This window comes from Scophthalmus maximus, chromosome 19, assembly GCF_022379125.1.
Source record: "Scophthalmus maximus strain ysfricsl-2021 chromosome 19, ASM2237912v1, whole genome shotgun sequence".
Classification (NCBI taxonomy): Eukaryota; Metazoa; Chordata; class Actinopteri; order Pleuronectiformes; family Scophthalmidae; genus Scophthalmus; species Scophthalmus maximus.
Genome location: NC_061533.1, coordinates 5,727,494 through 5,856,716, shown reverse-complemented (window position 1 = coordinate 5,856,716; position 129,223 = coordinate 5,727,494). Strand labels below are relative to the sequence as shown.

The window sequence follows — 129,223 nt, the reverse complement described above, 5'->3', positions numbered from 1 at the left end:
ATGCACAGCACCAGCCCAGAATAAGCAAAATAAGACACTTGTTATAATGATTAAATTAATTGCTTTTGCAAAAAAGTTTCATTTTGACTACCGTTTTTCGTGGAATTTGTTAGGGCTGCAACTTAACGCTTATTTTCATAATCGATTAATCTGACGATTATTTTCTCGATTAATCGATAAGTTATTTGGTCCTTCAAATTGTCATAAAATTGTGAAAATACGTAGATCGTGTTTCCCAAACCCCAACATGATGTTTTGTTTTTGTCCACACACCAAAGATATTTAGTTTTCTGTTATAGAGGAGCAAAGAAATCAGAGAATATATATATATTTTTTTTTCATAAAAACTACTTGAAATTAATTAATCGATTATCAAAATAGTTGCTGATTCATTTAGTAGTCGATTAATCGATTAACTGTTAATTTTTGTAACATTCTATATAACGTTTCAATTAATTTTTAAAAAATTGCAATTAGGGAATTCTTGACTCAATAGCTACTTTAGTTACTTTAGTTACTTTTCATGACTTTCGTTACTTTTAGTTACTGACACGAGAATTGGACCATCCCAGTTTCAGTATAGAAAGATGAGCCAATGGGCCGCGGCCCCTGCTTAATGAGCTGGTCGTTGGCCAGAAAAAAGTTTTAGGTTGTTTATTAGATTTTTAAAATTGTATTATTAAGTTTGATTGTATCGGCCCCAGAAAGAGCGTGGAAATGCCCGGTGGGCCACATTACCAGGAGAGCACTGGTATAACTCAGCAATCCAGATGATTGGTCAAAGGTTAAGGTCAACAAAAATTTGTCCCCCCCAAAAAAAATTCGAAGATATTTCCACACATAATAGGGAAACAATCTAAAGCTTACACTGATCAGAAAATCATTCCCCATCATATGATATCGTATGATAAATGGCATGAAGAAAAAAGTCAGAAAGTGATGTCATGCATTGTAGAAAAAAACATTTTTTTCAAGGTATCTCTACTTCCTATAGCACTACAGACATGCAGGACTTAATGCTTATGTAAATAGAAAAACAATTGATGATCATATGGTAGGATTGACATCATTGTGACGTCACTATGAACTCAGAAAATGACATCATATGGTGTAGTAATGCAATAATGCATTATCATTTGACATCAAATGATATATATGGCATCATTGACATAATTAATTTTCAGAAAGTTATTATGTATTATTGTTTTTTACATATCCGATATATTAATTCCAAAGCAGTATGTTGTTGTTATTTTTTCACTTTAATCACATGAATCAATTAATCTTCTTATTTAATTTAAACTCACAATAAATCCATCATCACAATTGACAACATTGGGTGTTGTTGCTGATATGAATTGCACTATTGCCGATTGCTCTGCTTTCCGAAAGAGTATCTGCTGTTATGTTTGTTTGGCGCGTTTGTTATTTCCCCTCAGCGCTGGTTAAAGGCTCCAGACTTCAGACAACGTGTGCATTTCAATTATAGTTGAACAGTGGTTTTAAACTCCTGACACTCTCCGAGGGAATAAAACAGAAGCTGCAGCTCACCCTGCTCTCCTGCTGTTCTTGGGTTGTTGTGAGGAAGGGGGAAGTCTTGAATAATTAACCTTCAACTCGCTGAAAAGTGAAGCACTATGTTCTATTTCCTGGCTCTGAATCATGGCTTTGAACACATTTCCTGTTAACACGGATAGTGCGGTGGATTTGGGAGGTTGAAAAATAAGGTTAATAAATGGAACTAACATTGATAATAAAGCACACATTATTTACACAAGATAGGAAATCAATAGTAATAACATTTCTTGCCATTTTTTTTGTTTAATTTCATCCTAAAAGTCGGAAGATAGTAGGTAAAAATTGATTTATTGACTGAATAATTCATTATGAGAACTATAGTAATCTGTAAAATACCACTACTGTCATTCTTATAAATAAAGCAGTGCATAAAAGCAGAAATAAAAGGTGTGAGATAAAGAGTGAAAAGGGGATGCTTATAATTTATGGCGAGAGAGAGTGAAAGAAGAATGTGGCAGAGGCAGAGACCCAATAAAAGAGGATTCATTCACGGGAGACCCTTCTGTTGTACGGATAAGATTTATGTGCCATGTCCGCAGTCGTTCACTAATCATTTGGACATATTTTGAATATTTTATATCACTAGCCATTAGGTGTCAGTAGAGAAACCTTGAAACAGACCAATCTGAGCCCAAATCCAATGCCAGCCAGTCTCAAACACTCCGTTCTCTGTGTGCAGTATACGCACTCCCCCGCAGTTCAGCGGCTGACATTGTCACCTCCCTCACTGAAGTTTTGATATTGCCAGCATTTGTCTACAGGCATCTCTGGAGAGCAGCAGCAGCACAGAGGCTCCCGCCCCTTTCACTCTGCTCCACATTCAAAGGAAATTGCAGAGGCGAACACATGATGGGATTTGTTCCAAATGCAACATAAATATTTTATCCCTCCGTGGTGAATTCTTTCTTTCTCAATTCAGCGTCGATGAGATCATTGTCGTCCGTCACACATGGGGCATTTCTTCTCAGCTTACCAGGGGCAACAACTGGATCACACAATTCAGAAAATGCGACGGCTTATATATAGGGAAGGCCAATTAAAACAAGCGCACAGATTCTCACCGAAATCCAAAAAGCAAAGCCTTGAGTCTCTGACGCAACACAGAAGTAAATTGTGCATTTATGAGCAATGGGGATAGATGGTAAGACTGCAATGTGTTTTTTTTAATCCCACAACCAGTCCCTACACAGTCTGGTCAAAATAAGCCCACCGTCTTCCTGATCCAAGGGCAAGTCCCTGTATGAAAAATCACTGGCCTTCAGCTGCCCTCCGTACTGGAAAAGGATGACACCGTGTCAGAGACAAGGGCAGGGAGCGTCGCCGTTCACCCCGACCAGGCAGACAACCATCTGCTGCTAAATCCTTCATGGGATGGTCCGATCCTCCCCAGGCTCCATCTGAGGGCTGTCACACTACTCCCACCCGCAGTCCTAACCTCCTAACGTCCACAATACACAATACACACACACACACACACACACACAGCATGTCACCACAGAAACAGCACCAAGACGGATGATTGTGTGCATTGTGTTTCTTCTCGGAAGTCAATCGAAATCGAATAATTGCCGTTTTATACAATTTTCCCCCAAACATGTTCAGTATTCGTATCCAGAAGCCAACAGGGAAAACAAAGCTGCCATGCAAAGGAAAGTACTTTTTATTTTATAGCCCAGCAAAACACATCTCCTTTATATTACTGCCAAACATTAAGCAAAGCAAGCAAACCACAGTGTTACAATATCAGTAAATGTACCTTTTCTATTCTGTGTTTTCCACAATTCAACCATGCTTCAGTTTATTTCAGTTGACATCCGGACTTACCAAGTGATCCGTATAAAAAAAGAGCTCATCATTTTGTGGTAATACAGTTCAGAGTGTGTTCTCGTGTCGTGTTCTTAGCTCAGAAATCTGAGTGATAAGCGGTGGCTGCGAAATCTCAACCACAAGGTACATTGTGCTATAAATACACACAATAGGCAAATCGAGGACATCCTGAAAAGCCTTATGTGAATCTGAATAATCCATGTATCAAAACGGATGGTGGTCAGCAGCCGGCGGTTAACACGCTGCTGTTACTCCACAATATTTCACATCACATACTTTCATATGTCAATATTCAAACAATGGTGCATCATTCTCAGCGGAAAACACTGGTTCAAATTGTCATGTCTGTGATTATCCCTCTTTCCTTACAAATAGGCCTTAAGTCAAAGCTCCTCATACAGTATGAATACAAATATAGCCATCTTGGAGATGGCTCTTCAGATCCCCATCCACCATAGTTGCCTTCTTCTCTCCGGGACACCAGCGCACGCAGGTGCGCGCCGGTAGGTAGGTGTGTTTATTGGTCGTTTCCTTCCTCCGCTGAGCTTCCCACAGAGTTTCTGGTTCAGACAGAGGTGCTTCCTCTGTGTCGGAATTCAAATACTCATGCACATGAGACAGAGCTCTGACGGCAGTCAAATGAAGCACAATGAACAGAACTTTAAAAAAACAAAACATGAAAAATATTCTCAAAAACGTTTCACCGACCCGACTTATTTTTTACTCAAGGTGAAACGCTCGCATGAATGGAATGAAGTTATTAAGTATACTGAAATATGTACCCATTCCATTGCATCCAAGTTTAGATACACCAAAAAGAATATGAGGAATCAGGTGTGCCAGTCTGAAGGAGACCAAAAACCTATGAATAAATCATATACCATATATGCTTAAAATTGTGGTCACATTTCTGTGTGCACCGTTTCTTCAAAGCATGAGCTTGGGTCACAGATGGTAGGGGGTCCGGATTATGCTGCTTCCACCGCCAACTTCTGCATTGCCACATAATGTCAAAGAAGGCAAGGGAAGGCTTTAGTGAGGCTGCCTTTTTCGAACCCTCTGTACATGGCAGGGGAGAAGAAGGGGGGGAAAAAGCAAAAGCAGAATGAAAGAAAGAAAAATCAGCAACGCTGAGCTTCCTTTCTCTGCTTGCATCTCAGTAAGAAATGAGAATCAGTCGACGTGGAAGACAATAAAATGTACATCACATCCAGAGGGAAGTTTATTGGCTTCCTGCCACAGCCAGGGGTCATGACAGACAAACTGGTTGTGGTTAGTTTCAAGGAAGGAGACAGAGAAGGGGGGGGGGGGTGGGGGGGGGGGGGTAGGAGGATTAGGTGCGATTCTGGTTCCTTATCATTCCGTTCAGTCTGCTGCCTCAGCAGCAGTAAGCAAATTGAAACTAACAGGATCTGCCGTGGCTTCTACCACTTCACAGTAATACGTGAGCCAAGCCGGGCCTGACTGTCATCAGAGGATTACACTTCATGAATCCTCTGCAACTGCCAAAAGAAATCCTGGTGTACTAAAAGTAACAACCCTGCCTGAAACAGAAATTTCATTACACATCGGTAATGAGGTTGTATGAGGGTCGGTCTCTGCCCCGACGCCAGAAGACAAGAATCACGGTTGTGATATTAGGGACAATGGTTTTGTTTTCAACTTTAGCAATGGTTCATTATAGTGGAACCTGAAAGCGCAATCATTGTGTTTTTTCCTCTCTGGGCGCTGCTCACTCTGACTTTCATTGACTTGCATCATGACTACACAGTCGGATTATTGATCTGTCCATTTATACGACCATTATATGTGTAGATGTTTTGTATGTAGTGCCTGTTAATGTGATGGCTATCAGAATGAGGGGCACTTACTTATACACGTATTCTACGGAATATTTAGTCACCATGGCTGTATAATTTAGACCAAAGCAACAGTTAGGCGACTATAACAGAGTAGTGTGAAAGGAAGTTAAACTAACTTTCAACTCCCAAAGACACTGCACTAAGTTTATTAACCTCAACAGCAGGCTAAGCCTCTTGAGAGGAAACAGCTCATTAGAAGTATAAAAACAAGAAAAGAACCAAAACATCAGTTTGACAATTGCCAAATTGTTGGTGAGAACTATATTAGAAAAGCGTCAGTGGTCCACACAGGTGAACTGTATTAATCTCACAAGTTCTCATTTCATTGTTCATATTGAAATCCTGAAAGCTCAAACATTCTTGAAGGGAACGTGAAACTGATTTGCTTTTCCACCTTACAAGAGCAGCAAACTTTAAATACAGTGGCTATCACTGTGAAATTATCCAGATTTCATGTCTGTCCTGTGAGGACCAGATGTTTATCATGTTTTTGTTATAATAACAATGAAATGACAACATGGTAACAATATAAAAGAGGCTGCTCGTAGTCGACCTACAGAGAATTATCACCCTGATCTGCAGGTCTCCTCTGCTTTGCTGCGCTTTATTGTGTGATTCAGTTCATCGATTAGCTGTCTGACCCCCCCAACATTACTGAGAGTTCACATCGGGTTCACTCTCACCACTCTCATAGCGCCATTTTACAGCCACAGCAGACAACTGATGTCAGCGAAACAGCTCTAAAAACTCACTGTTTACTTTCACCATAAATAGAAGTTAGCAAGTTAGCGACCAGCTGGTGACCATGGTGGAGCATTTAGCGGCTGAAGAGCAAGATATCTATTTCAGGAATTGGTGGAGACCAAAAACAGAGCTAAAATGAACAAAATTAATATTATTGACATTGTAGGTTCACTATACACAGAGTGATCTGTTTAGCTGCGAAGATACTGACAAGGAAAGTAACCTAAACAAACAGCAAACAACTGAATATTGCAAGGCGCTTGCAGTGAAATGGATTAAAAATGGTTTTAAATAGCAAAAAACATATTTTCCACTGTAAAATAGCAGATTAGGCGCAGTAAGTGCGTCACCCTACCTTATTTTAATAATTCATCATTTGGGAAAAAAAGGAATTGCTGTTTTCCCAAAAATCACCCCACACTACTGTAACTCTCCATTTCAGCATCAAGTCACATACTAATCTCTCACATTTCCACTCTGCTCCGAATGCTGCGGCTCGGATCCTAAATGGTAAATCCAACAAAATCACCCCATTCCAATTCAGACATCTCCTCACGGATTAGCCGTTTAGAATTGATTTAAAATTGTACTGATTACTTTTAAAGCTCGGTTAAATCTAGTCCTGCGGCATGTAATAAAATTTTTACCTCTGCAATGTGCTATTCTGTCCCCTGCATTTGTCCTCAGCTCCTTCCCCACATGCTGGTGGTATTAGTCAAAGCTTACGACTAAAGATGACTTTTTTTTCCCATGTGGGAGAGATGAGCAGAGACCAACATTTCTGTGTGTTTATAATAATGTGGAGTCAGTGGTAGAAAGTAACTGCATACATACTAGTACAATTTTGAGAGACTTTACTTGAATATTTCCATTTTCCTGCTACTTTTATTTCTACTCTTCAACAATTCATAGGCAAATCTTTGCTGCACTACATTTATATCAAAACTTAAGTTAGCAGTAGTACAAATTATAATCAACAAAACATTTGACGTATTATTAGAGGTTGAGATAATTTAAGGCATGATTGATCCACAGGGGGGAATTACACAGGTTACCCAGCAGTATATAAAGAATTTCAGCTGCAACACAGAAGTGGATTATTCTGAAACACACAATTTCCAGTTTTACAATTGGTACTTCGGTTCTAATGTTTTTGTAATTGTAATGAAGTAAAAATTTTGATGCAGGACTTTTACTATAATCAGCAGTGTAGAATTTCTACACTGTTGCAGCTACTTTAACTTAAGTAAAATATCTATTTCTTCCACCAGTAATTAGAGTGTGTAAAAGATGAATTTGAAGAAATACACAAAATAAAATTAACTTAAAATAAGGGTTGACACCGTTACAATTATTAACATTTATAAAATCTTCAACAAGATTATGCAAGCCTCAGATACACAGGGAAGTTGATTTTGCAGGTCCCTGCTCGAAAATGCCCAAAATGAAAAGAGTATGTACTCTGCTTGGTATCTATATAAATGTAACACTTGTGAGAATCCAGTATAGATGTTATTGGGTCAGAGTAAATGAAGATGGAACACAGAATAAATGAAACATTTCATATCAGCCTGAAAAAAAAACAACCAACTTCTGAAAATAACCGTGCCAAATTTCATGCTGATAAAGTTGAATCAGGGCAAAGTTACAGGCGTTAGTAGGGACATGGTCAGACGGACTCTGTTCCATGTGAGGTTTCTTACTGCAAAACTCTGTAAGTGTGTAATACATCTAATATAACTCTTTTTAATCAAGACTGGTGAGCATCTGTCTCTCCATAAACGATCTTTGTAGTGCGAAGTCATGTCGTCAGACCTTCGAACAAGTCTCTAGGTAAAGTAAAGTATCTCAGCAGCGCATTGGTCAAGCTGGGTGATTGACACTTCTATAGAACCGTCAGAGCCAGTAGAATCGACGGACGGCATCAAAACCCCTCCCAAGGACACCATTCGCTATCTTGACATGCGACTTCCGCCTTTGTAGTCGAAGAAGGACGGACCAGGCGGATTAACATCTTGAAATGACGAGCGGCTCTTTGTGCTAAGCTAACGGGAATCGGATTTATGGATGAAAACACAACTTTTCCCGGAAATACTTCGACGGTAAGACATCATTCATGTATGTCGATGTGTTGATACAAACATTGCTCAGCGGCTGGTGGGCAGAATGTTTGTCTGAGAGTTATAGAGGAAGGACAGCATTGGAATGTGCAGAGGCTGAGGCGTTAGCATGATATGTAGCTTGTGTTGTTAGCATGTCGGTTGCAGCAGCTATCAAGTCTGACATCGGTCATGTATCATCATGTGAAGTTGTCGTGTTTACGTGATATGCTGACTCAGTTGCTCGGTGTTTTAATTGTGTTTCGTTCAGGTGAAGAGGGTTGACGTTGGCGTGTAGCCGAGCGTCTCCCCGTTCTTTGCTTCATAGCTTCATGTTTGGCATGAAGCAGGTGTGATTCCAAATATAAAACAATAAAATTGTCACTTTTTGATACAACATTTTTTTTTGTTCTTCTTCGGCTGCTTGTTCGTCGACAGTTGGTCGGCTTTCAATCGATATGTAGCTCGTGTTGTTAGCTTGGAATATCACGACTGTCACATGTGGACATGTGGGACATATACAATTTTCGTGTTTATGCGATATGCTGATTTAGTTGCTTGTTGTTTTAATTGTGTCTCATTCGGGTGTAAATGGTTGGTGTTTCTAACCGATCTGTGAATATGCTGTATGGCTATATTGCTTCATGTTGAGAAAAAAAATGATGAGTGATTTGGTCCACGGGTTTTGGAACCAAGGCCCGATGAGGTTCCATTGGAGAAAGTCAAGTATTGATGAATGTTTAATATTTATCACCTTTTATTATTTCAATATTATTAATAATATTAGCAGGAGTAAATTTTGTAAAACTGTACAAACATTTTACGTTCAAGAGTCTTTTTTAGACTATTTTCATTGGAAAATTTTGAATTTGTGAATAGATGACTGGTGAAAATCTTTCCAGGCACAATCATCCACACACACACACACACACACACACACACACACACACACACACACACACACAAAAAAAAGAAGCTTTGAGATATTGTTGAACATATAATGAGACATCCACGATTCACCGGCACCTGCTTGTAGCATTCCGGTAATGGAGAGGGAACACGAAGCAAAAGCCAGTGAACCAGATACCACATGAATAAAGCAGCAGGGAGATGGATGGAGCAGGGGGCGCGGGTCCCCCCACCCTGCGCTCTCATTTCCTTCGGAGCGGGTTCGGGAGGCATCCTTGGCTTTAATCAGGCTTCGCCTGAGCGCTGCCAATGCCACGATGATGGATGGCCCGGAGAAATACCTGTAATGGCGAGCTCTCTCCGCAACGCTTTGCGTTGTGGCGAAGCACGTGCGTGTGCTCTCGAAAAGTATGGTCGTGAACCAGGCAACAGATAAAGACAAAACGGAGGCATGTACTTTTTACACATTTGTCATCATTTTCACCCCTGTTAATTATGGCATTACCCCACTGTGCCTGGGTTGTAGCTGGGAGAGATAAACCCCGGTGTGTTGAAGTATGGACACAGCAGAGATGGGCAGGCTCGATATGTGGTCATCTCTCACATTTTGTGTGATATACCACACAGCGGTGAGTCATTCCCTTTCGCCTCTGGACAGACATCATGTAGGGCTGATAGAAAGACGTCTTTTTCTCTCTGTCCTTTAACGATACGTTTTGTTCTCCGAGAAGTGCCAAAGGCTCAGTCTGATCTATTCACACACACCCTTTCTCACGCCGCCGCCTCCGAGGGCGGAATCCGCCGCTGCACACGGAGCGGGTCTTGTAATTATAATAAATAATGTATGATTAATATGGCTGATTAAACGGTCTGGGAATCCTCCCCCTTTGGGCACCACTACTTCTAGCAGAATAACAAAGATTACCTCAGAGCTTTCCGCTCATGTCACGCCGTTGTCTGATAGGGAGTCAGACAGCCGCTCCAGATCAAAGAGCACCTTCATGCGTCGTGGCTTCACAAGTTCAGTTTTGAGCCTCAAAGTCCCGCGGTTCATGGCCGGGTGGTATTACAAGGTGTGTAGTTTGCCGATTGGTTTCAGGTCAAATATTTGCTGTTAAATTGAAGGTAATGTACATGGTATTCATTTTGTCCGAAGACACAATTTCCCCACACTTACCAGCCCTCTCTCCTACAAATTACATTAATGGGGCTCCCTGCTGGCCTGTGGGCGAACGCGTGGAACATGAAACGGTGTGACGACCGTTGCTGTTTCTTTTTTACCGATTTACTTCTGTCATGTGACCTTTTGGTCTAATTTTCATGCTTTATTGAAAGTTATACAGTATGTGTATTTGTATGTATGTATATGCATGCATACCTGTATATGTTTGTTTATATATCCATATGTTTTTATGGACCATTTCATTATTGACGCCGATTGTAATCTTCTAATTTTGACCTTGGACAGCTCTTTATGCTTATTTGCTTGAAAAGTGCTCTATAAATAAAATGATCCTTATCGTTTTTATCATTCCCCTTATCACACAACTGTCACATCCACTATCCAATAAAGGTGTAAAATGCACCCAAAACAATCAAAGGCAATTACTGCAACAGTAATCCTATTTTGGGTGAAGTGTAAGAGCGAATTATGTCTTGCATCGATTGAAACATATCCAAGAAGTTGCAAAATATCCATACAGAATGCATAAGCAAAACATTCACCAGCAGCACATGTCTTTTTGCTTTCCTTTCTATCTGCTCTTGCAAAAATAATATTTGCTCGTAGCAGGTGGAGCCTAATTTAAATTCATGGTTATGTTCAGGCACTCAAAGCAATTCGCAAAGGTTAGGGAAAGATCATGGTCGTGGTTTTGATACTGAAAAAGTCAAGGTGATTTAATTTTTTATTGTAATTATTGTTTTTGTTTCCTAAGGATTTAGCTACACTCCATGGTCAGTCCAGTTCTTTCTTCTTTTTTTTTAAATCATGACTTTCCATCCCGTAAAACTTCCTATTTCTGCATAGGTACAAAAATGTATTGATTAATTGAAATGCGGACTAGAGAAGCTGGGATCAAACCACAGACCATACAATCCGTCTATTGGAGAACATACAGTACACATCTTAATCTTACCCCTGAGCTATAGTCGTCCCCACAGTGGGGAACATATTGTCCAAATGTTACAATGCATTACCACTGTTTCCTTATCTGTACAATGCATTTCATATAATGAAAAATAGGGACAGGATTTTGGCAAATGCTTATCTTACAATAATTTTGTAACAGAAGTGTAGGGTGCTCAATGCCCCATGCTTTTCATCCACTCTCCCTGTACTCCACTGCCATTTGTGTCGCCATTTGGAACAGTACTAGAAATCCTTTTTACTTAAAATCACCTGTTGGAAAATTGCATTTAGCTACTGCACCCAAGGTGTCACACTCTCCTCTACTTTGGCCTCATCCTGGACCCGGTATAACACATAATCTTTACTTGCCTAGATAAAAAAGAAAAGAGGAAAAAAGAGCCTCCATTTCTCATTTTGAGTTATATTTTTTTCTTTGTAGGGGTTGTGGACTGCCCTGCTCTGAGGACCATTCAATATCAGACACAAGGTATGAAAAATTACATTTCCTATCTGTTCCTCCTGATGGAGAAAACACTAAAACTTTCCAAAAATAAATTCTCTTTAAATGTCGAGTGTCTGCCGACTTTAGACAAGGTCAGAATATTTGTCGGAGAACAGGGTCCCTGACATATGAAGAGAAATTGCATTACAAAGTCAGCTGCTTTTGAAAAGGAAGCTTTGTCCCTACACTTTGGATAATAAACCTAATGGGACTGGTACCACGAGCAGTCAAGCGAGAGTAGGAATAGCGTATTTCTAATTTAACTGCCAACATCTTTGACAGACACTGACCTTTGGTGGGCAGAGGTCCTTATGCACTATTACAGGGTTTAGGTGGAAATAGAAGTCATTTAGCCGGATGCCTGGCACAGACACTCACAGCATCCAATAAAGCAGAAGGTTACGGGCTGTCCATTTAAATCTACAAGAGAGCACTCGAAGAACACTTGCTAAGTGCTGTGTGTTGGGACTCCAGATAACTCAGACTGAGGTGACAGGCCACAATAGGAAAACATCAGTTTGATATACTGTAAGACAGATTTGAAGCCCAAACAAGTTAAGAAACAAGCACTGTTGTACAGTATTGCATGTGCTATATGCAAATGCACTACATATTTCTAATGAGATACAATTATGCTTAATTTAGCACAAGTTTTTGACAAGCTGTGGCCCAGACCACTGTATTGTACTTTAAAGGAGGCCTGATCGTCTAACAGTTCGTTAGCTTACAGACAGATGAAAGTATTTTTCACTCTGGGTACAGTAACAGTTCAGATCATCATTATTATACTTTACACTTTGAAAATAAATAAAACCATACATAAGCTATTTTTTGCAACTACACAGGGTTATAAGGTTGACCATCAAAAGTAAATTGACCATTGTCCTCATAATAGTCCAGAGGATTCTCAGCTGTTGTATTTTCGGAAACTCCTTAGGAGATGACACATCCTCCCTCGTTTACTTGTACCTGCATGAATATATTGCTAACTTGTCAGCCACCCACTGCCTCAACGGCGCATATATCAACTGGCAGCTGTTTGGTTAGCCGGCAGAAACTTCTGTTTGGACTCAGAAACAATAAGGATTTTAAGTCATTTGTGTGAAATTTAATCTTATTTTGAAAGCTTGAGGAAGCTCACCCTGCTTGAGTTGAGTTTCCTAAATCTCTATAACAACGTGATGAATCCAAAGTCACACAGAACTGTGAGACCCATTTTGAGAAAAAAACAACCCTTTAATTTCCTTTACTGCTCTTTCTCAATATCATACAGCCATATCACAGCCATATTTGTATACCGTTGATATGTAATATTGAATATAGTTTGACAGCAAATAGTTGTCTTGTTGCATCTGCAGTTGCGTGCCGCTGACTACCTGAGCAGGAGTTGGCTGAGTCTCGAAACAAAATACACTGAAGTGGAATATAAGCATTTTTTTTACTGATGAAAGAGGACGTAGGAGGTGTTGTGGGATTCATCAGGATCTCAAGACTGAGGGAGGTGAGAGAATAAATAAACGCGAAGATCCTGTAGACATTTTGGCATTTTGCAACAATACAAAGTGACGGGTGAATCAGTCAGGGGAAATGAAGAATGACTGCGATGATATTTAGCTAATACCAGTGACATGACTGTTGAAAACATTTTCCATACAGAAAATTAATCATTGTTTTGTTGGTGTGCAGGTGCTTGAAGTATATTCCAACAGGCGCTGGATATAAGACTATCACATCTGGGCTGAAAGTCACTCGCGCACACATTTGTGATGAGAGTGACCTGAATGTGTTTGGACAACATCCAAAAGATATTCACGCACATGTGTATAGATATGCAAACTAATAACTGAGCCACCATGTCGCCTATTTCCTTATGCAGCTGCTCAAAATTTGGAGACAAAACTGTGATTTATTATAACAACACATCCAGCTGTTAAGAAAGGTTTGGTCAAATTAAAGCAAAAATTTTAATTTTCCCCAAATGAAGGACAGCAACAAAGTTAATGGCCTGGCTTGCTTTATGACTGGAGGATGATTACTTTCCGTGGTACTTTGCTGGTTATAGGAATAGAAAAGCCTATAAATAGTGGCAGCCTTGTGGAGTGACAATATGATTATGGCTTTGGCAAGTCAAGATAAGAAAATCGTGTTGCTCTAAATAAAAGCTTGCTTGGGATTCACTTTCCTTGACCTAGAAAGTTCGGCGTCTCCCACCCATCCACACACCTGATTACTTTCCCTTGAGACGGTTTGAAAAGTCAGTTACTCTCTGGGGCGGCGGGTCCTATACTAAGCAGCCTGACTCTTTACAGCCCTCACAGTGCAAAACGTTCACGGACGTTTTATGTGACTGGGACTTCTCATTCGGACTGTGTGTGCGTTTAATGTGTTTCAGACTGAATTTGTAGTCTAAAAGAGGAGAATCGGCGCACTCATTCATGTCTCCCTCGGGATAAGTCGTTATGACGATGGTGGTTCCCTCATTAGAAGTCTTAACAGCTCCACTCAGTCCCGAGGAACCAAATACTAAGTGCGTTGGGTCGGGCCTTGTTTGAGTGCCACAGGACTTGGGTGACTTTGGGTGTTGGAGTGGATCCGGATGGACCTGAGAGTACGCAGCCTCAGTGCATGCTTACGTGCTAAGATGTCTTCCCATTCTGTTCAAATTACAGCACCACTGTGCTGCTAGCATGGTTGTCGACTCTTAGGACGTATTCACACAAAAAGTATTTCATCGTGTTCATCAGTTGTCCATATACATTTTGCTCCTACAAGTGCATATAGTTGGTAGCAAATGATAAGAACAAATCTCAGTTCATTTCTCAGTTCAGTGAGCAAACATGCAGGGATTGAGTGAACCCAGGCACAGACGAATCACTAATTTAAATCACTCAATAACTTGAACATTTTGTACCGTTTTGTACTTTTGTCGCTCTTACTAGTCGTAGCAATAGATCAAAATAGTAAGGGGTCATTATGGCGGAACAACACGAATGGTAGCAGAAAAATATATATGAACGTCAACAATAACTGAGCATTAGCGTTATTTCAGGCAGGTCATGACATCCAGCTCAGCCACAATCCAGTGAAGATCAGCTGTTGGCAGCAGCTCTCTATGCCAGTCCATGCCATCAGCTGATGACTCAGCTGATTACCTTCTCTGCATTCAATTGGCAGATCTTGTTCAGGGCGCTTTATTTAAGCTGCTGCTTCTTCCGCAAGCGGCTTTGCAACCGATCTCTGCCCCGGCGTCCCCATTTCATGCTGTATCTGACTCAATCAATGTCATGCTGTTGACATTGATGCCTGTTTTGTTCTGTTGCCGGGTGGGCAGGGGCTTTAGCTGTAACCTGGTCTGCCAAATATATTGTACTGCAATAAAACAAAATTCATTATTTTCGACTAAAGTGGTCCCGTCTGAATTATGAATAGCATTAAAAGATGTGAAGGAAAGCAGTAAATATGAATGAAATCTAAATATACATATAGAATATTTGGATCGCATTGCTAAACCAATAGGAAGAGCATGAACATCTGAATAATAATGAAAAGAATGAGCTACCATGGAACTTGTAACCACAAAATGACTTTCAAAGTGTCAGAATAAAACATTAGACGTAGATTAAAAACGACACAAACTAAAATGTAGGAATAAAATAGGCCATTAGCTAATAAGACAATATTGACAGAATCAGCCCCAGAAAGTTCTTAAGTAATACCAGACTTCAGATCAGTTTCAAGAAAAGAGAAGTTTGTCTACAATATTAAGCAAATACACTTGAAGATAATTATGAACAGAGTTTGTCAAACAGCAGCATTTCCGGTTCTGGAAGCTGGAGATTAACAGAAATATGCACTGTTCAGCCATGTTTCAGTCAGTGAGTGGGACTGTACAGTGTCACTGTCTCACATACATATAAATATATGCAGCTAATATTTTATCAAAGACACTAATGGACCTGGCAAATATCAAACATAAAAAGCAGTTTTTTTATTCGTATGCACCAAATGGACAGTGGACTCACATTGTTCTGCCATGATGAAAACCTGCACGTTCATTTCCAGTCTGCCTTTCAACTTAAAGCTTGAAGGTGTTTGCATGTGGAAAAATACTGGTCCCGTCGGTGAGCAATTTAAAGGAGTGGTGTCTGTGAAGAAGATGATTGTCTTTTGCCTATTTATTTATGACAGGCTGAGGAGCCGTTACAGCCTGATTTTTTTAATACAGTCCCTAGTGCAGCTTTCATAACAACAATATATGCCTTTGCCCTTAAAGTGAAAATCATAAGGAAGAAATCTAGGTATGATGTGCTTATCTAACAAAAAATATAAATGCTGCCGAGGCTTTGACATTATCGATCATGTTCTCTGTTTGTAGATATCTTAGTGCTGGGAACTGGTTCTCATTCTGTTGGAGTCCGCCCTGAGCTCGACGTGCGTGCTGCTGACAACGTGGAGTATTGCATGAAAGAGGTTGACCGTGGCTGAGGTTTTACAATCAACCCGGTACCTAAGGCGAGAAACACATTAAAAATCTGCCCAAACAGCAAAGCGAATCCCGTTCACTCAGCAAAAGTGATCCCTAATGAGCTGAACGATGACTTCCGCATGTTTTTTTGTTTTTTTTATGTGGATGATGTAGTTAAATGTTTTTCTTCTTTCTCATTATATTGTCGTTTTACAAAGTAGGTCTGCACGTTAATTAGTATCATTAAATTTACATTACTTGTGATAGTAATGTACAGTAACGTATCACATCACTGACATCTTGCAGCCCGCTTATTAATGTCTGAGACCATATCACATCATAGTACGTGTCCTGCACGTGTCCGGATTTTAACAAGTGGCTGTTGTACCGAGACCAACAATTTGCGTGAAGTTCCTAGGATAAAAACTTCCACAGCCAATCAACGTTTGTGATGTCATCACAGAGAGCATGACCCTATGCACAATTTTCATATTTCTTATTGATTTCGATTAATCATTAATCATGTCAATTATTTCTCGTCTTTTGATCAGGTCTATAAAATGTTGACCTATAAATGACACAAGCCGTGAGAGGCCAGCACGACGATGTCTTTAAATGTCTCTTTTAGTTTTGGTTCTCTTTCATCGCTATAGCGAGACGGCAGCAGGAGACAGGACACACCAAAAGGATTAACTGGATTAAAAGCACTTGATGAAGCAAATACAGGAACTACTTGAACTGTCAATGAAGTTCAGTAACCTGTTACGGTGGGAAGTGGTGCAACAAATTTCAAAAACAGCATGAGAGAGTAAAGGCTGTTTTTTACACTTTACATTTCTGTCCGAGTGACACTTCCAGTGATAGCTTGTACTTGATGAGAGTGGGGGTGATTAGTCTGTATCGCCCCGTTGTTGGTTTTGTGTGTGTGTGTGTGTGTGTGTGTGTGTGTGTGTGTGTTTGTGTGTGTCTATCATGGCACCTAAACTACACCCACAGGTGTCTACTGTGTTCCAGAGCCGTTTAATGTTCAGTTTTTTATGACCTTGTCCGCAAACCTCCAGTCTCATCAGAGCAGTTTTCTTATGAGACTTTATGTGGACATCTAGACTGTTACACCAGCTGCAGTTGTTGCCAAACCTGTGTGACAGTAAAGCTATTTGGCTATTTAAATGTCTAATAAAGTGAAAATATAATCTGTCTGTTTGCCTTCAAGTCAGGCACAATTTCCTTTAAAACCAACTTTTAATTTAACTCCGCCACTCCGCGAGTCACCCAAACTCCTCTCTGGGAGAAAGACTCATCGTTATTCTGAATTCCCTCTATCAGTTTTTGCCGCTTGCAAATTTAATGACGCGGTCCCTATCATATTTTGCAATGCAGTCATGAGTGAAATGTGAATATAGAAGTGAGCTAAGGACGCACCTCTTGGGTGGACCTGTGTTCATTACCAGCGCAGATGAAGTGAAATTATACATCCTGACTGCTTGTTCTCTCCCAGCAATAAAAGACTGAAATCCAGGCCAACAAAATGTCTGCGTGCTGCGATAAACTAGTTGGTTTTTAAAATCGACAGTGGACAGTGAAATATGCTCTACCTGTTAATCCAGATCTCGAATACGCGGATAAATAACTTCTTGTTAATTGGGGATCAAATGATAAGTAAGATCAAGAATTACATCTGATAATGTTGTGGGGGGGGGGGGAATACACAATAGATGTTGGAATTTTGGGATCTCCACACCTCTGAAATGATTTAGTCTAAGAAGAGATGATTACCTCACACACATACCCATATCCCCGTGTTTCTTTTAGAAACTGCTTTGTTGAAGGGGTCACAAGCCAAAAAGGTTTGGAACCCAAAAACCCAAAAGAAAAGGAGTTTGCCAAAACAATGTGTGCAGTCTGGGGAACCAAACCTGTGAAAAGTCCCACAAAGCTTCTCTGCGTTGTCGAGCGAGTGGTTGTATCGTCACATGCTGCTCGACGAGCTGTTTATGAACATGTGTTGAATTCTTTTTTTAACTTTGCCACCCACTTAACGCCCCCCCCCCCCCCCCCCCCGTCCGCTTCTTCTTTTGCTTCTAATTGCTTTGCGACTTCATTTCCACCTGCTCGTCCAAACCAGATGTCGCACCCTCAGCAAAAAGTCTTTGCCACAAAACACCCTGAAGTTTCCCTGAGAGCCGAGGAGACCGAGGACTGCTTGGGCTGATTGTGTGTGGAACAGACTCAATCTTTTTGAATATTGCTCTTTTTAATGCCAAAAAGACGCTCCAGACTGCAGCTTAAGCGAATGTTGCAACCGGCTCAGCTTTGGCATATTTCCACTTCTCAAAAAATGCTGATATTTTTTGTGTATCATAGACTGTATATAAAAATGAACTTAGTCACCAGATCTGGAAAGTGGAGCCAATGCCTGAAGTGCCTGAAGCTTGTGTTCTCTGTGATGAGAATTTCTACATTATAATTTCAGTTTCTATAGAAGTCTACGAGAATATAGAGACTCTCACTTGATTTATAATGTCAGTAAACATTTTCATGAGGGGTTTATGGTCTCAATCTCTAGTTTCAAGTCTTTTTCAATACAGCACTTTGTAAATTGTGATGTCATTGAGAGTAAAATAGATGATAAAGCGAGTACTGTCCAATCGGTGCGTGGTTGCAGGTGTAGGTGGGCGCGCAGTGGACAAGCTCTCAGTTAGACCCCACAACCCTTGCTCATACATCGGGTTCCAAAAAACCAAGATGGAACTGACTAAAAATGCTAAACTCGAGGCTTCAAAATGGCAAGTTCACCAGCCAATGGGTGACGACGTCATGGTGGGTTGCCACTTGGTATCAGACTCCTGATTTTTTGGGGGATTGCAGCCTTTTTTCTGAACTGTCCAAAAAAATAAAAAGAGATTTGCTATTGCAAAACACTGTGTGTTTCCGGCGTGTACCAGCACCACCATCTCCACCGAGAAGCCCACGGAAATAGCAACAAGCTGCTCAGCTCTGAATCAGACTCGAGCCGGTGATTGACCCGACTTGCCGCGCACCCCCATCCCTCACCTCCCAAAGCAATATTCTGAGCCCCTAATTGGGAAAACTGTGGGCTCATAGCAGGGAATGAGCCAATCAGGATGTTGTGCTCTCCACAGGAGTGGAACTGCATGCTGGCTGTGGAGCTTGTTAAGGCATAGTTACTTGTAGTGTCATGGGAGCTGCAGTGCACAAACAAACACACACACACGCGCATCAGACTAACAGTACAGTTACTCAAATCACCACCTGTCTAGAGAGTAGAAATTTTATGTGGCACATTTGAGGAAAGTACACAACATCATAGTCCAACATTTTGTCGTAAATCATATTACCTTCCAGACCTCTCAAATGAATGGCAATTGGCCCAGTTGAGCAGACATATGAGGCTGACTGAAGGACAATGGGACATAATGGAGAAAAGAGAGTAAAAGAGACGGCATCTGATCGGATGCTGTCGTTGTTTCATCACCACTATCAGTTTACTGGTAATGGATGTTTGTTTAATGTACACCACAAAGTATGTATACAAACAAACTGAAGTCTGTGGCAATGGGATTGTCATTGTTGTTTTTTGCAGAAGACAAATTAAAATGAATCACCAAAATGATTATGATTCGTCCGGAGGAGGATATGAGTGTCTGTACCAAATTCATCACAGTAGTTGCAGATTTACATTTGAAAATAAATGCAAACCTCATAATAACTCTACAGGAAAATCAAGGGATCGCCAAATTCATCTAGAGACACCTCTGGGGATGTCGGTAGAAAATTTGAGACTGGAGGGAAAAGTCAGATTGGCAAAAAATTGCAGTAATTAATTCTCTGGGAATGCATGTGTGACCAAAATTTGAATAATTGTTGGATAATAGCCTGACGTGGCTAAAACGTTCAAACTATAATCACATGAAAAGACCCTCATCTAACCTCATCCAGAGGAGAAAGAAATGAATAAAAAAAAATGGTTTGAGCAGTTTGAAGGCCCGTGGCATGAGTGTAGCCTCAGTGGCCGCGAGGTATGAGCCTGACATGAGTGACAGACACCCTGCGAAAAAGATCACAACACAGGTCGCATCAAACTTCGCCGTCCACGAGAAGGCAGTGAGTGATGAGTACCAGAAAAAAAACTGTCTGCCATGTTGACTTCAAGCTTCAGGGGAGCTTTATTTTATGATGCCTGTAACAAGCACTGAATCCAAAAGGAAAAAATTATAATAACTCTGATGGCTACACAAATAATTTCACAGGATTTGAATGTAGTTTTTTCTAATAAAGGAAATGACAAAACAACAGAAGTTTCAAAAGAAAAAAATTGGATACTATTAAAGATATATAATATTATTACAGGTTACACACTTTGACATGCAGGGGTTAATTACATCTTCAAACTTTGCAAACTGTATAAGATACACAGTGATCACCCATGAATATTTACCTCAGCAGGTAAAAAAGTTTGTCAAAAGTAATTTAGTCTATTTAATCGTGTAACTTAAAGTGATGTTCTTAATTTCATAACACTCAGCAGCTGGCACCAGCCTACATATGTTTGTGAGCTGATAGGTTTAGGTATTTAGCATAATGCATGGCCCCTGAAGGCAACAGACAGATGCGTCTCATGATGTGAAATAGCAACCACAGACGAAGGGGAAATGCTTTAGGATCCAATGCAATTATTAACAGTGTTTTTGCACTAGCATGTTGCTGGACCACTTTATATTAAAAGATAAAAAATGTGGTGAAATTATTTTATATTGTAGACCAGTATTTTGCAAAGGAGTTGACAGTTCTTTCTTGGAGACGTGTAAAAAAAGCAATCAAAGCTCAAAGGTCCATTAAATAGTTTTGCAGCTTTTAGTTGCATCTCATGATCCTTGTACATGTCAACAAACCAAAACTGCTTCATCACTGTCAGTGACTATATCAATATATATCTGTATCTATATCTTCAATTTTTTTTTCATGAGATATCACGAGATTTCAAATAAATCTGCAAATATTAAGGCCATTAAAACTGCTGCCCCCAGGCCCTAAGCTGAACCTGAAATCCTTCCCAAAATAGGAGATTTGCTCATATGGGAAGATTTAGCAAAGATTGGGAATTTTTAAAACTTATTTGTCACCACATCAAGAACAGCAGCCGGTGGCCAGCAAAAGTTAAAATAACGAGACTGTGATTTTTAGATGCACATCTTTAATAATAATAATAATAATACATTTCATCTTTATTATTTTATGCTCTCCACTTTACATTTCCGAGGCGACTATTGAATGATACTGTACACTTATCTGACAGGTAGTTACATTTTCTGATTTAAAAAAAAGACACTTCTCAGTATATGTTATGATTAAATGTTATAAATGTGATGAGCCAACAGTACATGAATGAGTTTAATTAGTTCCGCCTTGACGAGCTGTTTACATATGCATCAGTGATTAACAATCAACGAATATATAGCAGCATGTAAAGAAAAACCCTGACAGGGCACATGCACTGACAGCTAGTATGGCATGTTAGCGCGGAGGCTATAGCTATGTTGTTGGATACAGTGATTGGTTGTTGTTGTTGCAGCGTTACGCACACCGATCGCCGAGAATTTAAGTCCTGGTTGTCACCCTAAAAAGGTAATTATGATCTATGATCCAACCCTGCAAAGTTGGATCAGTTTTATAAGAAATTGATATTCAAAACGAACAAACAAAATAGGCATGCGCACATTCACAATTTAGAGTTGCCAATTAACCATATCTTTTATGTCTTGAGACCGTGGGGAGAACATGCAAACTCGTCGCTGAAGGGCTGCAGCCGGACGCCTTGTTCGAACCCAGAAGCTTCTTGCCGTGAGGCGAGAGAGTTCCATCCACTGCATCATCGTGCCGCCGCTTATTGCAAGTTCATTTTTTCAAAAAAGAATTCTGTGAAGTACTGATTTTTATGAAGGCCCCTTGCTGCATTCTTTGTTGTTAACTTGCTCGCAACTTCAAAACACAAGGAAAGATTTGGCGTCTCAACACTCACAATAGAGCGTTGACTCTAAAGGGTGATAATTAAAAGCCCGAGTCATTCGGTCCAGCAGCTGTCAAATTCGAGACTGAACTACAAAGACGAGGGGTCCTTCATTTTCAAGCTGCAACATGATTGTATCTTAAGAAACTGCGAGCATCATTAGCACTCGACAAAACCCGAGGCTTATATCTCGCTTTCAAAAAGCCAGTCGTCATTTGATCCTGCGTGACAGATGTCTGTGTGTACGACTACGCGCTGTATATACCCCGCGACAGAGTTTATTAAATCTCCCAGCGCCGACGCTCTGCCGATCCCTCTCTCTACACAGCATCTGAAATGTAGCATGACCTTTCGGGTCCCATCAGACGGCGAGGCTGTCTGCTTGATGTGTTTGGGTCCACTATGTGTTGACAGCAATCCGTAGGAGGAGCAGAAACACAGCCAAATCAGAGATGTGAAGCTATTTATTTAGATCGGCCTTGTTTTGACAGTTCTCTCGCCTTTCTTCTATACGCTCCTCCACTCAGGCTTGACTTTAAAACACTCATCCTCAATTTCGTGTGACACTGAAATGATCAGAATGTAAAATATTAAGCCTAGTCAAAACAATATTCTGCTCTTTAAAAGACCGCATGATGAATTTGATGATCTACGAGTGGCCCCGCAATCATTTTTAAAATAACATTTTTCCTTCTTAATTAAGGATAACAGAACCAATGTTCTCAAATGGAACACAGAAGTTGGATAATCTGCATTCAACATGCGCACGTGGCATAAAAAAACTTCTACTTGAGGTTTTGTGTGTGAATGTAATGGAAGAAAACAAAGACTCTGATGCAATATCCATTTGTCTAATTTCTGTTTTTTGTACTTCATGTCCAAATCAATGTGTAACCTAATCATGGATTATGTAGAAAAAGAAAAAATCCCAGGAAATAAAGGTCTTAAAAGGCATTAATGCTGCGGCGTTTTGTGCAAAAACAGTCAAAGCATCTGAATAATTAATATCAGCTGAATTATAATGCAATTATAGGAAGAAATAAATGTTCCCTCTTTTTTATCAGCTTTGTTGGCCCTTTATCTCTCCTTCTTTGGATGGTCGAGATTAAAAATGAGATTTATGTTTATGTCTATATAAACTGTTGTTTAATTAGTTGCTCTCACCACTACTTATAGACGCAGGGGTGATTTGACCTGAATGCTAATGTGGAAATGCTAACACGCCGCTTTGCGGCTATTTTGTTTGCCATGTTCGACATCTTTATTTAGCGTGTGTTAGCGTGTCATACTGATGGGGAATCTTATAAGTTTCACACATATTATTGAATTATGAATGTGAATTCAAACCCGATGATGACATCAGATGAAAAGTCAGAGGATCATCAAAAGTGGATGCATTTCATCCCGAGTGGGGACGTGAATGTCTGTACCAAATTTGTAATCCTTTACAAAACATTTCACCCACAACCACGAATGTCAATCCCGCGTAGGTCAGCATAGGATTCATCCTCAGGGCACCATGTGCGTCTACGTAACAATATTACCATAATTAATGCTGCGGTTGTTTGATATATATTTCAGTCTGATCCAAAGACGTGGACTGGCAGACCAGCAAGGCCCTACATCCTTGGGGCCGTGCCGCTGGTCTGGCTAAAAAACTAAGCACACCATGAAAAGGCAATGAGCAAGCATTTACAGGTTAAAATAGGTCACTGAGGTGAGTAAATAAAATTTAATAAAGCCGCAACCGGGATCCCGGAGAGATGACGAACAACAGGATTTGGCCTGGGGACCTGTATAAGTGATATGGATTTGGCTGCACATTGTATAAGCAACGATGTGATTAGACCCGCAGGAAGTGGCTGCACATTGTGAACTGACTCCCATTAGGGATAACAAGACAGGACAGTGTTCACTCGAGATATGAGTCTGCGCATTGACTTTACATTGACTTTACATGCCCCCCATGCACTCCAGCCCCCGCAAAATCCAAAATGGGTGCTTTAATGTGCATCGGCCCACTCGGTGGAGGTTTGAAACTCTTCGGCAGACTTCCTTCCTCCTGCCATTACCTGGTATCTTCACTGCCGGGCTTCTTTCCCCCAGAACAGTATTTAAACTGCAACCTCGAGTTCAGCAGCCGAGAGGAAACTCAAGAACCTTCGCTTTTTCCCTTCAGTCTCTGTGCTATTCGCTGCTGCAGAGGCTCCTCTGCTCTCCCTCCTCCGACAGAGCCGCATGCGGCCGAATCCACTTCATTACTGGTTTTCGCTCCCTTCGCCTAACTTTTTAATCTCCCTCGTGGACATTCGCTAATCTCTCATTTATATTTAAGTCGCGGCTTCATGCAGAATGTCTGGCTCATGAGGCAAATGAGGCTTGTTACTGTTTCAGGCTCAATTAAAGTGAGTGATAACATGAAGGCGCAGGAACAGCCCATCATTTGCGCCCGGTTGGAAACACAGTTAGGAGGAAACGCTTTCACGTCTCCGCGAAAAAAAGTCAATTGAGAAATCATGAATAGAGAAAGAGAGAAAAAAAATTTGAAATAAAAACAGCAGTCTTTTATTGAGTTCCTGTAACAACGTGCGTCCTTCCAAGTTGAAACAGATTCTTTATTAACTAAATTAACCCAGCATCATGATGGGACGGTGTTTTGCACCCTGGGGTGCATCTGGTGTTTTAGAGTAACCTAATATTTCCTGGTTGCTATGCAATCATGCAGAACAAACACTGGACTCGCACCAGATGGTCGCCGGAATTATTACAGATCGACAAACATGTATAATGGCAAGCAACGGATATTACAGGTTTATGCATCCTTTGGCTTTCTTCAAATCTAAACCCCTCTGGATTTAAAGAGGCAGGACTCATTATTAGTTGTCCATCAATAAGCGTTTCTGCCCCTTCGATCACAACAGGCGTCTTTTGTGTTCTGGCCTTTTGCTGCCCAAATTGCATTTCTCTGCCATAATTCCCAGCTTTGGGAGGCTTATGATGTGCCGTATTTATTGTTTATGAGGTGGTCAATTCAATTCAAAAGTGAGTAAATTTGAAAGCTGAGCTGTAGTTTTTTCTCCCCGAAGCCTGTGTTTGGTATAACTTGCCATGTTTTTCAAGAGCCTCCGATGCCTCCTCAGCATTCAGTGGTTCCCAGATTCTTTTTTCTGACAGACGTACAACTATACAATTTGGGGAGCATCTATTGTTCCTCTTTGAGAGAGTCTGTTCGCCGTCTTTGGTCGATTTGTAAACCCGCGTTCTCTGAACTATTGTAATGCAACATGTACCGCTAATTAGCATTCAATCAATAGAACTGCATGGCTGCTGTGTTATTGTGCTTTGGTTCATTCAAATTCAGTTCCAATTTTCCTGCTTTTTGAATCTTAGAACATCACTAGTATTGAATATAGTGACGCTTCTCTCCTTATTCGAATGTTTTTTAAATCGCTCTGAATTATTATTAAAAAGCTAGCGTTCAAATATTGTATTTTAGCACATGCAGTGCGGCCCATATATTTTTTTTCCAGCTCTGTACAGTAGCCGCAGGATTTATCCAAGGACAAAAATCCGCCCTGGAAACAAGCAGAGCTGAAATTGCTCCAGTGCTGTAGGTTACGGTTTGGCAGAGTAATAATCCTGTTAGATATGTTAGCCAAGAATCCATGAATACAAAGAAGGCACTTGCTTTGATTTCATGTGTGGTGGAATTACAGGGATATAAACCGTTTGAAATTTCAATATCTGAGACCTTGTCATATTTGGTCTAATTTGTCTCATTAAGCACAGTCACAGGCCTTTATATATGTGTGTGTGTATATATATATATATATATATATAAATATATATATATATATATATATTCCCACCGAGAGGTGCACTCCACACCTGAAATGTTGGGTTTATTATTATAAGAGTTTCCATTACTTGGCTTTCCACTGAAGTGGCATGAGACTGACCTAAAATATTACTGTAGAGCCTCACAAAGGTTTGTGTTGATCTAGCAACACACCCTTTTGCATTTCAATGGCTCTTTATTATTCCGTTCAATATCAGCAGGATCCTTTTTTCGAAAAATTATCCTTTTTTTGAAAAAAACAAACACTAATTAGATTTTCTTTTCTCTATCCAAATGATTTGCTAGCAAATTATTTTTGTATCACTAGACATGGGAATCTTTGCTCCTGTTTTGATTCAACCCCCCTAAAATTCCCACGAATATCTCCGCTAACATCTATTTTTATATTTATTTGAATATTCATAAACCTAATGTTTTGCCCGATTGGTGACAGCAGAACCAATATGAACACAATACTGACATTGTACTGCCATGTCTTAAAAACGGATATAAGATATGATAATCCTTTATTGATCCCCATTGGGAGAAATTTCGGGTGTTACTGCAGCCAAAAGACGGAGCGAGCCAAGTTTGGAATAAGAATAAGATTCAACAAAATACAATCTAAAATGGAATAAAATAAAAAAAATTATAACAAGATGAACATCCAGCAGCTACAGAGGAAAATGACTGCATTTTGAGACGTCTTGTGGCATCTTCTTTTAATAATGTGAGGACTAAGAATTGGACTGAGTAGGGTGTTGACTGGCTATTGGATGTTAGCTCGCTGGTTCGGAACAGCCCACCTAGTTGTTGCGTGTCTGTTGACAATGGCAGCTCCTGAGGTGGTTTGGCCGATCGGATCCCAATCTGTACTCAGTGCGTCTCGGCTCCTACACCTGTACGATCACGTGATCAAGCACTATACCATATCAAGCTGATCATTTTAATGACGGGCGTATATTGGGGTATATATGTAAGCGCCGTTCAATTGAACGCACAGCCGCTGACATTGACTTAACTGAGCTTCAGACGTTCTCTCTCTCTCTCAACTTCAATCATGGCACAGTTGTTGTCTCTGAAAACTCGAGTGTGCGTTGATCTTGTCAGACTGAAATCAGGATTCTAGCAGTGCAGAGAGCAGCAGCAGCTCGGAAATGGCATAGACGTTTCTGCTGGGTGACATGTAGTATTCATGGGCCAAGTTTCAGTCACTATTTCAGACTCGTTTGTTCGTCTCTCGTCAGGAACAGAAAAACGTGCATGGGAACAGCTTCACAGGGAATTCAGCTGTATTAAAAGACTGTACAGGCCTCCAATCTTCCGAGGCGTTTGTATGTGCATTTACCAAAAAAAAATGAATTCCTTCTGAATAACCTGATATAAAAGACCTGATGTGTACAGGCAGAGTGATACATATCGAGGAGCTGCTGATGCATCGCATCTAATAAAGAACAGAGCAAAGACTCATAAAACTCTCAGAGCTCTGCGTTTCCTTACGTAAGAACACCGAGAGGCTGGATATCTGTATGCTCCGACGCCCGCCTCCGTGCTGCTGCTGCTCTGTAGGAGAATTATTTATCTCTCGCTCTATTCCTGGGAGGACGCCGCTGACGGCTGAGTACCACCATACTTCCATTAAAAGGGGCCAGGAATGGTGGCACGGTGTCTTTGCGGGAGGTTCTCACCAGTTGCACTTTGTTTAAAAGCTTCGAAAGCAGGAGCGATAACCGAGGCAAAGAAAGAAAGAAAAAAACATTTATTGTTTATGAATGTGGTGTCACAGGTCCTGTCAGAAAAAGGAACAGGGAGGTGAGGTCTTGGTTTGAGGTCTGTGAAGTAAATCCTGCCTCCCGCTCCTCGCCTCTTCTCAACAGGCAGTTGGACTTTGGAATAGTTCCCATTAAAAGAACAATCAGCACGTTTGTGTAAAAGCGATAACATTGCAAAAAGGACAGTCTAACATTCCACACGACGACTAGGTTTTTACATTTGTGATGCCCGCTGTAGTCCGTATTGTTATAAAATTTTACAGAACAACATTTTTGTGTGTCTCAGTGCAAAAGATATATTCCAAAAGAATTTCAGAAAAAGCCGTGCCCTTGATAAATGTGCCCCCCCGACCTGTGTCCCGACAGTAAAATAACTGGCCTGTTCGAGAGACCACCAATAAATAACCAACAGAAGCAGTTGTACAGTCACCGTCAGATAGCAGCAGTGTTCCAGCTTTGACTTTAAATATTCACAAACATTGTGTCACTGTACACCCACAATTCCTCAGAACAACTTTAACTATAGAGTATAATAATTACAGTTGTGTCGATAGCAATTACAATGACAACAATAACAACAGAAACAATAAAAAGAACTCCAATGTGTCACGTTAAAGTATTTACATCACTTTTTCAAGTTCTGTGGCTTAATTTCCCGTGTATGAATTTTCCCAAGTAAAAGAAGGCAATGGAGTGTCTCTAAGGTAAAAAGGCTGGGAGTTTATCAGCTGGTGCAGATGCTGTTGATGGAGATGATGGCCGGGTCCACCAGGCCCAGCTCCTCGTGCTCGTTCACGCACAGCTGATAGCCGCAGCCCCGCCGGCGCTTCAGCGGGGTCACCTTGGCGTCGGTCTTGGCGCGGGGCGGCAGCAGGAAGCCCACGCTGCCCGCGATCAGCATGTGCCAGATGCTGTGGATGTAGAAGTAGTTCTCCTCCGTCTCCACGAAGGCGTAGAGGGCCACGGCGGACGTGGCGATCATGGTGCCCGGGAAGAGGAAGAACACCCAGCGCTTCCAGGTGGGCGGGTAGCAGCGCCGCCGGCGGATGGTGCGCACCGTCTGACGGGGCCAACAAACACATGTTGTTTCAAAACCTCAACACCGCACGAGTTTTAAAACAGCAACGTTCAAAATGTCGTCTTAGTGTGAAATGATTCTTCTAGAGGTTTCTTAAGAAACCGTGTCAAGATAACAACTTCAGTGGGTAAACCTGATGAAGACTAATCGAAATGATGGTTAGTTTATAGGACCTGTTAATAAACTAAGAACTGTACTATGCCAGTTACTTGAAATACTGAGATCCATCCAAGTACATCAAAACAAACAAATACGTCAACAAATACATAACTGATTTATTGTCTTATTTGTTGGCTTACTAGTAAATTTACAGAACCTGAAAACAAAACATTTGTTTTATTTTCTTAATTTTGCCTCGTGATCAATAACATTTCTGTCTGTCTGTCTGTCTGTAAAGTAAAGGTTCTGGGCGTGTTTGTGTGTTTCGTTCATATACTTTTGATGTATGAACTGGGGGTTTAATGTACTAGGAAGTATAGTGTCACATTTAGCAAACTGCAGTGTGAAAGAAAACCCAGCAGCAAACACGAATTCGTTTCAGCGCGTCAACACCGGGAACTGCTACGTCTGTGAAAGAATTCGGATCCGTCGGCGAAAAGAAAAGGGGACGAGACAATGACATAACGGGCTACAACAATAGAAAATGTTGAAAGAGGAACTCAGTTTCCCGTGGCAGAAACGGTGCTGAAATTATGCAGCAACACTCAAAAAAAAATCAGAGAAAACCTTCTGACAGGATTGTTGACCTTCGCGAAGCGCCGGGTCAGCGCCGCGCGCCGCCGAGATGTGGGAGGGCGTTCCCGTCAGCTCCTGCACGAGCCTCCGCCTGTTTGTCTGCTGCGCGAGCTTCAATCCATCTGAATAACGCCGTCCTTGTCCAAAATCGAACGTGCCAATTTTCGTACGATTTCAAATTTCCCTGTAATTAGTCGCAAATGAAATTGTCGTTTCCAAGAAACCTCAATTTCTAGAGAATTATAAGGAAAAGTACAGGACCCTTAGAAAAAGCCCGTAATGGTTGATTTTTTATGAAGATATTAGAGCGGGAGCTCACACGGGGAGCAGCCATTCAGAAACGGAGGCCGATGGGATTTCCGCGAGGGAGCAGTTCTCTTTGACTGGAAGATCCGAGCGACGGGGCTCTTCATAAATCTCGTAAGTCGGAAATGTGCAATAATGCCAACCCGCCGCAGCGTAAAGCCCATCACAATGATCATAATCGGGCTGATAGATGTTTCCAAATTGCTCATCAGTGACTGGCCGCCCGCCGCTTTATAGTTATCCTGTTATTGATGCCCGCGCTCTTGTCTGGCACCGAGCGGTCGTCAACGTCTTAATTTGTTCAACCCCCAATCATTCGCTCGTTCCTTCTGTCAGGGGCCACGGCCGTCGGTGGCGTGGTCTTTCTATTCGGTCTTTATTGTCATTATGCTTTATAAAAAAACTGATCACGGATTTCTTTATTAGATTTTTCTTTTTTACCTCCGCTGGAATCGTGAAGGGAAAAGGTTTTCATGTTTACACACATTTTAGGTTAAAAACTAGAAATTTATGTAAGGAGAAGTGACAAAAACACGACATGTGCTTTGCTGTTCCGATCCCTTTTGAAATGGCATATTTCTTTGAGCTAAGACAAAGCAGTTTTCAGACCTGGATGGTCTGTTCATGCGTAAGTCAGGGACTTCATTTCGTGTGGAGAATTAAGGGATATTTGGAACAGGCAAAAATTTGAGCGTCTCCACTTCTTCGTCTTCTCACCGCTCATGACACCCCTGCGAAAGCAGCAGACGCTCTGTGCCCTCCGCTTGACTGATCTAATTCGGTTTGCGTCTGGGAACATTCAGAACGCCAGGCTTTGCAGAAACATGACAAGTTGAAATGAAAGAGCTCTCGTCGAGAATGTGCCGCACTCATACTCGGGGAGGGGGCAGAATGCTGAAATGCAGATGTATGTGTACGCTGTTGAACAGCCGATAAATTATGAAGTAATCAAAGCACGGGGGCCCAGGTTTATCTCAGAAAAACGCAACATTAGCATGAGATCCGAGTGATCTCGTGTTAACAGAAGCTTTTGTGGGGCTTTTTATGGAAAAGCTGCGATGCAGGATTTAGTAATGCATCCTGGGAGACTGTGGTTCATCGTCAGAGATTGTCTGTTTCAGTGTATCCTTCCATTCTGTATACACCAGACCATGGATTTAATATTAATAAAATAACATATGTCAACAAGCCATCCATAATTGAATTACAAATGTGCCAAAGCTTAAAGAGGACCAGCCAAAAGAGCGGAAGCCAGTGGCTTTATGTAAATCTCTGAATACCCTTATTTGAATGACACAGTGGCGCCGCACACGAATTCTGAAAAGCTGTTTTTCTTTTCTTGTTAAATCTAAGAATAAATGAAAAGAATCTCATCTCTGGTTAAAATACGCTCCCCCCACCTTTGGTGCGAAAGGCAGAAGGGGCTTACATGGTGGGATTCAACCGGGCTTTTTTTAGTGCAGTTGTTTTCTATAGGATCCTCACAGCTCGCAGGAAGACAACTCCCACACTACACTCAGCGCAAAGCTTTCTCCGAGGGAAGCCGCGAACCTTGTTTTTCAAAACTCATGTCAAAAGGTTCGGCGTTAAAGGATTCTATTTTTTTTTTTTTGTTTTGTTTTTTTCAAAAACCTTGCCCCCGAAAGACTATTATTTTTTATCTTCTCAGTTCAGGGAGCACATTATGACTCGACGAAGAGTCACTGAAAGTACAAGCTGACTTATAATGGAACTACAAGCCATGACTAATACCCACAGGCTGCAAAACTTTTAAAGCCCCTGCGATGCTAATGTAAAGTAGCTTCATTGGCCGGAACTCCTCCGTGTTTTGTTTTTTTGGAGCAATGCACATGTTCCAGTACCGTGTTAGCGTGAATGATGGATTAAGGTTTTTCCTTTCTGTTTTTTTCACGTACACACTCGCCTGCACGAGGAACAATAGAGGGACAGTGCTGACATGATTGATCCCCATGTTTGAACAAGCTTGTTCATGAATGTCAAACACACGCCACGTCTTGGAATAATTATGTTTCATCCAGGGTAAAAAAAAATATATATATACCTTGTAGAGCAGCTGTAGATTTTTATAGTGTCTGTGTTGACATGTAGAAATACTTGGGCTTCAAGGAACGATTATTTTCATTATTGATTAATCTGTTGATTATTTTTCTCGATTAACTTCTCGATCGTACTTCTCCAAAACCTCAAAATTATGTTTTGTTTTGTCCAAACACCAACGAGGAACAAAGAGACCAGAAAATATACATATTTAAGAAGCTGTAATCAGAGAATTATGACTTGGCACTAATAATTGCATCATTTTTTATACCATTTAAAGTACATTCATATTCATGTTATTTATAGCGTTATAATGTCATGCCTCTAATTTCCCTGATTCATTATTTTATTTGCATTGATTTAACTCCAACAGTCCCTTATCTGATCCCCTCAGCTCTTGTGCCACAATACAACATGTGAATTTCCTCCCCAAGATCAATAAAACTCTTATCTACTCTTTAATAAATAAACAAGATTGTTCTAGATTAACAGAGTGGAGTAATATTCCACAATAGGCGGCAGAGATGTGAACGTCTCTTACCCACGCCACGGCCATGATGCCCAGAGCGAACAGGCTTGGTCCCAGCAGGTTCCACAGGCCGTGACGGTCCAGCTGCAACGCCATGGACAGGGACATCGCCCCCAGCAAATACAGCACCTGGACAAAAAAACAAACCACACGGATCGATGAGTGACAAACACCGGCCTCTTCCCAGATAAATAAGCATGTGATAAATCGTCACCCCCCGACCCTCCGTTTTACACCTGTGTTCTGTCTTGTCAGCGGTGGGAGTGTTGTACTTTTTGGAACACAGCTGAATGCACCACAAGGAAACAGGAAAAAGAAAGATACGCCGTGCGGAAAAAAAAAGTGTTGTGCTGTGGTCGCAAGTCAGTTCTGTATGGTTAACAAAACTCTTGTCTGGATTTATTAGGTACTAGTCAGTATGGTAATGCACTGTAAAAAAAAAAAAAAGCATTAACAGTATATTCTTGGCTTTGCTATGCCATCTGGCAGACCAAGCTAATTTGGAAAACCATAAATATTAAAGGTCATATAAGGCTGGAGATGATCTTTATTTTTCTGTCAACAAGCGACAGGAAAAGACATAAAACCAACTGTGAATGGATGAATGAGTCAACAGGCCAGATGGGCAAGGATCCCACTGGCCTAAGGGGTCAGAGGAGCACAAATCAACCAAACAGAAAACTAAGGAACACAAAATACATAATAAATACAATACATTATAATATAATATAACAAAAACACAATGTCCCGAACAAACAGGAAACAACTACAGAGAGACACAATATTTGCACACAAAGCCTGTAAAGCGCCTATGATAGGACTTATTTCTCTGCATCATAGAACTCCATTGTTGCCCTCCATTGTCTTTTTTTGGTTGGATACTACTGTATGATTTCAAATATTAGATAATTGTTTAATTTTTTTTTTTAATGCGTCCTTTTGTATAGTTTCAATAAAATAAAAAAATTATGAAATAAATCTTGTAATGTCAACATCCACTATGAGAGTTGTTTTCCAGAAATACAGTATCATGAAAATCTGTGTGTTTTGTAGAAATGTAAAAGCCTTCCATCATTTAATCCAGCGCATCAGTCTAATACACCACAATATAAATGGTCCTGGTCAGAAAATATAACTGTCTAAAAAAAGAAATTGATATTCCAAAGTGCTTTCAGAGTAATACACTGAGCGACCGAGCTTCCTGCGTGTGAGTGAGAGCCTCGGTAATAAAATAAATGGAAGCGAAAATGCTAACAATAGAGACGTACTGTATGCTACAAAAAATAGCAGTTTAACATTGTCTTCTTCTTCTTTTTTCTTTGACACACAGCCATGGGAGATAAAGCCAGAGGAAGGGATGACCTCGCCCGCAGAGGAACAGGAGTAATTGGCGCACACACCGAGAGGGAGAGGAGCGGCGCGGCTGCAGCCACAGGACTCGGTGCGGCAACAGTCATCAGTCATACACTGCACCACTGAATCACAAGAGCGGCAGCCGAGCATGCAACGTGCAGCGTGTGTGTGTCTACACACGCGAATGCATGGACGCTCACAGAGCAGGGGGCTTTTTTTCTCTTCGCCGTAATTAATCATTATCTGTCGTTGTGACAGATTTTTCTTTTTTCCTGGTGGGAGGGTCTATTTTTATCTGCCACATCCTTTCATGCTTATATGCCAATATACAGTAGAACAGACTTTCTACTGTATGTGAGCAGCTTACAACGTGCCATCTCTGAAACGTTTCAGCGAGTTGAACATAGTCGCTCGTTCTTGACCTTTGGGGAAAAAGGGAAGAGCATCCAAGCGCAACTATCTACTAACGAGCTTTCAAACAAATCTCGCGGCAACTCACTGAATGTACAACCTTGGCATTTCATTCTCTTCGACATGTAGAATAAAGCTAATTTGCTGATGCTGAAACGTCATATGCGTTCCTGCATTGTCACCCGTGCTTTGACAGAGTATAAAGGGTAGATCTGTACACTGAGCTGATTGGCTGCCCTCAAGGTGGCTGTTGAAATGCTCTCTTTGTACGAGAGATGTAAATTATATATATTTATATTTCATGCGCGTATAAGGGATAATTATGGCTTTTCATTGCAACTTCGGCTGCCGTCATCGCTCCTGTCCGCGAAGCTGTTTTCAGACATGACGAACGCGGCAGGAGATTTGTCCGAGACGGACGCGTACGCAGCAACAGGAAACTGTCCGGGACATTCGGGTCATGGGGGCTGGGTAGCGCGTGCAGGAGGCAGGACCAGACTATAATTTCTGACTCACTCTTTTAGGATTTTACGGAAATGTTACCAGGGGGCTGGCAGGAAAGGTTCCCTGGAAAATGTCCAGGGCAACATTTGTGGACGTTTGCGTTCCCACATACGGCCCCTCCGAAGCACTAACATGGTTAGACAGGAGAGTCAGACTCATTCAAACTCAAAGCTTCTGTTTTATACAGTCGACTGACTTCCTGGTTCAACTTTGACGTGACGTACTTGTCATGCTTACGAGCGTTCTCTGTGCAACAGACATTTTTGCTGCAAATAAATCGGTTTCCGTTCAATTGACACATTCTTCTGATTACCTGAATCCTAATGTTTCATTCATCTTGTACCCGGATCTCAACGGCGGTGAGGACAATGTTATCACGCATGGTCAAAAATGACATGATTCCGCCGCCATCGGCAAGTCGAGATCAACAAATCTCCGAAGCTCATTCGTCAGGTGAAGCAGCAGATACAGATATTCTGCTGAAGTATTTGTGAGTGACTTTAAGACCCTCAGACGTCAAAGCTCTGGTCATGGACTTAAGAATTGAGTATACATATGCAAGGAAAAAAAACACACAGGGTCTCTATTTAATACACGCGCACACGCACACGCACACATGCAGTTCCACTAGCCAGTCCTGACGTTCGATTTGATTAGTGACTGCGTACTGCAGCGCTCAGCAAAAATGAAAACTCTAGAGGACAGCAGATGTTCGTACTCTCCTCCCCCCTCATTCCCTCCCTCCCTCCCTATCTCCCTCCTCCTCCCATTTATGGACATGTACACGCACGCGCGCGCACACACACACTCCCTGAGACTGCTCCATGTTGGTGTGCGGCCATGGGAGTGACCCACGGAGACGGTGCACCTGTCAGTGTTTTCTGTTCTCCGCCGCAATATGTGAACAACCAGATCATTTAGTGCCACGCGCCTTTGATTCCGACGCGTCGATCTCCTCGTTTTTACGGCGAAAGAAAAAAAAGAAATGGGGGCACACGCGGGACTAATGTGCAGCTCTCGTTACATACAGCTCTGCAGCTCTCGGCCCTCTAATCCCCCTTTGACTCGGGGGCTCGTGTCAAGTTGTCGCCCGCTAACAAGGAGGCCTCGGCTGCAGCGCTGCCACACTGCGACACATGACAGCGGACACGCGCGGCGGTCAGATGACGTCTGGTTCCAATCACTGCCCACATCTAACATTTTGTGGAGAAACTCTTGTGAACGCCGGCCTCAAAACTCGGCAAATCACAGACCTCGGAGTGTTGAGACGGGGGCCTATTACGTACTGTAGGTGCAAGTTTGGGGGGGGAGAAACTTCTTAAATGGAGGGAGTTTGACACATGAGGTGGCAGGGTTGAGGCTGAATCACTCTCAGCTAATAATAAAACATCCGGAGGGAGTGAAGAGGCTTTGGTGAGCTCTCATCTTTTCACAGTTTTTGAGTGTTGCCGGTGCCGGACCTTTCCCTTTTTATGTGTTTACTAGTCTGTATTGTTAATGATGCTGTTGGTATTATTCTTTACGCGTCGCACAGTGTGATCGATTCATGTCAGTGACGTGTGTGACGAGTGCTGTGGAGAGAATCAATGGGGAGAACAAACCGCAAAGTGAGTCAGATTTTCAGTAATAGATAATTGAGTTAGTTATGAAGCTGTGTCATGTTGGATCATGTATATCAACCCACCAACACATTCTCAACTTTGTGCGGTTCACGACGCCAACACTTTGTCATGACAGCTAGGTGGCATCACGGGAGGCTCTCACCTGTTTTATGATGGACTTCAGTCGGGCCATAGCGATGACAGTGACCCACACTGACATGAGCGACCCGAGGAAATCGCAGAACTGCAGGACGTCGTACTCCATGATGCAAAACACCACGATACCCGGCTGGTCGCACGCGTGGTAGAACTGTCGGGAGGAGGGGAAACGTTCAGGCCAGCAAACAGATGGCACAGGGGAAGAAAACAACAACAACAACAACAACAACAACAACAACAACCCATTCTGAATAGCTGCCGTTTAAAATAGTATGTTGATTTTAAAATTAAAAAATATTTGTTTCCACATTATAAAAATGTACTATTTGCTCTCAGATTAGTGATAGTGATTTTTTTACCCAACAACAGCTTCATGGTTTGGTCTCAATTTACTCCATCGTGGATAATCTATTTTAATCCAAGTCGTGCGAGTCCGGCCCCAATTTTCCGGTTAACTGTCTAAAAACATTTCATTTTTGTGTTTGTTCGTGCTTAGATAATCTCTAAAAAGTTACTGAAAATTGTTCCTTTTCCAAAATTGGCTTTTCACTCACACGTTACTCACTAGGCCCTTTCCCAAAGATCATCAAAAAATTCCTACGTAAACAAACCTTTTTTTTTCTTCTTTTTTTAACCTCTCCAAAGGTGGTGTGGAGTGAATTGTTTAAGGTGCCGGTGAGACAGGAAGTACAAGTCCACAGTTGGAGCAACAGATTAATGCGTTTAAAGGCTTATCGGACACCAAGACGCTGCACGGCGGCTCATAGCACTCGCAACCATTTTGTCCTTCGTCGCGGAGAACGTCAAGGTCACGAGTGTTAAACATTCTGTTCTCACAGTAATCGACCACTGCTACGGTCGGCCGACGCAGCGACTCGGTGGCTCGCGTTGTGTAAGCAGCAGGAGTTGAGCCAGGTTCGAAAGCAGTAATGCAGCTTTACAGTTTTTACCTCCGCCAGGTTTGTTTGATTGATAGTTTGCAGTATTACTCAAACAATTATGGACGGATTTGCATTGAAAGATAGATCACGGCAATGGTAACAGGTGATTCAATTTTGGGAGGGATCAGGATCTGGATCCAGGAATTCTTCCCTATTGCAAGATTTGACATTTTGAGTCACATCTTCACAGATACATAACATATAAATACATAAATATGTAGGTCAGCTAGAGATGCGAGTTTTGCGCAAAGCACCATATATAGGTGGGGGTTTTCTCAGCCTCGGCGGAGTTTCCGCGCTCTCTCAGTGCTTCCTGTTTGTGCTGTTTTCCTCTACCCAAAAACATTTTATAGGTCAACTCAAGTTCTGCGGTGGGGAAAAATATGCGCACGTGCTCGCGCCGAGCGGCAGCCACTCACAGTGGAGAAGAACATGGTGAAGATGTAGACGGACGCCTCCAGCAGGTAGTGGCTTCGGACGGCGATGGCCACGGGCGGGACGAACATCAGGTTACTGAGACAGAGCAGCAGGGTGGAGAGGAGCTGGAAGCTGTAGGAGTAAGCCTCCGAGTTGTCGGTGCACCCCCAGCCATCCCAGCCTGGCAAGCACGTGCACACACGCAACACGCACACACACACACGCACACAGTCAGTACTGTATGTTGATCTAAGAAAGCAAAGATTTTTAGAGAGAAAGCTCGTGTTTGCAGGCTTCATGGGTTGGAGAGAAAAGTCGTCAAAGCAGCTCTTGACATTCTAAAGCTCTATGTAAACTTTATTAACTTGAGGAAAGCCTTCATTAATCTTTTTTCACTGAAGGGATGAGAAGTAAACTCTTCTGAGGAAAAAGCAGTTTTTTGTTTAAAGAGCTCATCCCTTTAGAATTCACAGAATCTGGTGAGATAATGTTTATCTCTCAACAAGTTCAATGTTTGATCAGCCCTTTGTAATACACAGACATGTTTTATTGTGCAAGATCATCGAAAACAGATATGAGCCTAGTTGTTTATCCTGCACGCGGCCTCCTCTGCCACACGAACTGGGTCCTCGTCAAGCGGTGGATTGGATGAGACAGTTGCAAATTAAATATTCGTGAGCGCTGTTGAGCGGAGGCTTTGCAGTTTGCGACGGACCAAGGGCGAGTGCTGAATGCAAACGCGCGCCAGGAAGCAGTCACACATATGAAGTATGACAATGATTTAGCTGCGGAGAGAAAGCGGCGGGCGCCGATAAAAGAAGATCAAAGGCAGGTTTTTTTATTTTTTATTTTTACTTAAAGCCTCCGAGGACAGGCTTTGTTTTGTTTCGTAAGCTCATCTTTTATTAAAAAGATGTTCATAATTAAGCGTGTGTTTTATTGTCTTATCAAAAGGGCTTTTATTGGGAGATTAATACCCGGCCGCTCTATGACTCATTAGACAGCGGCATCCACAATTTTAATAGCTGTGTTTTGTCAGTTCAATTCCGGCGGATGACCTCTGCCACCGCACCTTGCTCGCCCTGCCCCGTTTCCTTGTCACCCGACACGATATCTTTTCCCAACAAATTAAACAGTCTCTGCGGCAGCGCTGACCCAATTTCCTCAAAAAAACTTTCTCTAATCTTGCATGAGGGGGAAAAAAGCTCTTGACTGCTGAAAATCACTTCCTATTATTTATTCATGGTCACGCTTTTTTTCGCTAATTATTAATTACTGATTTAATAATTTAAGCCACTGCATGTTTATACAGCATACTTATACAATTATTGTTCAACTTAAATCAAACAACTTGCTTTGTTTTGTTAGTGGCTGGCTTCCGCAGCTTTGTGGAATCGAATGCAAAGTGCACATTGAAACGGAGTCACAAGAAGACATTTTGTTTCACTCCCGCATTGTGCAAGTGGACGCCGAAGAATGGAACCGACAACGCGATGCTTTAAAATGTAGATCTTCAAAGTTGGATTATTACCTGCTTTGCATTCACACGCGGCGTAAAGGTAGTTGTTGGTGCGCAGGAGTTTGCACTGTCCATATGTCCCACAGTCATTGATGCAGGGAGTCAGGTATGCACGCATGTACACCTCGGCTGTGACATTGGTGCACGGCTCAAATCTGCAGGAAAAAAAAAGAAATCAGAGGCAGAACACTTAGATGGGCAATGTACAGACGGTACGACTGGTGAATTAAGCTACTTGTTTACTGCTGTCAAGGGAGAAACTGCAGAATCTGTTTCACCTTCAAAATGGATTTCAACTGACATGTTCTGCACTCGAGCTATAGTGCTTTTTATTTGTGGGTAGCTGCTTTTAGCGTTGACACTAGACGTGATAGCATCAGTCTGTTGTTCTGTTCATCACTGTGGTCAATACTGACCCATCTCAACAACTCCTGAATGTGGTTGCCGTGGAATTTTTGAACAGATATTCATGTTCCCCAGAGGATGAATCCTACCAACTTTCTCCTTCCCCGCCATTATGTGGACATTTGTGAATCTTCGTGAAATGTCTCAACAACTATTGGATGGATTACGTTGAAATACTGTACAGACACTCTTGTTCCCCAGATGATGAACCCTACCAACTCCAGACTTCTCCTCTCCCGCCATTATGATGTTGACATTTGTGGCTCTTCGTGAATTTGTCTCAACGACTATATTGGACGGATTGCCATGATTCTTTTACTGATATTCATCAGTAGCAGGCTACTAACATTCTGGTAATCCGCTTCACTTTTCATTTAGCGACATCATCAAGTCCAAAATGTTTATCTGTCCAATATTTAGCTTTTTTGCCCAAATACCAGCAAAATCTAAGGAGATTCCCATCCGCCTTAGCATGTCAACAGCATCATTGGGAGCCTCACCTAGCATTCATCTCAAAGCACTGCTGTTTCTACGTGCAGCCTCACTGTGCTGCTATGGCTGTCGCATAACTTATCTTTTACTCTGCAACTGGAGCCGTACACAGAATCATTTGCTCATCCTGACACTTTGTGGGATACAAAAAGAAAACAACCATGTATGTTTGTACTTCAATCGTACATTTCCTAATTGCGAACGTCCACAATCAATCACAGATAATAAAACTCCAGGAGGGAACAAATGTGTTTATTTTCCCTTTTCCCAGAAGCTTTTTTTTTTTTTTTTCATTTGACACAGCTGCTTGCTTCTCCGTTTTTTTGAACTCATATCAATCGACGTAACTGTAGCCTTGAAGAGCACCCGTCACTCACACTCCTTATCTAACAGAGACCGCAGACTTCAGCATTTGTCAATGCGTGGAGATCTAACGCGTACTGCAGAAAGCTGTGTTAATGTTTACCACGTTCTCATTCCCCAGCCCGCCTCTCATGTAAGGATGAGCCCATGTCGCACACCATCTGTTATTATCTGTTATTCAAATTCAATTGGAGCTCCCAAGTGGCCCGGGAAAAGAAAATCGGCTTAATTTCATTCTGTTCACAGTTCCGTGTGCCCATAAGTGTTCGGCAAAACGGCTCAATCTGCCGAATAGTGAAATACTTATGAACTGGTGAAAAACCGCCGCGTTGGGCAGGTTAATGGAAGCATCTCTCCCGCCTTCTCTGTCCTACGTTTTCACACAGATTTTACACAACCGCCGAGTTCTTATCGCCTTCATCTGTAGATTAAGGTGTACATGAAGAACAATGGAGACTACAAGACATTTTCTTGTTCAGTGGAGATAAGAGCTGTGCTCTTTATACAGAACAAAAAAAATGTTTTTGTCTGTACGATGCCTTATGGTCTACTTTTCTACTGGAAAATCTACTGTGGTGTCTCTGCCTTTTTTACAAGACAAATTCTAAATGGCGAACATGATGATGAAGAAGATAACAAACAAAAGATGAAGACTCTTTGAGTCTAAAAGACCAGCATCAAAATCAGACTTTCGCTATTCATATTTTTTCCGCAGTCTGATCCATTCACCGAATGAAATAGGAATTTAAGATTGTCCGCTTTGCAAATTGACTGTTTTAATTTTCAATTTGCAGGTGTGTGTGTGAGCGTGTGTGTGTGTGTGTGCGTCCAGAAAACTCCTGAGACATACATATTTGAAACGTTTTGTTGAGCATGCAAAAATTGGGTTTTGAATCTCAAAATCCAATCCTCCTCCTTGTCATATGCTAGGTGTGCAACAGAAGCACATTCACGAAGCCAGTCCCAAATTAATTTGCTGGTTGACAGATGGGAAAGGATGTGGCTGAATGAGTGAGGCTGCAACGTGTAAACGCTGAGGACGGTGTCTTCATCGGAGTTCTTGAATTAGTAGTTTTAGTTAATAACAAGGCCGATTCTTGCCCTTGCACATGAGCCAGACTGGGCTGTACCCCTCTTTCCAGTCTTTATGCTAAGCTAAGTTATCCAGATGTTTGTCGCAGCTTCATAGTTAGCATATAGCCTCGACATTGGTATTGGTCATCTAAAAGATCAAATTGGTGTATTTCCCAAATTGTCAAATTTTGCTTTAAAGACTGAAAAATGTTTTTCTTTTTGCCAGGAGTTCCTTTTCATGAATAATTCTAAATGTAGTCGTTTTTTTCTCTTGATTAATCAATTAGTTGTCTGGTCCATAAAATGCCATAAAATTGTAAAAAGAAAATGTTGATTTTGTTTCCCAAACCCCCAAATGATTTTTTTTTTGTTTGTCCATACACCAAAGATATTTAGTTTACTGTTATAGAGGAGCAAATAAACAAGAGAATATTCATATTTAAGAAGCTGAAAATCAAAGAAATTGACCCTTTTTTGGTCATAAAAACAGCTTGAACCGATTAATCGGTTATCAATATAGTTGGCGGGTTAATTATGTAATCGATTACTAGTCGATTAACTGTTGCAGCTCTAATACAGTGGGACGAACAAATGTCAAAATGCAGACGCAGCATTGCCTGACTCACCCATGCTCAGTGCCACATAGAGAGCGCAGGCTGAGGTACCAGGTGCCCGTCTGTGGGTAGGGAATCCTCAGCTTGGTGATATTAGCAGAGCCGTTCACGGAAAGGAAAAACCCGGCCTCCGATTCTGCAGCAGACGAAGACGACAAACGCATGTAAAACTGCAAGAGCTTCAGGGTTACAGAGGAAAAAAAACCCTAACACCACTGACATGTCGTACTTAAAAGCATTTGAACTCGTTGAACTACTGGCGTAGTCGAAGCTGCAGTCGTCATATATTAACTGAGAGAAGTTGAAGTTTAAGTGTAGGCACTGAAGTGAGCTGAAGTATCAGTTGAAAGGACGCAAAGATTCAGTTTTCAGTTGAAGTGGACGTCCTGAAAGAAATCAGCGCCAGATCCAGTGATTGAACTGAAAGACGATTATTGAAGAAGTTTAAGGAAAACACTTGTAACTTGTGTGTGAACAGAGATGGTTTTTCGGAGTTGGAAGAGGTGGGGTGTGTTTTGTAGCCGTGTACAGAAAATGACTCGCAATGTCAAATTGGACTTACCTGATTCACATTTCGGCGACGAGTGGTCCCGTAAGAAGAGAGGCATCCCGTGATTCAGGCAGCCAAACACGGTGACATTGGCTCCCTTCAGCGCAGACTGCGGGAGGACACAAAAGCAAAAACGCCAATCGTTCGTTCGTTCGTCCAACCAACCATCAACCATCTGCCGCCATCACGCCTGCGAGCGAACAGCGTTCACGATGACCTCAGGTCTCATTTCAGCTGCGAGACGGTGAACTTTAAAGCTAACAAATCATGTGAAAGTGACCCCCCCCCCCACGTCTGCCCGCGGCACCTAAATGAAGATGTTGGCAGTTTATCTCCTTTGAGCATCAATTATACATTAACACGCTCATGCATTAGAAGTACTCAAGCGTTGGGGAGACGTGAACGCTTAAACAAACAGTCGCGAGGTGAACAGAGGTCACTGTGCGGCCCAATTTGGTTCTTTTGGTGAAGGAACAACAGGAGTGCAAATAGCAGCCATAAGTACTGGACGCGTTCATCCAGTATTTATCGGGGGGGGTGAGCTGGCGCCGATTCCATCTGACATTGGGCGATAGGCGGGGGGCGGCGGAGGGGGTTGAACCCAAGACAGTCTATCAGACCTGACAGCTGACATATAGAGACAAACAACCGCCCGTGCTCACATTCGCACCCATGGGCAATTAAAAAAATCTCCAATCAAACTGAACCTGCATGTCTGCGGACGGTGGGAGGACGCCGGAGGAAAAACCCACGCGGACACATCCGTAACCTTCTCGCTGCGAGGCAAGCGGTGCTCACCGCTGCGCCGCCGCGCCGCCACCCCAGACTTTTACGTAACAGCATTCGGAACGTGCATTTTGCTTTCGCCTCCAAAGGGAAACAGAACTGGTTCGGACGACCTAAGGCAATTATATCTGGAATGAATAAGATTGCTATCGCCCCCGCAGTGCATGCGGGGAGGTAGGCAAAGTTGTTGATGCAATAACTTAACGTACACTTGGCCAGGCGCTGAGATTTCAAGCTTCTTATAAACCCACCATCTGTCCCGGACTCTCTTGGTAGTAGGATAATGCCCACTTGGCATTTTCAAGATAGTCCCTCCCACCTTTTGTCCCAACTCTGCCCCACAGTTTGAGGATGAAGGACTAGGCGGCGACACACTCCTGGACGGAGACCTGAATGAGCCCGCGGGGCACAGGCGAAGGGGACACAAAGGGGTCAGGAGGCCCCCAGAGCCACGCGCGTTAAAATGAAGAGATGTCTGCTGGTCCACCCTTTTTGGTCCAAAGTGAAATATCTCCACAGCTATTGGATCGGTTGATGTGACGCTTACAGCAAATATTAAAGATCCATTGAGGATGAATTCTGATCCCTCAGTGATCCCTCCGTGTCCAGTGTGCCCACTGACTTCCTGGTTCACCAGGGAAACGCATGAAATGAAGAAAGAATGAGGACGTTCATTGATTCAGCGCTTGCGCATGGTCACATTTCCTGATAATCCAAAGATGGCGGGCAACGACTTAACATCTCCTTTAATTTTACACTTTTAAAGCATCTAAATGTTGTCGGATATGTTTGATCTTTCTCAGATCTGACATCCGAGCCATTCGTGGGGCGAAGAGACCAGGAAACTCCTTTGTCTCGACTCACCCCTGACCCAAAGTTACGATTTTGCAGACAAATATTTCTAGCCTCAATCTTTCTTCCAGCTGCATCATCCCGTCGAGCTGGGAGCCGACCATCCGTCAGCAGCCAACATATTTGCTGTCCACTTACCAAGTGCTTTCCAAAAGGGATTTCAATCACTTCTAAAAGTACCGCTCTGTTGTCAAGGCTCTGTTGTTCGTTCATGTTCGGTTCTTGACGTGCTCGTCTGTTTTTTTGTTGTTGTTGTGTGCGCCATTCAAATATTAACGTCTGGAAATTGTAATGTTAATTTTGTTTGGGCGTTATATTTATTGCCCGCTACTTGTAAAACACTTTGTAACGCCGTTGTAAACAGCGCGGCATTAATCACGGTAAATATTGTGATTTATATGCCCGATCCATTACGCAGCTGTTGGTTATTATGAGTGTGAGTGGCGGAGGCCTAATTCAATCAGGTGCACTGTCTAGCAAACAATGCAGAGCTCAAGGTGACTGGAGAAAAGTACTGCAGGGAAAACTTCTGAGCAAACATCCCCTCAAAAGGATTACCTTACACACACACACGCACACACGCACCACACAACTGTGTCACGAAAATGCTGCGGACGGAAACAACTTCTCACGGATGCCAGTTCATCTCTGTTGTTTTACCCGTGTGGCTTTTGATTTGCTGAATTTCCCAGGAGTTGTGTCGGCGACATTTGCCAGGCAGGACGCACAATGCCAGCAGCTGAGGCGGGAACGTGGATGAAGCTGGAAAAAAGGGAACTAGATGTTGTTGCACATCGCAGCGCCCAAACTAATTACAATAAACTCCTTGATGAGTTTTAATTTCAATAAATAAATAATGCACCGTTGCGCTGTTGCATTGTTTTTGACTGGTATTGGTACATTATGATAAAATTTAAATAAAAAAAAAGGTTTTGCGAGCATCTCACCCTATGCACATCACTGGACGTACGCCACTGTTGCTTAGCAACAGCAAACATGAACATTTCTTACTTCTTTCTCTTGGCATCAGATCGGTATTTTCTAATCAACTCCTTTTTTTCCCCCTCATCCCTTTTACAAACGAGTTGGGGCCCAAAAGTGACACTGGAGACAAACAAACAAACAAATGAATAAATTAGAATTTTTCAAAAACAAGAATAGATTCATTTATTGACGGGCCGTGAATTGATAGAATATATTCTTCTTCTTGCATTTATTTATTCCCATTTTTTTTTTTTCCAAATGTATCTCCACATTTCCACAGGTGAATTATAATAACAGATGGCCGCTGCCAAATGTGGACGTGTATAAATGTTACAGGCACATGGATCTCAAGCACTAACGCTCATTTAGGCGCTCACAGTTTCTTTCTCTGCATTAGCTCTATACCCAAAGAAAATTGCCAGAGGAAACAAAAGCCAAGACGCTCTTCAATTCACGGAGAGCGAGTCCCCATAAGCCCCTGCAAAATCTTCCTCGTGGTCCCCCACTGGCGGCGGCTGACTGGATTCTGCGCTCCGTGACAAGCAAGTGACAGATCATCACCGAGGGGGTAGAAGTCTGTCCGTAGAATAATGTAGCATGACAGTCTCTCCGTAGAATAGAAACGTGGGGCTCATGCGAAAACAGAATCACAGCAGCCTGGTTTCCACCACAGCACCAGCGCAACCCGTGGGGCCGCTATTGCACCAAAATGTTTTCGTGAGGTGAACCCACCGTGTCGCCATCGGCCGATAGAAAAACATCAGATTAATTGCCCAGTCAATAATTGTCACTTCCTTCAAAGTCAACGATTTGTGTTTTTTCCCCTGACAGGCTGGAAAATAGGGGCCGGTTGCTTTCCCACCGGGGGGTTGGACGAGATCATCGATTATCAATTTCGTCGTTCGGCGCCCGATGTGGAGGCAGAGATGATCCACCGTGGAGACTTCAAACATGTCGTATCCGTACGAAAGGACTACGGTGAACAATTGTTCTCATTGTCAATTAATCGGAGCTAATTTTCCTAATCGCGTCGTCGTTTTTTCGCGTGTGAAAATCTCCGTCTGCTGATTGAAAGCTCAGGATTGTTTGTCCTCCTTGTTTGTCGAAAGGCCATCTGTCACATCCGGCCCCCATCTCTCGTCGCAAAGCACTACAGGTGCTGCGGGCAAAAGATTACCGATATCTCTTTCTGGATGCATGAAAGATTAAACAGATACCAATCTCGCTTCCTGCCAAGACGGCGGAAAAAATGTCAGGACATTCCTCTGAACTGAATAATCAGAGCTATCTGTCAGGGTTTTTCATGCTTCATCCTCCAGTTATTTCAACGCTGGCCGGCTCGGCCCGCTTTCCATTAGGAGCAAAACTGTTTAAAAAGTCCATCTGCCCGCCTGCAGCTCTCCCGTTCCCCGGCTCCCCGTCGGGCCTCCTGAGCCACTGCAGGTGCACCCCCCGCGCCGTTAAAGGACGGATTAATAAAGACATGATCAAATCCTTTTTTTGGCATTTCCTTCCTTCGCAATTAGAAAAACATATGTCGCACGCCCCACAACATTGGCGTCCGCTTCACTGTGAACTTCTCCAGCGCCCGTGGTAAATTCTGCAACCAGACGAGGATCCATATTTAGCAGGCTGCAGCTCAGCCACACAAATCTGCGAGCACAAATATTCTTCTCTAGCTGGAGGTCTTCACTTCACCAAACGGTGCTTATCTACGTTCTTTGATGACGATCTGATCCTCTGCACTATTACTGCATACATACAACCAAAAACGTTTCCTTCTAGAATCCTTTGGCTGTCGCTTTCACATTTTCTTGAATGAATAGTCATTTTGTCCTGCGGCAGTGGCCTTGAAAATTTTAAAACATTCAATCAAAGCTTTATTTGCGGCGGCCCTGAGAGCTCAGGGCCGCCGCAACTTAAGAGAAACACATGCAAATAGAGAAAACACGAGCACATTAAGAAAACATCTTCAACAATTAAAAAAAAAAAAGAGGCAATTTTCGAAAACGCTCTGCAAACGCCGCAACATAACACATTAGGAAAAAGCGCTGCAAGTGGACCGCGACGAAACGGAAGTGATTCCAGAGGACACTTCAAAAGTGATGCACACGTCCGCACATGCTCGTTGTTGCCGCGGATTTCGACCCACGGCGCTATTTAGGTTCTCTTTCCGTCAGTGGTGGTGGAAAATTAATGAAAATATATTTTATCATCGTGGATCGCACGATTCAGACGTGTGCATCACTGCAAAAGCATATTTGTGTATGGAAGGATTCCCCCCCCCCCCCCTTGTGCTGTATAGGAACAAACTATGCAGAATACTTTGGAGTCGTAAGCAAAACGTGAGGCACTCACCATGTTGAGCTTGAGCTCCATGTTGAGGACTCCTCCGCTGTCCAACACGGGCATCAGGTTGATGGCGAACACCGCCGCCCTGTCCGGCGGAATGGATATGTTGGGGCCGAAGAAGACGTAGAAGTGCACGGAGAAGGTGTCCAGCTCGTTGCGCAGAGTCGGACGGATGGGCCAGCACCTGTTGGCGTCGGCGGTGGGGGCGAGGTAAACGACGCTGTCGTCCGAGGAGGAGTGCAGGTGACTGACGTTGGGCACGAGGCTGGGCAGCGTCGCCACGGAGAGCGTCTCGGACAGCGAGAAGCCCATCGCCACTCCGAAAGACTGAGGCATGTTCATGGAGGAGCCGGGCGGTGCGCGGTCCTTGGACAAATTGGACTTGGAGCAATCTGTTGAGAAAAAAGGAAAGTCAAAAATATCAAATCCCCCAAAATTCTGGTGTACGTTGAACACCAGTTGAACATCCTGTGTAATAATCCCTCTCATTAAATCAAACAGCCAATCCCCAGCAAATCTCAAACTAACAGGCAACAAAACAAGTCAGTTATTTCACTTGCGCCATTAGGCATGCTGAGCAAACTGAGTCCTTTGCAAGTGTCTGAAATGATCCCCTTCGGCGGGCTCCCACAATGTAAACGGCGAGGCTTCGGCGCCGCATCGCGCTTGTTAATGAGATAAAGGTTCACAGTAATTGCGTACAGTATGCTTTCACTCGACACAAAGCAACTCGCCGCAGAGCGGTCACTGGTGGCAACTGGCAACGCACCATCAAATATCGCCACGTCCCCACAGGGGGGCAACGGATTTCAAAGTCTTTTCTGGCTCTGCATCGTTTGCACAACAGCGTTGTCGTCCCTGAAAGGGTTTCAAGTATTTTGACGTCCGACACTAACCCCTACGGCACGCTGGAAGGCAAATGTAATTTTGGTAGAAACAAGGAACAAGATCTGCGTTAAATCAAGACAGAATTTTGTAGCGCATGTTTATGTATGTACTGTACACGTGTGGGTGGATGTGAGAGGAGGGGGTTGTGTATTCATAGTTTTATACCATTCATTATCCAAAGAATTGGATTCTTTATGCTTTTCACACTGTATCTGCAGGATTACACAATTAAACGCTCCCCACGGCCAAATCGCGCGGTGAGGGCCGAGACACAGCGGTGAAAAATATACCGGATAAACAATACTAATGAATAATAAAGTGCAACCTAGTTTCGCCACGTTTCGCTGGCTAGACAGAGAAACCTGTGAATTGGAGCAAATTTGAACTCTGCGACTGCTCACGGCAACGATGAGCGGCGACGGCGACGCAGCACGAGAAGGTTGAGCACGCCAGATGGTCTCTAGCCTGAACCTGAGGTGTTCTTCAATTTAAATCCACGAAAAGGTCAAGTAAGATCTGCCTGGCAGGCTGGAGGTGGTGGTGGTGGGGGGGCGGGGGGCAGTGTGAATAATTAGTGTCTGTGTTGCCATGGCAACAAAGTGCACTGTACAGCGTCAAAGGGAGGGGAGGGGAATCGCTACACGGGGGAGTGGACTTCCCACAGATTTGTGAGCCATCCCTGTGGAGTGAGCATAAAAGAAATATCTCTTCGCTCTTCACAACCCCCCCCCCCCCCCCAAAAAAAACCCCAAAAAACCCCCAAACAGGATCCAGCACTTTCAGTCTTTTAGCGCGCCCGTATGAATCGCCTCCATGCGGGCCACGTTCGGGGGGTTCTTCGCTCCAGCTGTGTCCCGGGCTCCCTTTTCCCATCCAAAAAACACGCGTCCAAAAATTCAGTTTCTGCCCCACACACTTGTACACGCACGAGCGCCTTCACAACACAGTTTGAAACCCGTCAGAAGGTTGTTGGTTTGTTTTTTGCCGTGATACAAAGACGAAAACCACACCTAACAATCCGTCGTCCTCTCCCAAGAGTGCCACAATGGAGTGCCGCTCTCCCTTTATACCACTGACTGTATATTTGTGGATATTGGATATGATGTGCTGCAAGAAATTAACTTTGAGCTTTTGTTTGGCCTAATTTATGAGTTTCGGGGCTGGTGGAGCTCACTCCAGCTGAGCACAGTCTTAAATTACACTTTCAGAAGCAGCAGGGAAGACGAAACAAACAACACCGAAAGACAATGGAGTGGAAAGTGGTGAGAGAAAAAAAGAGAAAATCCAACACAAGTTATTTTTAGATTAAGGCAACAAGCCAAAATACCTGTGTGCTGAAAAATCATGCTTCCCTTTAAAAAAAACAGCAGTAATGAATTCAAACTATGACATATGAGAGAAGACACCGGCCTTTTGAATTTCTGACAATTTAACTACATGTAGAATAATATTATTCATGCCTGCGGTCTGGTACTACAGAGAGAGGGCTTTTAATGTTATTGCTATCTATGTGTCAATGGGCAGATTATATCACAAATGATATAAAATATATAGGAACATATTGGGAGGAAAAGGCCAAGATATACAGTGGTTAAGTGTCAGTAGAGTAATAATTTCTCTGATTTTAAAAAAGACTTTGTGGGAAAACATAAACAGGTAAAGAGCGGCGATTGTTTCAGCGGGTTTGTTTGATCAATAATCGTAAAATACATTTTATCTATTTGTTTCACTGCTTTTTTCCGCCCTCTTTAACTTTAAGGATTACAATAACCCCTGGCACTACTACAATACAATACGGATATACCGACACCTGATTATTAGTCTTTTCATGTTTTTAACACCCTGGCGGTTTAAAAAGATTATGCGACTGAAAAGGAAAACGCTCATTGTGGTGAGAATTAAATGATCATAAAAATAATTCTTAATTTAACTGTGGCTTATGTCAGTTGATGTAATGTTTTGACATTTTCTAGCCATTTTTTGTCTGAAAAAACAAAACACTGAAAGAATGAGGAACTACACAATAATGTCTAATATTATATAATATATATCTATGTAGTGATAATGTTTTTTTATGTGTTTGTTTGTGTTTCCCCCAATACAAATAAAAACAAATATTGCTGCTTTATTTCAGGGAGTCTCACCCGTGACCTGCACCCCGATGCGGAAGTAGACGTCGGAGTTGCTGAGGTACCTCTCCACCAGGACGTAGTACCATTGCTCCCAGGCGGGGACAGGCGTGACCAGCTCACAAGGGTTCCACTCCCTGCAGTCGAGGGCACTCGAGTTGTGGACCGGCGGCGCCCGGGCTCTTATCTTCAGCACCACGGGGCAACTGTCGCTGCTCTTGTTCCTGGTGCTGCAGTTCACCAGCTGAACCTTCACCTTCGACACGTAATTGGGGATGAACACTCTGTGTGTGCGCGCAGACAGACAGACACAATGAGGGGCCGTTAGGGACATAATCCAGAATTACCTCACACACACACACACACACACACACACACACACACACACACACACACACACACACACACACACACACACACACACACACACACACACACACACACACACACACACACACACACACACACACACACACACACACACACACACACACACACACACACACACACACAGCATTTTAGGAAGGATTAATAAAACTAAATTTGACTACGTAACCAAAATTGACTTCACATTATTTATCTTCTTCATGAAGCAATCACCTTAAATAGAAGATAATTGAATATAAACTTGGGGGGGGGGGGGTCCTATTACTCCGCTCACAATACTGAGGAGACTTTTTATGGAGGGGGGAGTTAATAAACGTGTTCAGCCTATTTCCACCTGGAAATTGCATCTTTTCAAAATTGAGATGCAAGATAAGCTAATAGAGAAAAACTCTAGGAAAAAAACAACAACTTGAGAGGCAGACGAGGAGGTGGACCTGGGGGGCAAATTTAAAAAAATCTAAAGTTCCTCTCAGAGAGAATATGATTAGGTGCAGGATTTATTTGGGAGGGGGAGGCTGAATTAGAAGACTTACTTATTTATTCATTTATTTTTATTCTTTCAACCTGTCCTGCCCCGCAGCCTGGTATACAGTATGACGAGCTGAGTAGAAGACTTACTTATAAAGTGCAGATCTGTTATGGATGGGGATCATCTGGTCGATGAAGTATCCAGGGTACAGCACTGAAATCCCAATCAGCCTCTGGACGATGAGCTGCGGTTGGAACAGATACTGGCATTCTTCAGACAGACCCTGCAGAGATCACAGACGGTATTAGAGTGGTTCTCTCTCGCCCCCATTTCTTAAAATGCCGGTGAAGGAGACTGGATACCAGTCAGACTGGCTGAAGATTCCTAATGGACTGTGTGCGCAAGGCCTGTCATCCTCCCTGGATTAATATCACTCTGTCCTCCCTCCGCCTGCCACACAGTGTAACATGCACCCGCTATTTTTCGCTCGTGTTGTTCTGAGCCGCTGGTGCTTGATGCGCATGACTTGATGGGGTGACTTCGAGCCGGCAGACTGCGAAACACTTTTCCACACGTGATCTGCTGTGTTTTGAGCAAGGAGCTGGGGGGCATTTCGCACCTGATTAGGAAGGAAAGAAAGGACGAGCGCGAATGGCAAATGAGGTTCTTCATTCCCGTCGAGTGCTCGCCAACCCCGTCCTGCTCGAGCCCCCCCCCCATTACGGGGCGGCGTTGTCATTAGTCCGGGGAGCCGCTGAGGTGACCCTTTGATTTATTACAACCTATCAGTCCGACCTGCACGCGTGTGTCTTGTGCAGAGCCAGCTCCGTTTTTTTTAATCAAGGCTCAACAGCCCGTGTGACATTTTGAAGGCCAATGTTTTTACACTGTAAGTGCAGAACGCTTTGACGGCGTTCGATATCTTTAAGTATATGATCATTTTTTGGCCAAAAAAAGATATGAGCATCTAAGAAAACGTTCAGTCTCGACAGGATGCTGAAGGCTCACAGAGGGAAATTAGTGCAGGAATGTTAGATGATATTAGTGTGTTTGGTCTTTGGATGAAGAATTATGACTTAAGACATAAATACAAAGTATTATTAATGTGTGAAAATAAGTCATAGTGTCTTTTACAGACTTTTAAAAAATATATTTGCAGTCTCAGCTCCATGGCACTGACAGTAGACAATGCTGACTGGCCAATATCCAGAATTTATTAAAAGGCTAATATATACTGGCAAGCCATTATGTCAACCCTGTCTGATTTAATTATCATAAAACAGTAACATCTTTTTTTTTTAATTTAATGATAGATAAGTGGGGAAAAAAGCGTGCGTTGAAATGTGAATTAAACCACTTTGAACCCTGCAGAATTGAGAGAAATGTAGTCGTGTGCGGTATCACCGTCACTCAGCTATACGAGACAATTCGATGAAGGCGTAGCAACCGACGGACGGATTGCACAGGTAAACATTTCATATCCTTTATTACTCTTATCGTTATACCGTCAGCTTCCTCATTTACAACGAGCTGCGTGTGATGTGCGAAAATCAGGACGTGATGCGCCTGCTCCTGGTCCGGCAAGCGATTAGAAAGGCTGTCTGGGCAGTTTGTTGCTTTTTGTCTTCATAGAACAGTTAGCATTTGCATTTCAAAGTGCACAAGGATCTGCACAGGAAGAGACAGAACTTGGTAAAATGCCGATCACACTTGTTAGCCGCAGCCGCCTCCATTCCCACCTCCACCCCCCCAAAGCAAACCGGTTCTTTGGTACATTTGAAATGTCGACGGCAACTTTTGATGGTATGCTCTGATTGTTGTGTGTTCCGGGTTCCACTTTGAAACCACAAAGGAAGGGCACGACTGAAAGCCGTGCCAGTGACAGATAAATTGCCTGAAATGGAAATCAGCAGGTGTTTATGCAGCCAAAATGGGAGAACATGATAAGATGAATGAAAAAAACCTCTCTGACACTGTTCTGCTTCTTTTACGCTCTGCAGCACAAACTGGAATACTAATCTCAACCAATACTTACATCATTTTTATTTGATTCACTATCTTGATGGGGAGTTAAGTAACCATGAGGAGAATATTTTAGATGTAGATCGCACCGAAAGTCGCATTACATAACACATGAGCATAAATACGCTCCTGTATTACCGGTCTCCATTAGCGAGTGATGCGTAACACAGCGGCGGTTCGAGCTTTTCATTTTTTGCTCTCAGCGGCGGATGCCGACAGATGTGTTGTTACACAGCCGCAAGGATGGAACCGACTGTTGTGGTGTCGCTCGGTCGGTCGGTCCAACCACTACGTGAAGGATGGTGGTGAATTTTTGTTTTACATGCATTCATGTTCTTCAGGTGGATGAAGAGTTTTTTTTCTCATTTGCTTATTACACAGCGATCATAGTGTCATGTGCAGATACGTAATGCAACATATGGTATGTACACAATGACATTTTGGATTTCGCATTCATATAATAACTTTGGTGATCTGTTAATTGAAACACCGGGTCAAAAATATTTAAGATAGAAGATAGAAGATATCCACCACAGCCGTGACTTTGGCATTTTGGTTGTTGTTTTTGCAACTTGACATAGCATTGGAGCCGGGTCTGTCTGAGAGCTCGTCCACTGCGCGTCCACCTACACCCGCAAACATTCACTGATCGGACGGACCAGCTGTCAATCACGCTGCTTCCACGCTCCGATGTATACGGGGCTTTATCGTCTATTTAACTCTAAATGAGACCACTGTTTACAAAATGAACATCATTCTGTATTGAAGAAGACTTGAAACTAGCGAGTGAGACTTGTTTTTGCAACCAGTGGAGTCGCCCTCTGCTGGTGATTCCAGAGAATACGTGTTTCAGGCACTTTCGCATTGGCTTCCTTTTTCCGGACCCGGTGACTACGTCCATTTTTCTATACAGTCTATGATTCGGAGCTGATTGGCAAATGCCATAATGCTAACAACCTAAACTAACGATGATTGACCTGCTAAAAGTATTTATGTTAACATTTTTGCTAAACGCACCACACTTCCTGTGTCTACAGCCAAGCAGAGCCACTAGCGTGGCTGTAGACTGATTCATTTCCAAAGGAAGAATCTGGTGGTTATCCTAAGCAACTATGGCTGAACACACAAAAGAGAAGCACCTACAGAAAGAGACCCTTTTCCAGCCCCAGTGTTTGTGAGTCAACCTCTGCAAAGAAGCTTTTTTTCAACACAGGCATTTTCATCATAGCAGGAAAAGCGCGGGTGTAATTGATCATATTAAGAAATGACTGCATCCCTTGGATATAGTTCCAGGGTCCTGGCCCTTGTGTACGCCGGCTCAACTGAGCCATTGTTATTAGAAAAATTTGCTTCACCTCTGCTTCTCCTGCAGCGCCAGGTCAAAATGTCTGAGGTGCAGTGCTGTGCGACGCAGTAATCAAGGTGAGCATCAAACACGCCGGCGAAATAACAACGTGCAATATGAAGCCGCGATGTGTGTTTGTGATGAACGCCGTCACTCTCACCTTGACGGAGATCTTGCCTTCATCCTTGGGTAAGTGCGCCGCGAGGAACCAGTCCCCGGGGAGCGGGCTGGTCACGTTGAACGCGCCCGTCGTGCGGTTCGGAAGAGACCAGGTCAGAGTCACCGCAAAGGATCCCGGGACGACCGTGTCCCGGGGGAAGCTCGTGTACAGGGGGTTGATTACTGGCGGAGCCCCGGACCTGAAGTACCTATTAATCACAAAGGGGGGGGGGGGAATTCAATCTCTTTTGAGGGCCTCATATTTTTCATACACAGCACCACTAGATGTGTAGAGGAGGAGCTGACAGCGTGAAAATCTGAAAAATTCAAATACAAAACATTAATAATCATAACCAACCCTGTATATTTGAATGCGATAAGCACATCAGTCACGGCATCGCAGGGACACGGAAGAGAAAGAACCAACAGAAAAGATACACATGCAGCCGATGTTTTTCCTCGATATGTCGAGTTGGCAAGTAACAGCTCACAGTGCTGGAGGCTAACCAGCTGCTATAACCTCCCCCCAGAAGGTAAAGTATATAAGATACTTGTTATTATCTATACCCTCCAGAAAGAGCAGACTTCGGCTTTTTAAGTGTGCCTCTGGCAAAAGGAATAAACAGAACAAAAGGGCTTTTTCAGCTTAAAACACCAAGCGACTTCAGAAGGAGGGAAAAAGTTGTTTGCGACAAAAACGCAATTTGTCTTACACGGTCACGTTGCGGTTCGGGCAGCTGTCTCCGAACGTGCCCCCCTGCTCCTTGAAGGTGATGAGGTTCCATACGGCCATCATGGTGTCGTCAGGCACATTGAAGTGGAACAGTTCCACACTGGCGAACGAGTTGAACGCGTTCAGCTTTCGAGGCGTGCGGGTGAAGTATTCGGTCACAAAAAGGCAATCTGCGGGGGAGAGGGAACCGGATAATATCTGTGAGGGTGAATGTGAGGAAACCGTCTTTGGAAAATGAAGTATCAGTTAAATGTTCATATATTGTTTACCTCGGTTTCCCGCTTTCTTTCAATGTGTTAGTAATTTAGCACGATACACAGAGTACAGCCGAGGTTTTATGGGAATGTCATGGAAATAACAGCGTCATAAAAGTGAAGCCAAAACATCTGGAATCGCCCCCTGGTGGCTGCCCTGGGTCTTGATCACAAACCCCGCCTCCTCCATGTTAGCAAACAGGACATGCGGACCAAACTAGAAAGAAATCAGTGTACAAGTCACACGCCATTTTATGTTGTTCTCATAACGCTGATGCGTGTTAAAGTGTTAAACGTTCTGGTAAGTTTGGTTTTAATTAGTTATTTGATGCGATAAAATAAAAAAAGATTGACGAGCGCTTTGATCGGTGGGACCTTGATACCATGGCCATACCAAGTGGAGATGCGTCGTCCATATTCATTCACAGTCTATGGTATTTAGTCATAAACCAAAGCACTGGACAAATTAAAAAAAAGAATTTGACCTGATGATGGATCTGGATTAAAAGAAAAAAGGGATCATGAAAGTGATAAGGATTCATCCTCTGGGAAACCATAAGTGTCTGTGCCAGATTTTTTTTCTGCTAATCCCTCAAGTAGATGTCAAGATATTTCACAAAACATGTAGAAACGTTGACACCAATCGGTGGAGCAAGATAAAAACGTCACGGAGTCTTTGGAATGTATCCTCTGGGGACCATGATGGACCGGAGATTTCAACGAACCCAAAGTGCACGTACCAGACGACCGGCGAACCGCCTTCCCGAGCTTTGCCACTGGACCCAATCCCGAGTACGAGCACTATGATCCTCGTCAACAGAACAGAGGCGTAGCGGCAGTGTCTCCGTCTGAAGCCCGCGATGACGAGCTTCCTCCCTTCCTCCCCCTTGAGCCCGGAAAACTGCCGCGAGCCACATCACTGAAACGTGTAATCACAAGACTTCAACTCTCTTTCCAAACCGGCCGAGAGGGAGATGTGCGCGTGTCCAGCGCGCACAATCACGCCACGCGTCCGCGAAGTCCAATCCTCGGATTACATCCATCGAAAGGCTCGGCACATGAACGCAGCGGAAACAAGTGACAGGTGTTAGCTGCCATATTACCTTGCACGAGCTGCGCGGGCAGACCAGCCAACCCAGCGGGGGGTTGGGCGGGGTGTGAGTCAGTTGATTGCCACACTAGAACACATTGCATCGCTTAGATGAGTGTTATAAATACAAACACAAGTACATGACAAAGACGGCGGCTGTGTTTCATGGGCATAATTTGACAGCACCTTGATGTCTCACCGGAGGAGAACGCTTTCGTACCAATTCGTGGCGCGCTCCCTTTGTGTCGCCGGAGAATCCACCGTTTCCACAATCTGTATTTGGAATATAACATCGCTCGCTGTCTTCTTTCATCTTTTTTTTTTTTCTTGGGGGGGGGGGGGGGCAATGCAGTGTTTTGCAGCCCTGATGTTTTTGCGATTGCATCTGCATCTGTTCACCATGATGAGGAAAGAAGAGCCAAGTGACCCTCTCCTGGTGACAGGGCCTTGAGGCGCGGGTGCGAGAAGGGAAAGGCTTTCTTGAATGTGCAGTGTTTTAGTGAAGAGAGAGAGAGAGAGAGAGAGAGAAGGGAGGAGAAAAACCAGCCGCTGCTCAGAGCTCGCGCTGGTTCTCACCTATGGAGGCGAATCTTGATTTTTAAACTCAGAAGAGTGAAGCGGCCTCACTGACGGGAGCCGAAGCCTAAACTCTTACAAAGCTCCCAGTCTGCCTCTGGTCTACTGTGTATTTATTTCATTGTTTAAAAAAGTTACAGGGATACCAACGACCAAGGCTGAGAAGAAACTGCATGGTCACAGGTCGAGGGGCTCAGTAGATTGGCAGCAAAAGATCACAGCCAAGACGTGACCTCGTTCTTGAACGACTGTGAATAGTGGATTATTCTCGATCGGAGTCAATAACTCTGCATCGACTGGTTAAAGGGATAGCGCGGCGATTTTGAAGTGGGGGTTGTTTGAGTCACCAATGCATAGTTTATATGTCACCTCATGGCGATCGGCGATGGCGTTCAGCGAAAAGCGGCTTTTTTCGGGAACATTTTTAAATGCTCTCCGATCAACTGAACGCTAAAGGATGTATTTTTTTTCGCCTGCAAAAATACATCCTCTAGCGTTCAATTGAACCGATTTGCGCTACATCCACTTCTCCTCCCAACTCCATTACATGACATCGCTGATCACCGTCGCCATAAGGAAACATATTAATCTATGCATAAGTAGCTCATACAACCCCACTTCAAACTCACTGAACTATCCCTTTAAGAGTGGTGATAAAATTCATCCGGGAACTGTTAAAAGAACAATCCGGGGGTTCGGATGCCGACGAGTCCTCCAACTCCAGGGATGTGAGACGATTATTGGAGCTTGGACTTATAGAGAATCTATTACCCGCTACATCAAATTATATTTACTTGTCAGACTTTCTCTCCAATCTTTGGGGGGGTTTGTTTTTGTTGTACTTTTACCTCTTCAGCATCCCCAAAAGCATATTCAAATATTATTCAAATTATTCCGCTCACGACCTAAAGAGCTGCTGCACCCAGTGGAATTTGCAAGTAGACGTTGCTTCGTGTTAATGGGTCGCAAACAGAATAAAGTGGAGAGCCAATGGTTTCTGTGGCTGTTTTGTTTTAAAAAAACGCCCGACAAAGGTCACACATCAAAAAGTGTTGACAGTGTGCTGTACATTATGTCTTGATCATTGTTAGTGATGTCTTTCTCCAGTCTGTATTCAGGTGTGCCAAAATACTTTTCTTATACTTTGTTTTTGATTTGATTTTTTTTAAAAATTTATTTGATGACAAATAGTTTGCGAATATATTCTGAAACAAGGTGTTTGTAACTGTGACAGTCTTATTTGCCAGATTTCAGGACACAATCACCTTATAGGACATGTCCGAAACCTGCATGTCGAGTTACGAGTTGAACATAAGGACAATAAACTTGCACATCTCTTATTTTCAAACCTCCTGGACGTGAAAATAAGATTCTGCCAAAGACGTTTGTGTTCCCGAAACAAAAACAAAAAAACAGCCAAACGCTAAAACTACACTAACTCTAAAAGTGAAGCTGTAAACGTGCAAAAATAATATCTAAACACGCTTGTTTGTGTGTGTCGGAATAATAAAGACGTTTCGTTTGGAAGATGAAAGTAGCCGGATGCTTAGAGGCTTTTCTTACAGCACAGTTGTGACCTTGGTAATCTCTTCGACGAGCGCCTCCCAACCACTGTTTTACTCCGTTAGAGGCTTAATAAAGACATAATCCCGCTTTCTGTCATCGCAACCAGCGAATCGTCCTCGAAATGCTGAGCTGGATCGTCTCGAAAACTTTATTAAACCTCATATGGGTAAAAAATAAATGCTGCTCTTTGAGACTTCACATTGGAAGTCTGTGGTTGAAGAGAGGGAACCACCAGAGAAGTTGACATTAACTTTCCAGTCCTGGTCGGTCTCTCACTCACTCACTCACTCACTCACTCACTCACTCACTCACTCACACACTCACACACTCACACACTCTCACACTCTCACACTCTCACACTCTCTCACACTCTCTCACACACACACACACACACACACACACACACACACACACACACACACACACACACACACACACACACACACACACACACACACACACACACACACACACACACACACACACACACACACACACTCCTCTGCCTCATTCCGCTCGCAACCACCAACAACGCCGCTGTTAAGATCACTGGACCTTCCAACCTCACAGACGTCCACACACCATGCGCACAGTTCACAGTTCACAGAGCATTCAGACCCTGGTATCCAGAGTGGACACACTGACGCCTCCAGCTGAAGATCGAGGCAGCGACCAGTCAATTAAACACCTAACGCATCCCACCAAAGCAGGGGGAAGACCAGGGGAGAACCTTCTCCTCGACCCGGTCGAGAGAGATTCACCACAACTGACGGAGCAAAGCAGCAGCAACAAGTCTGTCGGAGGAGGAGGAGGAGGAGGACCGCATCCTCCTCCTCCTCCTCCTCCTGACCACAGGCAGCACGGTGTGTGTGTGTGTGTGTGTGTGTGCGCGCGCTGTAGGTATGGATTCATTGTTGTCACAACTGATCAATGAGGTGTTTTTTTCTTTCTTCCTTCCTTTCACGGCTCTCGTCTCGAAGCAGCACAGATATGAAAAACACGAGGAGCAACATCCCTTCCTGCCTGTCGAGAGGAAACAAATATCCACAAAGAATAATAGAGTTGTACTCGCCGGTCACATTGTACGATAACATGAGGTCGAATTAAAGAGATTTAACTTCAACGTTGCCACTCCGTGCAATTAAATCTGTTCACTTTCAATTAAAAACACACTGAACACAGAAAACGACAAGGTTTGACTCGTGGGATGATTCTGATCATATTTCGGCCCCATAAAGCAGCGTGTCTTTACTTGTCTGTACTAACAACGAGAAAGAAATACAGAACCAACAACCAACTATGAAATCATCCAGCCTGCCTGGTGTGTGTGTGTGTGTTTTCTTTTTCCTTGTTGCCACTCAGGCTCTCAGGATCAGTAGCCTTCACAACCTATGGAGCAGAATCTGTCACTGGCAATAATTAGCAGCAACCTCCCCCCCCCCCCCCCCCCGTGCGTCACGTAACTGGTGCCAGCAGCCTGTGATCCTGGAGAGAAAAAAGAAAAAAGAAGCCCGAGACTAATTTAAAAACTGTCGGATGTTTAGAGGCAGAATTTCGAAAAACCCGGACCCGGAGCGGGATGCGGGATGCGGGATGCTGCAGGAGCCGCCGCTGATGCTGATGATGCTGATGATGCTGATGATGCTGATGATGCTGTGGCCGCTGATTTCAGCACCGCGACACAAGGGACAGCTCCGCGGGAGCCGGACCACTCACCTCCGAGGGCGCAGAGCGACGTGCACACGAGCGCGAGGAGGCTCGCGGCGCTGCGTCCCGAGCCCGGTCGCTCCAGCGGCCACATCGTTAGAAGCTTCTTCTTTTTTTTTTAAAAAGCCAGAACAGTCCGTGAGCGAGGAGGGCTCCTGCCCGGCTGCGAGATCTCAGGCGCTCGGAGCTCGTCTACATCTTCTCTCTCTCTCTCTTTCTCTCTCTCTCTCTCTCTCTCTCTCTCTCCTCCACATTTTTTTTTTCTTTTTCGCCAACGACCAGCTGTTTGTGCATGACGTCATTCAGACGACGGCGGGACGGCGCCTCCTCTCATCTCTGATTTGACAACCTCAACATGTCGACTGCTCTCATTGGACCTGCGGCCCCGTCAGTCAGGCCGGACGGCGCACGACGTCGAGTGCACCGCAGAGCTCGACACCTCGGCGTCCGGACCACCACACACACACACACACACACACACACACACACACACACACACACTCCCCCCCACACACACACACTCCCCCCCACACACTACACACACACACACCGAACACACACACACACACACTCCCCCCCCACACACATACAGAACACACACATACACTCCCCCCCCCCACACACACACACACTATACACACACTACACACACCGAACACTACACACACACACTCCCCCCCACCCACACCCACGCACACACACACACACGAAATTTGAGGGAGGGGTTAGTGATACAGTATCTGAGCGGACCTGGCCAGTGTGCTTCAGATGCAACAGATATTAATAATTTTGAATTATTAATCATGTTCTCTTTAACAGCTCAAAAAAACATGCTTGATGTTATTTTATGCCTCTCATTCCATTATTGCATGTTTTATTTTGTAAATACATATTTTATTACATTGCTGCAAATTTATCTTATTACAATTGTTCTGTCTTTATTATTTAACTACTAATATTTTGACTAGAGCTTCTTGAATCGTGGATCGCTTTTAAAGGTGATTTTGGCCTCATTGCATGTTTCAGGAATTATGGTACAGGAAATAATGCACGACTCCCGTATGATTTCTCTTTGACCCCCCAGCTGGAAAAAAACACAACATTGTGAAATACAAGGGATTTCTATATGCGTTCTATATCTGTGATCGGCGGCGACTTTGAAATTCAAAGTTCTACTCCTCAAAATCACAAATACAGATTAGGTGAATTTAGATTTCTGTTAATTTTACAAAGCAAAAATAAACATAGAAAAAGTCACACTACACAAAACAAGAAAATTATACATTTGATCATGAAAATCCCTTATGTGCCTACTGATCGTTCACTTCCACATGTCACTTTGCTTGAATGTCCAAATCGCAGCGAAGGGTTGGATTTGGTTTTCAGAATAAAATAAAAGAAAAGATTGCACTGAAAGCAAGATGACAGAGCGTCCCAAAACAATCGCATATTTGTTCCTCAAAATCTATCTACAACTCATGTTTTAGCAGGGGGACGGCAGACTTGTTGGTGGGAATTAAAATGTTTCACAAATTGCCTGCGACAGAAAAATAATCCACTTCCACTGCAGGAACTGGCCGCTGTGACTCGTCGCTCACTCAGGATTATTTTTAGGCCGCTGGGCGACTTCGGCATGAGTCATAACTGTCCGAGCAGATCTGTCACGAGCGTGAATGAGCTCCCGAATCAGGTCGGTGTGTGTGATTTACAGTATTTGCCAAAACAAATTATTAAACATGAATTGTTTTTGTGCCTAACTAAAGAACAAATGACTGGGAGGTTTAATTTGATAAGCAGGCTATAGATTTCACATTGTAAACACATTCGATGCATAGAAATAAAACACGCTTTGTGTTTTGGGGTAGAGTAGTTCACAATTCAATCACAACAAATCTGTATTTCAATACAAAAGCCACATACATAAGTGTTTTGCTCTGACTAGGATATTTTGACACTTTTTTTATCTAAAAAGGGGGAAATCTTCCTCACTTACCTTCCTCTACTGTAAGGTCAGAGGTCAGAGTCAGTCACAGAACATGGGGTGACAATATCAACTCAAAAACAAAAGATTCCTCGACCAAGAGCTTTTATTCTGCCAAAAGCTCAACAACAATATTGCATGAAGTACATTTGGGTGACCGAGTGAGGTGGACTATATGAGAAAAGGTACTGTAGGCGTTGAATCAGGAGCAACTTAGTTTGTGTCGTTCACGTCACATTGATGAGGACATACACAAAATGCAGCGAGGAACTGCTCGTCTGTGTTGAGACCATATCCGCCACGCGCCGATAACTGGCAGAGTACTGCTGGGAGCAGTAGGGAGTTTACGACAAAAGTTTTCTTCCAAGTTGTAAAGATCGCCCGGTCCCCTGGAAACCACACAACCCACGCACACAGCAACCCCGTTGTGTCCGGCTGCGCTCATCATTAAATATACAGCCTGTGGTATCCTTCTACGGCTGTAGACACAATTTATCACTTGAAAGGTGCACATCACGGATACGACTTTAACAGGGAAGGTCTTGTGGCCTCCTATAGGTTTAAACACTTGACCCTTTTTGTCTTTTTTTATAGTGGTTGGTGTTCTGTGTTTGGACACACACGCCTGCACACGGGTGTTAATGAGAGCATCTGTCTGCGTGTCAGACCTCCTGCCCCCCCCCGCCCCCGACCGCCTCTTAACACGCCGTGTGCTGGGACCTGGAGGTTGTGAAGTGTCCTGTCGGGGACAACGGGGACAAGCTCACCCAGACCCGGAGGCCACCGACAGTAATCATCCCCGCAATCAACAGCAGTCGCGAAGGGACAAAGAGTATGAGCATGAATCATCGTGGTTAACCCCCCCAGACTGATTAACATGCTACACTTCACTGGTCCGTCCCCCCCACCCCCCACCCCCCTCAGTATCTCCGGCGAGTTTCGCTCATTTGAATAAACTCTTAAACTTGTAAAAGCGGTTCACGCTGCTCGCCGATGCCTCCCACAGAGATATTTGGTGGAAAGAGGATGAAGGCATCACCAACAAACAGGTTGAAAAAATAAAAAAGTTGGTGGTAGGAGGAGGAGGTGGAGTGTGTTTGTGGGTGGGTGGCACACACACACACATCATGGCTGGAGTTATTTCTGCTCTCCCTGAGGTGAGGCTCTCCACAGCCTCAGAGCAACACAGTCATACACAGAGAAGCATGAGGCGCTTCCAGTTAAGCATTTTAAACCAGCCGGCTTCACGGGAAGACATCCAACACATTCCACATCCACGGCTGAATTTAATCCTTGGCCTCAGAAAAAGTGGAGTGGAAAAGATGAAGAAGGAGAAGAAAAAAAGTTACTTTTTGCCCGAGTGAACTCAAAATGCCCTATACCCAATATGCGAGCGCACACACCAACTGAGCGGCGCATGTTTTTCCGTCAAAGAGATAAATTGACAAACGGCAAGAGGAGGGGGAGAGGCGAGGAGAGGGAGGAGAGGCGAGGAGAGGGAGGGGAGGAGAGGAGAGGCGAGGCGAGGGAGGGGAGGTCGACCAGCTGGTCAAGTTAAGCTCTCGCCCTCTGTAGCTTAGCTTCGGTACATGGCACATTCTGCCTCCAGCATGCTATCTGCTGAGACCACATCCCGCTCCTGCTTGCTATAACACGACATTTGCACAATGACAGAAACACGAGTTATCCGCATTAAAGATAAGTGCACAGAGCTCTGCGCTGATTTTCCCCCTCAAAACTGCTCATCTGTAAATATCAGAACTTGCAGCATGTGTTATCACAAAATGCCCTCAGCCTGAAAAATGTCAAGTGTGTCTCCACGTGTGCCTCTACACCCCTCTGTACGTCGAGAGCAAGTGGGGATATTTACGGCTGAACAGTGCCCCCCTGATGATCTTTTTACTTCGCTCCTGTTCTTCTAATCAGGTTCTGTTAAGAGGCAGTTTACGGTTTCCGAATGAAAAGACAACACGATTAAGTTCACATTTTCACCGTTTGTTTTTTTTTAATTCCCCATTTACAGTATTTGATCAAATCCACCAACGGAAACAGTTAAAAAAACAACGGGTTGCATTCACACTGGTATAGTAACAGTTAAGGCACAACCTAACAGTGGAAATGGCCCAGAACAACCACTCATCATCCAATCACTCCCCCAACTATCAACGGTTGTGTGATTCCACTGCTGCAATCATTTTTGAATAGTGTTTTCTCCATTCATTCAGGAATAAAACTACAAGAGACTCGTAAAAATAACGCGCAACTCCGGTAAGTCCTATAGTTCTGCACCTGCTAAGTGATCATTACATCCTGAACACTCCGAAACGCGTCTTCTTCGTCGGTGCGTTCAGTGCCGCACTGAGACTCAGTCCCAGAACCAGACGGGTGTCGGCAGGATCGATGATCCCGTCGTCCCACAGTCTGTAAGAAGCAATAGACACAATTCAGTGGTGCGATTTTGTCTTGGTCTCCCTGAATAATTATGAAAGTATGTTCATCTATGCAAGTTTTTTTTTTTTTTTTAACCTCCGTGAAAGGTGTGATTGGTTCGGTTGGTCTGTTTGGTAACAGGTTCACTCGTAAAGCTACGGGTAGATTTGCGTGAACATTTAATCAAGGATAAGTCTTAACCATGGTAACGGGTGATTACATTTTGGGAGGGATCTGGATCCAGGAATTGTTTTTAAAAAGAGTCACTATTGTGAGATTAAAGGGCAAAACTTGACATTTGGAGTCATTTATTAAAAAATATGTAGGTCAGATGGAGTAAGGAAAGTTTTGAGTGAAACAGAATATAGATTGGAGATTTCTCAGCCTCAGCGCTCTTGTTCCACCCTTTTCAGACCTTGCTTTTTGTTTTTCCGAGCCCGACACAATTTTCCACCGTAAATTATGCTCAAAGCAATGTTTTCAATCATCGGTTACCGTGTTACCGTACTAATGGCTATAATGCTGGTTTTACACTCAATTATTTACAGCAGCACTATTTTCTAAAATGCACCATAGAAATTAGTATATTACAAACCAACGAAACCTCCTTTTCTTATTGACATATTCTTACAATCTCTTTACATAATAGAGCGCGCCGCATCGAGGACCAGTAGGAGTTTAACAAATCATCAAGTAATCTGGATATTTTCTCGGTTAACAGAATAATAACTTAAATGTCAAAAACGGTTAAATTAGATTCTTGTAAGAGCCTAAAGTGAAATCTTCAAATCAATGCTCAAAAACCCCAAATCTATTTTAAATCTTAACAATTTCATATGCTTTTTGAATCTTGATTATTCTCTCTGAAATGTATCTAATCCATTACAAGTCAGTTTTACGTTTCATGCTGTTGGACAGTACACACTTGCGTTCTGCTCATATACAGTATGACTTCATGAAAAACAAAGATGGCTCATATTAGCATACAACAAAATGTCTAATGGAGAAGGAAATACACTCGAAAGTCATTTCAGCATCACTCCTCACGCATGAGGAGCCTTTATTGGGGTTTCTCCGCTCTTAGAGAAGCAGGATCAAATGACTTATATTAAAATAAATTAGAAAAAAATGCTGGTGGCTTGTTTTTGCACTCATCACAGCAGGTCAGAACATTTTCTCTCGTGCCATTGTGTAAAAACTGACAAGGAGCCTTTCAGTGCCTTGCTTTAACCACAGGACTGAGACGTGAAGTGCGACGCCTCGTGACTCACCTGGCGCTCGAGAAGTACGGGCTGCCTTCCGCCTCGAACCGCCGCACTATCGGCTCCTTCATGGCAGCCTCTTGTTCCGCTGTGAACTGTGAAGGAACCCGTGAGACAGCAGAACTGATTAGTTTGAATGGAAAGGAAAAAAGAAGAAGTTCCATGTGATCACACCCATTTGAACGCAGCTTGTTTGAATAGGTGCCAATGGTGATTTTTTTTTTGAAGGTTGTTGTGAAGTGTACAAGGCAAATTCATTAGTCATGGAGGCTGAAAGTAATGAGTCAATCCTTGTGGAAACACTGCGTTTAATGAAAATTCTCAGTCAATGCTGTTTTTTTTTTGTTCTTCTCGTCTACCCTTATTGATATAAATGGGAGTGAACAAAATATTAGGAACACCTCTTTATAGGAACAAAATCAAACATTCAGATCTACCGCACCACTGTAAAGCAGTTCCAACAAACACTGATTTAGGTTTTGCATCGAAATCTAATTTTCATTGTCGATTGATTGGCTAGTTATCCTATCAATTAATCAATTCATAATTTGGTCTAAAAATGGCAGAAAAGAGAAAACCATTAAAACTTCCAATATTTGAAGGTAGTCCCTTTTTGATAGATTTGAATGATTTATTCGTTTATTTCTTGAGGAAATCAAGATTTCCACCACAGTTTTATTCAGGCCTTTTTACTTGGTAAATGAGTTTAATTATTAAGTGATTACCAAAGCCGATTATTTTTTTCTGTGGATTAGCTAATCGACCAATCAGACAATCTTTGCAGCTTCAAGCTGATGATTAGTGTGATTTATTGCAAGCCTGCCGTATCAGACTGGTCCCTATGGACACAATTTAATGAGTGTGTACTGTATGTTGATTAAAGACAAGTTCTTATCCTGTCTTTTAGAATTATTCTTGTAATATTGTAAATATGTATCAAAAAGATCATTTTTAAGCATTAGCTTGTGGTGCTAACATGGGTCATAGTTTTGTGTTTACATTTTTAAAAGGATATACGTTTAGGCACAGTTTTATCAATGTCTCCTGATCTAACAACGTGGGTGAAGGAGGTGTGGGTGGAGGCCAAGAGTCCTCAACACCAACGCTTCTATTGAAAGATCCGATCAAATGGGAAGGATTCGATTTTTAAATCCCCTCGTGACTGAGCCCTGTTTCACTCCCAAATACGCACCATTACAAATGATAAAGATGCTCTACCTGCTGAGTTTTTGTTTTAGTTATTTTTCTGGCAGAAGTAAACGGGTGATGTTTGTCCTGTGTTCTTCATGAGCTGTGTTTTGAATGGTGCGGCTGCCTACATCTACAAAAAGATCTAAACTTTTTCTGACTGCGAAGACCAAAAAATTTGCGTTTGCTACCCTTTCAGTCATTTTAATGCTTTATAATGTTGAACCATCCTAACCACCGGGTTATTATGCGAGGTGTCACTCTGACGCTATTAATGCGGTTTTAATACACCCATAACAGCATACCTGCCACAGTTTAATTACATCCATTCGATCAGTGCACTTTTCAGGGCAAGTCATCACTGTTAACACTTCCCACTGATATAATTTTATCCTTGTATTAATTGCCATGTCAAACCATTACTGAAAGAAAAAAGCGTCTTTCATAAACTTTATGCTTTTGGCAGCAAATCTACCGAAGCTAATTGAAGCCTTTCCCAGTGAAGGACAGATGGGGGGGTGATTTATGCGAGTCGTTACCTCCTTTCCCTCGCGCGCCCTCTGATCCTTAGTTATGGTGGCCAGGACGGTGGCCGCCTGCTCGCCGCCCATGACGGAGATGCGAGAGTTCGGCCACATGTACAGGAACCGAGGGCTGCGGGAGGAGAAACAGAACAATGTCAATTTGCTTTTGCTTTAAAAAAGCAGATTAGAAAGCTACACTACAGGTGAACTAAAGTAAATTTGTACCAAATGATGACAAAACATGATTCATGAGGGATTAGGTTGTTTGAAGTAAATCCCTAAAGAATCCCCCCCAAAAAAACCAACCAAAGGTAACTGCAGCATAAAAATGTTCCAAACTGTAAACTAATCTATGTTGATTTAAAAAATTTCACCGGAGAACATTTGCCACTAGTGTCTAATTTTTTTACGACCATTTATTTTTTAAGATGAAAGGTCTGAGGAGTCAAATATTTAAAGGGATCACCGCGGATTATACACATCAAAGTCTGTTTACGGGATCAAGGGGAGTATTACTGCATTTATGGAAAAAAAATAAAGTAGCAGTACGCTGCCCTGCGTCGATACAGAGGGAATCTGTTGGGCCTGAAGATTACAAGTTTTGAAAACCAAACTTAATATAATCATCCCTGCAAAAATTTTGATCCTTCTTTTCAAACTGTCCATCGTCAGCCCGACAATATTATGGGAAACGTATGGTAAATGGATAGGAATACTCAAGCATCCCCTCATTCTCTGTCTCTTATTGTTCCTGTAGAAGCAATATTGTTGGGGGAGATTATCTAAATCCAAGGAGTGGTTGTCGGCGTTGGAAAATTCAGACTGAATTGAATTAAGGCTTCTTCAGTTCTTTGATTTCAGAACAGAAGAAGCCTCTTGGATGAGAGTTGAAACGTCTTCGAGCATCTTTAACCGAGTCCAGATGCCCTCGACTCAACTCTTCTTAGATAACCACGACCTCGATGACTGGGAACCCTTGACAGAATTAAAATTGATGCTTTTATCGTAAAACACATTTGTTTCTTCTGCACTGAAAGCCTCTTCACCTGCTGTTACAAAAAGGTCACTTGCACCCAGATGTGAAAATACAGGGGGCGTCTGCTGCGTATGAGTATTTTCACACCTTAATTATTCACAAACAATTCTGACACAGATAACGGGTTGAGGTACCGGGTTGCTGTTTTGTTCTTTTGTGACTCACTCACTCGTTGAGCCTTTTCGTACCTGTAGGCTCTGCCGCACATGCCGTAGTTCCCTGCGCCATAGGAGCCTCCGATGATCACGGTAATCTTGGGTACATTGGCACACGCGACTGCGGTCACCATCTTGGCTCCGTCCTTGGCTATTCCTCCCGCTTCATACTCTCTACCCACCATGAAACCTGAGAGGGAGCAGGCAGATTGCAAATAAAAAAACTGTGTTGACTTGGTGTGTGTGTTTGTGTGTATGTATGTGTGTCAAGGGAGGAACGTCTGAGTGGGTTAGAAATAAATATTTAATGAGCAACAAGTAAAACTGAGAGAATGTTGATAAAGATTTGTACATGAGGCCGTACGAGTATTGTTTTACATGCAGAGTTCATTAGGTGCCTCAGAATCCATTAAAAGCCACAATACTTCTCAAATGGTACTTTTACCAATGTCCAGGCACAACACTGATAATAATTACTATCCTATCATATTATGTCAGTGATCCTCGAAGCTCATTAACAATTCTCACTGACCTGTTATGTTCTGTAGAAAAAGAAGGGGGATGTTCCGTTGGCAGCACAACTCGATGAAATGCGTCCCCTGAAAAGAAATTCAATATTCAATGAATTCTTCACCCAGAGGAACAAAAAAACACAAACGACTTCAGAAAGAAATGACAGGGTAGTAACAATTTCTTCTTTTTATTATTATAATTGAGAAATAAGCAAGAATGTGAGCTTTAAATGAACTTGCTGAAGAAACTGCAGTGTAGAAATGTCAAAAAAAGAAACTTCCTCATGTGTCCTGTGATCTGTATGCCTCACCTTAATCAGTCAGGACAGAAACTTTTTATCGGGACGAGAGGGACATCATCTGGCTTCACACACTGGCTTTGTATTTCCTACACGTATACTTTGAAATGAAGGCGCCGAACGCCTTTCAGCCTCGCCAAGAAATTTCCCAGTCGTGTCAACATGGCGCTGCCAGCAGCTATTGCACGAGGCGAACGGGGCACAAAAGACCGCGCGAAGCGTGGAGACACCTGATTTACATATACTTTGTGTTGCTGAATTACTCAGCTGTTTTTCTTTACTTTGGCATTTACCTCTACTGGCTTTCTTTTCGGCGGAGCGGCCCGCCCCGCCCCGCGCAATTGCAAAGCGTAAACAGAGCGGCTGTCCATTAGAAAACTGTCACTTGGTGAAAAATGATCCGTCCAGGTTTGCTTCCCGCTGTGTGCACAGCAACAGAAATCGAATCTTTTTTTCCCGTTACCTCTCCCGTTCACAAGCACAAATACCAAGGGAAAAGCTTTTAACATATTTACAGTTAGCGTGATGGACGCCCCGGCACGTCTTAAGTAATGACGGCGCGTCTTCAAAATGCAGGTGCTGGATTGATTTTTCTTGGATATGCTCTCTGGGCTCGTCTGTTCCACGTCTGTGTCCGTCTGAAGCGGCGCGTCTCGCCTCTTTCAACAGTAATTGCGCTGATGAGATGTTCATACTGTCATATTGAGACCTAACGGAAAATAAATCAAAGAAGCCTTTTCTCCCCCCCCCCCGCCCCAAGCTTGTCATCTAATTCAAAACGTGTGTGAAAAACTTATTAGATCTATAATCACAAATTCAGCTCCTCGTCTTTCCTACAAGGCTGTGGAAAGTTCAGGTATGTTCACGGCTTGTGAATTAAGTGAATTATCTTGAATGAAAATGATGATCTTCCACCGTCCACGGTCTCTAAATGCTATGCTATTGCGATGCCATTTCATCAGCGCACTCGTGAGATGTTCCAGACAAGTGCAATTTGAGAGCTTATTGTACGAGATAAACGCGGCGCCACGACTGTGAAGGGTCATCGCGGCAAAGCCAGCCACAAAGCTCCCACAAGAGACAAGGATTGGTATTTAGTTTTGTAAGCAGCGAATCCCTGTGAAGAATTTCCCTGGAAACTGGTTCAGTGTTAACAATTTCAGAGGCTCATAACCGGTACAGTGCTTATTCTTTTGAAAACTCAACAATGATCATGAGACTTCTTTTTTGACATTTTACAGGTGTTTCCTGTGTAGAGCTCATGAAAACACATGCTATCCGCTGTACAATCTGAACTTTGTGTTAATTGTGAGATGTAAATTTAGATACGGAACACACCATCCATACAGAGACCATTCACTTTTTACAGTTTAAGTCAAGGACATTTACCTTTTTTGCAGATTCTGAAAACAAGACTCCGTTGTTGCCAATGATTCCGACAGGGTAACCAAATATTCTTGAAAATCCTGGAGAGGCACAGATTGGAAGTCATAAAGGTGAGGTTGGTAGATTAAGTATGACAACCCCCCCACACACACACACATTTCAGTGTCGAAGAAATTGGAAAAAAACAACAACTATTATTTCACATCACCTGTAACAAGTGTGTCTCCATAAAAAGCCTTGAACTCGTCAAATCTGCTGCCGTCCACAATTCTAGCGATAACCTGCAAATTAAGTATGCTAGAGTTAGACAAGCCATTTTCCTGAACTTCTCCGGAGGGGCTGAATGCAAGAACACAACATGTCCGCAAATGTTGCTCTGGAAAGTGGTCCGGAACTTTCCCGAGAATATCAGCGAGTCAGCTCATGTGAGAATACAGAAGAAAAAATCTCCGGAGAATTCACAGCGAGCAAGTGGGCGAGTTGATGATGGGTTCCAAAAACCTCTGCTTTTCGGTGGATGAATTATCATCATGTCCATGCTCTGCACAGACGCCGCAGAATGTTCCGGAAAGGTTGCTGCTGTTGTGAACGCATTCCGATTCGGACAATCTCCTTTTGCGCTCATCACTAGTCCAGAAAATGTCCGGACTCATGCTTTTGTTTTATATGCATGTTCTGAAATCTGTATGTGTTGAGATGTGTGGCAAGCCACGTTCAATACATCTGTTATTCTCAACAAAGCCAAAGTGCAGGTGTTCCTTTTTTTTGTTGTTGTCAAAAATACATACTTTCTTTGGGTTGTTTTTTTAAAGAGTAAATTTCTAAAACTGCTGGACACCATGGTTTTTTGCAAACGGTATTCAAACAGACGTCAGTAGTTATAGCAGCAGGATGATGTATATTCAGTATGTTTTATATAAGCTCTCACACAACAGTGGAGGTCTGCGGCTTGGAGGAATAAAGTATGGCGGCATCAGGCTTTAGCTACACAGACAAGACTTGTGAGGAGGATGAATTGATTATTGGTTTTGTTTTTTTCCACAGGCACTGTTAAAAATAAGAAAAACATAACATCACCTAACTGTTTCTTTAAACAACTTGATTTAATGTCAGTGATTTATGGCCATCCCTTGTTGAATAGCTATTACAGTAAAAGAGCAGTTGAAGCGGTCAGTTGATCTTGCGTCTCCTAAATGGACTATCGATACTGTTCTACACCACGCACACTTTGACCTCACTGGGGTGAGCAGTAATTCCTGCTCGTGGATCTACATCAAGAATCAAAGGGCGCAGGCTCTGAACCAAATGAGATTGTCTGGCAAGCACTGCGAGAGCGAAAAAAAAAAGTGATTGATGCCAGTCGTCCATTATCGACTTGGCTCCCGACAGAGGGACCTGACAGCTAAACAGTGTTTAAAGTGCATTCTGTACCTGTATAAGACTGATTTTCCTATCTGATTTATAAATGATAAACTGTGACAAATCAAATTTATTAATGGCAAATCACACATCAAACAAAGGGCCTCATGACAAAATAATATACAAGTGTCTGAGTGGAGCTGAGGAATGATTTTTTTTAAAGGACTATCATGTCGTGTTTTCCCACTTTAAACAATTTTAGTTTCGCCAGAGTGTCGCCATGTTCATATCACTACGGGAAAGTACTTTTCTTCACATCCCCTCCACGTACAAACTCTCTTCTTATGAAAAAATGTACAGGTAAACTGGACACATACCTCTCTGACGTCAAAGTTACGTTTCAAGTTATCTCCGACTATGCCATAGAGTTCGTCTGCGGGGTAGAGAGGAGCTTCAGTAGGTTCTGTGGTGACCTAAAAATAAATAAATATATATATATATATATATATATATATATATATATATATATATATATATATATATATATATATATAAAACAGGCTCGGTCCTCAACATGGCATGATATCTTGATGAATGATACAATGTTAATGACTATAATAATTGCACTGACCTCGATGTTTTTCCTGTAGTTGAGGCTTCGCACCGTCTTTCTCGCCAAATGAAGCGCGTGGTTATCGTCCAAAGCGTAGTGGTCCGTCACACCCGATTTCCTGTAAAGTGAGCGGCGAATCAATCACTGGGAAATTATCGCGGCACACACATCACTGCTTAAAATAATAACGCTGATAGGAGCACGGTTTAATCGATGCAAAAGGAGGAGAATAATGATGCATAGATTGCAATGCCTGAAGCTTTTAATGGAGAAATATTTTTCAAGAAATAGGTTTTCCAAAAGAATAAGGTAAATTAGAATCATTGACATCTTATTGTGCTATATAATAATGAATAAATACTGCTGTTTATTTCATACTTGCAGTGAAGGTCAGCACCGCCAAGCTCCTCCGCAGAAACTTCTTCTCCAGTTGCAGCTTTGACCTGTCAAGACCGAAGCACAGAGAATGTCAATGACACTAGAACAACAAAATAAACCCGCAGTATTTTTTTTTGATATCACATGTAAGTGGTATGTCATTAAAACACCAACAATATTATAATCTTGTGATTAAATTGATGATGTTGGCAAAAACTTTCTCTGGTTTATAATGAACTAGGGTTGTATCGATAGCCAATGATCTCAGCGATCAACGATGGTCAGAGTGATTTCAGATTAAACCCAATGAAATGTTATCTTGTTTTGCCATTAATGTATTAAATTATTATTTGTAATAGCAGTAGTAGTAGCATTAAATTAATAACACGTTTAATTTAAAGTGATAGACAGACAGAACATGTTGGTTTTGGCAATTTCACAGGGAGACAATAAGAAGACCGGACATGATTGATCCCAAGATGGGAAATTCCGGAAAAAGATTGTTCAACTCTCATATGAACCGCCACCAGTCTGTCAACTTGACCCCCCGTCTACACCAAAATAGAAAAATGAGCAAACCAGTGGAGGTCCTCCGAGGAAAATAGTCCCTTGCTTCTGCACAATGATGCTTTCGTCTGCCATTGCCGGTACGTACGCTCCTCCGGCAGTGCAGGAGCCCATCACCACAGCGATCTGGAAAAAGAAAAGAAAAAACGGAATGAAACCTAGTAACGAAACAACGCAAAGAGTGGACAGACACGAATAGCTCTGACCAAAAGTGAGACGATACCGGTGCAGTAACAATTATGAAAACAATTTACTCCATTGCACACAACCACTGGAGTCAGCAGCTTCGTCACTTTTGATTTTACGCTGCATCATAACCCTTTGCTATTAAGTTTTCAATTGTCAGTGCAATTACCAACAATATTATGGGCATAACCCTAATAATAATTTTTATAACTTGACTTATATAGCAGCTTTCAGAGCAGCAGTTACAAAGTGCTTCACAAAGAGAACAAATCAAAACAAGAAAACAAAACATATCAGAAAACAAGCAAAAAAAAGACGCAAAATCATTTAAAGTCTAAACAAGCAAACTAGCAACAGGGATTTTAAATTCCAATCCAGCAGTCAAGTGGTAAATCTGACAGTAATACTAAATATGGCTCAGGGGAGAAATTTGTTTTTATAATATGTTAAGAAGAGAAGGACAATCCTTGAACTGCATGCAAGTCTACACGGAGAAAACAGTATTAGCATGAACTAATTAAACGGCATTCCAATTGTGGACGTTTAATGAATATATTCTGCAGTGTTCTTCACTCCTGGGTGCACTGGAGAGAGACTTCTCACCAGCGGCCCAACGCATTCGTCAGCTCTCTCTCTCACCGACAGCCTTGGTTTTTGTTTTTGTTTCTAGACAGAAGGACGTCTCTTCTCCAAAAGTCCAGAACGAGGTGGATTTTAGTTTCCCACCGAGTCAGATGAATGAACTACAACAGTGCACTTCATTTAAATGTATCTTGTCTGCCCCTCTGATAGAATTTTTCAGACAGCCATGTCATCTTTAAAGAGCTCAAAGAAACTATGAATCAAGGTATTTTTGGCAAGAATTATTTTACAAATATACTTAAGATAACAACAGGCTATATTAAAAGACAGTGACGGGGTTATGTTGAGCGTCACCTGTGCAATTCCATCTGACGACAGTCTGGCCTGGTTGAAGAAGATGCGTCCGAAATGATCTCTGTCTGGAAAGACGTCGGCCTGTCTGGGCAAATTGGCTCCTCCAGAATCCACTGAGGGAGACGAGAGCGTCAGGATATTTTGAGAACTCACAGATTATTATAAATCAACATTTGGCCCTGGGCTTTGTTTACTCCATTTTGCTTTATCTTCCGTCATATATATATAAACCTGCCGCCCGCAGCTCACAACCAGGGCCGTGTGGGATATCCCAAATCTACACACTGATTATAAACTACCAGACTTGAGAACAACTGCAAAGGACACAAATAATTTAATAATACTTCTAGTCTAGTCTGCTCATTATATAGAGGCACTGACGTACAATATTATGTAAGGGGGGGAACGAATACAGAAATGTAACTCACCTAAGTAGATGCATGGTAAGTGATTCTGCTGGGCGATTTCTTGAGCACGAAGGTGTTTCTTCACTGTGATTGGGTAGTAGGTTCCCCCTTTGACTGTGGCATCATTTGCAACAATAACACATTCCACCCTATGTAGAATTAAAAAAAAAAATCACTGAAACGTGTCCTGTGTACGGGGAAATCTAAAGTTTTAATCTATTAAAATGATACAAAAAAAGCTATTTACAAGTTACAAAGGATAAAATAACACCCTGTGTGATTATCATAAGCTTGAATAATTTCTAGCCAGTTCATTTTTCTGCATTTAGAAGCAAAAAAAAATCCAATTACATTTTTTGTGTATTTTGGCAAAATTATTTGCTCTAATCCAAATGTAGGTTTTAAAGTATGTAAGATCTGACTGTGATCAATTAACAGGTATTAATGGAGAGTGTTTCAGACCCAGCTGGTTCTTCACCAGGTCAAAAACTAATAAACGTTGTCTTTTTTATATACTATGTTGTGGCTTGTGTTTTGCAGGAGTCATTTTTTTATTGATGCTGCTTTTTTAATATCTTTGCACTTACTCGTAAATGTGTGACTATTACACCGCTACAACTGAGCAGATAAATATAAAGGGGAAAGGGGAGGTTCATTTCGCTCACCCTGACACTCGCCCAATCCCTGTAATTATACCGCCGGCTGGCACTTCCTCTTTCCCATACAACTCGTGTGCTGCAAACTGAGAGAATTCCAAGAAAGGGGTTCTGCAAGAAAATGGAATGAAAAAAAAAACTTAAAATGTACAGGCTTGTAATTCAAAAGGACACCAAGGTGGCTGACACCAACAGACTGATTCAGAAGGCCGGCTCAGTCCTGGAGGTGGAGCTGGACCAAGTACATCCCGGAGAGGAGCATGTTTTCAAAACTCCTCTCCTTCGTGGACAATGTCTCACACTAGCCAGAGACTCAGAAAGACTTGGTGCTACAATGAAAACCACAGGCGGTTCTTCCTGTGGCCATCCAATCTACTGCCACTACTGCTAACTTGATAACATTTGGTTTATTTTTGCAAATTCGGTTAATTTGCAGTTTCCACAAATGTTATGATTCTGGGTGCTCAGTATGACTGACACATGAAAGATGGAAGTTGATGTCTTACCCAGGATCCAGCAGTCTGTCTATACGCTCTCTGGGCAGGAGCTTCCCACGAGAGGTGTGAAGTCTTCTGGCTTTTTCTCCCCCACCTGAATCAAAAATGAATAATAAACATGCATGTTGACAAACAATCTAGCAACACTTTGACTGGTCCAGTGTTCATTTTCAAATTATTAGTATGATTCCAAGATTAGATCCAAACCCAAACATCAAGATAATCTTTTATTGATCCCCATGATGGGGGACATTTACACTCTATTGTGTCAACCCTCTTTAAATATACTATAATGCATTATTCACATTTGAAGACAGACACTCAAACACACAATATCTACTAATGGACCATGAGCAGGTTTACTAGTACGGAGCGAGGACCAGTATAAAAACATACACTCCTCATACCTACCCAATTTAATCTTCTCTGTCCGGCTTTTCAGTTCATCAACAATAACTTGCATCCGTTCGTAATTCTCCTGAAAAACAAGAGCATTAAGATAATTGTGCCGTTTGTTTCGTGCAAACTGATTTCTACTGATTACAGTTTGTGGCAAGACATATCACGACATTAAGAAACTGTTGCCAGAGAGTTGGCGAGTCCTTGAAGGCTTCGGTCAACAAAACAGTGAGTGTAACATACAGTAAAGCACAGGGGGGATCTCCCTCTCTGCCTTTTAATGAAAACACCTCTGTTATGTTGTAATAACACCCAGTAGTCATCTTCTGACATTTTTTCCCCATTAGAAAATAGGAAATGTGATGATTATGGAACTAATTAAATTGTTAAGGTCGGGCAATTGGTTCAATTCAAAATACAGTTTACTTCCCCTAACGCAGTCATCAAACTGCATTTTGTCAAGAGGAAATGAGAAAAGGTCAAGAACATAGCTGCAATAACCTTGATTTAATGTGGGACACAATCACTTAATAGACTTGTTTGTGCATTTTCAAACAAGTCTCAAGAGGCGCAAACGTACAGACAATGTGTCTGCAGTGCCACCTAGTGACACGTTTTGGTATTGCGTCAGTGAATTAGTTGGACACAATGACTGTACCAATATTTACATGACTTCATAACTTCACTCACTAACACTGTTGCGCATTGAAACCTCATACATTAGTAAACAGTGACTCTAATTTGCATTTTGCCCCCCCCCTGCCTTGGCCTTAGCCTTTTCTTTAATTTCCCCATGTTTGGTAATGTATTTATCTATTTCACAGTTGAATAACATTTTGTTTTTGCTTGATTTCGCCATTCATATATTTACTCAATATCCATATATTTTATCATTTGCTTTTTAATCCCCTCAGGCAGCAGTTGTCAGCTGTGTTTACGGAGAACCAGGGGCCTGCCTGCTGGGTGTCGGCCTGGTGACACAAGTGATATATACCTACACCAAGAATGTCCTTTGTGCACAGTTATACGCAAACACTACATCGTTTTATCTGCTGGGCACTTTACATACTTTAATGGTTATTTGTGAAAAAAAACAAAACTTAATGCACTAATACTTTTTACTCTTTCACAATCATAAAAGCCCCCAAAAAGTCAAACAGTAATTGTGGCATGTGCAAAGGTTTGGGCCAACTAAAAACAATATGTATTTTTTCCCAGGGGTGCACAAACTTTTTTTTTGTACAACTGTACACACCGTAAACAGTATATAAAGATGGCACACACACACAAATTTTCAATTTATTCTATTTATTTAGTTTCCTGTATATTACACATACTGTACAGTACTTCTTTTCTATTGCATATTTTCCATTTCTTTAGCCTTTCTATCCCGTGTGATTTTTGGGTTACTCTTGCATTTTCACTATTTAGAATTATTTATTGTACTGTATATATTACTTATCTTATTTTTTTGTTTTGTACTATTGCACCGTGGGTCCGAGATAAACGCTTTTTCAATTCCTCTGTATGTCTGGATCAATTTTGCAGGAATTGACAATAAAGTTAACTTGACTTGACTTGACACACACACACACACACAGACAGAAGTCTTCTCTTGTTTTATGCATGTTGAATTTATCTTTTCTTAAAAAAAAAATACATTTATGAATAAAGCCCTCTATGTAAATACATTAACAAAAACATTGACACAAAAAAGTAATTTGATGATGAAGATTATTGGAGTGGCACAAATGGGCTGTACAAGAAAACTTTGTTATCATCCAAAATATGCTTTGGACCTGACAAATGAACACATCTGGCTGTTGAAATAAGAAAAAGCACATGTTTTTGAGTGGGACGGATGAAATATAAGTAGCAGAGATCCCCTGCTGTGACACGTGGGGTGAACAGTAGAAAACACAGCTGTCTGCACAGACCGATCGATCGATCGGAGCTCGAGGCTTTGACCTCTCATCGAATCCGCTCAGACTCAAACGCACGTTCGTCTCGATGCTTGTCAGCATCAGATGACCTCGACGCGGTCACACGTTCACCCGTCGGGAGCCACGTCGCCTGGTCCGAACACCAACGTCGACATTAGCAAGCGAGGGGCGTTTGTAACATTTGACCATTTGTCGGCTACGTTAGCATCGGGCTAACGAACCTACCTGGTACACAGAGGAGTGCTTGTCCGGCTCGGAGCCGAGTCGGGCGACTGTGTCCGCATAGTAAGGTCTTGCACCCGCCACGGGCAAACTGCGACAGCGAAGCAGCCACGGTCGGACGGTCCGCAGAAGCATAGTTAAGTGTCCACTGCTGAGGAGACGTCAAGTTTTCAAAATGCTAGCTTGCTAGCTGACCTAGCGATGATCTTCTTCTTCTTCTTCGTCTTCTTTTTCTTCTTCTTCTTCTTCTTCTTCGTCTATGGTTAGCATGGGTAAGGAAGGAGGGAAAGCTCCACATCGCCCCCTGCTGTTCATATGAACTCTCCGCATGCACAACACATCTCATCGGATTGTTCGACATTTTTTTTTGGGAAACTGCATCAACGACCTGCCCGTTGTGAGGGTTATAGGCTTTGTTTGACTCAATACTTGAGAAAGATCCAACATTATTGTTTGGAAGAAACAGCCGTTTGTCTTATCTGTGCAATATTTATATTTATTCTCCATGTGTGTAACTATTGCTACTGTTCTGTATATGGTATTTTATATATCTTATTTATATTTTCTGTTATATTTTGTACATACCTATTGCTTTTTAAAATGTCTTTCTGTATTCTTTTGTCCACTTTGCTGCTGTAATGTCCAAATTTTCCCATTGTGGGACGAATAAAGGTATATCTTATCTTATCCTATCTGAATGTTAATAGTGATTATAATAAAAAATCTGCATAGAGGCAAAGAGACTAAAAGTAACGCGAGGATGCATATTTACCTATTATGTATCATCATACAAAGTGCAGCAAACAGAAAACAAACAAAAAAAAAGATAATTTGTCTTTATTCCATGTACATTCGCACACAGTTTTTCAAGGTAGGTTGCCCCTTTCTTATTTTTTTGCAACCAGTGGAGTCGCCTTCTGCTGGTCATTCAAGAGATCACGGGCCTCAGGCACTTCCACATTCCCTACACTTTCTGGACCAGGTGACTGTCCATTTTTATATGCAGTCTATGATGCAACCATGTGGCATTTGAAAGCATTACATCCTTGAAATCAGCGTGCGTGCGCATGTGTGTCAGAGGTTTTGAGCTATCCATATTAAATGTAATAATACCGTACCGATAAAAAAAAATTGTTTCATGACTAGCTGGAAGGGAGATTCTTCTCAGTTGCATTTTTATTTGACTCATAATAGTACATTTTGGTCATGGGCTTTTCCTGTCGATTAAAAAGCACAGAAAGAGAAACACGCTACAGACCCGCTGAAACCGCTGTACAGCATAGGCCTCTTCACGCTTAGAAATGGGAACTAAAGTTGGTTTTAAGTGGGAATCAGAGTTAGCCTAAAAGCTTAAAAAAAAGAATAAATAAAAAAAACCTTCCGACCCCAGTGCTTTATTCAAGCTAGAGTACATTTGGCAGAGCATTGGCTGAAGAGCATTCAAACCAAGAGCTTTTAGTTCATATAGTTTTAAGAGGCCATTCTCCTCCAACGCTTCCAACCTATTCTATCGCCATGAATAGAAATGTCCATGACCTCCACTCAGATGGCTGCTCCTGTTTTCTTAGGAAATATACAATCCTCCACTCTGTGTGTGAACTCAAACCCCCTCACTCCTCTAGTTCCCTGCACTTCGCCGTGACCCTTGAACCCTTCTCACTGCCGCTGTGGGTGAAGTGACAGAATAGATGTAGAGGCATGAAAAGCCTCTTAAAAGTTAAAGGGAAAAAAAAAGAATTAATGAATAAAATATTTTGATAGGTGGCAGTTGAGTGCAGGGAAGTGGTTGAAAAGCACACGGGGGTTTGATGGGAAAAGAAAGAACAGGGTACATGGGATGAGGCAGAGTCTTTGAGAATGTCACTTCGCAGTATATACTAATGGAAAATACTACCGACTTGCGTTATGGTGAAATTTCCTTCTCTTGCTTTTCTGACCCACGGCGTATGATGGAAAATCTCAGCGTTTGCTGCATCAGTTTTCAGATGTCTCTCGCCAGTCTATCAAGCTCATGGGAGTGCAATATGAAATAAACGTAGCGCTAAAAGTACCCTTTTAAACCAAGTTAAAGTCACACACACACACACACACACACACACACACACACATACACACACACACACACACACACACACACACACAGACAGACAGACAGACAGACACACACACACACACACACACACACACACACACACACACACCCCTCTCATGTCTTTTATTCAAGCTGAGCTGAAATCTATCTTCCTTCCCTTTTTGGAGAGAGATTCACAGCTCAAAGAAGTCATTAATGTGTGACAGCCTTGAATGTAAGATATCAAAGTGCTGCACAGTGATGATGCCCCCCCCCATCTCACCCCCCAGTAACGGGCACAACCTCGTTAAGATGGTGGAGACATGAATAAATCATCAGACCTTCCTGTAACAGGGCAGGAAATTGTTAGCACCAATGGTTGTTGCAACAAAAAAAGAAGAAGTCCCTTTTGAATCTTTCAAATGTATAAAGCTCCTTACAAAGCTTTCATCTCTTCACAGGATCACCGTGAAATTCTCTTCACCAGACGAGCTGATTGACATGCTCCCAATGTACCCTCATCCAGGCTCTTTTCACAGACGCCGTGGGACTGGTGAGGTGAAGAATGGGGGAGTAGGTGAAAATTAGAAAGTCAGATATTCAATTTCAATGCAGTTTTATTTGTATAGCGCCAAAATCACAAAATACGTTATCTGAAGGCACTTTACACGTAAGGTCGAGACCTTGGCTACAGTGGAGAGGGGAGAAAAACTACTCTTATATGATTGAGTTCAACTGCAGTCATACAAATGCTTTAATGCTGTGACATAATCCCATCAAAAAAAACCTACATTTTTGTTACATCCTCAATACATAACATAACAATCCCTCCAAGTACCAACAGAGCACATTTCTTCATATGAATTTCTTTTCACCCTGCTGATGTATTGAGACACATTTTTGCTGCACTGGGAGAATGATTTTTATTTTTATTTTTATTTTATTATACATTTTTGTGTTTATGGTAGAGTTACTGACCCAGTATAGTAAGAAGGAGGGCAGGAATGCTAGTCTGATGATACCACGTACCACACCTACAGTATTTATAATCATATTCAATAGTTGTTTGTTTGTTTTGTTGTAAGACTGGGAAAAAAAGTTTGTTCTTAATATTAGGCTTAAGCAAGTATTACTTCATTACCATCTGAGAGAAGAATTTCTCTGATGCTGTCTAATAAAGTAAAGAGTTATGCCTGGGAGGAATTATATAATTGCTTTTTCACAGTTAATATTTTTTTAAAAAACCTGTTGTGCAGAATGTGTCACCTTAGAGAATAAAAGACCAGGGACACACAGGCGTGTATCCATCACTGTCTCTTCAAATGGAGAAACTGGATTTGGCAGAGCATTCATTGGTGAATATAATATGTTTAGTGTTGAATGGTTGAATGGTTCGTGATACCGGAGTTATTATTAAGTCAGCTGGTTACTGCATTTCGTGTTAGGATGACAATTAATCTTTGGTTTCACCGGCATTGTTCTGTGGTGTTTTTGTCAGATTTGTATACTTTTTGCTGGGATTTGTAAATGGGAAAACGTTGTTTTCTTTTGTATTCAGCTACGCTTGCTGGGGCTCTGTGTCTGTCGAGCATCCGCGGTCGATCCACCGCACTGGTCCAGAATGAAAAATCCCGACAAATGATGGATTTGCCATAAATCATTTCTACAAATATTCAGGATTCCCAGAGGAGGAAAAATACTTTACGATCCCGTGACTTTTCCTCTAGTGCCACGTACCACAGGCTTTCATTTTGTGGTTTTGAACTCAGTGTTAAGTCAACTATTCCCATAATTATCCAAATCAGATTAATTTTTATTATTTCTTTACCAATACGCTGGTGACTGACAACACAGCCAAAACTCCCCGTCAGCCTCATGGAGTTTAGAGCCATCTGTAATTTTTTGGCGCGCTAACTCGCTAAATTAAGGCGGTGATCACGGTGTTGCCGTCACTCCTCTAGCAACAGTGAATCAACCAAGCGCCAGTCTGGCAGTACTCTGAATTTCGCCGAGTATAGCCCTGGTGCCGCAGAGTGGCACTTTGGCCGACATTGTGCCAACATATGCCAACAGGCGGCTGTGGCTCAGAGCCGTAGAGCCGTTTGTCCACCAACCTGAAGGTTGGCAGTTCGATCCCACCTCTCGCCAGTACACATGCCGTTGTGTCCTTGGGCAAGACACTTAACCCTAACTTGCCTCTGACGGCTCTTCCGACAGTGCATGAATGAGTATGAATGCGTGGTAAATAGCAGCGCTGTATGAATGTGTGTGAATGGGTGAATGTGACTTTCCTGTAAAGCGCTTTGAGTGGTCTATATGACTAGAAAAGCGCTATATAAATACAGTCCATTTACATAGACTCGGAGGAAGCCAACATGTGGCCATTAAGGTTTTTTGGCGGGACGATAAATGTGACAGCGTCGGTCACGGACATTCGACGGCGCCGTCTCCTTGCGAAGACAACGGACGTTATCAGATCAAAACCAGCCAAATCGGCAACGTGATTCAACGCGTGCGGCCTGACGCCCGGCCTGTTTGTTTAATCTAACTTCTGCGCCTGCCCCCGGAAAGTGGGCAATTTGGCGAGCTCCAAGTGCTCTCAACATACAACGCTGAAGTAGGGTGGCTCATTCCCACATTGCATCCCCACCTTTCCTCCTCCTCTCCCACTTTTGGCCGCGTGAAGTGCCGGCTGGAGAGCCGCGGCGGGAGGAGTGGCTATCGCTCACTGCGATGGCGGCGCGTCCTCCTCCGCAGCCCTCACTTGGATCACTTAATCCACTTCAGTAGTGCGGCGCTGTGCTCCGCATGAGCACAGCACGCTCACAAGGGGCGCTGAGACAGAGACTGGCCTGTCAGCTTGCACTCAAACACTCACACCCTGTTGCGCACAGCTCATTTCATACGGAGGTGGAGTATGGAGTCCAAACAGATCCAAAGCTCTTTTTGGGGCATGAAAGTTTGTCACGCCGCACTCATGCAATTCATTGCAAATGTAAGTGTCATATTCGGGTTGTGCACATCCTCCACTCCACTGGTTCTACTCACCGTTATCGCTGCTTTAATTCTACAAAGGTTTCCTAGTGGATGTTGACAAAGGTGATGAAAAATGCCAACCCAGTTTGGCCTTAGCCTTATAATAGACTGTGTAGATACTTAATGAGGAGAGAAAGGCACAGCGGATTCATTCTTAATGCGGAATCTACGTCTGCTTGTGGCTGACTTTGTCCAAGGTACTGGTGTACTCCCAAATGTCCCCGTTGTGGGACGAATAAAGGAATATCTCATATTATATCTTAAATAGAACACAGGATTCAACCACTGTGCAATATGTATATTCGTTCCCCATGTGCAGCTTTTACCACTGCTCTGTACACATTTATATTTTCATATTTTGTTATACTTTGTACATACATACTGCTTTTAAAAAAAAAATTCCTGTAAATTTCTTTCTATTCTGCAATTTCTTCCATATTCTGCCCACTGTGCTGCTGTAACGACCAAATGTCCCCGTTGTGGGACGAACAAAGGAATATCTAATCTAATATATGTTCAATCGTATTGGAAACCGCTGGAATATTAACGACCTGCCCATTGAGAGGTTTTTTCAAAACTGTGGAATGAGCCGTGGGGAGAGGTCAAGGCGGTCTGGCGAAGTGTTTCCGTCATCAACATTTAATATATTTCATATTTTTGCCAGGAAAAAAATTAAGCTGCTGTCCCAGCGCAGCCAACAACAGCCACACGTCACTCTTCATTTCTGCGGCTCACGATCAAATGTCATGGAGTACTTCTATTTTTTTTTTTTGCACACCGCAGAAGAGAAACAAGGACCCATTTTCCTTCAGCTGTGCAAGGAGAGAGCAATTGAAAGGTATTTAAAAAAAAAAAAAAAAATTCCTTTTCAGTAACGCAGACAGAAGTATCCCCAACGTCTGGGCACAGACTCGTCGATGCCGGAACTGACACTTTTCCTAGAAAAAACATATGCAGCCATTTACAGTTTGGTTCATGTGAGTGTCTTCGTTGAAATGAATTGCAGTGGCTTTTTGTTGAGAACACACACACACACACACACACACACATCACATACTAAATGATGAAAACGCGGCAAAAAGGTTTTTACAGGTTATGTGTTTGAACGGTGAATGAGGCTCGGACAAAACACTCCACACAATAATTTAATAAATCAACCACAGGCTAGAAAAAAGAGAGCAAAGGCATTTTGTATTGAAGAGAAGGGGGGGGGGAGGGTCAACTAGCGACAGGAAGTTTCACCGTAAGCTCGAGTTAGTACACGTCAACAGGTCATTTATGATGCCTCCACGAGTCCCACATCCTCACTGTCCATAACAGGGCGTGTTAGCCAGCTAACATGTAGCCGTCAGATAAGACGGGGAACTTTCAGGTTCCACCGAAATCCATTTTTACTTTTTTTTTTCTCTTTTCTTCCATTATTAACAGGGACAAAAGGGTCTCGGAGCATTAGACACAGAACACGAAGGCGCCACCGGATTCTATGAGTCGCTCACAGCCGAGAGGTCCTTGACAGCAACGTGAGTGAATCGTCATTTTACTTTGAAAGCAGAGCATGACTGCAGAAAGGAAAAACTAAACAAAAACCCACAGAACTGTTTCAGATTTTTTTTTTTTTTTTTAAAAAGAAAAAAAAGCACAGCATAAGGCAAACACTGTCAAAAAAAACAACAACCATCAAGACCAGTCTTTTGAATGTACAGTGTCTCTGTGTGTGGTTGAAAGAAAGACAAAATCACATCTCCTGTAGCAAACCCATTAGAATGTTTTTCTCTTTAAGGTGTGCCACACTGCAAAAATGTCCCATTGCATTAACACCAGTGCACTAAATGTCAGTAGTCTCTTCAACTGCGGCACGTTGTACTGTACATATTTGTACATGTGTGTCGTGTCCCATAAAACTGAGTAAATGTATGAAAGACATCTCTGCCCTGTAATCTGAATCCTAAGTACAGATCTGTCTGTGTCACATCTGCAACAAACAAATACTGTCCAGACATTTGGAGAAAGGGTCGATGAGGATTCAAAAACAACAACAACAGCAGCAACAACAACAGCGTTTCTTTCCAGTGCAATACAGTGTCAGGCCTTTTAAAATCTGCTCGGATGTACATTGGTTTTCTGCAAGGGGCTGTCAGATGTGATGTTAATATCTGTATCTACAGGCAGGTTGGTCTCGGGCAGATTAGCAGTGGACCCGAGGAGTGCTCTTTTCATCCGCTTGGAAAGAACAACAGCCAGCTAAACCATTAAACGTGAGTTGTCCCGTTAGTCTTTTACCATCAGATGGTGCATGTGAAAAGAGAGAGAAACTGAGTCGATGTCAATAACATGAAATCATTTTGTTTTACAAATGAGCTATAAAATATTCAATCTTATTCATATTCAACACTTGCTCCTATGGAAACATCCCCATGTTCAGTTGTAGTTTCGTCCATTTCCTTATTTGCCATCTTCTTTCTTTGCACTCACAATGGGCCAAGGATTTGAAGTTGAATCTAAAAATGTGCAAATACATGATCGCAGTCTGCTTGCACACGTACTGTGAGAAATTGCTCCGCTAGTCTCAAAAACAAACAAAGAAACAAAAAAAGTGGTGTTAAATTATGGATCATACGATGGTTATGATGAGAACCTAAACCAGGAGGTGGGATTCAGGCACATCTTTGAAATTTCATCATGTTAAAGACTGAGCCTCCAGACAGTTGGGTGCACTAAGAAAATTTCAATATGGCTGAATAAGTTAAGATTGAGGTTAGTGGACATTAGGTTTGTGTGGTTCTGGACAGGGTTAGGAATCTAGGCGGGACTTAAATCTCTGCAAATTACTGCGTATATACTTTGCTTTTGGATATGCAGTGCCCACTTGTAGATGAGTCACATGGGTGTAGTGGTGTAGCTACGCAACAGAGCTTGCAGCAGGAAGAAGAACAGAGGATAATAATGAATAACATAACTCCAAAAACTTCAGGGTAACAGCATCATGCTTCAAACAATCAGAGCCAAACAGCAGTGGTCACGAATAGTGTATTTCATGTGCATGTTTTCAGCACAGCAGGCGAGACAAAGGCCCAAGGACACACATTTGGTCCTGGATATTTCAAAGAGGACAACAGACAACTGATGCAAACTGTATGGTCTGAGCTGTAACATTCATGTTTCTTCACTGACGAAGTTTGAATTAACCGATCCTAAAATTTTGCAAGATGTACACTCAAAAAACGACGCCGCTAAGAGCCGCCGAGTCCATCACACTTCAGCTCCTCGTGGAGTCGAACGCCCAGCGGCCAGAAGCGTAGCAATGTAAAGGCACTGTGTTCAAATTCTACAAGCCAACAGAAGCGAATCCGAGGGAAATCACAACCATATCGCTGACCACTGGCTTTTCAGTACAAATGGACCAAAAGTCCTCGCACAAAACTGGGCCGGGAAGCGGCTCGTCGGCCTCCCAGCACCCAAAAACTGTTTTACTGGAATCAGTCGGACAGAATCCAGAGAGCATCCGGAGGAGGGAGGCGGAACTTTAGCGGCAGAACCAAGTGCAAAGGTCAGTTTGAAGTGAGGGCACTGAGGGCAAACTTCTCAGTTTACTTGTTCAACGGCCAAAGAAGGGTCAAAACGCACGCAAGCACGCACACGCACACAGACACAGAGTTTTAAGAACACCGGCAGAAAATAAAAAAAGGCAACAGACACAAACTGCATTTAAGAGTAGGCTATATCGTTCAACAATTTGGTAAATACATCTTTTAGCATTACTGTCAGGATTTCGACGACAGGATCAGTACCACTCTCGTGTTTGTCATCAGATATGAAGCTGCAGGCAGCAGGTGGGAGCTAGCCGGACGTTGTAAATATAGGTAAATCAAAAAAGAGTAAAATGAATTTAGTGCACAGACATGAGAGTGGTTTGGGTTTCCTCGCTGTAAGCCGGTGCCCCTGTTCTTATTATGTGGGCTCTGTACGTCCTTGTAGGAGCTAAATGTTGTTAGTCCACCATATATATATATATATATATATATATTACACAAATATCCACAATATGCCTCTCATGCATTTCCTTGCAACAACACATTCTCCAACACTCCCGTGTGTCTATCAGGTGACTGTCTTTAATATGAGAGCGCGCGCGCGCACACACACACACACACACACACACACACACACACACACTATGAACGAGCGTGGGGACGGGACTTAAGAGCTGTTTCCGCGCTCTCCGTCCTTGACCCTGCGCTCGGTCAGTGTACCGTGTCCTCCGGAGCACTGTGCAATCCTCACAAATTGACGCACAATGCATCCGCGGGCGGCAAATGAGCTCACTCGAGAAATCGGGATGTGAATTCAGATCGGCAGCAGACTCCGGGTGAATAGACGGCACCAACAAGGACGTAGAGTCTCGTTAACACCGTCGCAATCCCTTCATTTCATGGTTAAAAACAGAAGTTCTCTAAGAAGATATTCTGGAATGGTCCGGCCCTGATCTGCCGCCTGCTTTATGAACATTTTAAGCCTCCCCATATATAGAAAGAACAAAACTGTACGTGAAGAATGATGTCACAGCTGCTCGTGTACATGTTGGAGAGATAAAAAAACCAAATATGTCAGATGTTACATGAAGGAATGTAAGGATTTAGTGCGCATGGACGATCAATATAAACAACATCTCTGTGCTTGGTTCTGCTTGTTCGTTTTGATCCGCGACCCAGCCAGGTGGTCAAAAAGGGCGTGGCCCAACGAAAAGACTTCTTTCCATCCAAATCCATTTCATACACATCGACAAAAGTACTTCAGGGTTGGAGATGTCGCAGGCGGTCTGGATGAAAGGACGGCCTTGCCGTTTGATGGCCACAGCCCTCCTAGTAGATGACCTCGTAGACCGTCGCTTTCTTATCCCCGGAGCCCGTCACGATGTACTTATCGTCTATGGAGATGTCGCAGCTCAGCACTGAGGACGACTCTTTTGACTGTAAAGGCCATAAAAGATGTGTGAAAAAGCCACGAAGGAATAAGGATGACTGAATGTGCTAAACACAAGATTTTTGCATGATTTTAATTCTACGCCACATTTAGCTTCAGCTACCACTTTGTCTTTTTTTTTTTAATAATAACGATTACAAAAACGAAATTACCAGAAAAAAATTAACACTTGAACATACATCAGTGTGATAAGAACATAAAATGACAGAAAACATCTGTTGGGAAAATGTATTTAATGGGTACTTAGATTTTTCTAAGGCCAGTGGGTCGGGTTTATGACCTTTACTGCAGCCAACCACCAGGGGGCGATCCAAATAATTTGGCTTCTCTTTTGGGAGCCGTCTTGTCGTCCATGTTCATATATATAGTCTATCCTACACACACTCACTACCTAAAGGTGACACTAAAGGTGTCTGATGTGTTTGCTTCAATATTTCTTTCTGTAAAATCTGTAACCTCAAGCTATTAGACTGTATTACTGTATGTTGCCTCTCTGTTTGCGTTCTTGTTGAATGTTCCTTCACACATACCTGGAATATGCTGGCTCCATATGGGGTTCTCCATGCGTTGAGCAGATTATCTTTTCCTGTGCTCACAAACCACTTCCCTGCAGAGGGATGTAAGACAACTACATTAGGACACATTAAGAAAAAAAAAGTATTCTTTAAGATCATCACACAATGTGACAGAATACTCGAACAGTGCTACAACTGGACGCCAGCTTTTTTAAATTTAACCACTGGTACAAGAACAACACGATCATACACTCACGGTATCGACAGAATTGCATTATTTTATAACATTTTCTTATGACTAAAAACCTCCGACGGCTTCCAAATAAACTAGTGATGATCAAACAATTTACTCACTAAGTCAGGACACTGAAAACATTGAAATCATCCAGCTGTTCTTGTAGATTATCCATGCAAATCACTTAAGTTAAAACCAAAGTTGGCTGAAGTCTTAATATTCACCTCTTACAAAGTCATTGTTGACTTTTGAATGCTTTGCACTTTTGAATGTGACCTTCATTTACACTGCGAGTTTTATAAACATATGTGTGTTTATTTTACCCACACAAACCTGCCACGTTTAGTCACATCGCCCCATTGCCCCTTGCTCACCATGTGGCGCCATAAACCTGCAACAAATTATCATCGTCTCCAGCGCGTCGGCAAGGTTAAATTAACATTAACGCGAGTCATCGGCAGCTCTCGTCAACTCACACAATACTTTCCCCGAGACTTACCACAGTGAGCAAATCTGAGGGAGAGGACACAGCTCTCATGCAGGTGGAGCTGGTACTTGTCCGGTTTGGTGACATGCAGGACCTCCACATTACTGTTCTCCATCCCTACTGCCAGCCACTCGCCCGTCGGACAGTATCCCAGTGAGAAGATCTGCGATCCAAACACGTCGGTTATGGCAGGTGTCATTTGTAGCTTTAAATAAATATAAGACTGACATACCGATCTGCCACAACAGATGGCTTTTTTAATTTTCTCAAATCATACGGAGTGTAAAGCAATCCCTCGTGCAGCAGGACTCTCGGACAGATGCAGGCAATTCCAGTTTATTAAACAAATCTCTACAAAGATTTATTTCACATGATTAAAACCAAAACACATACAGTCTATTGCCCCCCCCCCCAAAAAAACAGTGTGAAGCTGCTTTTGGAGGTTTGAAAAAATATATATTACTGTAAAGCATAAGCGTTCTATCATCTATGTGTCTCTTTGTCTCCCTGCCCTCGCTGAGCTCCCTCTAATGCACACTCACCTCCTCCTCTGCACACCGAGATGGTGAAATTGGTCTTTTCAGGAAAATTACAGTAATGGTCTATTATTGCTGCTCTTCCAACTCCCCCCCCCCCCCACCTGAAAAAGACTAAATTCTTGCTGCCAGCACTATTAATGTCAAAGGTATTTGAGGACAGGCGAGAAAGTACCGCACTGAATCGACGCCCCCGAGAGCGTAATTACAAAGACTGCAAATAGCTGTCATTTGTACTGTGTGGCACGGTTTTCAATAATCTTTGTATGTTAGTTTAGTGACAAAATAACGATAATAACAATGATAAAAATTTAACAGAACTTCTAGAGGGCCTGAACAAATCCAACACTGGTGCTACTCAAACTGTGATGCACACAGATATAAAGCACACACACATGATAACAACAGCAGGCCAGAGAGAAGCTAGAGTCCTAAATATATACTGTAAGTATAATAATCAAAAGGAATATGAATAAATATAATAGCATAGCTATTTAAAATATGATTTGAATATAAAAATCGTAGAAAAAGTAGAAAAAAATTAAATAAAGATACATTTAATATAAATACATATTATAATCATAAAAAACAGCTATTTTACATATATTTACATATAAATTTGAATATTAAAATGACATGTTTGTGCCGTGTGTGTACCTGGGAGGTGAAGTCATGCTGTTGCAGCTGCCGTCCCTCTCTCAGGTCCCAGGACCGGACAGTGTTATCCAGGCCTCCAGTCCACAGCTTGGTCCCATCGTTAGAGATGTCAATGCAACTGGCCCCATCGGTGTGGCCCTGGAACTGCCTGCAGAAGAAGAAAAAAGAAAGAAAAAACATCGAGTCAGACAAGCCCACACCCAACAAGAGGAGAGTGACCATCAACTCAAAGAACACATGAATGTCTCCATCTTGACTCGGAGAGAAGAGCTGCTAAAGGAGAGAAAAGTGTATTTACAGTAGGCCTCAAGGTTGTGAGACATACTGGAGGAATTTAGGAGGCACAAGAATAAAGACAGAAATACACCCCGTGTACAAACCGCAGACTTGATGTGCAGCGATTGAAGGATTACCAAACCTTCTGCCGGTCACTGACAAGACAACTTGATCCTGTGGGACGATAAGGTCCCTGGCAGAATTTAAAACCTTCACACCGATGCGGCGGTACATTAATGAAAATATCATAAACTGTGATTAATTGTAAAAGATGGTCACACTGGAAAAAGATTTGAATGACCTCAGGTCAAGATCAAGGTCATTGTCGTCGTCTTCGATGGCGAAAACACAGTTGCAACTCCAAACAGGTACCAAGTCAGCTGAGAGATAACTTCCAATGCAGGACATTTAAAGTCTGATAAGCAACCCCCATTTCCATTTCCATTAATTTTTAATTTTATGCATGAACAACAACTCGACCAGCTTGACGCAGTTTTCCTGCTGTCCCACACAATGAGGACAAAGATGAATAGAATAGCAAGAAGATAAGACAGACAGCACAAACATGTTTTTAACACAAAGTATTTGTCAAATATTAAAGCTAAACAACAAACCAATTTGATTTGAGTTTTGATTTCAGGCAGGTAAACCACTTTTTCCAGTTTACAGCGAAGCGTCACGACTCTTAGTCACTCATACACATCGCGATGTTTCATCAGTTTTGTAAAAGCGATCTTATTTGACTGATTAGATTTCTGCTTTCTGCTGTTTCAAAATCAACTGTATTGCGATACATCACTGACACGCCACACTCCCACAGCTCCGTACCTGACCAGAGTCTGGTTGTGAAGATCCCAGACGGCTATGTTTCCGTCGGAGCAGCAGGAGAAGCAGACCTTCGAGTCGGGGCTGATGGCCAGGGCGTAGCACGCCGGCGCCGACGACGTCAGTTCCGCCTTTATCCGAGGAGTGGGCGTGGCCAAGTCCCAGATGGACAGAGTGCTCGCCTCGCCCCCGACAATGAGCGTCCGCCCGTCAGGAAGCAGTCGACAGGATCGGATGTAGTTATCCCTGTTCTGATGAGACGGACACACACAAAAAATTACAAATACAGCATTGACTACATGTAAAAAAAAATGTAAACATGCTGTATTTGATTTATATATATATAAATGATGCAGTGTCCTGTTTGTCAGGCGTCATTGTCGTTCACTCACAAGGCAGTCCAGCTGGGATACAGGGGTCTTGTTGCCCGGGTGACTGATGTCCCACACCTTGACGCAGCCCTTGCCCCCGGTGTAGACATGTCGCGTCGGGTTACTGATGGTGACGGCGCACACCACCTCCCCGTGGCTGAGAGTATTGATCTGTCGCGCGTGGCGCGGGATGCCAGGGCCGATCAGCGCGTCCGGGGGAAAAGGCACAGGCTGCATTTGTCCATCGGCGCTCACGTGGAAGGAATAGGCCCTGATAAAAAAAAGGGATAAAGGACAACGAGTAAAGGGAGGGTGAGACGTAGGGAGAGGTAAAAGCAGACAAAAAGAAAATAAAGGCTCATTCTGTGAACTTTCGTAGCGTAATTGGGACATTTGAGAACGAGGAGGTGGAGGAAACGTACGGTTTTCCACCGGGAATTCCCGACAGGTTGGGAGGGAGGCCAGGGACACGTATGTGGTGGTGAGGATCAAATCCCACCTGCAGAACATGGAAGTTTAGAAGCAGTTCACAGAAACACAACTGTTAAAACAACTAGAATTGAAATTATGTCATAACCGGAGTAATTTGCAGTGTGTAAACGAGATATGACGTAACGCTAATATGTGCTTATACTTTATACTACAAGCTTACAAGTTCTGTTAACACTGATCTTGTCATTTTAAAAAAGGATTTTTGAAATGATGACTGACTATGATTGGTTGAAAATGCTTTAGGTACTTTTTTTTTTCCCATAGGGAAACTTTTTTCCGTGAATTCCTTTTCATTTGGCATGACGATACAGAAAGCGACCACAGACGGGACACGTTGTTTATCATTGCTGTTATTTACCCCTTCTCAAACTTAATATTGGACACTGACTTGAGTATACAGGGATTGATATTTCAAACATGTACAAAACGTGTGTGCTCGTGTGTGTTCGTGTGTACGTGCGTACCACTTGTGTGCGTCCGTAAGCTGCCACCGCAGCGGCCGCCACCGCGCTCATCTGCGGGGAGATGTTGTGCAGGCCGGTGTAGGCCGCTGCCGCTCCGCTCAGCTCTCCGTTCATACCCGGGTGAGGAACCATGCCAAACGGCCCGGGGTACGAGCAGGGCACTGCCAGGGGCGTACGGAGACCGGGAACTATACGAGAAAATAAGAACGCGACGATACAAGCTGTGGCATTTGGCATCTGAGGTTAGAGTAAAGTGGATTCATTCAAGGTTTTACTGTAACTCTCACTGTTCATCTCTTTGCCTTAATGTCGCAGGCCCATGTCTGATTCATCTCAATTCAAACTACAGTTTACACTAGACTTCTATAGAAAACAGACTTCAATTTGCTGCCATTTAAGTCGCCCTCTGCTGGTCATTAGAGAGAATACGGGTTTCTACCTGCAGAAATGTTTTCCCTTTATAGAAAACCCCCCACAACGCAGTGAATATGATGGAGCGCTCACCCAGCGTCTCGACGCCTGTCAGTTTAGCGGGTGCAGGCCTCAGGCCCGGGGTGGAGGTGTTGCTGGGTGTTGGGGCGTCGGAGCGGGACGTGGGCGTGCTGGACTTGGACACGGGCGTTGTGGACTTCTCATTCTGGAAAACACAATTTCTGTTTAAAGTTATCTTAATCATAAAAGTCTTAAACACTGGTCTAAGCTGCTGCAGATATCTGCAGCAGAAGGGTTTGAGAGATAAAAAAAAAATAATAATCCAGGATTAATCACCTCGATTTTGCCCTTTACTTACTTACAAATTTGTTATCATCTTCTGACCAACAAGGCTTTTCCATCTTACACACTGAACATTCATTCCGTTCTATACCTTACCACGATTACTTATAACCTTAAACATACGCCTCAACGCCTAAATATAGACACCAACCCTAGGAATTGATGAAGAAGAAGATCAGTAGACCATAATTACCCCCGATGACTCACCAAATTAATCTCTTTGGACTTTGAGGAAGGTGTGCTGCTGGAGGAGGCAACGGAGGACGGGCTCAGGGGGGCGTCCTTCTTCAACAGGCGGCCCTTGTCCAACCCGTTCTCCCGAGGAGAGTGGGCGGGGCTTCCTCGCGGAGACGCGGGATCCTGTGGCGGGGCGAGCGCACGAGAAGAAGATGAGAGAGAGTGAGATTGACCTTGAGATCGAGTAACACAAAAGAAGATGCCACACCGCTAAGATGTTTTTCTATACCTCGTTGGAGACGTCCACTACCAAGTTGTCGTCGCTCTTCTCTCCGTCACTTTCCTGGCATGGGCACACAGAAAAAGCATTTTTTACTTTCTACTCCATCTGTGGAGAAAACCTTTGCTGGATACTCTTAATTACAAAATGTTCAGGCATAACGTTTTATTGTAATGTTAGCTGCTGATTTACAAGAAGAAAAAAAATCCTCACCCTCCATTAATCTATCTATGAAAGCACATATAATCAGTATGTTACTCAATACAACGCCTCATTCATTTGATATTGAGTGAAATTACGCCCAATAATGATAATGAAATAGAGTTATCATAAAATCAAGGATTTTAATTAAGGTAATAAAAGAGGAGCATAAACTACTTTTTAATCTTGTCTTTTTTTAATCTTTTCTAACATTTTCTTACAATTATCCTACTAAGATATCATCTTTCTGTCTGCCCGTCCATCTGTCTGTCTCTCCCTCTGTCTGTCTCTCACAAGTTTGCTCATTTTTCCAATTTGGTAAACGGTTGTAGAGACGGGGGGAAATTTAGTGAGTCAAGGTGACAGACTGGTGGCGGTTCACATGAGTGTAGAACAATCTTTTTGCAGGATTCCCCAGCTTGGGGTCCATAAAGTATTTCCATCCGTCTGTCTGTCTGTCTCTGTCTGTCTGTCTGTCTGTCTGTCTGTCTGTCTGTCTGTCTGTCCAGCTGTCTGTCTATCCATCTGTCTGTCTGTCCATCTGTCTGTCTGTGTCTGTCTCTGTCTGTCTCTGTCTGTCTGTCTGTCTGTCTATCTGTCTGTCTATCCATCTGTCTGTCTGTCCATCTGTCTGTCTGTGTCTGTCTCTGTCTGTCTCTGTCTGTCTGTCTGTCCATCTGTCTGTCTGTCTCTGTCTGTCTGTCTGTCTGTTCGTCCTTGGATTTCTTCTCGACAACCGCCCATCCGATCGACTCCAGACTTGGGGGGTGAACTTCTGAGGACACCGGAAAGCGCTTTCGGACGAGCAATCGTCGAGACCCCCACCTTGACCCCGAGATTAAAGTTGAAATAAAAACACCTCAACGACTCAGAAGAAGGGCCGACTCGTAACATCTCCACTCACATAGCGCGTGGAGGCCAACTCCTTCTCATCCGTCTTCTGTTTTTTGCTGTCAGACGAGTAATCGCTCGAACTCCGGTGCTTCTCTCCCGCCCGGAAACTGGCCGAGGGAGACACAGATGAGCTCTGGGAGAAACAAGAATTGGTACACTTATCGGGAGATGAAGGAAAAAGAACATTCTTATTTGTTCTACAGTCACATCAGCGATGCACTGGCCAAAACTCAACGCAGTATAGCAGGTAAAAAAAACATGGCCGGAAACCTCAAATTGTCCTGGAGGTGAAGGAGGAAGAAGAAGAATCCGTTTCTTCATTAAAAAAAAATGACCATAAATTGTACTGTATGTGACATGTGCATCCTAATGTGGTATGTTTTTCTACCTCTGCTGCATAAAACAATTTTTCATTGTTGCAGCAGGTCAGTGTTTACCCGCGTCCTGTTTTGAAAGCAAAATAAGCTGCTGGAGACTTTGATAGATTGAAGGAAATGACTTATCCTGTACCATGAACTGGGGCGAAAGGCAAAATGTAAGCCGCAACTTACACTGCGCAAAGCTTTTGAACGTGTCAGGACTTCGCCAGCGCAGCTAGATAGGGACAGATCTGGCTCCGCGTGTGCAGCCAGTCGGCGGGCGCAAACAGAAAAAGACAAAAGATGAACGAGGCCGACACGTAACGGCTGTGTGATCCACTCCGCGGCTGGATTTCCACATCGCCTAACAAAAACAGCCCTCCTCTGCCTGTCAAAACCATTTCGTTTGTACTGTATCACACGGTCGCGAAGCAGCGCCGCGCGCTTGACAGTTTGACTTCTGACGCCGTGGCTTGAACTCAGCGGCGTTTATTGTGATGAACTGGGAGGAGGAGGAGGAGGAGGAGACGGCGCATTGATGTCTCTCTTTGCTTAATCAAATCCGGCATCCTTTGAATACCCTTACTGGAGGATTAATCCTCTTTGAGAAGCAAAGATCAAAATAAGGTCAGCTAAACATTGCCCCCCCTCTTGCTTCGCCTGTCCCCGTTGATCTCTCTCTCTCTCTCTCTCTCTCTCTCTCTCTCATTGGGAGGACGCTCCTTATCCGGCACACGATGGACAGAGGGAAGGAAAATAAAGCAGGACCTTTAACTCGACCTTTCCACTAACTCACGCTTGTAACCTTTCCACTGCCCTTTGCCGTGCTGCAAGTGTTGATGGCAAAGATTCTGTAGGGGAGGGGTGAGGTCTACGTTCGTGTGTGGTCGTTCGTGTGTGGTCGGACAGTACTTGTACCTGTTTACATTTTAGTACTATGCACTATGTGCAAACAATGTTGAGATGTCATTGTGTGTACAGGTGTGAGCCTCTTCTTGAGTGACACAGAGCAAGTATAGCGCGTGCACACACTCACTCACACACACTCACACACACACACACACACACACACACACACACACACACACACACTTTCCTGACTGATTAGATTAATTAGCCCGCAAATTAGCTCTTTCAAAAACATCAAGGCAAATTAATTTTGCAGCGGAGACAAATGAAAGCTCCTCCGGCGGCGGCGGCGGCGGCGGCAGCATTGTGTGAGTGTGAAGCACCGTGCAGCGTAGCCGGGTGAAAGTATTAATTTCCAAGCACATCGTCATTATATCTGCCTCCCAGTTTCAAATTGATTCCGCGAGACAATGTACCTGTGACCTCTGCCGTGCACTTTTTATATATTCAGTTTTACAGGCAGTCTGACTCGCACGCGTCGTCCTCATAATGGGAGGTATGGAGGCAGAGGACGACCAGGTTTAAGAGGAGAACGCCGCTGAGCGGACCCCCCCCCCCCCACACCTATGTACTGTTCCACTGCGTTCCCATCTCCACGTGACCCACGTATTTTTTTTTAATATTATGTATATATGAAGATATGTCAAATTCTGGATCCCAAAATGTATCCACCTGTTACTGCATCATGGCCGAGACCTAACTCGCAGTAAGTTTTCATGCAAATATGACCATAACTTTTTTGAGTAACCCTACAGCAATCACAGCTATTTTCAACATTATACAGCATCAACACCATTATCTATATTTACTTCTTTAATATATATATTGCTACGGCATATAGAATAGTTTTCCATTAAATAAATCAATGGTAAAGACTACACTCTTTTCTTACTTGTTCAATGACATAAATGCCTGTAATAATGTATCAAAAATACTTAAAGACGCATTATAAAATGTGGTGCGTGGTATAATATCATGTACTGTGACGGAAAGCTTCGGTGCTATTGAATGGACCTTGAGGTGAGATTGTTTTCTCTGCTGCCGTATCCAAGGACAGTAACTGCCCTCAGCTTCCCGACGAGAGCTGCTTAGAGAAAAAAAAAGGTTGGAAATGTGAGCAGCTACAGTACATTTTAGGACATCTTGGCATGACAAAATAATGTTTTTAAAAGATATCTTTTGGGCATTTCTGATTGCAGTTAACGACAGGTGATCTACCGGGCAAAAGACCAGAAAATATGATTAAAAAAAAGAACTTTGTATTGATATTTTCTTCCTTATAAACAAGATAATTTGTGTGGAAAACAAATTCATCCATTTATCCAAAAGTTTACATTCAGTGGTACAGTATAACTGTGCACATTTTTAGAATTTTTTGACATAGTCCTCTCCTCACTGATGATGTTTGAACTGATATTTTCCCTTCAATTAAAAAAAAAAAAGTCAAATACCAGAGAAGAACATTCTGATCATGTTCAGGTGATATTATTCTTAACAATCAATAATATTAATAATATAACAATATTAATGTGGTGCAGTAGTGCTAAATTTAGTTGCAAACTTGTAATTAGACCCATAGCAGTGATAACCAAATGGAGAGCAACGGGTATAGAAGTAGAGGAAAATGTTTGTTTCGAAAATTATCACATTTGTGTGGACAGGGTGTCAATCTTCACCCTGTTTCTCTTCTTTCTTCTCTTCCATCTTTTCCCTTAAAACAAGACATCACCAGTTTGCTCCCAGCCTATGTGTCTACTACTATTCGGAAATCCTGTATTTTATTCCCCTTGTTTCTCGGCCTCTTTCATGCACCATACCTCAAAAAAAGAGAAAAAAATGATGGCTCTGTTCACACCAAAAAGCCTGGGACCAAGTCAGAACCTAATCCATCACCTCTGATCTCACTGTTCGACCCAATTTGTGTCTTATGCTGCAGCCGACACAGCGTGGCCAGACCGTATTCTGTTTTTTTAAAAGAACATCCATCCATTAACACTTTCGAAAACAGACGGCAACTGGAAGTTTTCAAGACAGGGCAGAAAAGAATCTGTGGGCAGCTGCGTGTTTACCGCAACAGGTGATTCATTGCAAAGGTCAGTCCAAACTTGAAAGCTGCCTCATTAGGAATTTATTTCTCTTGCTTTTTTACAACCGTCACACAAGCGGAGATTGAGACTTAGAGGGCGATTTCGCTTGAGTGACTATATATTTAAGGTCATTTTAAAAAAGCGGGCACGCGAGTCGATGCGTCCAGCCTTTCAGCTGAGGGGAATTCATCACGTGGTGGAACTGAAAAGGGAACAACACAGATACACAGCAAATAGAAACGGAAGCAAAAATCGATGGCATCGATACAGTTACCGAACCGACAATTAGCTTCATTTGATAAGTGCACTCAATCCCGCTGACAACGACAACAGGCCTGAGGAGATATGGTCCTTGAACACACCGTGACTGCTTAAGTGACTGCTTGTACTGGAAACAATAAGCATGCAAACACACACTCATACACAGACACACACACGCGCGCACACACACGTCAACACTTGCATACCTTTGTCAGTGTGCGGTGCTAACGCCAAGGACATTAAGGCACAGATGTTCACGGATGTTCATGCAATTCACGCACACACACACACACCCAGCGTGTACCCCCGTGGACTGTTGCCAAGGCAACTGTAGACCACAGACAAGGGGCTTATTGGTATCATGAAGTGACTGTTGGCCGCCATGTCAAAGAGGAGTGTGTGTGTGTGTGTGTGTGTGTCTCTGTGTGTGCATGTGTGTGTGTGTGTGTGGGGGGGGTTCTCACAGGGTGCTAATGAAGGGCATTCATCATTCTGCTCTCTATCTTTAACCACTGATTTCTGACAACCTCGCACACAAACACAGGTAACACTAACACACACACACGTATGGCACACACACACACACACACACACACACAGGCGCAGCTAATCACTTGCATCATGGTGCCTCCAGCTCTGAGTGTAAGTGTGGAGGAGGTTACACGACATGGGGGGCAGGAGATAACATATTAAAACATTCCTCCTGTCTGAACCTATTCCAAAACACCAGAGAACACACACACACACACAACCCTGCAAAACTCATTCATGTGTGTGTGTGTGTGTGCGCGCGCGCGTGTGTTTGTGCGTGCGTGTGTGTGTGTAAGCTTGGGCTGCTTGAATAAAGAAATGCTAATCTGCTCATTGAGTATTCAACAAACCAAATGTTTGCCTTGGGAAAAAAAAAGCTCCGCTTAAGGGACTAATTACTGCAAGCGCTGGTTGTTACATTGATCTGTTTCGCTGCCTCTCTCTGCTCCCTCCCTCCTCCCTCCTCCCTCCACCAACCAGACGTGTGCTGTCTGTTTTTTTTTTTTTCTGTGCTCATCTCTGGGTTTCTCTTTCATCCAAGTTTTATCCTTCCTATTTGGCACCATTTTCACATATCAAGATATATTTTAAAGACATGATTATTCTGCAAGGCACAGGGGGAGAACACATAAATGACCAGTGGATCAGAAGATGCTAAAGCTCATACAGGGATTTATACGTGATGTCTCATCATTACTTAATAATACTCGAGTGAGGACCTGCAGTCAACGTTTTCTTTCTCAGAATGGATCATTAATGTGAACATATAAACATGTGGAATTCTTTTTTTAGCATCAAATGTTCAATGTAGAAATGTAATTTAAAATTTCAGAAGTGGCATCAAAAGCCCTTTAAATAATAATAACTGTTTACCATGTGATAACCTCCTCGTACTATGTACAGTAACACCATAACACAAAACGCCTCTGCTTAACACAAGCCTGACAAACTGCATCAAAGGTTATGAGAAGAAATCACTGCCATACCACAAGATTATAACATGTTTGTCCTCTAAGCGTACAGTTTATGTCAAACATAATCATATTGTTTCATGAGTTAGATTTTTCCTTCATAGTTGTCAGAGCTTTAGGAAGGTATGTGTCATACTGTGCATCTTGCTTAATTCACTTCATGTTTTTTTAGTCTGTTATGCCTTTAAATTAGATTTCAGCAACTAGAAGGTGAATAAAGAAGAAATATGGCGTTGAATATTAATTTCAGGAGAAACAATGTCTGTCTGGTATGTGCAAAAAATAGGAAATCAATTTACTTTGTCTGTGTTTTGATTCATATCAAAACACAGTGACACATGACACATGACTGTGTGTCAAAAGTAAAAAGAAAGATCTTAACAGGAACAGGAAAGACGATATAAAGGGACTTACCTTGACTGAGTCTCTGTCTGAGAAGGCGATGGGCAAGAGACGAGAAAGAAAACACGGATTAGAGCATTTGATGTCTGAATGCACACACACACACACACACACACACACACACACACACACACACACACACACACACACACACACACACACACACACACACACACACACACACACACACACACACACACACACACACACACACACACACACACACACACACACACACACACACACACACACAAGATGTAGGGCAAAATGCAAAAAATACAATTTTTTTTGGGCCACCACATGAACAAAAAACTAAAAGACAAAAGAGTTGTTCATTTGGGTTGAGCCAAATTGGTTGAGGAATTTAGCTTAAGGCTGCAAAAAAAAAACTTGCCAAAAGTTAAAAATGACGTTTATAACTGAGGAAAGTGAAAACGATATTGTATCGTATTAAAAAATATAAATAAATACAAAAGAATATGTTTTTTTAATGAGTGGCTTATGTGCAATTTCCAAAAAAGCACCTGTTACTTCCCTTCTGTCTGCGACGTAAAATTATCATTGTGTCGGTTGATACATTACAACAAATGGTTGGACAGAAGTTCAAAGTATAAATTACACTAAGGAAATGCATTTAATAAAGTCTGAATAGACAAATAACAAAACCTTGTCTTTCCCACACTCGTCATCATGAACTACAGTAGAGATGGAGCTGCACTGTTATTGATTGTGAACCTGACTGGGTTGAGTACAGTATCACCTGAGTTAGCAGCAGCTGTTAGCTTCACACCAGTTGCAGGGCAAGGTTAACTACTCTGCTGCTCTGTAAAATCCCTCAGAGCCACACTGCAACACTGTAATCAAGAGCTGCCCCAGACTGTTTCCATCGCTCGCTCGCACACACACAGACGCACACACAGACGCACACACACACACACACACACACACACACACACAGACGCAAACACACACACACACACACACACACAGACACACACACGCGCGCACATGCACTGGCACACGGCCTCTTTGTGGAGTAATTAAATGCTTGAGCTCAAAGTCAGCGCGGAGAAGAATAAGAGAAAGCAGCATTGTGGTGGTTGCGCATCGCTCCCGGTTAGACCAATTAAAATGAAATAATGACAAATCAGTTCTTAACGGCTCTAACTGCTGTTCATTCAGAGCACTTGCAATTAAACATCAGCCGGTACAAGTGGAGATAATAATTTATAACTTTAACTGAATATTCTCGACGTGTTAAATCAGTTTGGGATCGTTAACTGAAGAAATGATGAAAGCTTCAGAATCTATTTCTATTAAACGTGTTTAGCATTTTGCCTGTGATGTGGGTTGGCTATGTGTTGTATAGGGTTATACTGTATTTTTAAATATCTCAGAAAAAAACAAGGTATATTTTTGCCTTTACTTAGTAAAATAACCCGTGTGAAAAAGAAATTTAGTTCAGATGTAATTTAATTTGATTCCAGAATATGACATAATTCTTAACAATAAAAAAACATAAGATAAAAACATTCTGTAAGAATGTATACAGAAGGTCCAGAGCTCTGACTTTTTGACCCCACTGTACATTACTCTCTTGTGTTTGCATCAATCCTAGATGTGACTGTAAAGTACAATTTAAATGTATATTTTCTATTCAATAATAATGCAGGAGGAGGTTACCGAACAAAAACAATCACAGCAGTCAGTGAAGCTTACTAAGACTTATTCTAGACACGAAGACGCCAAAAACGCTGGCACAGACACAGACCAACCTGCTGTCACACACACACACCGCACACACAGAGCAGGGGCCTCACCTCTCGGGTGTTCGCTGTTGCTGTCGTGGTGTTTCCTCTCGTCTTTGAGCGGCAGCTGGTGACTCAGGGCGGAGGAGAGCGCCAGCAGGCTGGCGGTGCTGGCCCCGGGGGGCAGCGGGGGCTGGAGGCCGGCCGGGTGCGGCGTGAGCGGGACGGGGATGGCGTGGCCGTGGGTGAGGTGCTGAGCCTGGAGCTGCTGCTGCTGAAGCACACGCACAGAACCACTGATTAATGCTACGTCTCCACGTGGGAGACAAACAAGGGATGAGGAGCCGAAGGGAGAAAGCAATGAAAGGAAAAGAAAAAACTAACATCGGTTTTATAACGAAATACGTTATTCATTGATGATCATGCATTTGTGATAACCTACATCATATCTGCCAATGTCAATAAAAAGCATGGAAGCAATGAACAGGTGCTTTTTGAAAATGGCACACAGGCCAAAGAAAAATATTGTATTGTATTGATAATGAGCACTGTAAATGATGATGACACGTAAAAAAAAGCAAATTATTGTAATATATACACTGTGTGTGTGTGTGTGTGTGGGGGGGGGGGGGGGGGGGGGGGTGTGTATGTGTGTGTGTGTGTGTGTGTGTGTGTGTGTGTGTGCGCGCGCTATACACCCACTCCTATGACGGCGTTGAGTTCAGCCATGGTGACCTGCTTGGCCCTTTCCACCGCCTGCACCACCTGCTGCTGGTGCTGAGAGAGAGAGAGGGGGGGGGGGAGAGAGAGAGAGAGAGAGACAGAGAGAGAGGGGAGAGAGAGAGAGAGATGAATGATTAGAGGCAGTGAGAAACTGTTGCAGCAACTGCGATGGAGAAAAGACCCATTTGCCGAATTCAGACATCTGGATCCGAAGGAGTTGTCGCGAACATCAAGTCGTGTTTGGACAGACAGAAGGAGCCTTCCTCTTATAAAAATTAAAACGTCTGCACACCTGCGAATCGCCTACCGGCTCACATCTGTCTGTGATTCAGAGCCACCGGTCTGCCCATTGTTTCGCATCAAACGTGAATCACGGCTAACTGCCAGTTCCCACCGGGGGCCTCCACACAGAAACGCTCCGCAGCCTGACATAACACTCATCTATCTGCAAGGCATCGCGGAGCCTGCCAGACTGCTGTTCGTCTCATTACACCAGGCCTTAATGTGCAGGGGGGCGGAGTGAGCTCCTGTATCTCACTGCACTGTACTTGTTTGAACCACATATTTTCTCACCCACCAGTTTCCGCACGGAGGCATCCGTCCCTGTTGAAATCCGAGGCTCTGACGACCACATCCAGGTTAAATACCATCAGGCGAGAACCACACACACACACACACACACACACACACACACACTTCTGACTCATCACTGCAGTTTTCTCTTTATCGAAAAGAAATCCGGGTTTTCGGCGCAGCCCCAGGCTCCTCGAATCGAAAACCCCCAAAAAACGGTGCTGACCGCACCACACAACACTACGAGGGCAGTTTGTAAAACATCACTCGTCGACACCTTAGGAGACGCGCTTGCGGTTGGCGCTGCAACTCCGCGTTTCTTGGCCTTGTCGTGGTTGGTCGCGGGTTCGCGGCCCGGCCGGAGCAGCAAAATCACAACAACGACGACAAAAGAGAGAAACAATCTCTCTCCGGGATCGCATACTGCCCCTTTAGCGCCTATGATATCTTGTGGAGAAGCCCAGTGTGCAAGAGATCCATGCAAGCCTATAGAGTAAAGCACTGTTTGCATATATTAAGGCTACAGTGCGTACTCTGTACTGGAGATGATGATGTTTCACTTTTCCATCCATTTTTTTCCCCACTTCAACATAATTATGGCACAATAAATAAACAACCGTGAATTCTATGTCAACCCGTTTAAAAGCGATGTAGCTCCGAGATAATAATAATAATATTAATAATAAAGAGGCAAGAAATGTTTGTAGAGAGGAAGAGTCAGACACCCAGAGAGACAGACAGACAGCGAAGATGGCAAAGTCATCCAGAGGGTACAGAGAGAGAGAAAGACGGAGGCAGGCGGCGAGCGAGAGCAGCATCAAAGTGGGCCACAGATGAAAGAGCTTATCAGGTGTGGAAATGAACCTGACCATCGAGTTCAGCTACACCCCTGCACATCTGAACGTCTCTCTGACACACACACACACACACACACACACACTCACAGAGATGCTTCAGTCCGACGAATATTGGGAAATTGTTGTCATTTTACAGATTAGTGTAAACTACATTTACATGACACTGTTTCAAGGGAGAACAAGACTTCCAAATTTAAGATTATGATTCAATTTGATGACTTTCTTGGTACAAAGATTTGAGTATAATGTTAAATGAAAACTACACCTAAAGAAAACTCAGTATAAATATAGTAAAATCGTGATTGAAAGTCAAAGAATGAGCTACGACCCAGGATTCAATGCCAACGTCAGCTGCTTAAATTTTCTGAATAGGTGTAAGATCCACCCTCGTCTATATATGCACAGTTGTGCGTATTATGCATGATTCTACCCTTATATGGTTTAAATATTTATGAGCAATTTATTTCTGGATACGTCAGGTTGACTGACGCATCATCCTATCGGCGACAACAATGCAACTGTCAAAAGAAATTTGCAAACTCCGGGAGAGGAACAACGTGGGAAAATGACAGAGATAAAAATAAAACAAAGAGCTCTGACACACACGTGCAAACGCGGTCGACGTGATTTGCCGCGCGTTAATAACATGATTGTTTCATATTTCCCGTGCACACACACACACACACACACACACACACACACACACACACACACACACACACACACACTAAACGAGGTCGTGCGCAGAAACAAAGCGGTTAATGCTGCCTCCCCTCTCCGCGGGCCTCAGGGCTGTGTAGCAGCACCACAGTCTAATGCCATTATTCCTAATCCAGCCTAAACCCTCCTAATCCATGGCTAATCTGGAGGAGAGCTTTGGCGCTCACACTCACTCCTTCCTGCTGTTCCCACCCTCACACACACACAGACTGTACAGCAGACACACACACACACACACACACACACACACAAACACACACATACACACTATGTGATTTCATAAACACAAACTATATGAAACACACTTTTTACACCCACTACTGTATGAACATGCTAACAGTGAATTTTAACACATCCTAATGTGCATTCAGATAAACAAAAACAAACACATACACATGCACACGCACACATGCACACGCACACACACACACACACACACACACACACACACACACACACACACACACACACAGCCACTAGCTCCTGCATATGTTAGTGGGAGACATTTAATAAATTCAGAGCATATCTGCCTATCCTGAGCGGAGGGGATTAGCCCAGGATAATCTCTCTCTGTGTGTGTGTGTGTGTGTGTGTTTGTGTGTGTGTGTGTGTCTGTTTTGCCTCACAATCCACCACACACTTCTTTTCCTCCTTCTATGGTTCATATCATCCTCTCTCTCTCTCTCTCTCTCTCGTTCTCTCTCTCTCTCTCTCTCTCTCTCTCTCTCTCTCTCTCTCTCTCTCTCGCTCTGTCTCTCTCTCTCGTTCTCTCTCTCTCTCGCTCTCTCTCTCTCTCGCTCTGTCTCTCTCTCTCGTTCTCTCTCTCTCTCGCTCTGTCTCTCTCTCTCGCTCTCTCTCTCACCCACCTCTCAGTCTTAACTCACTCTGACAGACATGTTTGAGTCTTACCTCTTGAGAGAGGAAGGGGATGACTTGGGCGCAGATTGCGTTCAGCCGCTTGACGATCTCCGCCTGCGAGACAGAGAGGTGGGTGCAGAAGAAAAAAAACTGTTGAAATTCGTCAGCGGGACTAGAGGACGGTCGTCGTCCTCCGCCCACAACCTACTACTGCTCACATCAACAACACTTCAATGTCGGTTAAACTAAGGTAATACGTTTTTCCACATAAATATCTGCAGGGCCAGTTCATACGAAACAATGACAGTGATCTCATGCAAAAATGTAATTTCAAATTTCAGAAAGTTTGGTTAAGTATTGTAATTAACAAACGAATAACTTGAACGAGTGCAGGAGCAGCAATAGCTGTTAAAATTGGAAAAACAGAGACTCAAAATTCACCGGTAAATGCAGGAAATAGAAAAAATAAATGTAATTACAACCCACACTGTTTGATCTCGAGATGATCTCAGTGCGGAGACATCGAGGTAATGAGCACAAATGTCACCGATACCCGCACACCGCTTTATCACCGGGCGATTATTGTACAGTATCAGCCCAGAAAGTCGGACTGAAGAACGAGATGAAGACGTGATGTAAAGGTTTCACACACGACAAAATGCTTAATCTTTTGGCACATCAGCGCCACTTCACCATATGGTATCAGGACGTCGAAAATATTCTGAAAGGAAACTGTGTCTATTCTGAAATTGTCTCTTTTGTGACGGGAGGAAATGGCTGTAAAGAAAATTTCTCGAAATACTTTTTTTTCTCATTAAATAACAACTTGTTATTATGTTATTACATTTCAATTAATCTCTGTCTTAATATACTGAGTGAGCCAGAGCCATTGCATTGACACACTGATTTTTTAAAATTATTTGAGAGACAATTTTGTGCAAAAGATTTAACGCGACAGTTAAACATCCGTACGCCTAAGTCCAGAGATCCTGCTAAATGTCACGCTTTCGTCACAAGTCATAAGAAGAAAAAAAAGGGGGATGTAAGGGATTCTGATGGTTTACTTTGTCTTATGTGCATTAGTTAAACAACTAAATTCATCAACGTCACTATTAGCCTCAGAAAAAAACCCCAGTATCAATCAGACTATATATCACTAATCCCTCAGTATCTCTGGAAGGTCACTCTGCCGCTGCATTTCCTGAACATCAATCAGCACAAGCCTAATGGACGATTTGTGCATCTAAACCCGGGCTTTGGCCCACTTGAGAACCGGGAGGAGCTCAGGGAGAGGAGTCTACTTAAATGGACGGTTCAACCCAAAATGCAGACGCCACGTGACTATAACCTTGTCAGGCCCGTGTGTGTGTGTGTGTCTCGTTGATATCACCTTGACAGAGGTGAACTTTTGCTCCGGTATCGGTGGTACCAGGAGGCCCCAGAGGCCATGAGACCAAACCCACTGATACGAACCCTGTGGCACGCGCACACACACACACACACACACACACACACACACACACACACACACACACACACACACACACACACACACACACACACACACACACACACACACACACACACACACACACACACACACACACACACACACACACACACACACACACACACACACCTCCTCTGTATTCATCAGATGCTTTTACTGAACCCAAGGGTTGGCTTTTAAAGATTATACAGCACTCTCTCTCCCAAACATCAGACAGGATTTTTTGGATTATTTTTTTTTTTTTGCTAAACAGGAAATTGCCTGATCCGGTGTCCCAGAGGGAGTGCCAGCAGTGCAACTCAAACCCAAGCACAAACACAGACAAAAGACTCTCGCGGGGCACAAAGGGGGATGAACATCGCCGTCTTTATTTGAAAGACTGACAACTGTGTAACTGGGGGTGTCTCTTCGTTCGTGGTCGACTGGGATGAACGTGACGGTATGTCGAGTTTAACGTCCTGGTTGTGTTATCTACCGACCTAGTAGAAATAAAACTGCACGTGGTATTTGAAGCTTCTCAAGTCCCCGAGCTCATAAATACCCATCAGACATTCACTCGGGTGAGTATTTACAGTATCCCCTTTTCGATCACTATCTTTCTTCGGCTGCTTTTGTTCCTCTGGAAAAAAGGGATTCTTTTTTCTCTTGCGACGTTGAGTTGTTGTTCCTTTGCGCCGTATTTTTTTCCCGTGAAAACTGCACATGGTGAAAGCAAGGCTTATGGTGGCCGGTATACGTTTTGTTTTTCTATTGCCCTTACTATCCAATCCGTTTTAATATAATAATGAGAAGTTGAAGGCAAAAAGTTGTCCATTTCCACTTTAAAATAAACAATCCATCAATCAGTAAACACATGATCGCTGCCTGTTCTTTAAAACTGACCGTAGCAGGTGTCTCTTGAGCTGAAACGACTAGTCATGCAATCGGGTAGTTGATTTACAGGAGATTAATGAGCAACTTTTTTTAATAATCGATCATTTGACGACTTCAGAGGCCACGAACGTTGAGATATATTTTTGTAAGACGCGGGGGGTCTGAGTACCATCTGTCGAGTGGCCAGGGAGCCGTTTAGTGTCGAGCCGACGGGGGAGCTCGAGGGAGGCGGCGGCTCAGCTCACCTGTGACTGAGTCTGCACACACAACCTTAAAACACTGACATTTTCATTTTATATTTAATGTTTATCCATGGAAGACTTCTCTGTGCACACATGCCCTTTTTCAGCTGGCTTCTGCCTCTCATTGGTGTACACCGGGTAGCTGCACGGTACATATTGGTTGGGGTTTTTACGTGTCTTGCTCAAACTCGTGTTGGCTGTTGGGGGGGGGGGGGCGACAAAGTCAGCATTTTTAAAGCTGGGGAATCAGTTTGGCGATCCTCCATGAGGCTAACGCAGACCCTGCAGCTGAAGATGTGAATGAGTGCAATGAGAGCTATACTTCCTCTGGTCTGGTCATAAATAGATGCTCAAGAGAGAAAAGGATCTAGCAGATACAGATACAGCATAGTGAGGATCGTGTTTCCGCATCTGCTTGAATATCAAAGAGGGGCCACCGGGTAACGCCACAGTCAGAACATCATCACCTCTCAAGCTTGAAGAGTAGAAATCAATCCAGACTGTCGTGTCCCGAAACAACACATAGTTACATTCAAGTCCCTACTGATTATGACAGGAGCAAAGGAGGAGGTCAGGTGACTTTGTTTGAGAGCAACAAGAGAGGAGGTTGATGTAGATGGATTGATCAGCAAACCATCAGTCTTTCTGCGATTCCAACTGACAGTCAGTCAGTGTTGTTTTGACCGTGACGACAGAGCCTCCTGAAACTTAAAAAGTAGTAATTTAATCCAAAACCGCGATCTTTCCATAAACCTCAAGGAAGATGTTCATGTGCCTAACCAAAAGGTGTCAGATATTATCCTTCAATGGATGTTGTCCTGCTGACAAGGGATAATGTAGAATGTCTCTATTGGAAAAAAAAGAAATAATAAGTACAGGCCACAAAGGTCTTTTGGTCTTTTGGACTTAACTGTGGCCATTCAAAGTATATAGTCAGAGCTTTGAGGCAATAGGCCGGCAGGACAGGACAGTCCAGTTCCAAATATTCAGGCGTGTGAATGTCCTCACCCCTGACGTTATCATAGACTGCATCTGAAAGTCCGTCTGTAATCTGCCAACAGGCTACAATTGCTATATAATGGAATTAGAAAAAGTGAAATGGTTCAATTTCGAAACACACAACATCCCTGTGGAGAAAGCAAAAAAAAAAGGAGGATTCTTAAGCTACTTAGATCAGTCGTTAAGCTTTTCACTAAAGATCTGCACATCCTACTCTTCAACATGATCCTCCTCTCAAGGCACCGTGAGGAGATGACCCTGAGATGCTGGCGTAGAAAATGGAAACAAAAGCGCCGGAGCAGAAACGGGAAAAGGAGATTCTTTTCCGCGAGGCAACACATCCAATTTTCAGGTGACGTTTGACATCATTGGCAAACAATCGCAGGGATCTCAGTCCAAATGCGAAAAGGCAGAGCACTTACGAGGCTCTGTTCTCAACAAGCGTCCTGTGGCTTATGCAAAACCCGGAGAGTTTGGATCTGCGGGGAACGGGCCTCAACTTTGACCTGTCACCATTTTGACCCCAAATAAATGGCGAAGAAAACAATCCATCAGGGAGTCTTCTAAGGTTTGGACTCCAACCAGGTTGATGTACTGAGTTTATTGCCGGATTAGAGGACGACCCCGCGGACGCATAACGCCCAGCGACCTCTGAGGTAAGATCGTGTGCACGGAATTTATCTTTGACCTTGTATGTGGGTCACTGGAGAAAAATGCTCCTCCGGTTAGAAATAGAGGAAAAAATCAGTGAGCAAGCAGCAGCTTAAGAGAGAAGATGTGGGTTTACCCTCGTGATCGACACGGCTGAAGTTGAATTTACCACTGACTATGCTTTCATCATTTACCTGCTTGCAATCTTTTAGCTTGTTTGCCTTACAGTGATCTCTTTAAGATGACATCATGGTGAGCTTGTGCTGCAAACCCCACTGCAGCAAAAACCACTTAACACCTTAAAATGTTGCCCAGAAGAAAGAAAAAAGAAGAAGAAGAAAAACAGCCTAAATACTCCCACTTCAGCTCCTAACAACGGAGTAATTAGATCAGGCAGGAGCCCGGGAGTCAGATTGGGTCAGATAGAAGATCAAATGTCCATCTCCCCTGTGGAGCTTTGTAAGCACCACATCAGCACCACTTTTCACCACCAGCTAATACACCTAATGGACCTCCGCCATATAAAGGCCGCATTCCCTCGTGGCGCTCTGTGTGTGTGTGTGTGTGTGTGTGTGTGTGTGTGTGTGCGTGTGTGTGTGTGTGTGTGTGAAAGATGTAGCTTGACAGGGGGGGGGGGGGGGAACAAAAGGCACTATACACCCAAGGCTACAAACAGCTCCGGGTGCAAAATTTTTTATATTGTGGGTAATAAGACGCAACTCTTCACAGAATAGTGCTTTTGCTTTTGTGAAAATTGGCCCCCGGCACCATCTCCATTAAAGAGTGTTTTTTACGCATACAGTTTTCTTTGAATAACTTTTAGAAATTTGTATAAAATGCACAATCATATATCTTAATGAAACAAAACTGGAATAGGTACCCAGTAGGGATTCAAGGAAGTCTACTGCACTGTCACCCTCTAAAAACCCTAACTTGTCATTTTTACACTTCATGGATTATGAGGTTTGACAAGCATCCCAGGTGCTGGCAGGCAGATTCTATTACCTTTGGAAAGAGCCGGGCTGGACTGGTTCCAGTCTTTATGCTAAGCTAAGCTAACAGCTGCTGGTTGTATCATTATGTCCATCAGACAAACACAGGTGTGGTGTCGATCCTCTCATCGTCTCAAACTCTGCATGAAAAAGAATACGTTCATTTCCCCAATATGCTATGAAACCCTTCCTCCGGTCATCTCAGGGCCACTCCGAATCATCTTGTGACGCCCCTGGGGTTCCTGATTCTCCAAGGTTGGGAACCACAACCATCCACTCACATCACTTTCCTCCTCCAGCTACATGCAGAAGTGACATTTAAGGGGAGAACCCAGAATCTGACGATTGTTCAAATGTATTTTCACTAAAAAATTACACATTTGAAAAAGAGGTATGAAGGCAAAAGAAATGTGCTTTCAGTCTTGCTCTAAAATGCAACATTACAAAACCAAAAAAATCCACCAAATGAGACAAATGTCTCCTTCTCCGCTGCAGTGAAATGAGTTGTCAGATCTCATTGAGAACACTGTCATTCTCCAGTATGGAAACGCCTGATTACTTCCTTCTCTCACCACGTTCTCCTCCCTCCTTCTTTTCCTTTTTCTCTTCCCCATCCTTCGCTTGCTTTATTCTTCTCTCAGTCTCGCTAATTTGCAATTGATTATCTGTCCTCTGGCAGCTCAGGCCCATGCTCCACCCCCCCTCCTCCTCCCTCTGCTTGCCCCCCCCCCCTCGTCCTCCCCTCCATCTACGAGTCAATTTCTCTTTAACGAGCGTTGGTACATTTCATTCCCCGGGCACCAGAGCCCTTCTGTGTAAATAAAACAGAGAGCAGAGCCAAAAATCAATGAGCCTATTACCCTCAGAAAATGCTAAACAAGCAATATTAGCAATCCCCTCGGTAGAGGAGGCCGACTGCCTTGAGGGCCCCCACCTCGACAACATCGCCGCCGCCGCCCCCCCTGCCTCCACTCTTCAATCACGGCTTCCACTCAATGAGCCACACACGTCGTATCATCATATCGAATGCCGTGGACAGAAAACACACATTAACGCCCATGCATGCTGGCGTAACAGGGCACACAAACACAACCTGCACGTCAAGTTCATTCACTTCCAACACACACGCTGAAAACAACACACACACACACACACACACACACGCCTAGTAAACGTGTGTGGTACAGGCTACTACACAGACATCACACACACACACACACACACACACACACACACACACACACACACACACACACACACACACACACACACACACACACACACACACACACACACACACACACACACACACACACACACACACACACACACACACACACACACACACACACACTGCTGGCATAAATTAGAGATTCACTCTCCCAAACTGCTTCCACAGAAATTTGTGGGCACCACGCAGAGCCACCGTGCACATTTCATCTCTTTTTATTTTCTCTCCCTTTCCCCCAGTAAACACACACACACACACACACACACACACACACACACACACACACACACACACACACACACACACACACACACACACACACACACACACACACACACACACACACACACACACTGCACACCATTTCTCCGGAAATGGATGTGTAGCTCAGTTAGCCGTGGCCCATTTAGCCTGGCAGCTGATGTGTGGTTAACACAGGCATTTATGCTAATGGCCCTCCGTGTTTAAAAAAAGGCAGCAGTAATGTAAAGGCTCGTTAAAAGACAAATCCTCAGTCACCCGAGTCCTTTTCTCAGCCCATTTTCTCTCTCAATTAAACTGATGGAATTATTATTCACATGTGAAATTACCGCTCAGCCTCACAAAGGCGAGAAGAAGACGACACGCTGGAACAGAAGAAACGGGAGAAATTCTTTTCCCCAGCCTGCACATGAATCAGACTTCCATGAGGAAAATATGTAATCTCTCACATATATACAGAGACCCCCTGTGAGATTGCTGTTTAGCGGCCACCTCCGCTTCTGGCATAAAGATGGAACATCAACGTCTCCCATTCCATGTTCGTACCTTCAATACAGAACAGCGATGTCCGCTGGTCAGAGGTTACTTTCAATCAGTTTCTTGAGTTGTGAATTTATTTGCTGATACAGGTATGGCCAGTGACAATATGAACCCATTTTTTTATATGAAAATATAAACGGCCTATTGGTTTATTTTTTATTTTTAAGGGAATAGTTTAAGAGAAATCAGATGCCTAACTAACAATAGAAAATCACTTGGGAGGAACATATTGGCCAAAAAAAGGGCAAAGACGGATCAGAACTACGAAGAACCCCAGATTGTATACGTGGGAACTGTAAAAACATGTTGGGACATTTTGCATCACTGACAGCAGTGTGGCTTTTGGATTTCAAGATAGAAACTAACGCTGGTCTTATCTGCCATCTGCATTCCTCTGACACCTACGACAGAGTGGAATCAGTTCTACTTCCCCTTGAAGACTCGTGTGAAGAACAGCTGTTTCCTACCTGCTTGTGCATCTCGATGTTGAGTCCATATGACATTTCATAGTACTGGAAGAGAAAAACAAACACATCAAAGTAAGGTCAAACAAAAATTAACTGTCCTCTCTGTTCTGCTTTTTGCACAGAGCGAAAATTCACACACACCCACACACACACGCACGCACGCGCACACACACGCACGCACGCGTGTGCACTAGAAGCAGTCGATGGAACTCACCATGACGTAGTGTCTCTGCATCTCAGTTTTCTCACTGGCCAGTTTCTCACACTCCAGTTTCAGACTGTGAGGGAGAAGGGGAGAAATAAAAGGTCAGTGTATTTGACGATCAGACCAATGGCAACAACATCACAAGTCCGCTTGAAATCATCGATCAATCAATCATCGTGAACGCATAAAATCGCGATGTACTTCCAGAGATGACCCTGGACGCTGAGCCTCTAAGTGACTACGTACTTAAAAATTTGCATTTCTAAATTTGAGGGCAACAGCGAAAGAGAGAAGGAAAGAAAGATAGATAGATAAAAACAAAGACAAGAGTTGCTTGGATCGCCACTGCACAGACACTTACTCAGCAGGTACAGTAATTAATGGATCAATGGACGACCACGCAAACCTCATCATATATTCTTACAGTGTGAGTGGGAACTCTACCGAACTTGCACCATCAACAAAAAAGCAAACCATATAATGAGGATCCATTTTACAATTGTGGTCACACACACACACACACACACACACTCACACAAACACAGAAAAAAAAATTGACTCTTTCAGATGTTGTGTGTTAGTGGAAAGCTGCGACGCATCACTACAGAGAGCTTTTGTGCGTCTTTTAAAAAAAAAATATGTGTTTGATGTTATCACGCCGCTGCAGGTTAAGTTTGGATGCCGACATGAGGTTAGAATCAGTTATCGGTTATCGGTTTTGGATAAATACTTTGAATCTCTTGATCGGGTCCTCTTTTTCCGAATATAACAATTCATTTAAGGTGGGTGTCAAGGCAGGTTCGAAAGAGTCCATTAGGTTTAGTCAGCTCAGACGTTGGATTCTTAAAAAGGTAAATCCAGTAAATTGTAAATCACATTTTTACTTTTTGAGAAAGACATTTTACTTTCTTCCAAACAAAGCCTGACACAGAGAGTCTTCGAAGACAGTGTTGATATATATTCAATGTGTGTGTCTGTCTGACCCACAAAATCAGTGTTTCCCTGCTGTTAGGATTTCACCGGCATGTGCAGCAGTTTGATCACAGATGCTATCCTTGGTTCATCGCCTTCAGCCCCCCGGGTTTTTCCAGCGAACCGGACCCGCCGCTTCATCTCACCAGATGATTGGGGGGTTGGGGGGGGGGGGATAATTGCAAGGTGGCCTGAGGTGAGCGATTATTATGCATTGGCATCATGCTCTCGGTTCCTCCCCGAGCAATGTATTTCACACTTCATCATGTCGGGTAAAAGAGGCATTTCACACCACTTGCACTCGCGGAGAGAGAGAGACGTGCATACTAAGGTTGATGGGGGGGGGGGGGGGGGCGGGGGGGTTTACCTGTGGTTAGTCACCAATGATATAGACGGACCCTGAGACAGACGTGTGTTAACTCTTTCTGCAAGAGCATGGAGGGAATCATTTAATGGGATCTCCGGACGAATATTTACCTCCCACTGAGCACCTTTAATGTCTCAATCAAATCCTCACACAAAAAATAAAAATGACAGTTTGGGGGTTTGTATTTCCCATGCATTTCCATGATAATTCGGTCAAACTATGTGACCCATACACGACCAGGGCACGACAGGTCAACATCACAGAAATTAACCTCGCAAAAGGAAATAAAAAAGATACTTTCCAGCCAGGTTGTGACAATACTGATTATCTTCTTGATTCATCCTTTGGCATTTTTTTGACACATTTCCCTGGACGGTGACAATTTAAAATGACTTGATTTGTCTGACGATCAGTCCAAAAAAAAAGGTCATTTAAAAAAAGTATTATGAGAGGTGTTATACACCCAGAGAAGAATCTGGAATAATTTGTCATTGCTATAATTATTTGAATCAAATGTCCCCCATCAGCTCTATGGACCCTGAAAAACACTTATACAAATGTAGAATCCCTCTTTAACCCAGAGCAGAAAGCTTCAATTGTAATTTCGTAAATACATGGCCAATTACAACATGCATAAATCATAAACGTCGTGCCCCATTCAAACTCTGACCTGTGATACTGGGCTTGCAGGAACTGGAACTCCTCCTTGATCCGGTCGCAGGACTCGGTGACGGTGAACTTGAACGGCTGTCCCGGCTGGTGGGGGACCTCGACCCGAACCGAACAGCATGATGTGAGGGAGGAGAGGAAGAACTGAGCCACCAAAGTCACCAAAGTATCACCACACACACACACACACACAGAGGCAAGACTGTAGATGACAATGGCCCTCTCTGTGACACGAGTGGTGGCCTTTTGGGTTCACTCGGTCTCCTTGCACGTCAACCCACGCACACACTCACACACACACACACTCACACGCACACACACACACACAAACACGCATATGCAGCTGCAGCGGCGACATGACAATGATCGCACTTGTCCGTGCGAGCGCGCAGTGGCACGGAAACTTGATCCAAAACGGATTACGCATCGGACGCGCGGCTGTTAAACCTGCGCGTATTTCCAACATTTTGGACACACCGCCCCACGGCTGCCGTATATACTGCTCTCCAATGTACTTACCTGATGCCGTGCCGCCGGGTACATCTTGCTCAGATCTCGAATCATTTAAAAATCTATTAAAAGTTCATCCACATAAACACGAGAAGAAGAAGAAGAAGAAGAAAAAAATGCGGACGGATCTTCCCCCCCCCCCCCCGTGCGTAAAAGGTTAGTCAGTGGCCGTTTTGCGGACTGTATGTGCCGGTTCCACGAAGAGCAAACACATCCTCAGATCTCTGGTTGGGCAGTATTTCAAAAGTCCATTCAGCTCAACGCAGGAGTTGCCCCCAGTCTTCTCCAAAAAAAAAAAAAAGAAAAGAAAAAAGAACAGAAAGAAAATCTCCAGCGCGTCGTCCTGTGCGCGCACAGCTTGGATCCTGTGTTTTCTGCTGAATGTCCCCTACGAGGCAGTGACTTGTGGCACGTCGTGACCCCCCTCTGCCTCGTCCACGCCTGGCTCTCCCCGCGGCGCCTCGTCGGTTAACGTCCTCCAGCAGCCTCCGTGGTTGTTGACGTCCTCTCCGGACCGACCACCTCGCCGACTGTCAGCGAACCTGCCCGCCGCCGCCGCTGCGGAGCCAAATTTAGGAAAGCGAGCCAGTCGTGGGAGCGCAGATACATATTCACAACAATTACAGGAGCCCCCCCCCCCCCTCCTCCCCCCTCCCCTCCGCAAACCGTGACGTCGGGACGTGTAGTTTAATTCACATTAGTCGATAATCAGCACTACAGATGTGCGCCTCCCGTACAGGACTACAACTACCCGGCTTCCTCCGCGAAGCCCCCCCCCCCAAACACACACACACACACACACACACACACACACACACACACACACACACACACACACACACACTCCATCCCCCCCCACCTGAAGCCAATGGTGCGTGTGGTCTGAGGGAGGAGCCTCCATTAAAGGAACCCACCAATAGCGACAGAGAAGTCCGCCGCGCCGAGCTCCGCCTCCCTGCCAATCATCCGTGTGATGTCCAATCACCTCTCCACAGGATGCAATTTATGCAGACTCCCCCACGTGGGGTAGCCCGGTCTGCTGCTAAAAGATGTCACAGGGATTAATCTGGAAAACTATCTGTTGACTTATGTGTTGTGTGATTTTTTTTTTTTTTTTGTGTGTGTGTGTGTGTGTGTGTGTGTGGTTTTTTTTTTAATCGAGACTTCCAGGCAGAGGAGAACATATGGCCCCCTTGGTGTCTCGTGTTTTTTTTTTAATTGAATCTCCTATTAAAAACAATCTGCTGCGATGTCCACAGATTGCACTCACACCCCCTGCAATTAAATTCTCATCCAGCTCGCTCACATATGTGGCTCGGCAGCCTGCTTGTACAGGATGTCAATACCACGGTGGGGGGGTGATAAAAAAATAATGTATATACTTGATTAAATTCAATTTAAATTGTTGCTACAGTCACAAAGGTGGGTTATATTTAGTCCCTGTTTCCGATGGACACAAACAGCCACTGAAGACTAAATCTGGCTTTTGTCTCAGGTCGAATTACCTTTTTATTGGTTCCCCCTTTTATTTCAGCGCACACAAACACTAACGTCACCTCCCCACCACAGGGCAGAAACATATCGTCCGTGGGCGACAAACAGCATATGGCAAAGCTATAGCTAACGATGCTATCCGTGCTAACTAGCCTCTAGTTGCTGTGAAGGCATAGGCTACATATAAAAATGGACGTGGTCACCGGGTCAAATGAAGCCAATGAGGAAGTGCCTGAAGCCTGTATTCTCTGGAATCACCAGCAGAGGGCGACTCTTTGGTTGCAAAAATAAGTCCAAGAGAAAATGGCCCTTAATTCTCACTTGATTTATAACGTCAGTAAACATTTTCCTGGGGAGTTTATGGTCTCAATCGCTAGTTTTAAGTCCTCTTCAATTCAGTATGAAGTTTAATTCTATAAATGATGGTGTCATTTACAGTAAAATAGACGATAATGTACCGTATGCATTGGGACGTGTGATTGACAGCTGGTCCGCGCATTGTTGCAGTTGTCAGCTCTCAATCGGACCAACCCCCAATTCTGCGTCCGTTTGCAAAAAAAGCCAAATTGACACTGGCCAAAATGCAAAACTCGAGGATTCAAAACAGCATTTCACAAACCAATGGGGTGACGTCACGACGAGTTGCAAAGAGATGAGCGATATAAGTTTTATGAACACACACTGGAGTGTCTCAAATTATTACACAGAGGCCTCGGTCACTGACGAGAGGACCAGTCTGCACAGCAGCGAGACGACGACTCTTTAGAACAACCAGAAGGGCAAACCCATTTACCGGCAATGTGAAATGAGTCAATCACCTTTATTTCGCAATTTACCATCGTTTCAGAAAATAAAAACCCGTGTACACATGAAAAAAAGGGTATTAAGTTGCTTGTCAATTAGATCTTTATCAGTCGCTTTATTCTTTATTAAGCCCCCTTTATTTATTGATGTGTTGGAAAATGTTTACATGTTTTTTTCTTTTCTGCCATATCTAGACCTCTATAGACTTGCAGCCTTCTGGAAGTTCCATCCATCTCCACAAAAGGTCTTTGGAGCTCAGTCAGAGTTATTCATGTACATTTTTTTCCAAGCCCTAAATCCAGTCATTATTAAAGATATGCCATACAAGAGAGACACATTTTTTTTTCTCAATATTGTCGTATTCACATGTACGGGTGTACTGACTGATTCACATGTCCGCTGCATTGATTTATTCAGGGAATAATTCCAAAAGTTGCCAGAAGCCGCTGGTATTCTTTGAGTGGCATGGGTGAATTGAATTATTTTTTTCTATACCGAAGCAAAACGTTAACTGGTAAAGATGAGAAGGCGACAAAGCATCCTTTCATCCATTATTCACTCTTCTGACAGCAACTGTGTAATGACATTAAATGTGTGATGCATTTGCAAAGAGAAACATCACAAAGCCTATTAAAGTTGGACAACTTGTTGAGCTACGTTGTAATAGCCTATAAGATGAGCTCGACCTCTACCTGTGCAGCAAATTTTGTCTCAGAATGGATGTTTCCAGTGACTTCCAATTTTTAAACCCAAACCATTTGTGTTCATTCACCCACTTGCTTAAAGGGTTCGAGCACACGACCAGTGCGGTCCAAAAAAAATCAACAACAAACAATCATTCTCCAAAAGCGCCTACTTCCCCTTTAATGCCACGTCAATGTCAACGTCTTGATGACTGGCCGACTGACGCATACTATTCTCAGCGCGATGAAACCATTCACGGGGTCAGTCAAAGATTTGATCGTTTGGATGTGGACTCGCCGTAGTCGTAGCATTAACTACATATAACAATCTACAACTTGTCTTGTCTTTGGGAAACATGAAAGTAACTTTTAGTTCTGAAACCACAAGCACCAGGCGTAGCTCTTCACACATCGTAGCTCCATTAGTGCACCGAGTTTGGTCGCGTGACGTTCATTTCCAGCATTGATCGACCAGAGCAATCAAAGAATGTCATTTTCTTTTGCACAATTTGGTCTACCCTTTGTAATTGATCCACTTAAAACACATATTTCTCAGATCATCACACACCCCTTCATTGTGAGCATGTCAGCTTACATTTACCACCACGTTCAGGGTGGTTGGATGAAACACACCCAAACCGCCGCGCCAACTCACTAGCTAATGAAATCTCAATCATCTCATGCTGCATTACACTTCATATTTCTTCTTCTCTCTTTCTCCAAATCTATCACCTTCTCATATAGCTGCATTTGGAATTGGATTTGTTATAATACGTGCGCCTAATTGTATATCAAAGCCGCCGTGCTGCTCTAACACGATGACGCAGGGGATCTATCATCGTTACATGTTACCTTTTTTTCCTTTCTTTTCTTGCTCAAACGCGCGCAGGCTTACAAATGGTTATCCACCATATGACACCACATCAATCCTCTCTACTCGTCAGTCTATGTGCCTCTGTCTCTGTGTCCTTTCCTGTTGTCTCTGCCTCTCGCTCATACATACATACATACACAGGCTTGTGCACAAACACACACACACACACACACACACACACACACACACCTCGGCCATTCAAATACACACCTCTATCTACCACACATACAAACTAATATCTCAGGTAAGCACAGGGCCTAAAGTGACCTGCTGTCGCGGTGTGTGAATCCACTAAGGCTCCGGAAAAGGTAATATCGTGCCCTCCCTCGTTCCCCTCCAAGGGCTGAGCAGGGGAAGTGCAGAGGTGAGGGAGTGGGGGCGCGTGTGGGGAGGAATAAACAGATTTATTTGCCTGCGCCCCTCTCTGATTATTTTGCCCCTGCCTTTTGTTCCAGACCTTATGAAACCCAAATGTCAAGTGAGGCGAGAGCCTCATATCGAGCCCTGTCAATCTCGACCCTCCGCGCGCCTGAAGCCCTGGCGCTGGATTATTGGCTTCGACACAAGGGCTGCCTCTGCCGCCGGCCACGATGCCTCAGACGATTCGGCGGCCACGTTTTTTTTCTTCCCCCCCCCTCTAAAGAGGAACTTCATTTGGCAGCTGATGCGCAGGAGATTGCACGGGAGCGTATCTTGAGGGTAGACGGGCAGCAGACTGGACGTGTGTGTGTGTGTGTGTGTGTGTGTGTGTGTGTAAAGGGGGCAGAGTGGTTTATTGAGGGAGGGGGGGATTAAGGGGGAGGAGGTAGGCGTTAGGTGGTGGGTGGCGAGAACACCCGGGCCTTAACATCTTGCTCAGTGCACTGATCCCTACCAGCTATCACCACCTGTACATATGCCTCTTAATCTCGCCGCAGCTCTCCCTTTCTATCCCTCCTGCTTTTTTTTTTTTAACAGAGCGAAGGTGGCGGCATTGGTCCACTGATGTGGAGTGCACATTTTACACAAAGAATCCAGGAAGCCATTCTGACAACTTATTCCTTATTGTGGGTGCGCACTGTGCACATTTTTTGCACTGCCCTTGGAAAAAAAGATGCCCAACGCGAAGTGACGACATCTTTGGTCGAGTCACACATTGCACGGTGTGAGATTAAAAACTGCCCATCGTCACTCAATTTAAGATGGCCATCTCACAATATATTCACCCAGAGAGCAGCATCCAATCAAATGGTGAAATGTGCAGTACACAAAGCGGTCAACGGATTATTTCTTAATGGGTGCGCAGAAGTCATTTTAGAGTTCGTGGCATTCACAGATGTTCTTCTATTTAGAATTTGTCCCAGGTACACACGACATTTGATCAGTCACACTACCCGATCTATCTAATCTATTGTGCTACATAACTACGTAGTGGTATTTAACAGGAACATCACTTGTTTTTATCAAAGGCTAGAAGTGGTTTCCTAACAAGAAGGGGTGGTGGTGGTCGCTAATGAAGAGCTTCAGCAATTGTTGCAATTACAGTGGTTATAATACGCCCTCCGATAGAGTTGTGACGCATGACGTCATCCCATTCAAAGAGAACGAGCAGCATCATTTCCATTTTTTTAATGTGTGCTGTGTGAAACGTGCAGTCTGCTGCCCGTCTACCCCTCAGCCTGGGATGAATGGAGTATTTATCTATCTATCTATTGAAGCCTCCGGCCGTTTCGTGTGGGTCCTGCATGATACTTAGAGCACGTGACAAGAGCCCAGAAATCGCTTTAAAAGAAATTAGAAAATGAAAGGAGAGAAAGAAAATCACTCAGCCACAGACTTCAAGGTGTCGCCACTGCTGCAGTGACAATGACCCTGAAGGCTTAGCGGCTGTTGTCCTGTAGGTCGGCAGGGTAACAGAGGTGTATTAACTGTAAGACAAGCACAGTGGTATTGTCCTTTCACCTCCACGCCATCCTCTGGGTCTATGGAATAATAATATAGAACCTGTCTGTCATTGTCTCTGTGTGTGTGTGTGTGTGTGTGCATCTGGGGGTTCAGTGTCTAACTAATCATACTTCAGTGAGCACTAACCACTGGCCCGTGCCCTTAAATCTCCCGTCCTTACAGAAAGCTGCGTCTAAATCCCCCGCGGTCGCCCCTTTAACACATCATTAATACCTGGCGGCTGCCCCTTTGAACAGGGAGCTCGTGTGAAGGGATAACCAGGCCTCCGCAGACACAGAGGCGGAGAGGCGGAGGCAGCACTGCGCTGGATTTACTCTGCTACCAGCAGGTTAATCCTGCCGCCACACTGAGCGAGGGGGAGGCGGTGTGCATGTGTGTGTGTCTGTGTGAGGAAGTATGTGTCTTTATGGGAGACAGTTAAGGACCGGCTCCATCACGGTAACGACTCTGGGGGAACATCAGCATCTGGTGCTCAAAGTCATCCAGTCCCCTGAAAGGAACGTACAGATTGCTGCCATTTCTTTATTAGATTACAAATGGGCGCATGTGAAAGTGTTTGTACTGAGAAAAGACCCGAGATGAGCGCCCGGGCGTCCGGATGACAGAGCGGGACCGAGATGCCCAGACGCAGAGACAAGGGAGAGACAGTCAGAGATGGAGAGCGATTAATTAATAACGGGGGAGGTGGTGACACCGGGAACAGACGAACAAGTGAAATCCTGAGGGCCTAGATAACGCAGCCAGTTAATCGGAGCTACAACACCCCAAAAGGTACGCTGACACCAGCTTATGGCAGGCGTTGCAAAAGAGGGCATCATGGGTAACTTTAGGTCCCCTTATTTAGTATTAATAAGAAGTATATAATTAATCAATAATTACTATACAGCAGAGCACATAGAGGGAGGTACCATTAAGGTACACCTATTAGTCTACAATTAAACCTTATCCTGTGAAGGTTTCCTCCGACTCATATGACAAACTGTGTCGTAAGAGTTTCGTGCGCTGGTGCCTTAATACGACCAAACCAATCGTTTCCTTTACCGCCTCTACCGGCGACAGGGGGCACGCAACAAATACTTTTGGCCTCAGAGCTTTGTGGGCAAGAGTTGTGAGTTGTGAGGAACAGGAAGATTTGTAGTTGTTAACGATACGTTAAAGGGGCAGAAAGCTGCAGGGCCATCCTGCCAGCACGTCTCTTCAGGTGTCGACGAGTGACGTTCACTAAACTGCGCTCGCAGCGTTGTGTGGTGCGGTCCGCACCATTTTTTTGTTTATGATTCACGAAGCCATGCGCTGAGACGAAAACACACCAAAAAAATTTGCCACGCGCACACAAAAGCGACAGCTAACGGCGGTGAGGAAATATTCGCTGATTTTGTATTGTGTTGCTTTAGAATCGCTCACTGCCCCTTTAATAAGCACAGCAACATGTTGTTAACCATTAAAGTGTATATCACTTTAAAAAGTGTTTTCATATCATGCTTCACACCGGAATGGATACGTGTCCTAGATAAAATACATACAATGAAAAATGTGAACGTATAATGCCTCATATATATCCGGTCCAGCACAACTCGCCCGCGTCTTCTCCGCTGTAACACTGATAAACGGTTCAGTTCAGTGTGGCATATTCGCACGGCAGCGATGAGGCCGCCCAACGTCTTTTTTTCTAACATAAAAATAAAGTCCTTGCCTTTGTCTGGTGTGCAGAAGACTCTCAGACATGCAGTCGGACTTCCAACATTCGGTCTCCTCTTCAGTCTAAAAGACTAATCAGCCACTCGGCAGGGCTCTGGCTGCTAACCAGGACTAATTCCGCCTCCTGCTGGCTGGTGACACACACTGGGACAGCTATGATTGGCTGTTTAGCACCGGGAGGTACACCTCTGATTACCTGCTTAGCATATTCTCTGCCCCCCCCCCCCCCCCCCCCCCCTATTCTGATGGAACAGGCTCGCTCTTATCCTCGTTGCGCCGCGCAACGCAAAGGAAATCAGGGGAAAGTTATGTGCCCGGCGGTTTCGACTGTACGTCGTGTGTTTGGAAAACAAAAGAACCACACTAATCACCAAGCCAATCTTCCCTCCCCCCCCTTTTTGTCTTTCTCCTTCATTGTTCCACCTTCTTCTGCTTCCTTCCTCCTTCCCTCCGTGGCACAGATCAGATAGAATGTCACCTCTGCAAACTGCCGCGGGCTAATTAGCTGTTAGCCATGTTTGTGTTCTTGACTGATGACAGGATCATTTACTCCGGTCTCCAGCTGGCTCTGTTTGTAGGAGCCATCTCATTAGCATGGCAAATTGGTCCCACTCAGTCAGGGCTCAGCCTCGCCCAATGAGAGATGAGCGGAATGCAAATCACTCGGGAGGGGCGGGGACATGGAAATCACTAAATTGCAGAGCGAAGAGGGGAAGGGGCTGAATCTATTGCGGGAATGCCGTGCATTTTCCCCAGGAGATAAATAAGTAGGGGGGGGGGGGGTGGGGGGAGTTTGAGCCGCTCGCGGACGGGTTTGTTGCTCGAGTAAATCATGCCTTGCGTTCTTTCATGTGATTATTAGTCGGAGGAAATCGACTGTAAATTGTCTGAACATTAGTCTGAATTTGTGAGTTTAATTCCCTCTGAAAGCTCCGCTCCAATACCGAATTTAATCCCCGGATTCGATCAACAGCGAGTCGTTCATCAACTCAGTGCCGTGCAGGGCGACCAGGTACAGTAGGTCCGTGTATGAAATACAAATGTATAAAAAAACGGAAAGGATCCCCTTGTTTGTCATCGTTGCCTCACAATTCTGCTACGTGAGCCGTTTAATACATGCCCGGCGTAAAACAATCTCTTTAATTGAATATTCTGTCATCTGGGTTTTTCCTCCTCCTCAGCAGGAAGTTATTGATCGTGTTCAGGGGCTGCGTTCACGCGAAGGGAGTCATACAAATCTGCAGGTCCGCAAAGTTTGCTGAAAGCATATAGCACATGTAGGAACTGTGTTGTATTTTCCTTTGCTGTTTTATTCTCCGGCACGGAACAATATGTGACCGAGCCTCCGGGGTTTTTCTCTGTACATTTGTGTTGTTGGAGGCGCAGGAGGTCTCTGTCTGCCCTGCTTTCTCTTTCCTGTGTGTGTGTGTGTGTGTGTGTGTGTGTGTGTGTATATGTGTGTGTGTGTGTGTGTGTGTGTGTTTTTGCTCCTTCAAGTCAATCTCTGTGAAGCCGCCGCTACCTCCAGTTTCATTTGTCGACAGGCCTGGCAGCGAGGGAGGGAGGGAGGAGGGAGGGAGGGAGGGAGCGGGCCTGGCGGAGGAGAGAAGGACGGAGGTGGAGAGAAGGAGGGGGAGCAGTAATGTAAGAAAATTGGAGGATTAGACGGCGAGCCCTCTTCCTGTCTGCTGCAATCCCCCCCTCCTCCTTTTCCTCCTGCTTCTCATGCCTCCATCCAACCCTCAGACTATAATAACACAGCCTGACATACTGACGACCAGCCCCCCACCCCCCTCCCCCTCTCTCTCCCTCGCCCTTATCCCTAATAGATCTGTCATACCTCCTCTTTCTTCCCGGCTTCATTTTCATCTTCTTTTTTGCAGATCTGAAACCTGGACGCTCTCTCGCTATTACTTTGTCTCCCCCCCCCCCCCCCCCCCCCCCCCAGTTAAAAGCAGGAGATTACACTCCATTTGTGTCTCTCTTTAGTCGCTCTCTCTCTCTCTCTCACTGTCATTCTCAATTATTTTAGCTCACCTACTGCCATCATCAGCTTCTCTAATCTTTAGCCAAGAGGTGTGAGAATCTCTGCGTCTGAGTCTGAGGCAGATTTTCGGTGTCGCTGCGTTTTTTGCATGCGAGCGACAAAGCGTACAGACGTGGCGTTGACAAGAGGCAGTGGTGGCGGCGGCGGAGGCGGAGGCAGGGTATGTGAGCAATGGGGCCGAGTTCCAGAGTGTACACGGAGGGGTCTGAAAGGGCCTAAATGGATCCGCGATTGGACTCTCTGAGGTCGTCATCAGCCCAGATTGGAGGCCATTAGGGCCTATTTAAAAGAATTACTTCCAGGATGCAATCAAAAACCCTGATAGGTAATCAATGGCAACTAGATCAGGGCACAAAGGCAGTCCATGCGTCTCAATCAGCCACCATTCAGCAGGACAGGGAGATCAGTACTGGCCAGAAACTGCATTCACCTCTTTTTTTTTTGTCGTGCATGCATGCATGCACACACACACACACACACACGCACACACATGATATACAGTCACGAATAACCGAGATACATGGACACGAAATACCCACTGTTACGGAGGTGTACAACCTCTGGGACAACACTATGCACAGCCAGAATGCGCGCACGAACACACACACACACACACACACACACACAACATGCACACACACACACAACATGCACACAGTCGCGCGCGCACACACGGTAAGTTGATCTGCAGATGGCCATGTTGCTCTGCTCCGCTCCCAGACAGTGATTTATCAGGAGGCACGTAATGCCTCCGACACCACCCCCTGAGCTTTCAAAGAAGAATTACAGGACATAAAGGAGAGAGATGGAGAGAGAGCGAT

General features: G+C 43.4%; 3 protein-coding genes and 1 long non-coding RNA gene across 8 annotated transcripts; 1 reads left to right on the top strand and 3 right to left on the bottom strand.

The window, feature by feature from the left end:
* Positions 1 to 7,867: 7,867 nt before the first annotated feature.
* On the top strand, positions 7,868 to 50,998 carry LOC118314354. Its single transcript, XR_004794637.2, has 4 exons — positions 7,868 to 8,113; positions 11,590 to 11,637; positions 33,792 to 33,902; positions 50,861 to 50,998. It is a non-coding gene; the product is annotated as an uncharacterized LOC118314354 (long non-coding RNA).
* On the bottom strand, positions 27,725 to 61,638 carry tmem8b (transmembrane protein 8B). 2 transcript variants are annotated; one of them, XM_035640746.2, is made up of 13 exons: positions 61,173 to 61,638; positions 55,951 to 56,140; positions 55,239 to 55,446; positions 51,861 to 51,994; positions 50,871 to 51,139; positions 47,845 to 48,230; positions 42,877 to 42,973; positions 42,327 to 42,450; positions 39,379 to 39,521; positions 37,850 to 38,028; positions 36,494 to 36,640; positions 32,474 to 32,590; positions 27,725 to 28,815 (listed from the first exon to the last, which is right to left on the bottom strand). In XM_035640746.2, the coding sequence occupies exons 1-13, from the start codon at positions 61,255 to 61,257 to the stop codon at positions 28,480 to 28,482; spliced, it is 2,415 nt and encodes an 804-aa protein (XP_035496639.2). In that variant the 5' UTR covers positions 61,258 to 61,638; the 3' UTR covers positions 27,725 to 28,479. The 2 variants fall into 2 exon arrangements, with proteins under 2 accessions (XP_035496639.2, XP_035496640.2); XM_035640747.2 differs by lacking the exon at positions 61,173 to 61,638 and adding an exon at positions 56,240 to 57,571.
* A 3,485-nt stretch (positions 61,639 to 65,123) lies between these two features.
* On the bottom strand, positions 65,124 to 80,347 carry mccc2 (methylcrotonyl-CoA carboxylase subunit 2). The gene is made up of 17 exons (XM_035640679.2): positions 80,103 to 80,347; positions 77,947 to 78,013; positions 77,545 to 77,629; positions 77,048 to 77,149; positions 76,404 to 76,531; positions 75,976 to 76,088; positions 74,866 to 74,979; positions 74,287 to 74,351; positions 73,927 to 74,026; positions 73,673 to 73,768; positions 72,145 to 72,217; positions 71,940 to 72,016; positions 70,272 to 70,338; positions 69,773 to 69,929; positions 68,564 to 68,678; positions 66,846 to 66,931; positions 65,124 to 65,565 (listed from the first exon to the last, which is right to left on the bottom strand). The coding sequence occupies exons 1-17, from the start codon at positions 80,232 to 80,234 to the stop codon at positions 65,448 to 65,450; spliced, it is 1,695 nt and encodes a 564-aa protein (XP_035496572.1). The 5' UTR covers positions 80,235 to 80,347; the 3' UTR covers positions 65,124 to 65,447.
* A 6,453-nt stretch (positions 80,348 to 86,800) lies between these two features.
* On the bottom strand, positions 86,801 to 119,470 carry LOC118314291 (transducin-like enhancer protein 4). 4 transcript variants are annotated; one of them, XM_035640648.2, is made up of 20 exons: positions 118,868 to 119,470; positions 118,350 to 118,447; positions 116,350 to 116,413; positions 116,136 to 116,180; positions 108,421 to 108,483; positions 105,341 to 105,415; positions 104,711 to 104,912; positions 102,903 to 102,919; positions 97,381 to 97,503; positions 96,285 to 96,338; positions 96,026 to 96,178; positions 95,549 to 95,681; positions 95,045 to 95,232; positions 94,511 to 94,587; positions 94,110 to 94,359; positions 93,721 to 93,968; positions 92,617 to 92,764; positions 91,436 to 91,586; positions 90,717 to 90,793; positions 86,801 to 90,173 (listed from the first exon to the last, which is right to left on the bottom strand). In XM_035640648.2, exons 1-20 carry the CDS (start codon positions 118,910 to 118,912, stop codon positions 90,066 to 90,068), a joined length of 2,319 nt encoding a protein of 772 aa, XP_035496541.1. In that variant the 5' UTR covers positions 118,913 to 119,470; the 3' UTR covers positions 86,801 to 90,065. The 4 variants fall into 4 exon arrangements, with proteins under 4 accessions (XP_035496541.1, XP_035496542.1, XP_035496543.1 ...); XM_035640649.2 differs by having other exon boundaries at positions 104,711 to 104,909; XM_035640650.2 differs by having other exon boundaries at positions 118,350 to 118,435.
* Between the last annotated feature and the right edge of the window lie 9,753 nt (positions 119,471 to 129,223).

Excerpts from the sequence above, each read along its gene's own strand:
- tmem8b (XM_035640746.2), bottom strand. The coding sequence starts at position 61,257 with ATGTGGCCGCTGGAGCGACCGGGCTCGGGACGCAGCGCCGCGAGCCTC. Across the intron at positions 48,231-50,870 it reads CATCGGGGTGCAGGTCACGG|ATTGCTCCAAGTCCAATTTG; the intron begins GTGAGACTCCCT and ends TTTTCTCAACAG. Across the intron at positions 42,974-47,844 it reads TGGAGCTCAAGCTCAACATG|TCTGCGCTGAAGGGAGCCAA; the intron begins GTGAGTGCCTCA and ends GTCCTCCCGCAG.
- mccc2 (XM_035640679.2), bottom strand. The coding sequence starts at position 80,234 with ATGCTTCTGCGGACCGTCCGACCGTGGCTGCTTCGCTGTCGCAGTTTG. Across the intron at positions 77,630-77,946 it reads GACAGAGAAGATTAAATTGG|GTGGGGGAGAAAAAGCCAGA; the intron begins GTAGGTATGAGG and ends TTTTTGATTCAG. Across the intron at positions 74,352-74,865 it reads TCCTCGGAGGACCTCCACTG|GTCAAAGCTGCAACTGGAGA; the intron begins GTTTGCTCATTT and ends CGGTCTTGACAG.
- LOC118314291 (XM_035640648.2), bottom strand. The coding sequence starts at position 118,912 with ATGATTCGAGATCTGAGCAAGATGTACCCGGCGGCACGGCATCAG. Across the intron at positions 116,181-116,349 it reads TGCAGAGACACTACGTCATG|TACTATGAAATGTCATATGG; the intron begins GTGAGTTCCATC and ends TTTCTCTTCCAG. Across the intron at positions 92,765-93,720 it reads CACAACCAGACTCTGGTCAG|GCAGTTCCAGGGCCACACCG; the intron begins GTACGGAGCTGT and ends CTTCTTCTGCAG.